At 42.7% G+C, this 144,179-nt stretch overlaps 1 pseudogene; it reads right to left on the bottom strand.

Moving 5' to 3' along the window:
- Nucleotides 1–37,814: 37,814 nt before the first annotated feature.
- Nucleotides 37,815–125,195, bottom strand: LOC109265225 (zinc-regulated GTPase metalloprotein activator 1B-like; annotated as a pseudogene).
- Nucleotides 125,196–144,179: the final 18,984 nt, after the last annotated feature.

Raw genomic sequence — 144,179 nt, 5'->3', positions numbered from 1 at the left:
AGCATGTGACAGAGTGCGAGGGTGGGGGGAGGGGCAGAGAGAGAGAGGGAGACACAGAATCCCAAGCAGGCTCCAGACTCTGAGCTGTCAGCACAGAGCCCAACGCAGGGCTTGAACCCATGAGACCACAAGATCATGACCTGAGCCAAAGCTGGATGCTCAGCTGGATGCTGAGCCACCCAGGTGCCCCTGTCTCAAAATTGTTTCAAAGGGTCAGACAAAAAGCATATAACCTCACTGAGGCTTTTTTTCCCCCAGGCACACGGGTATCTTGTGGGCATGGCCGTTTGCCCCAAGACGGAGGTGTGAAAGTGGGAAGCTTACTTACTGTTTGGGCTTGGGTTTGCATCCTGCTCTGCACCGAGCAGAGCTTGCATCCTGCTCGCTTGCACCGAGACTGGGCAGTTACTAGCCCCCTCAAGATTCTGTTTTTTTTTTTTTTTCTATCGTTAAAAAGGGCAGCCACATCTTAGAGGGAGCTTATGCAGAGGACACGGGCCTCTGGCTCATGCTATGGATGCTCTGTGGATTCCACTAAGAAGATATTGTCTCCTTCCATGTAGAAAGCCACCCCCATCAAGCTTTATTTTGAGTTATACTATTTGGAAAATATTTAAGAAGGAAAACAAAGAGTTGGTCTATTTAAGGAGCAGGCTAGATCATGCTGAGAACCAGGGTCTACAGCAGTGACTATTCCCAGTGGGAGTTCAGACCCACAGAATTCATTTCAACCAGTATGTGCTGTGCGTCTCTCCAGGGCACAGCAAGTTACAGGAGTGAATGAGCCACACCTGGGCCCTATGGTCAAGGTTAGTGCGAGGAAATAAGGAATTAAACAGAATAGTATGAGAAATGCCACAAGGAGGGAAGCATAGGTCCTAAAGATAACTGCTGAGACCTGAAAGGCAGGGGGCCAGTTTCCCAGAGGTAGTGATATTCTAGATGTGACCTCAGACTGGGGGGGGGGGGGGGGGAGGGGGGGGACACAGGTGCACAAACCTGGAAGTGACACCAAGCAGGACTTTTTCTGGAAGGTGAGAGAAGTGCCATGAGGAGGTGCAGGGCTTGGGGAGGGAGGACTATGACAGAAGAGAAGGCCCAGGAGAGGGCAGGCCCCATCTGAGAGGATTATAAACCAGTTTAGGAAGTTTGGATAAATCTGAGGGCAATTGGGAGCCACTAAAGAGGATAAAGAAGCAGAGTAACATTATCAGGTTTATATTTTACCCAGACCTTGCCTTCTGTGAGCTCAGCTTACAAGCAGGTTCTTCCATGAGCCCCTAAAGGCCCTTGTGCTCTTATCCACCGGCTGGCAGCTGTCTCTTTCCCACTTTGTATGCCTCCCAAGGGCAGGGACTGGGTCTGCTCACCCCTAAACCCGCTGGCCCCAACAGAGTGTCTGCATGAGGCAGGAGCTCAGTACGTTTCCTGAGTGATTTAAAACGAGAAGAGCACACAGCTCAGGGAAGAGTAGCAGGCATGGGCCTGAGCACTTAGCCAACGGTAGGTCAGTAAATCTGTATAGTCCCGTGAAGTAGGTACCGTTTTTGCCTCTGATGATTGATGAGAAACCAAGGCATAGAGAGGTTAAGTCACTTGCTCAGGGTCACACAGCTAGTAAATAGCTGACCTGGGAGTTGAGCTCACGTTGTCTGGCTGTAGGGTCTGTCCTTCCCCTGATGAAAGAAACTCACCAGGCGTCTGGCTGTTTGCCCAGACAAGAGCTAGTGTCTCTGTGTGATATTCTGCATTACCTCTCTGCCATGCCTTCCTCCTGTCCCAGTTGAGGGGCCTACCTGGACACTGTGGAGGTACTGCAGGAGAGAGGGAGTCGCACGGTGTCCTGGACAGGACTTGGCACCATCAGCAAGACCTCTTGGAGAAGCAGGGCCCCTCCCTCTGACAAGCTAAATAGAATCAAAGGCTTTTGAAGGTGAAAGTGCAGGAAGCCCTGTGCCCAGTCTGGAAATGCTGAGCAAAGCCAGCACAACTGTGGACAGTAAGACTATATGGCTGGAAGGGCCGGTCAAGTTTCCCTCAAGTATCTAGGTTATTTGAGTTCTGTGCATCCACACAGGCAGCCTCCCATCCGACCACAGGGCCACCGTGTTATTCCTTCAGGCCCCCTCTTGTACCTTTGCTCATGCCTTTGCTCATTCTGTTCCTTCTACCTGGGATGTCTTCTTTCCCAGTCTGGCTCATTCCGACTTGTCCTTCAACACTCAGTTCAAATACCCATTGGTTTCTTCATGCACCGCCTTCATGTGCCACTGTCATCTCCTGGTGGGGACTCCTCATTGCCTGTGAGTCTCCTAGCTGGCTCCCCGCTTCCTCTCCTGCACCTACATTGGACTCTGTACATGGCAGCCCACGGGATGGACAAAGCCTCTCTCCTTGACCAAGCTCTAGCCAGGCCCCTCTCAGCCTGCCTTAAGTGAGAATCCTGGTAGGCCACCTGAGCAAGAATCCATGCCCTTGATGCCTTCTCTTAGTGATTTCCATCCACTGATCCCCTCACACTGCTCATAGGCTATAAATCCCCACTCAGCTCTGTTGTGTTGGGAGTTGCACTCTTTTTCCCCCTCCAGCAACAGTCTTGAATAAAGTCTTCCTTATCATCTTAATAAGTATCAGAATAACTTTTCTCTAATAGTATTCTGTCGAGATGTGAAGTCAGTCTTACGATAAAACCCAAAGTCCTTACCACGATCCCCTGAGCAGGGCTAGTCCCCCACGAGGCCTCTGATGTCATCTGTACACGCTCCACCAGTCACTCGTGTTGGCCACGCCGGGCTCTACTCTTCTTTGGATCCTCAGCTTTCCACTTTTGTGCCTGTTCTTCCTTCTTCCAGGAACAAGCTTCTCCAGGTCTTCTCCTACTCTCGCCCTTGCTTTATTCTGGCCCCTCGTCAAATGCCACCGCTTCGGAGCAGCCTTCCCTGGTTTCCCACCTAACCCGGAGCCCCTGCAATTCTCTAATCCCTCAACTCTCATTTGTTTCCTTCACATCACATATTCATATCTGTGTTATGTTTCTGTGGTATAGTCTGTCCTCCCAGGAGAGCAGGATTTCATCTGCCTAGCTCACTATTGTATCGACAGTGCTGAGAAAAATGTCTGGATTATAGTAGGTGCTCATTAAATGTTAGCTGATGAGTCATTCAACAAATGTATTTGAGCACTCCACCAGGTAGGGAGGGGGAAGGAAACAGAATTACATTGTACTCTGGTGGCTCAAATGAAGCACCCTTGGGAGGTCTGTGGTTTCAAAATAGGGTGGGGGTTGGCGCCTGAGTGGCTCAGTCAGTTGAGTGTCCATGTCTTGATTTTGGCTCAGGTTATGATCCCAGGGTTGTGGGATTGAGCCCCATGTTGGGTTCTGCACTGAGCATGGAGCCTGCTTGAGTTTCTCTCTCTCTCTCTCTCTCTCTCTCTCTCTCTTTCCCTCTCTCTCCCTCTGTACCTCCTCTAAAATAAAAACAAAACCAACCAACCAACCAACCAAAATAAACAAAATAAGGTAGAAGTGGAGAAGAAACACCCCGGGGTCTCTCTCTTCTCACTCCCTGATCACTATGGCTCTAACCCAGCCAGCTACAAAACCCCAGGGAAGCAGTCCGCAGGAGCTGGTCTTCTGAAATAAAGAGGAAGACCCAGAACAGATGTGAGGCATGGTGGTGAATATCGAATAATCATCAAGTGCCCAATGTGTACCAGGCCCTCTGCTTAGCACTAGGGATACAGAACAGAGTAGGATACAATTTCTTCTCTCTCTTGCCTATGGGAAAGCCTTATTTAGATACAGATGCTTCTACTATGTGCTCAGAGAACTCAGAAAAATCTCTATCAGCAAATTTTGCCTTACATGTTTTATACTGGATTGCATCTATGTGTCTACTAATGTCATTTTCTCCAGCGTGAGCTCAGTGAACTCAAGTGGCTAGACTTTATTCACTGGATCAGTTAGTTACTGCCACAATCATGCTGCATAACAAACAACCATACAGCTGGTTTGATTAACCTAACTATGACTTTTCCTTAGTCATTACCGATTCTGAAAAATGTCAGCAAACCCAAACCTAATGTTAAAATTTCATGTTCCTGTAAGGGTTCCATTTGCCCAGATGTCACATCATCCAGGTGACCAATTCCTGATTGCCACATGACTCAACTATTTCCCTTGTCCCTTGTTCATTTTTATTTTTTTCTTTTTAAATTTCTTAATGTTTATTTGAGAGAGAGAGAGAGAGAGAGAGAGAGAGAGAACACAAGTGGGGGAGGGGTAGAGAGAGAGGGAGACACAGAATCTGAAGCAGGCTCTAGGCTCTGAGCTGTCAGCACAGAGCCTGATGTGGGGCTTGAACTCTGGAACTGCAGGATCATGACCTGAGCCAAACTCGGACGCTCAACTGATTGAGCCACCCAGGTACCCCTCATTTTTAATTTTTCTATCCCCTTGTTCATTTTCTATAAAAAGTTGCCATTTTCCCCCTGTCTTGCATTTCTGTGGACCCTTGAGAATGGAGAGTGACAACTTCATGAAATGTTAAAGTTTGTTTTATCACCTAAATTGTCTTCATTTTTTTAAAACAAGCCTCGATGACCTATAATAAGTGCTTATTGAGTGCACACAGCTGAGTGTTGTCTACAGGCTGCTCATAGAGCCTAGGCTTGGTGAGATAGCTTTGCTCTGTTCCATGTGTCTTTGGACCAGTAGACTAGACTAGCCTTGGGATGCTCTTCTCACAGCAAAGGCAGAGTTGCTAGAGGCTAAACAGAAAAACATAAGGCCCTGTAGGGCCCATGTTTGGAGCTAACACCCCATCATGTCTGCTGTATTCTTCTGGCCAGAGAAAATCACATGGTCAAACCCAAATTGGAGAGGCAGATAAATCCATTCTACCTCACAAGCAGAAAGAAGCACAAAGTCACATGGTAAAAGGCATGATGACATGGAGAGGGGACAAATTGGGATGTGGCAATCTGCCACATCAACTTTTGTATCTCCAGTGCTTGATGTATGTATGTATGTATATGTATTCAGTACGTGATGCTGGCCTGAAATGAGAAAACTAAGCCAAGAATGATTAAGTAACTTGCCCAAATAGGTTGACCATGATCAGGACAGGGAGACAGAAACTGTATGATAGGAAGGATTCAGTAAGAGGCATAAAGCTGGGAAGGGTTTTCCCAATGGTTTAGGCCAAGTCCCTCATTCTCCAGATGATTCCCTCATTCTCAGGAATCTGAGAGATGAAATTGCTCACTCAAGATCATGCAGCCCATCGTGACAGAGCTTGCTGTACAATGAAAATGACCTGTACTCTGTGCTCTTCTGGGTTCGTCTGGTGTGTTGTGAACCCATGAGCTGAAGCTAGTTGAGATTAATCATTAGTGTGATGGGATGTGGGTTTTCTCTCTCTTCACTGTCTTTTCATGAATTAGCATACAAACAGGGACTCAGAGTTGAAGCCCTTGGATATTAAATGTCAGGCAATGCAGTTAGAGGATGTCCGTCTTGGCAGCGTGAAGGTCTGCCTTTCTGGAAAATGTTCCACTTACAAGATCAAAAGAACTCCTTCCCCAGGCAGACCCCCAATATAACCCCAGTTCCACAACCCTACTGATGGAGGCTGGATCTGGCAGAGTTTATTATTAAATTCTCTTACTGTTAGTCAGCCAAGCACACTCAGAGAGCCCAGGCTAATGCACAAAAGGGTCCTTTATTTTATGTTCAAGTCCCATCTTCCAGCACTTACAGAGCACACGTGGCATTGGAAGCTGTAGAAGGGACTCTGCCTTTTTTAAACTCAGCCTCTGACTTTCCCCTCTATGGGCATAGACCCCTTTATCTCACCTGCCGAGGTGGCTTTCCTTCTCATGGGGTCTAGAAGATAAAAACTTCTTTTTCTTAAACCTCTCTCTTCTGCCCTTAGACTTGTGGATAGAACATTTGCCAGGCATTTACATCACTTATGCTGATGTTAGGCTAAAATAGCTCCTGGATCTGCCTCTGCTTTACCAAAAGTCCTCTTTTTATTTTGGCTGTATTTAAAGGCATAGCTAGGCTTTAATATCATGTGTGTAAGTGTGGGTGTGGAGCCAGGCCAGAGTGGTGATGGAGGGGGTGGTGATACTGGTGATGAGGTGATGGCGGTGGTGGTGATGGTGGGAACTGATGGTGGTGATGGTAGTGGTACAGTGATTGGGGTGATGGTGGTGATGGTGGGAAGTGATGGTGGTGATGGTGGAGGTGATGATGGTGATGGTGGAAGTGATGGTGGTGATGATAGAGGTGATGGAAGTGATGGTGGGAAGTGATGGTGGTGATGGTGATGATGGTGGAAGTAATCATGGTGACAGTGGGAGTTGATGGTGGTGATGGTGGAGGTGATTGTGGGGATGGTGATGGTACTTGAGGAGGTGATGGTGGGACCAGTGGTGATGTTGGTAATGATTGGGGTTGGTGGTTGGTGGTGCAGTGGCAACGCTGATTAGTGTGAAACTGCAACCTTTCTCTACTTTTGGTGTGGATTTCATGGTCTTGTTTTCACATTGTATCACTTAAAAAAGAATCATACTCTCAAAAATCATTTGTTGTTACTAGCTATGCCTTTAATTACAGTCAGTTATGTCCATAAATCATTTGAAAGATTACTGGAAAGCTGCAAGTTTGAGAGAATGTGCTTGGGGAAACAGCTTCCTTGTTGAACATCTTTGGGTCTCTATTTCTTTATCTTCAATCTGGCCTCAAGCCTGTGAATGTATGGAACAAACCTGATAATGTGTGTGAAAGGTCACAGGAATAATAACAATGACTATTTGGTTAGCATCTATTCAGTGATAGTATTGGAAACCCACATATATTATTTATAATTCTACATATTTATGTATTTTTATTTACTTTTTATTTTTTGAGAAAGGGGAGGTTAGAGGGCGAGGGAGAGAGAGAATCTTAAGCATGCTCAGCATGGAGTCTGATACAGGTCTCCATCTCACTACTGTGAAGTCATGACCTGAGCTGAAATCAAAAGTCAGATGCTTAACTGACTGAGCCACCCAGGCACCCCATTTATTGATAATTGTAAAACCATCCTGAAGAATTGTTTTGTCCTATTTATTTATTTTCACTTTGATTTTATAGGTTTATGAGTATATTTAAATGACATAAAATGGCATTGATTTAAGAATTAGGTAAACCCAAACCAAAACAAAACAAGAGTGTAGCCCAAAGTGGAGCCAGCGGAAAGGCTGAAAGGCTTGCACAATGACCTCCTTGTAATTTCCTCCTCCTGTGTGTTTCCAGGGCCACAAATTGGACACATCTTTCTAGCAGCTATTTTGAAAAGGAAAAGTTGGTTAGTGACACAACTCAGCTTCCTTCAGAGAAAAGCTTACTGGCTGTTTGGTAGATCAGAAGTCCTGTTGGTGACCTGCAGGCCACCTTCTCAGTGACTGGGGAGCCAGGTGGGAGCAAGGGCCTCTCTGCCTGTGACACTTGTGTTCGTCTCACTGCCTTGTGTTCCCATTCCTCCACTCTGTAAAGGGGGGCAGCCGATGTTACAGAGTGAGGCCAAATGGGGCTGGTTCTAACTTGTCTTTCCAAAGAGAAGCCCCTGGCTGGCTTATATATGTATGGCAAGCAATGTGAAATCTATAAAAGGTTGGATGCTTAGGATTTGTCCTCAGGTTTGGGTAAGACACACACGACCAGCCATCCCTGCTGCCTTGGGGTTTGTTGTTGTTGTTAAACCTTGGGGTTTAAACAGTGTCCTAGTATAGCAACCAACTGCTAGAGAAGGCTCAGGGCAGGGGGAGTGTGCAGAGGGTGAGGCCAGTGAGAAGAGAGAGGGCGCCTGGGAGCCTCTCCATTCTGAGGGATACAGATGTTTAACTGCCTTTCCCACTAATCCCTGGAAATCCTAACACTTGTGGAATGAGGAATTTCTCACTTACGGGAGAAGACTGAAACCTCCTGGCTGGTGTGTGAAGGCACATGCTAAATGATGCGTGAGCAGATAAGAAAGTGATCCCAGAGGTGGGAGATGCCAACGCTCTGTGCTTTGTGTCTTCTTGTTTAGAATTCTTTCTCGGAGACACGATACGATCTCCAGGTTCTATTTATCACTGTCAGCTCGAGATGAGGGAAATGCTTGTGTTCTCCATGCAGCTTTAATTTTATCCCTCTTCCCCGATGCTCTGGTCCCCCACCTTAACGACATGTCCATTGAGGGGTGAGTGTGCTGGGATGATAATAAGACAGTGGTGTTTGCCAGAGAGTCACTGGGTGCCACAGACACCACAGTGATGCTGCCCTGCATCACCTTCTTTGCTCATCCTGACAGGAACTATTATCATCTCCAAGTGTACGTGAAGAAGGTAAGACATCAGGAGGTTATAGAAACTGTGTAATGTCACGTGGCTTAGATGTTGCATGGCTGAGATTCGAACCCGAGACCATCTGATTCCAGAGCTCACAGGCTGAACCACTAGTGTTTGTAAACTTCTCTCAAAAGAGAAATAGGAGGTTGGTGTAGTACAGGGTTCAGGACCTTATTTGATGGTGGTTGTGCCATAGATAGTTGTGAGACCCTTGGTAAGGATGCCATCCTATAGGACTCAAATCTTTCACCCTTAGAGGGACACTGTCGTTCTAGATATTCTCTAAGGTACCTTTCAGCCACTGGTGATTCTAGAATGATATCTATGATCAAGAGCTAGAATAAATTATTGCCTTTTTAAAAATGGGCCTGGCTTCTTAGAAGGAAGCATTGGCTTTGAGATTAGGACCGTGATCTCATTTAGGGGGTTGATGTTCAGCATGGAGTTTAGGGCTTTAGAGTCTTCGGACCAGGATCCAAATCCTGGCTCCATCATGAGGTTTCTGCAATTCATTCTATCTCTCTAGGCCTCAGCTTCCTGATCTGTAGAATGAGGATAACAAACCTTTTCTAGAGAGGATCCATGGATGCCTCAACTACAATGGCGAGCACATAGTATTGTGTCCTCCTTGAGGGCGAGACTATGCTTTATGTATTTCTGCCAGGCTTGGGGTTGGGGTTCAGTTGATTTCAAGAGGAGAAAAAGGCAAGTGTGCCTTTCTCTGAAAAAGCAAAACAAAACAAAACAAAGAAACAAAACAAATGAACAAACGAAAAAACCAATCAGGGTGTGTTTCTCCTTTGTTGGAGGTGGATAGGGTATGTTTCCTGGCTCCAATATCTCCTCTTGGCCAGGGTTTGACCTGTCCTCAAAAGATCACTCCCTCAGTGCAGAGGACTATGTTATCTCCTGCTATACCAACTGAATCATGCTCACATAAACAGACATAGCATACAGTGTCTCTGGCTTTGATCATGGAAGAAGGATTTGAGATGGACTGTTCTTTCTTTGACTTTACATCAAGTGGCCATGTTGTGCTTACTAGACTGCCTTCCACACACTCCTGGGCACTGGCTTACTTGGGTAGGTTTTCTTCTCTGGGTTCCCCATATTGAGATGTCATCTTGGGAGACACCTGCTCTGGAGTCATACACACCTTGGTTGGGTCCTGCCTGTTATCAACTTTCTGAGCCTCAGTTTCTTCCACCACAAAAGGGGGTGATAAGAGTACCTGCCTCCCAGGTCTATTATGAAGATCAAATGGAGCCCAGTACATGGCGAGGGCTCAAGAGTGATAAATACTTTTGTTTCGGGTCCCCTTTGCCTGCCACCGTGGGGACTCGTCATCACTAAGTAGACAGAGTGATGGCAGGAAAAGGAATGAGGGCTCTGGCTTGCTTTTAAGCTGTGCCAGCCACTCTCACCTGGAGTTGAATTTGCAGTTAAACTAACAAATGCTGAGTGCTGTAAGTGCACCCATGACTTCTAACCATTGGCATTTCGGACCTGGGATGGACTTAGTGATCATGTACTCTATCCTCCTTTTGGAGTTGGGGGAAGTGAGTGACAGACCAAACAATCAATGACAAAAAACCAAACAACCAACAAAAACCAGTAGTTTAAATAAGATATGAGATTGTTTGTTTGTTTGTTTGTTTTTTGTTTGTTTTCCCATAAACATCAGCAGCCCAGGGCTCAAATAGTAGCTCCTTGATCACCAGTGAAAAAGGCTCCTTTTGCATGTTGCTCTCTCATCTCTCAATAAGACTTCCACTTTGCAGTCCAGAGATGGCTGTTTCAGCTCTAACTATCACAACTTTAGCCTCCAGAAAGGAAGAGAAGGACATAGAATGGCACAAACATTCCACTTAAGTATACACCATGGATGCTATGCGAGCCATATCATACATACATAAGGATTTCCATACATGAGGGTCACATAAGCCATATTAACTTACATCCCATTGGTTAAACTTCCTCACATGTGCATATCTAGCTGCAAGGGAGCTTGGGGACTATACTATTTGTTGTGGTAGTTACATACGCAGCCGATATTGGACGTTCTGTTGTGGAGAAATAACAAGAAAATGCATCTCAGGGGACAACCAGCAGGCTCTGTCACACTAAAGTAACACACCTACTTTACTGTAGAGTTCAAGTACAGATGCATTTCCTCCTCAAACCACACCTTCTCTGTGCCATCACAGATTTGGATTACATTTCTCTTAGGTTCTTAATACAATTTCGTGAAAAATTCTAATCACAAGGGGTAGCATCTGACAACCTCTGTATTCGGATGCATGGGTCACGGTATGGACAGAGAGTGGGGGAGAATGAAGTGGGGGAGAGAACCAGGGCCAGCGGTGACACAAATGCCTTCTGTCTGACCGAGACCCTCAGGTGGAGGGCCTTAGAGCAGGACAGAGGAGATGTACTGCCCCCTGCTGAGGCAACAAGGGGAAATGAGGTTCCACAGCACTGAGAGAAAAGGATGACCACTTCTGGAGGAAAGCATGCATGTGTAAAAACTGTCTAATCTGTAAATGTAAAATGATTTGTTGCTAAGATAGGTAAGTGGCCCGAACTCCGGCAGGCAGCCAGAGCAGCCCCAGTCACCTAAAAAGGTAGTCAGAATGTTGGGAAACGCCAAAGGAAGAGGGTCTGGACCCAGAATTAACAAAAGGGCAGAACTGTGGAGCCTTCAGTGTGTTTCAGTCTCTGTATGTGAGGGGTGTGTGTGTGTGTGTGTGTGTGTGTGTGTGTGTGTGAAAGAGAGAGAGAGAGAGAGAGAGAGAAATGTGGTGGGGGGAGTAGAGACAGAAAACAGATATGAGGAAGGAAAGCAGAGATAAAAATGGAAAACTAAGAGGGAGGAGAGTATAGGGAGGAAAGGAAAGAAGGCATTTGAGAGATGATAGAAAAGGAAGGAAGGAAGGAAGGAAGGAAGGAAGGAAGGAAGGAAGGAAGGAGGGAGCTAAGGGAGAAAGGGAGGGAGGGAGGAAAGGAGAAAGGGAGGGAAGGAAGGGAGAAAGGGAGGAAGGTAAGGTAAGGGAGGAATGGAGAAGAAGTAGAATGGAAGGAGGGAGAGAAGGAAGGAAGGAAGGGAGAGGTGTGTTTACCTGTGTGTGCAGGAAATAGCTGAGTAACAAGGTATCACAAGCCTCTGCTCTAACTTAATATCAAAATCCAGCTTCTCCAACACATACCAGATCTAACGACAGCACCCCAGGTCCCAGGTAGCAGTGGGGACTCACTGGAGTTTCCTCCCTTTCTGCTCTCCTGGGCACTGTGGGTCCTGATCCTGCATGACCCCCATCTCACCCTATCTTCACCCTCGTGAAATCCTGGAGCCTCTCGGGCAATTGCAGAGTTGTTTCACCCATGTCATTGGCCGTGCCTTGGCCGTGGAGACCAGGGGCTTCAGTCTGCCATGTGTTTTCAGCGTGCTGGCTGCCTGAGAACACACATCTGTCAACCTTCACATCAGAGAACAAAAGCTTGGGTCTGACATGAGAAGGACAGCAAAAGAGCAGTCCTGACCTGACTGCCATGTGGCGTTCCTAAGCGTGCAGAGATTCGGCCTGGAAGATATGCACAGTACTTGAAAGAAGTCTTTTATCCAGGCAAGAGGGGATAAACACATCTGTACAGCATTGATTCCTCTCCCCACCCCCCCAGCCACCCCCCCCCACCCCCCCCACCCCCCCGCCTTTCTTTCTGGGATTTGGAGCTGGGCTGGGGAAGGAACAATGAAAACATTTGAAACATCTGACACTGAGTTGGGGTTGTGGGTAGGCAGTATTTGGGGGGAAATGAAAGGTGAAATGCCAAATTTAGTTTGGCTCTTCTTTCTTTCTGGCGCCATTTTTCTCTCTTATATTCCACCCGTATTTTCCTTTTAGCACCGGTGGGGGGGGGGGGGGTGGATCGTGTAACATTCCTACTTAGCACATACATAGCTTGCCTTGTCTTGAAAGGGAAACATACACTGACAACAGAAACCTCACAACCTCCCGAGTGGGAGACAGCCTTAGGATTCTGGCTTCCAGGGTATTTATTTTGGTTACTGTTTAGTGTACTGAACACCAACCAGGATCCCTTGACTCACAACTGAAATGGGATCAGTATCCAAAGGCATGATATCTCTGCTGAAAACACACAGATTGTAACTTATACAAGAGCAAACGATTGTATTTAAGAAGCAACAAGTCATTTGTACAAGGATGGGGCCAAGTATATTCCTGTGTCAGGAAGAGTTTGGGATGTTACGTTCCGGAAGAGGTTGGCCTGCTTTATTGAGGGCCACCACACAGCCCACTAGTGCAGCTGGGTCTCTGCTGTGGTCTACCAGGTGTCCCGGAAAAGGGATAGGTGTAGCAGGTCGGAAGAGAAAAATTACGAAGTTTATCACCCGAGACTTCTAAGACCTGACCCTATTCGTGTGGTTATGTGTTGAAGCAGACCTTGGTTCACACCCAGGTGTTTTATCTCAGAGCTGAATGGCTTTTGGAAACTCAACCAAACTTTCTGAGTGTCTTATTCTTTGTTTTCAAAAATAGGATGTTGTGAGATATAAATGAACATATAATATATAGGTTTAAAAAAGTGTGATATAATAGGAACTGGTGCTAAATAATCTATATTTTCTTATTTCCTACGAGTGTGTCCTCAACTATATTCTAAGCTTCTGGAGTGTGTATACACTAATTTTTGGGATTTCTGTATTTAACTTTAGTGCTTCGTAAACTTCCATCAAAAATTTCCCACTAAGTGTGCCTTGCTTGATTATAATAAACTTTTCCCCCCTTTAAGATAACATTTTTGATGTCTTTTTTTTTGTGGGGGGGATGTCCTCCTTAACCTCCTAAAGTCTTTTTTTTTTTTTTTCAAATAACAGTTTAAAATATAATGCCATAATGTTCACCTTTTTAAAGTGTACATTTCAGTGGTTTTTATATATTCAGACTTGTGCATCCATCATCACTATCTAATTCCGGAACATTTCATCCACCAAAATAGAAACCCCGTACCCATTCTCCATCCCCTCTACCTCCCCTTGCAGGTCCAGGCAAACACTACTGTATTTTCTATCTCCATATATTTGCCTATTGCAGACATTTTATATAAATGGAATCATACAATATGTGGTCTTTTGTGATTGGCTTCTTTCACTTGCCATGATGTTTTCAAGGTTTATCCATGATGTAACCTGTATCAGTAGTTCATTCCTTTTAATGACCAAATAATATTCCATTTTAGGGATAGACCACATTTTGATTATTCATTCATCAGTTGATGAACATTTGGGTCGTTTCCATTCTTGGCTATTATGGATAATTTTCTAAGAACATTCATTTACAAGATTTTGTGTGGACATGTTTTCAATTCTTTTGGGCACACATCTAGGAGTGGAATTGCTAGGTAATGTGATAACTCAATATTTAACTTTTGAGGAACCGCCAAGCTGTTTTCTAAAGTGGCTGCACTATTTTATATTCCTGTAAGCAATATATAAGAGTTCCAATGTCTCCACATCTTTGCCAGTATTGTCTATGGGCTATTGTCTATTTTTTAAAATTATATCCATCCTAGTGGGTGTGAAGTGGTATTTCATTATGGTTTTGATCGAATTTCCCTGATGACTAATGATTTTGAGCATCTTTTCACATGCTTATTGGCCATTTGTATATCTTGGTTGAAGAAATGCTTCTCTAAATTCTTTACTCATTTTTAAATTTAATAGTCTTTTTATTATTGATTTATGATTTTACAAATATATTCTGGATACAAGTCCCTTTTCAGACATATGGTTTGCAATTTTTTTCTCCTATTGTATGGCTTGTCTTTTTGCTTGCTTGATAGTAGCCTTTAAAGCACAAAATATTTAATTTTAATTTTAATGTTTTCTTTTTTCAGTTGTGCTTTTTGTATCATCTTTAAGAAAACATTGCCTAATTAAAGGTCATGAAGATTTACTGCTATGTTTTCTTATAAGAGTTTCATAAATTAAAAAATAGTTTTAGCCATTACATTTAGGTCTATCACCCATTTTCAGTTGACTTTTGTATATAGCATGAGGTAGACATCTAATATCATTATTTTACATATGATGTCCAGTTGTCTCAGACCATTTGTTGAAAAGACTATTATTTCTCCATTTAATTCTCTTGACATCCTTGAAAATCAATCGACTATAAATCTAAGGATTTATCTCTAGTCTCTCAATTATACACCATTGATCTATATATTGATTTTTATGCCAGTAGCAGACTGTCTTGATTACTGTACATCTGAAGTTTTAAGATCAGGAGGTGTGAATACTTCAACTTTGTTCTTTTTTTTCAAGATTGTTTTTGCCATTCTTGGTCCATTAAATTTTTATATGAATTTTATTATCAGCTTCTTAATTTCTGCAAAAAGGGCATTTGAGACTTTGATAGGGATTGCATAGACCCTGTAGATCAACTTGGAGAGTATTACCATCTTAGTAATAGTAAGTCTTCCAATCTATGAACATGGTTTGTCTTCCACTTATTTAGTTTCTTTCATTTCTTTCAATAATGTTTTATAGTTTCCAATGTTCAAGTTTGTGCTTATTTTGTTAATTTTATTCCTAAGTGTGTGTATTTATTTATTTATTTAAGGATATTATACATGGAATTGTTTTCTCAATTTCATTTTGGACTATTTACTGCAAATTTATAGAAATACAACTTATTTTTGTATACTGATGTATCATGTACCTTGCTAAACTCATTTATTAGTTCTAATAGCTTTTTAGTGTATTCCTTGGGATTTTTTATATGTAAGATCATGTAATCTGTGAATAGAAATAACTTCTTTCTTTCCTAGACAGGTGCATTTTTTTTCTTACCTAACTGCATTAAGAGACTTCAACATAGTGTTGAATAAAAATGGTGAGTTCACATCCTTGTCTTTCTTCTGATCCTAAGGAGAAAGCATTGTTTTTTCACTAGTAAGTGTGATGTTAACGGTGGGCTATTCATATATGCCCTTTATCAGATTGAGAAAGTTACTTTCAATTTCTAGTCTGTTGAGTGATTTTATCATGAAAGGGTATTGGAGTTTATGAAATGCTTTTTTTTTTTCTGTATTTATTAAGATGTTCATGTGTTTTACTTAATTACTATTGTGCATTTCACTGATTTTCATATGCTGATTTCATATATTGAACTATTCTTGAATTACTGGGATAAACAAATTGGTTATGATGCATAATCCTTTTTATATGTGGCTAAGTTCTATTTACTAACATTTTTCAGAATTTTTGTGTCTATATTCATATGGGAAATGTCTGTAGTTATCTGTCTTGTGAAACCTTTGGTTTTGGTATCAGGGTAATACTGGCCTCCTAAAATGAGTTGAGAAGTATTTTCTCATCTTTGAAAGAGTCTGTGAAGGATGGATATTAATTCTCTATGTATTTGGTAGAATTCACCTGTGACGCTATCTGGGCCTGGGCTTTTCACTGTGGGACTTTTGATTATTAATTTAATTTCTCATTATAGGTATATTCAAATTTCTATTTATTATCCAATCAATTTCTGTAGTTGTGTCTTCCTTGGAATTTTTAAAATTTCATTTATATTTTCTTATTTGTTGGCAAACAATTGTTCATATTATTACTGGAGAATCCCTTTTATTTCTGTAGGGTAGATAATGATGTCCCCTCTTTCATTTCTGATTTTAATAATTTGAGTATCCTGTTTTTATCTTGGTCGGTCTAGTTAAAGGTCTGTTATTTTTGTTATCTTTTCTAAGAAATAACTTTTGGCCTCACTTTCTACTGTTTTCTATTCTCTTTTACATTTATTTCCACTCTAGTCTATTATTTCCTTACTTCTGCTTGTTTTGGGTTTAGTTTGCTATTCCTTTTCTAGTTTCTTAAGGTGTAAGTTTAGGTTATTGACTTAAAGTCTTTCATTTTCCTTTTTAAAAAAATTATCTTCTTTGAGAGAGAGAGAGTGTAGGAGGGGTAGAGAGAGTGGGACATAGAGAATCCCAAATAGGCTCCACGCTGTCAATGCAGGGCCTGACACAGGGTTCCATCTCACCAACTGTGAGATCATGACCTGAGCCAAGATCAAGAGTCAGATGCTTAACCACTGAGACACCCAGGTGACCTTCATTTTTTTTTAACATAGTCATTTACAACTATAAATTTCCCTCTTGACACTGTTTTGACAGTTTCCCATAAGTTTTGGTACATTGGGTTTGTTTTGTTTTTATTTATCTTAAAATATTTTATAGCTTCACTTCAATTTCTTCTTTGAACCAATTTTTAACTAGGAATGCGTTGTTTTCAATTTCCTAAATTTATTTCTGTTATTGAATTCCAAGTTCTATCCCTTGTGACTAGATATCATACTTCACATAATTTCATTACTTTAAAATCTATTGAGACTTGTTTTATGGGTTAGCCTATAGCTTATCCTAGAGAATATTCCATGTGTACTTTAGAGAAATACGTATTTTGCATTGGTTAAAGTGTTCAATAGATGTTTGTTAGGTGTAGTTGGTTTTTAGTATTGTTCAAGTCTTCCATTTCTTTGTTAATATTCTGCTTGAAATAGATCCATCAAAAGTGGGCATCTTATCAATTATAGAAATAAGGGGATGTTAAAGCCTCCAATTATTATTGGATTGTCTATTTCTCCCTTTAATTCTATCTGTTTTTACTTCATATATTTGGGGGCTCTCTTGTTGTATACATTTGTTTATAATTGTTATATCTTCTTGATGGATTGTCCCTTTAATTATTATAAAATGTTCCTCTTTGTCTCTAGTAATAATTTTTGTTTTTGAATCTATTTTGTCTGATATTAGTAAAAATACACCAGCTCTCTTTTGGATACTGTTTGTATGATATTTCTTTTTCCATCATTTTGCTTCAGCTTATTTGTGTCTTTGAATCTCAAAATGTATCTCTTTTACATAGCATGTATTTAGATAATATTCCCCATCCATTCTGCCTTTTTATTGGATTGTATTGTCCACTTACATTTAATGTAACTGCTACTCCTGACCTTTTAAAGTGTCATTTATCAATCTTTCCTCCCTATTATTGTCTCTCTTATTCATTATTTCATTTTAAAAACATTTCCATAAATTAGACATTGTCTCCTTGATTTCAGTGGCACATTCATCTGTGTACCTCCAGTGGCTATTACCATGCCCTTCCTGTATATATTAGGTGCTCTCGTAATGTTTGATGAATAAGTGGTGAAGTTTAGGGATTGAAAAATTTAATTAAACTTGTTGAGAATTTTCCATAGAGGCATGATTCAGAGAAGAATAGGGAGTTTCTCTGTTAAAGTATTTCATCTCCTTTTTATAGAAAGGCATTGTTTACCATTAACACCTGATCATTGTGGGGAAACTGGGGCAGTATAATGCAATTGTGAATGTGTCGTTGGTATGAATCAAGCACCACTGTAGTGGCAAGAGTCAAATGCCGTCAGTCCCCCAAGGCTGACCTGACTTACCCACTCAGCTTCGGGGGGGAAGCTCAGATAGAGAGGGTAGATCCCTTGTTGGTTCTGTCATACAAGACAGCAAGAGAGAAGTAAGAATGAGAGACAAGCGCTTTGCTATTTTAGTGTAGTGATGTTCTCTCCTGATAACATGTAGCCCAATGGATTTAAGGGCTCACTGGTATTCCAGTCAAGTTACTTCTGTTCTCAGAGGATACAAGGATGGAGAGAAAAACTAGATGCAGTCAGTCTATACTACCTCCTCCAGAAGAATGGAGCACAAGTTCCCTTTTATATCTGGACTCTTTTTAGAGTCTCCAGACTCAAACTGGCTTGTGTAAAGAGTTTATTGATCCACGTAGCTGAAAATCTCAGGAATTCTCTAGGCCATGACAACTGAATTTCTTTTCATCTTCTACCTTTAACATGGTGGCTTCATTCTTGGCTCGTTATGGTGGTTTTTGGCACCCCAAGGTCACATGCTCCCAGATTCAAGTCCTGTAGAAAAGAGAATGTTTCTTTTTCAGAAGTCTCAACCAAAGAATCACTGCATTTCATATGACCCTGATTGGGTCACGTGTTCATCCCCTGAACCAATCTCTATGTCTAAAGCCATATAATGACCTGAAGAGCCACCACCTCTGGATTTGGGATGGCATCAACGCCATCCATAATGCAAATGGACTAAGTGTGAGACAGGTGGCTCTGGAGAGGAATATCAGGGTACCATTCAAGGAAAGAGTTGTAATGGAGAAGAAAGACAGATGTTCACTATACTTCTCCTCCATGGAAGTGTAAGAACTGTGATGATTTTCCCATTAATATCTTTGAGATTTGTGTTGCCTACTATGACAGCCATTAATCACAGATGGCTTTGAACACTTGAGATGGGGCTAGGCCAAATTGAGCTATAAAAGACACATTGGGTTTTGAAGCCTTGGTAAGAGAAAAAAGAATGTAAAATATCTCATTAATAGGGGCGCCTGGGTGGCTCAGTCAGTTAAGTGGCTGACTTCGGCTCAGGTCATGATCTCGCGGTCAGTGAGTTCAAGCCCCGCATCAGGCTCTGTGCTGACAGCTCAGAGCCTGGAGCCTGTTTCAGATTCTGTGTCTCCCTCTCTCTGACCCTCCCCTGTTCATGCTCTGTCTCTCTCTGTCTCAAAAATAAATAAGCGTTAAAAAAAATTAAAAAAAAAATCTCAATAATTTTGAATGTATTGTGTTAAATAAAGTATATTACTAAAATGAAATCCACCTGTGTTTTTTATTTTTGTAATGTGGCTACTAGAAAATTTAAATTTAAATTTATGAATCACATTATATTTCTATTGGACAGTTCTGTTCTAGATATTTCTAGCTTCATCTTTCAAGGGCCATATTAGATGGCAATTCTCTTGGTATCAGGGACTGTGCCTTATTTATTCTTATTTCCTTAGTATAGGATCTTATATACACTGTGTGCTTCATAAATGTTGTAGAATAAGTATTATGTCTTAGATAATTACCCATTTTCAATAGAATGAATACAAACTTTCTCAACAATCTGACTCCAATATTGTATTTCCCGGAGTAGGTAGGACCATATCTGCTAGGCCATGTTACACCAAACAGGTCTCTGTCCTCTTCCTTCCCAGTCCAGAGACAAAGGAGCCAGGACACAGAAGAAAAAAGTAGATGAGAGGGTGTATGGAAATGAGACATGCTCTCATATGAAGAATTCATTCATCTCTCAATGCTTAAAGCCAAAGCTGGAGAACCATCATTCTCTGAAATGCTCCAGAGTTTTAGGGAATGACTGGGGCATTCCCTCCACTAATCTAGTCTTGGATTTAATACAACTTGGCCTTCCTGGAAACCTTTCTTAATATTCCCAGAGTCCATAAATATTCTTTGTATCCTTTGGCTTAAACTAGTTCATCTGAATTTTGGTCACTTGTCTTCAACAAGAAGAATCATAGAAACATAGGTCTCATAGGACTATGCATGGTAAATATTGATGGAACAATTGAAAGTTTCTGTGACCTTGGTCTAGAGGGCAAGACACAGCAGGAACTGGGACCCAGATGCTTGGGCAACGTGTTCAGTGCTTTCTTTCTATACCATGCTGGGCCACAGGAGAGAAATACTAAAGAAGTGCTGTGCACCCTTTATAAAAGGGGACGTCTGGTTTCCTTCCTCAGGCAGTTTTCCTGTGGAGGGAAGTGAAATAGGTTGTGGGCACAGGGCCATGGTGTCTGTTGTGTCTGTACTTGTTCCATGAGGTTTGAGCTGTTCCCTCAGTCCCCCAGGAAACAATGGATATGCTAATGTTTCCTGCTAATGTTTCTCCACTTTTCAGGAAAAATATTTGGGAAGAATACAGTGCAGACACTATCCTTCCTAGAAGGAGACTACAACCCTGAGCGCAGGCCTGTGGTGCTCTGTAGAACTGATTCTGGCTCTGTTGCAGAGCTCAGCAAGCATACCTGTAGTCTGAGAGCTGAGAGTCCCAGTAGTGAAACATCCAGAATTAACTGAGGTCAGGCAAAGCTAGATCCAGGTGCTCACGTGTTTCATCAGGAAGCTGCTTCTCTACATCTCTGATTCTATCTTCTTTGGCATTGACTTCATTCTTAGGGTGGGAGGCTTAACCCTTGACGTGACCTCTGGTAGCTCTAGGTATGTAGCCTCAAAATTGAATGACTCTTCCTTGGTCATGCCAACAACATTTCCAGAATTAACTTTTAGACCCATTTATGTTACATTTCCATTGCTGAGCCATTTCATTGGTTCATTGTTTGTTAAACCATTTAACCAAAAACATGGATTATTTTCTGTGTTCTAGTAGCATTTTACGTTGCTGGGGAAATAGTATGGAGAGGACATACAATATCCCTGCATTCATTCCAGAAGTGGGAAATACACACACACCACAGAAAAATGAGTAAACAAGAAGAAAAGACATCACATAATGAGAAAATGCTGTGCAGAAAATTAAAACAGAGAGAAACGAATATAAGTGATTAAGTTTCTACTTCAGATTGGGTGGTGAGGACAGACTGCCAAGTCAATAAATAACATTCCCTGAGTGGTAATGCTGCTGTTGCCCCCCTGTACCTTGGAGGCAGGGCCACATTCGCACCTAAACCAAGTGCCTGAGAGGGAAAGAGGGCTGGCTTAAGGGAAACCTAGAGTGCTATTCCCAGAATCAGAGGGCATGGGTGATGGTTAAGGAAAAATCATAGTTGTAGACTACAGGAATCCTTTTATCAAAAGATTAATAAAGTAATTTTTATGAAGAGACTCCAAATATTAAAATAAATGAATACCGCAGTCTCTTCTTAGGATGAATTGTTTTATAAGTTCAATGTTATTATAGTAAGCACTGTAAAAGCAGGCTGTTTTGATGGACCTCATGTGAGATTTTTGTTGAGCTGCACCAAAGACAATACAATCTCTTTCCCCTGTTGCTTGTCCTCTGTGAAGGGGACAGAAGGCACACTGGCCAGTTCCTTCTCAGAACTTGTCCATTTGAATTCTGATCCTTCTGCAAACAACTGTATGAAGGAGAAAACACCAACTCCGAAAGAATAAAAAAATGTTCAGCTGTGTGGTAGATAAAAATCCATACGGAAAAGAAACTTTTCCATCCCCCAAAAGCAATAGCGTTCACAGAGACATAGCTCTGGGAGGCTCTGGGCTTAACAAAACAGGCTATTCAGCTCGTTTGTCTGAATTAGATGTATTTACTCTGTTGAATTCTGTCTTCCTCCAAGATGTTCTTGCTTTACTTTTGCATATCTAAAAGGGTCATTGATATGGTTTTCTAAAGAAAAAAATCCCCCAAAATGGATTAGCCTGTCCCAAAGGAGAGATCAGATTTTGGTCATATTCTTAACCCGACACACTCAGAGTCCTCCAATCATGATTTCACCTTAGTGCTCATATTTTTATCCTTCATTACCAGCCAATGCATTGTTGGCTTCAGCTTGAACAAGTTCCTCCCCCCCCTTACCCCCCCCCCCGCCCCCGCCTTTGTATATTCTGTGCCAATTCAGCCTCCACATTTTTACTTATGTTGTGATACCACTAGATTCTCTCTCCAGTTCTCTCCAAATCCCATCTATCCTTCAAATGTCTACTTAAAGTCAGTCTTATTCAGGAAATCCTCTCAGCCCAGCCCCCTGGATTTCCATAAGACTTCATGTCTCTCAACAATTTGGATTTGTTATTTAAGTTGCAGAGAGGAAAAATGAGGTGAAATGTCTATGATCTGACTTCATTCTTGTAGGAAGGGAACAACTTTGAGTAAAACACCTTGACTTGTCCATTAAGGAGACAGGCATCCCAAAAGGCAGGGGTGTTGGTAGGCTCTTGGGCACGCAAAGGGACGGCTCAGGTTGCCCTGAGAAGAAAAGAGAGACATTTGTTTTCTGCTTCTGAGAGGGAGGGGCAGAGAAGACAAGAGAGGTAATGGGAAGGAATGGGAAGAGAGGGAGGAATCCATGAGATCCGTCATGGCAGGGCCCCTGAGCAGTGAAAAGCACTTCTCTCTGGTGGGCAGCAAGGGACTTTAAAAAAAGAGGAGTGTCTGGTGCTCGCCCTGACATTGTTGGTGCTATGTTGATGTTGAACCTGCTTCCTCCACACCTGTAGGGAAGTCACCCCTCTCTTGGAACTTTGAGCAAGAAGGGTTTGGAGGGAATTGAAGAAAGAGCTGGGTTTTAGATCTGGGCTGACGTGGTGTGAAGCTGAAAGCATGGATGAAGGGAAGCAAGAATGTGGACGTGGTGACTATGCAAAGCCTCTGTAGAAATTTTCTGGAAGAGTCTTTTGAGAGTTCTAGCCCATCGTAACCATATCTCAGGGGTTCTCACTAGGGCTACTCCGATTACAGTCTCTGTATAGTGAAGAACCCCAACACCTTGATAATCCCCAAACCACCTGGACAGGATCTCTTGCCCCAGAGTCCACTCCTCCAGCAAGCTGTTTCTCATTTTCTCCCCTTCTTGTTCACTTCTGTCATGTCTTCTTCCCCACCCTGCCTCTCCTGCTTTATCCGGCCTTATTTAGAACAATATGGCTTCTACTATCCTCTGTCTACCCCCTCTGTCAGCATGGCAAAGACCTGGTAATGGGCCAAATGATCAAAGGATTATTTCTTTTAGGATAGTGGGAGGTAGGGTGCGGAAGGGGTAGGTTGAAAATCTTTATGGTTTAATGTATTTTATATCTGTCTCACTGTCATATGCATAAATGTGTGTATGTACATATACATACATACCTGGAGGTCTTATCAGAACCTCTAATTTTTAAATTCTATGAAAGTAGGAACCATGTCTTTTTTATGAGCCCTATCCAGTGAACCACAGATGACTTCAGCGAGTCATATGCCTTCTATGGGAGGAGGATGGGAGAGAACGGGATAGGCATTCGTGGAGTTTTTATTACAGTACAAGCCACCTGACATGTAATATGTACAGTATGTTAAATGCCTGCGGTGCACCCAGTCCTCTGTGTGAGTCCTCTTAATTAGTTCTTAATGCTGAGCCGTGTTTCTCACCTCTAGGAATTGTGCAAAATGATGGCCATTCTCACAATCACCTTATCACCATAGATACTGTGGGAAGCATTACATAGATGAGTTTGGGGCTCTGAAAATCATTCACTCTGCTCGGGGTTCCACGGCTGGAGTGGCAGAAACAGAACGTTTGTCCTGGTCTTTTTGACTCTATGGCCCTAGTCTTCTTCTGTCATTTTCCATAAAACAAATCTATTTCAATTGTTTGAAGACAAGACATGGAGAGGCCAAGGATGAGGAAGCCTGTGCTCATCCCTGACATGCTCGGGAGCAGGAGGGGAAAGGAAGGGTATCGGGTGACACAGCTCATTCCAGCAGTGTTTCTCCAGGGGGACACTATTGACGTTTTTGGAGGGACAATTCTTCAGCATGTGGGAATGTGTTGTGAATTTCAGGGTATTTTGTGTCCTTAGTTCTTGCCCACTATATGTCAATAGGGCCCTTTCTCTTTGTGACACCCCCAAAATAAATGCTCTTAGACATTTCCTAATGCCACTAGGAGAAGGTACTGCCCTTCTACCCTGAGAACCACTATAGACCAATCTGCCTCCCTAAGTGAGCTCCTAGGTTCCCTTTAGCTTTACTATTCAGTCATCAGTGTAGAGATGAATGAATGAATGAATGAATGAATGAATGAATGAATGAAGAGAGGGTCAGGAATGGTCCCAGGCATCAGCTGCTCTTGTGAGGGGAGATTTGAATGGAGATTTGGAGGACTCAGGATGACACCCACATGGAAATGTGATGTATGACCCAGATGTGAGATGAAAGGACCCAGAAGGCAAACTTCATCTACTCTGCAGTTTACCTCTAAGCAGACCCCTTCCGGGTGCTTTCAAGCCTGCTGAATGAAGACTCTGCCTGCTCAATGGCAGCCTGGAGTGGGAGCAGAAGAGGGGAAGGAGGTGCCTCAGTCTCACTATAGCAAAGTGGAATAGCGTCGCTCTCAGCGCTAATGCAAACCAGCTGCCTGCCGGCCCCAGCTTGTGATAGAACAGGCGGAATTCTTGGACACTGAGTTATTCTTAGAAGCATGTGCACAGCCCCCTGGCAGGGCTCACTGTGAACTGGCTGTTGCCAGCCCCCTGTCAGGATACTGTGCCAGCAGACCCAAGAGTGACTGTTCTTGCTTATGAAAAATAACTTTGGGATTTTAATTTCAAATTACTCACAGAGCTAAAGCCTAGATGTGTAAAGTGATGGTAAGGGCAAAGAGTAGAGCAGGACAAAGGGAAGGGATGAGGGGTAGAAGCGCATCATTCATTTGCTCAGCAAATATTTATTGAGTGCCCCCCACCCTGCCTGTGCAGATATGGGGGTTCTCATCACATCCAGACTTCCATTTGATCTGGGTGAACATAGACGGACAGGTGGCTAGACCTTGAGAGTGGAGATGGCCATGGGTTTTTAGGTTCTGTTTATTGAGTATTTTTTGTGATCCAGGCTCTTTACATAAGAGATCTTGTTCGGTCTTCATAGGAACACTGAGAGGTAGACATCACTGCTCCTATTTTATAGGAAGCTGAGTGGTAGAAAAGGAAACTGCCCGAGGCTCCAGAGCTATCAAGTGGCAGAGCCAGCATTTGAACTCAGGCCAGTAGACTCCTGCTTTCCTGCCCGTGTTGGGCACCAACTCTGTGCCAAGGCTGAGCTAGACGTTGGGACTAGGAAACAAAATAAAGAGGCTAAATTACAGCCCTCAAGTCTCTCTGTTGCACTGTCTCTGGGAGAGACAGGCATAGTGCAAGGAATGATAGTAGCAGGATCTATAAAGCAGGAGATCAGAGGTATTGCACTCTGCCAGGATGTATCAGGGACAGTTTTGAGGAGGTGGGAATGGCTGAGACTTACACAGGCACCTTCATGGAAGGCAACAGAAAAGAGCACGTCCAGCAAAGGACCAGCGTGTGCGGTAGCCCATGGTTGGCAATCACGAGATGCTCGCTGGTGTTGTGGCACAGGGTGCACTGGAGGAGATGGAAGATAAGGATGGGAAGGGGAGCAGGATCTGACCAGGCAGGGCTTGCAGAATAGGCTGGACCTTTGTCCCGGAGGAGCTGAAAATTCATGTATCCATGTGTTTAGTCATTTGCTCATTCAACGTGTATTTACTGAGCACCCAATATACACCAAGGACTCTACATTAAAGAGTTTTAAGCAGGAAACAGGTGCATGCTTTTTACCTTGGGGGGAAAAAAAGGTACCTGTATGGAAGTTAAGGGGTCTCCAAATGGCTCATGTGAAAGATGATCCAAAAATGACCAGTGGTAGCAGCTGGGAGATTAGGGGCATATGTAATGGCATGAGGGACCTGCCCACTGACAGACATAGGGGTTTAGCTGAAGCTCTGGATTTCCTCTATAAAACACATTGGTGAAGGTATGCCCACATCATGGAAAGTGCCTGTAAATGTGGGCATCTCTGCAGGACACTGACATATGCCTCTTGTCGTTTAGAATTGTATGTTTATCAAGGATCATTTGTGCTTGGTTCCAAATCTTTCCTGCAGCCTTTCCCGTTAGTCACTTAATGCAATATTAGCCACAAAAATAAAATAAGTGTGAAAAACAAAAGGAGAAATGTTTCTATGAATGCTGAATCGAAAGGTTTGAAAAGACTTACTCAGGAGAATTGAAAAAAAAATTGCTGTGGAGTTGGGTGTGGTTGAAACAATGAAAGAATTGGGGAAATCATAAAATTCTAGCAAGATTCTGCACTCCGATTGCTTTACAAGGGTCTTTAAGGTCTCTCTCTGCTTCAAAGCAGCTGACGCTGGAAACTGTAGATGATGCATGATGGGTGTGGTTTATGTAAGAAAGATGACAAGAAGTTCCAGTCAGCAGACCCGTTCTCAAAGAAAAACCTTGGCTCCACATCAAAAGAGTGGTGAATGAATGTGCATTTATATGCTTTAAGTTAAAATTAAACAGGTTTGAAGTATTATGTATCATTCTTTAGCTTTAAGAAAAGTTTTTATTGAAGTGTAACATACATAGAGAAAAGAGCACCCATCTAACAGTGTAGCAGGATATATTTTCACAAAGCGAACGCTCAGGGTAACCGGCAACCAGATCAGGAAACAGAACTTTGCCCCCACCCCCAAAATCTTTCTTCGTGTCTTATTCCAATCATCGCACACTCTTGCCTCAAATGTGATGGCTACTCTGACTTCTATCAGCATTGGTTACGTTTTCCTATTTTATAAATCAAGCTAAATGTTTTTGTTTTGTGTTTTGGGCTTGAATTCCTTTGTTTGGCATTATGTTTGCAAAATCCACCCATGTTGTTCAGTGTAGCAGTAATTTGGTCAGTCTTATATAGTATTCCATGAGCTATAGTGGTACTCAGTAAGCACTCAATAAATAGTAGCCCAAAAGAGATGTAAGTAACCCCTAGCAAAATACGACCACATCTGGGTAGCAGTCCATCTGAGTTCAATGGTGCTTTGGAAGTGGTTAATAACTCTGTTTATCTACCCATTTTATTATTGGGGGATATTAGTGTTGTCTCCAATGTCTTGTTGTTGTGAACGGTTCTGCTATATACATTTTTATACAGGCCTTGTGATGAACATATACATGCATTTTTTTAAATGTTTATTTATTTATTTTGAGAGAGAGAAAGAGTTCCAGCAGGGGAGGGTCAGAGAGAGAGAGGGAGAGAGAGAATCTCAAGCAGGCTCTGCACTGTCAGCTCAGAGTCTGATGCAGGGCTCAAACTCACAAACTGTGAGATCATGACCTGAGCTGAAATCAAGAGTCAGATGCTTAACAGACTGAGCCACCCTGGGGCCCCATCTTTTGAGCATCTTTCTAGAAGGAAAATTGCTGGGCCCTAAGTTGTATTTGTATTCAGGTTTTGTAGATACTACATGGATTTTCCAAAGTGGTTGTGTCTGTTTACGCTTTTCCTCTGTAGAGTATGAAAGTCCCAGTGTTTCCAACATCCTTGCAAATATTTGGTGCTGTCTGTGCCACTGTTGTTTCTAATTTTAGCTATTCACGTGGGGGTGATGTATTATCTTATTGTTTGTTTTTAGTACATCTTTTATTGTGGAGTGATTTTAGATTTACAAAAAAAAAATGGCAAAGATAGTACACAGAGTTCCCATGTTGACCTCACCCGGTTTTCTCCATTGTTAACATCTTACATTACTATAATGTATTGGGCAAAGCTAAGAAACTGTCATTGGTACATTACTATTAAGTAAACTCCAGACTTTATTTGGATTTCATCAGTTTTTCCATTATTTTCTTCTTTCTGTTCCAGGAGCCATTCCAGGGAACCACATTGCATTTACTTGTCATGTCTCCCCAGCCCCCTCTGGTCTGCGACAGTCTTCCAGTCTTCCTTTGTTTTTATGACCTTGATGGTGTTGAGAAATACTGGCAAGGTATCCTGCAGCATATCCAATAATCCAGGTCTGTCTGATGTCATTACTAGAATAGGGTTAAAGATTTTTGGAAAGAATAGCACAGAGGTGAAATGTTCTTCTCATTACACCATAATTAAAGACTACATACCAACCACATGACATCACTGATGAGGTTAACCTTCATCACTTGATTGAGATAGCCTTTTCTGGGTTTCTCTACTGCAAAGTCCCCATTATTCCTTTCTCTATTTTATAGTTTGGAAGTGAAGCACTAAGTCCAGCCACCCTCAAGGTGGGTGGGAAGGGAGAATTAAGTTTTACTTTTATCTTCCTCATGCATTTGTTCATTCATTCATATCAGTATGGACTCATGTATATTAGTTTTGTACTTTGGGTTATAATACAGTACTATAGTGACTTACTTGTGGCTCAAATTTTTCCAGCATTGGCCACTGGGAACTCCTTCAGGGTGGCTTCAATGTCCCTTTAACACGTCCCCCACCCCTTTGTTTTTTAAGCATTTTTTTTTTTAACTTTCTGGTACTTAAAGTCACTTCTGGTTCATATTGTATTTTCCCTGCTCCAGCCTTAGAATTGTCCATTTCTCCAAGAGGCTTTGATCCCTTTTATTGGAGAATAGAATTTAGAAACCAAGATCTCAGTGCTAGGTGTCTTATTGTGGTTTTATTTTGCATTTCCCATGAAGATGATCCCATTTTCAAAATGATCATTGGCATTTGAAATATTATTTTTAATGAAGTGGCTATTCATGTCATTTTTCTATTCTTCTCTTGGAATGTCCACATTTTTCTTAGAGATTTATAGACAGTTTTTCTTTTTGTGTGTATTCTGGATTTGAGTCCTTCATTGAATATACATATCACAAATATCTTCGTCCACTCTGTGGCTTATATTTCCATTCTCTCAGGACTGTCTTTGAAACTCAAACGTTCTTGATGTTATCATGGTATAACTGGTCATCTTTTCCCTTATGGTTCTGTTTATGATCATAAGAATATTCTCCAAGGTTATCCCCTAAAAGCTTTATCATTTTACCTTTCATATAAGACACCTGGAATTGATTTTTGTGTGTAGTGTGAGGTAGGTTGAGGATACTTGCTTTATGTTTTTATATGGGTTTCTAATGACTAAGCCCCATTTTTTTTTAAAATTTTTTAATGTTTTTATTTATTGTTGAGACAGAGAGAGACAGAGCATGAGCAGGGGAGGAGGAGAGAGAGAGGGAGACACAGAATCCGAAGCAGGCTCCAGGCTCTGAGCTGTCAGCACAGAGCCCGACGCGGGGCTCGAACTCAGAGACCGTGAGATCATGACCTGAGCTGAAGTCGGACACTCAACTGACTGAGCCACCCAGGCGCCCCTGACCAAGCCCCATTTATTAAAGAGACCATACTTTCCTTACTCCGTGCATTTTTATCTTTGTTTCTGGAATCTCTGTTCAATTCTGTATGTTTATTTGTCCACCCTTTCAACAATGGCACACTATCTTAATCACTGTAGCTTTATAAGGCTTGATATCTGGTAATGCAAGTCTTCCAATATTTTTTCTTATTTTTCAGTGTTATGTTGGCTATTCTTGGCCTTTCCCACATACACGTTAGAAGAACAGGTCAATTCTCTCTCTCTCTCTCTCTCTCTCTCTCTCTCTCTCTCTCTCACAAATACACCTCTTCACTAGGAATTTCACTGAACCTATAGATCAATTTGGGAATAACTGACACTTTTAAATTATGAAGTCTTCTTCTCCATGACAATATAGCAGATTCTTTCTATTTATTTAGGTCTTGTAAAATTTCTCTCAGTAAGACTTTTCAGTTTTTAGTGTAAAAGTCAGACATATTTTGTTTTAATTGTAAGTAGTTGGTATTTTTTGATGCTATTGGATAAAGTAGCTTTAAATTTTTCATGTATAATGATTTACTGATAGCATATCCAATATTATTTTTTAAATATATTGATGTTATATCTGCTAACCCTTGCTAGCTTCCCTTATTAATTTAATGATTTGTCTGGAGAAGCTTTTGGCTTTTCTATGTACACAATCATATATAAATAAGGACAATATTTTTTTTTCTGATCCCTATACCTTTCATTTATTTTTTTTCCTTTTATTTATTTATATATATTTTTTCCATGACTTCCAGGACAATGTTGACCAAAATTCTGGTAGTGGATACTCTTGTCTTACTCTTGATCTCAGATGGACACTTTCAATATTCCATTGTTAAGTATGTTTTCTGTAGCTTTTTAAAAAAATATGTACTTATCAGATTAAAAAAGTTCTTTTCACTTGAGGCTAAATTTGCCAAGATTTTTAAAAATCATGAATGGATGTTGGCTTTATAAATGCTTTTTACTCATTTATTGAGACAATCCTATGATTTTTCTCCTATATCAAATTAATTGTTAAATTACATTGATTGATTAATTTTGAACATAAAACCAACCTTGCATTACTGGAATAAACCCAACTTGGTTGCCACATACTATTCTTTTTATATATGGTTAGATAACATTTGGTTACAATTTTTCTATCTATGTTTATGAGAAAGATTGACCTGTAATTTTTAGTTCTTATAGTGTTCTTGTAAGCTTTGTTTTCAAGATTCTGCTGGCATGATAAGACAAGTTGCGAAGTGTTTTCTTTTTTTGCTTTTATTTGGAAGAGATGTTTAAGATTAGTGTTATTTCTCCTTCAAATATTTAGAAGAATTCACCAGTGAAGCCATCTGGGCCTGGAGACTTTCTGGGGAAGTTTTTTAATTACAGGTTTAATTTTTAAATTAGATATATTACTATTTCAGGCAAATTCCAGAATTTTTTGGTTCCTGAAAATACAGTTAAACTAAAATGTGCTAAAGAGATCAAGATTAAAATGTAGGTCACCAAGTTCACACAGCCTAGTGGTTAAGAACATGAACGCTGGAATTCTACTCCAGTCCTCTTCAATAATGAATTTTAAATACAAACAAAACAAAAATCCTTGTTTATTCAGCTTTAGTATTAGAATCTTAAACAGTCAACAGAATCTTGGGTTAAATTTTTTAGCATATTTTTGCTCTACTTCCTAAGCTTCTGCTCTGTGCAAAAGCTTTAAGGTAAAAGAGTGTTGGGCTTACTTCTCTATGCCTTTCTTCTCTCAGAGATCTTGGACATTCAATTCTTCGCTGCCTGGGAAGCCATGAACTATAACTTTTTATCTCCCCAGCTCTGTGAGATTCTTGAAAACTTTCCTGGCATTTCTGCCCTTGGCAACTGTCCTCTGACTGGACACCTTGGAAATGCCAGGCAGCGAAAGAGAGAGGGATTGTTGGCTCACCTGACTGTGGTTACCTTCTCTCCAAGATCTTGACTTCTCCTGTGCTGGCTGCCTCAGCAACTGTCAAGTGCCTTCAAACAGATCTGTGTTTGTAATTTAATTGGATTTTCTAGTTTTTTCTTGGCATAAATGGTCTGTTGCAAGCCATTCAATATAGGTAGAATTAGATGTTTGAATATCTTTATTGTTATTATTAATTTCTCACTTGATTTGACCTTTAAAATGTTTACTTACTTATACTGAGAGAGAGAGAGAGAACAAGAGTGCACGTGAGTTGGAGAGGGGCAGAGGGAGAGGAAGAGAGAATCTCAGGCAGGCTCCATGCTGTCAGCACAGAGCCTGATGCAGACCTCCAACCCACAAACTGTGAGATCATGACCTGAACCAAAATCAAAAGTCGGACGCTTAACTGGCAGAGCCACCCAGGCGCTCCATTGATTTGAACTTTTCATTTAACCAGTTGACTAAGGTTAATTTTCAATTAACCAATTGTTAATAAGAGATAAAATAAGAGATAAGAGATCTACTATGATGATGATATTAATATTAATTAGTGTCAATATTAACTAACTGTAATATTAATAGTAATAATAGCAGCTAACATCCTTGGCTAAACCACTGGGTGCAAGACTCTATGTTAACTTGCTGCTATGTATTCTCTTATTTTATCCCTTAAAACCCCTGGAGGTAGATATTATTATATTCCTTTTTTTTGGAGGAGAAACTGAACTCAGAGTAACCTGCTCACATCCATAAGGCTAATAAATGGTGATAATAACATATGAGGCAATGTTACTCCATACCAGAAGCTACAGCCTTCAGAAGATATTTAGAATGCATTTACCTTACAGTTGATGTATTTAGAGGCACACGAGGGTAACTGAGCAGGGGAAAGTGTTTGAAGGTCTAGAATAGGATGCAAAAGAGCCAGTGTAGAGGGCTGAAGCGGTCAGATTCCTTTAATGTAGGAGACTGGCTTCTTACCTAGCAAAAAGGGGGATTCTAGTTTCAGAATACCCTATTTCCCTCAATCTGAAATTCAGCACTTCACATGTTTTATGTTCTCATGAAAGAGGGATGCGTCTTACAATAGATGTCAAAAGAAACTTGTCAGCTGCCCAGCACTGGAATCAGTGGTGATGAGGAATTCATCTCCAGCACATGGTGCAACCTGCCTGCATTCATCTGATGGCCACGTCGGCTGGGTGACTTACTTGGGTAGCACCTTACAGAGTTAACCATTACTTAATCTTGTCCCCTTCATGAAGCTTCTTCAAAAAAGTTATAATAGGATTAAACATCGAAATAAGAACTTGCTGAATTCACAGGTTTTCCATCATTTTTCAGGAAATGCCATTAATACCGCTGAAATTGCCAAATGTTTTGGAATTCAGCATAGACTTCTCAAAGCCAACAGTGGCTGGTGTGACTGACTCGACTGACTCACGTGTCATGAAGAGCATCAAGCACCCAGCGTCTAGCTGTCAAAAGTTTCCAGCTGACTTTCAAGGGAAGCCATTTAACTTCCAGGAATGTATCCTTCAAGGCAGGAAAAAACAAAACAATTAATTTAACCGAATCGGAAATGCAAACCAACTCCAGCATTCTTTGATATGCCTGGAAATTACTCTGTTAGCTAAAGGTTCCAAAAAGGTCAAGATCAAAGTGTCGATCACAAGAAGGACCAGAGCCTATTGTTAAAACACAGGTCTGGCACCATACTACCTGCCTATCAGTAGCTAGGGAATTGGGGACACTTAACTCTGCCTCCCCGTCCTCAACTTTACACAGGGAAAATAACAGCGCCTACCTAAGACAGTTGTTGTGGGGACTAAGCAACTCATCCACATAGACCCTGAGGCAAGGGCTCCATAGAGCTCCATAGACCCTGAGGTCTCCATAGAGCTCCATATACTCCACATCCATAGATGTTAGGTATTAGGATAATCAACATCCCTGATGGGCCCCAAGCTGTTCCTGACTGCTCATGGCCAAACGTGATTCAGAAAAATATTGCGATCTGGAATTTAAAGAGTCCTTAGGGGCTAATTTTGAATGTGATATTGTTGAAGGAAGGGGTATTGATAAACGTCATGGATAAAAGTACAAGGATAATTGTCGGCCACTAAAGGTTTTATTTGTTGTTGTTTTTGCTTATGCTTAATATAATCCTTCTTTTGCTTTTTCACTGAGCTGCTGCTAGACTGCCATTTCAGTAAGTGAAGTCAATGATCCATTCTCCCATCACCATCCCTGTAGTCTGTCCATTGCAGCTGCCTCTTAGTAGCCTCCCCGTGTGTTCTTTTGCCCCTTGGCAATCTTTGTTAAGCACAAATGGCAGATGCTGCTAACAAACATAAGTTAGATTGTGTTGCTGCCTGTGCAAAAGCATCCAGTGGCTCCCCACCACAGTCAGAATAAATCCAAAATCCTTCACATGGTCCCCTGAAACTTCCCTGATGTGCCACCTTTCTGGCCTGGCTGTGCACTGGTGTTCCTCACTTGGTGTTCTCCTCCATGTCTGTCCGTCCCTCCTAAGGGCCAAGCCCGTCTTGCTCAGAACCTTTGCTGTCCTCCTTCCTCTGCCCGAAGGCTTCTGGGTTGACTTCTGCCCACTCTGCGGATGTCGGCTGAAGCCTCATTCCTCAGAGAAGCCTTCTTAGATGTTAGGTCTGAATCAGACCTCATGTTACAGTCTCCCCACTTGCCTTTTATAGTACTTACCACAGTTTGTTTTTCTTTATCCCTTTGGGTGATTATTTGCTTAATGTCTTTCCCTCTACTCACTCCTAAAATCCAGAAGGGCATGGATTGTGTAATTTTTCAAGTGTCAGATCCCTCGTTCCTGGCACATTCTTGCACATGTGCGCGCTCTCTCTCTCTCTCTCTCTCTCTCTCTCTATGCATATAGTTGCACATATCATATACATTTCTTATTAAAATATAATATACACAAGGTATACACACTTTAAATGTATAGGTTGATGTGAAACTAATATTACACTGTATGTTAACTGGAATTTAAATAAAAACTTAAAAAAATATAAAATAAAATGCCCAAGCTTCTTTAAATAGGCAATCTTCTCCAAATGAAATTCAAATGCTTCTTGTTTTGGCTTGAACTACGAACGCCTCAGAACCAGTTTGTTTGGTTCTAGCTTTATTTATCCAACTGCAATAGAAGCTTATAATAAACAGCAGAATATAACACAAAAACAAAAACCAACCACGCAAAAATTTACAGGTTGATGAATTTTTATATGTAAATACTTTCATGTGACCAGCACCCAAAGCAAGAATGGAACATGATGAACCCCTAGAAATCTCTCTTCTGCCCCTTCTTGTCGCGCCACAAAAGCGACTATTTATTTGCACTTTTATCATCAGAGATTAATTTCCATTTCTGAGCTTCATGTAAATGAAATTGTAAGCATGTACTCTTATGTCTAGCTTCTTTTGCTCAACACCTGTCTATGAGATTTATCCACATCGTGCAAATCCTCGTAGTTCTTTTTCATTGCTGTGTTGTAGTCTATTGTGTGAATATGCCACGATTTATTAAACCATTGTGCTGTTGATAGACAGCTGGATTGTTTCCAGCTTGAGGGTGGGGTATAACAAATGATGCTGCTAAGAATGTCTTTTTTGCCTGCCCACTGGCAGACATAGGCATTGATCTCTCATGAGTTTGTAACCAGGAGTGCAATTGCGGCCCCCCAGCAATTTGGCAACTATGTATGTGACAAAACATATTTTCTCATATGTTTGTTACATGTTTTGTCACATACATAGTTGCCAGATTTTCCAAAACTGTGGTAACTAATGTAGTATGGGGGAAGCCCTTGCCTCTATTTCTGATAGGGATTCTGCCAGAGTTCCGGAATTCACCTTCAGTCTTTTTTGGTGTGACAGTGATGAACTCCTTGACTTACCTCACCTTGGGCTAAGCAGCAGCCCTCTATCACACCCACCCTGGCTGCAAAGGTCTCACTAGCACAGAACACAGCTATTGTAACTGCTCGGGGGTCCAGAGAAAGTCACTACATTTCTTCTTTCCCTCATATGGCTTTTTAGGCAATGTTGACTCTCTTTCTTGGGTGTCTGGAGCCCCCTCTACTGTGGTTTTCCCTCTTCCCCTCTGTTCTATCCTCTTCTCCTGGGATCCTGCATTTATTCTGAGCATCTTAGGCTGGAAGTGACATTTTTGGTGCCCTCTTGCTTCTCTCCTTACTCCCTCATGTTGATGTATTGGTCCGGGTTTTCCAGAGAAACACAATCAGTAGGACATAGATAGGTATAGGTGTAGGTGTAGGTATGGGTATAGTTATATTTATTGAGATATACCTTATACGTATCAAAATTTACCGTTTTTTGACGTACAGGGTAATGAGTTACGACAACTGTTTACATTTGGGTAACTACCACCATAACTGAAATACAGGACATTTGCATCTCTTTGCAAACTACCCTGGCGACAGAGGCGACAATCCCCTCCCCCAGCCCACAGGAGGGCTCTACCTTTTACTGCACAAATGCCCCCCAAGAAGGCCACCCTAGCAGGTCCTGAATGCTTAACTATAGGGATAGCTCCGTCTTCTAGACGGGAGGCCCTGGGGGCATGCTAGCTGAGGATGGAATGGCTGGTAGAAATGAAAACAGCCCCAGGGACAAGGTTGGGGAGATGGGGGACTGAGATCTGGGGAGAAGCATCCATACCAGGGGGTGAACCCGAGCTTGGTGTGGATTGGCAGGGGGAGGGGGGTGCGGTGCATGCAAAACCAGAAATGGAGATGCAGGAACTCAGCCTCCAACGTGGGTTCTTTGGCTGGGCCCTCCCCAGTCTTCATGTGCCAGCAATGTCCCCTGACTGCAGGGATATGGGCTGAGATGCAGTCCGGGTGGCCTCACAGACGTGCTGATTTCAGGACGTGCATGTGCGTGCACGTGTGTGTGTGTGTATTTGGAGACCGTGGCAGGGAGCTGTCCATCTGGAGGCATGCAGCTACCCCCGCATCCACAGTCGGGTGGGGAACTGGGGGCCTCTTCTGCCCGCGCCCGTGAGAGCCCCCTGCTGCCTCGCCAGCGAGCCCTCTGAGCAGCACGGGGTGGGGGGTGGGAGGGTGTCAGCCGTCACCCCCCGGCTGGGGCAACCGCACATTCTTAGACGCTCTATGTCATGGAAAGAAAGGTGACGTGCTTCGTCTGCTCTGCTCTCCCCAAACATTACCACTCCAGCAACAAAGGGAGGCGTGCGGTGAGAGACTTTCTCCTCTCGGAGGCCGGGGAGAGTTTTTCAGATCCTGGAGTCCATGGTGATATTAAGTTTGAGGAATTTTTCAAATCATCATCCCACAGAAGCAGCTGCTAACCACCCTCCTGCACCTGGTTCTCCGGGAGACTTAGTTCCAGGAGAGGGACACTGCAGGCACGGACAGCACGCTTTCTTTCCCTTGGCTGTTTGCTTCAAGTGCGGGGCACGTTCAAACATCCAGCCCCAACATGTGTCCCTGTTAGAGCAGTGGGTAAAGTAGACAAGGTCTCTGTCTTCAGGAGACAGCCTGGCAGGCCCTGTGGGGGTGCTGGGAGAGGCTCCAGGGGCAGGGGGAGCCATTGCCTCTGTGGTCCCAAGTATGACCTCCCTGTGCCTGTGCCTTTTACAGAGTGACCGTGGTGGTCTGTTCTCTTTCTTGGAACGGTGGCCTTGCCATGTGCACACAGTCTCCTAGTGGAGAAGAGTGCATCTGTCCAAGCTAAAGCCATTCCAGACCAGGTAACAGCCAGCTGATTCCAGAACACATGAGCAAGGCCAGCCTCGGTCAGCAGCATGGCCTCCGGTTACCACAGCTGACCACAGACTCATCAGGAAGCTCCGTCAAGAGCAGCGGGACCACTCAGCTCACCTCTAGACACCTGAGCAAAAATAAAACTTTATGTTTTGAGCCTCTGAGTTTTGACGTTATTTCTCATGTAGCAAATGCTAACTGGTTCAATGTGTAGGGCACATGTCCTGACTCTGAGAAACTCACCTTCTAGTGATTGCCCAGAAACCTCTTCATTCCTAACGCAGATGTGATTTGGCTAAGCGGGACAGCATAGAGGCTAAACTGGCTTTGGAGCCCGGTAGAACTGAGTTGTTGTTGTTTTAAGTTTATTTATTTATTTTGAGAGACACACACATACACACACACACACACACACACAGAGAGAGAGAGAGAGAGAGAGCAAGAGAGAGAGAGCAAGGGAGGGGCAAAGAGAGAGGGAGGGAGAATCCCAAGCTGGCTCTGTGCTGTCAGTGTGGAGCCCAATGTGGGGCTTAAAGTCATGAAGCATGAGATCATGACCTGAGTCGAAATCAAGAGTCAGACGCTGGTAAAACGGCGTCTGAATCCTGGTTTTGCCACTATCCGTTGTGTGAGTTCAGTCTCGGTTATCTGATCTGTAAATGGGTGAAATGATAGCATCCACACGGGCAGTATCTATCGGCTGAAATATAGCATCCATGCGGGCAGCTCTCCAGTGTGTCTGTTGGCTGTCAGCTTCCAGCTGATCCTTCTATAGTCTCCTCTGTATACGAGCACTGGAACCCTGAGAATTCCTTTTCCTAGAGTCCGCTGGCTTCCTGTTGGGGTCTGCCAGTAGGATCCATTGGTGGGAAACCAGGAGTCAGGAGACGCACATCTGTCTGCTCCTGGCAGGGCCTCGAGCAGCAGCAGTGGGCTGCTGAGGCCACTGACCGCAGGCAGCGGTGATGCCACTGGCATTGTTGGTGGGGTTGTGACTCCAGTCCAGGGTTAGCTGCAGCTTCCTCATCCCTAAGTAACAGTTCTCTGCTCCCCTTTGCTTCTCCGGCCTTCCTATGCTTTTATAACCAGTACCCAGCTTTAATTTGCTTTGTACTCGAAATATGTAAAGTGGCTCCTGAAAAAGACCCCCCCAAAAAAAGCCCCTGAAAGGGCTAAAGGACTCAACCAGTGGGAGCTGAGATCAGGAGCAGATTTGAACCTCAAGAGAACTGGTCATGGATCGTGGAGTTCTAGGGTTCTGGTATCCTTACTGTGATGTTGGAAGCCTAAGTGGTGATAGGAAATATTGGAACTGAATGAAATTGTATGGAAAATAAAGCCCCAGGGTGAGTTGGGCCAGGCACCAGCCCTGACCTCTTGTGCTCGAGCCCATTTCCTCACCTGCTTGAGAATGGGGGTCCATGCTTGGAAATAAGAGCCCATCTTACTGCTTGGCTGACTCATTGGGCTGTCCAGGCTTTGCCATCCCCACTGAGGTGGTGACTGGCTATTGGGAGGTGGACAGCCCCACAGCCTAAGTGTGCTGTTGGCTTACAGAACAGCTGCAGTTTGGAGCAGGGAGGGCAGATGTGGAGGAGAAGCACAGAAAAGCCACTGGACCACATGCTGTGAAGACTTCAATCCATTCTTGTGCATCTTTCTAGAGCATTGTCATTTCTAGTACATTCTAGTGCATTCTAGAACATCTGAAGCGTCTTTGTCTTTTGTCTTCCGTTTTAGCACATGGTTCTGTTGATGGAGGAGATAGATGGGTGGCTAGTACGTCTTTCAATTCTGTGCCAATGGCCACAATGTTGTTGGATTTTGGCCAAAGACCTTGATTTTGGCTTTATTGTGGATTGTCTTTATAGACTGAGAAAAGATGAAGCTCAGGCTCCAGACCTCAAGCACTTTGAAATAACTGTCCTTTCCAATCAGCACATTACTACACATTATAATTGCTTGAAATAAAAAAAAAAAAAATCCATACTGGAGATCAGCCCTGGAGATTCAAGAAGTCAGGCATGGGGTCTGGCCTTCAACATTAAAAGAAATCCATCCACAGGGGATTTTAATGTGCTGGTGGAGTCAGAACTAATCTACTAAGCCTTGACCCTTACTCTATTTTAGGAATGAGTGGCTGATTCCAGTTTCCCTTCTCCTGCCGAGCAAGATGGCACTTTTCTTGGAAGGCCAGCCTCACCTTCCTTCACCTTCCTTCAATGCTTCCAACTTCCAAAAATACCTCACCTCCAGAAACTCTGCCAAAAGTCCCATGATGACAACCTGTCCCCGAAATAAAGGATGTCTTTGACTTCCCGGTTAGTGATACTAATAATAGCTAAGATTATTTAGTGCTCACCAGGGACCAGGCGATGTTTCAGGTGCTTTCTGTGCATTAATCCATTAGAGCCACACGACAGCCCTACAGAGGCTTATGCCATAGGGTGGTCGTAAATGCAGGCTCTGGAGCCCCAAGTACTGCATGTGAGTCCTGACCTTGCCTGTTACCATCTGTGTGACCTTGAGCAAGTTACTTCCCGTCTTTGTGCCTCAGAGCCATATGGGCAATACGAGCATCTATTTCTGAGGGTTGGTGTAAGGAGCACATGAATTAACTCAGGAAAGTCTTCAGAAAAATGCCTGAATACCTGACACATAGAAAATGCAATATAAGTGTTAGTGAGTGTTATCACTCCTCTTTTTGAAGGTGAGCTGATGGAGGCGTTGAGAGGTCAAGGAACTTTCCCAGCTAGTAAATCAGTGTGACAAGCTTTCTGTTCGTGCAGGCTTTTGCAGTTAAAATCTTGTCTTGATGGGTGCTTGGAGCAGCCTGATGAGGTAAGTGGTTACCATCATTATGTGAGTAAGGAACCTGAGACTCAGAGAGGGGAAGTAACTTGCTCAAGGTCACACAGCTGACTTGTGGTAGAGCTAGATCTCTTGTCAGGCATGGTTTCTTCATGCTGTGGGGCTGACCCCACACCTTCCCCCCAGAGCTACGATTGTGGCAGAACCCCCCGCCTCTGGCTGGTCACAGCCTCCCCGCTGAGCCCTGACCCACAGCCTGACATCCTGACAATCATCTGGTCTTGCTACCCTTCCCTCATCTCTGTCTCTCTTCACCATAGGCGCTGATGTTGAACCTGCTTGTCTGATGGCAGAATTTACCATCCTCCTTGACTTCTCTACTCCTGGCTCTGCAGGGGAGCCCCTTTCTGTAGCCTTCATGGGCCACAGCCCCCCTAGGGTCACCTACAGTCTTGATCCTTTGACCCTAGGTCCAGCCCTCTCTCCCTTACACCAAGTGAGGGCTCCTGTGGGTTGGCTCTCCCATGCCATTTCTTCTGTTTCTTTTTAAGAATTTTTTTAAAAGTAGACTTCACACCCAGCATGAAGCCGAATGCAGGGTTTGAACTCATGTCCGTGAGATCAAGACCTGAGCTGAGATCAAGAGTCAGACGCTTAACTGACCGAGCCACCCAGGCACCCCTCTCCCATGCCATTTCTGAGGGATTGGTAGTGGCTGCCTGCAGTTCTGTGTTAAAAAGGATTCCGAGGCCATGCCTTGGCTCAGTGGCAGAGTGCCATGATTGATGTACTGTGTCTGCCCCGGGAGCAGGAGAGGGGGGTGGGAGTGTGCATGGCACGTGTGTGTGCCATTGACAGCCTATCCTGCATTAGTTTATTGTGAGATATGGGACGTCTGTGCTTACTGAGACTCTTCCTCTAGGTCTAACTTTGGTGTCACATCTTCCAGGAAGCCTTCCCTGGTTTCCCGCATCCAGCAAAATCCCCCGCTTCTGTGCTCCTGCAGCTGTAACCGTCTGGCCTCTTGTCTGTGCTTGCCGTTGACCTGTAGCTCTGTGAGCGGAGAGTCTAAGTAGCCACTCCATTGTTGTATTCCCAGCACCTTAGAATTGTGCACGGCAAATACTAAGTGTTCAATAAATGTATGATGAATGGATGCACGCATGAATGCATGGATAATGGAGCTGAGTTTGGTGCTGCTTTCCGTACCTCTGTCTGAGGCTTGGTTCCTCACTGAGCAAGGCTCTCTCTGTTTACTCTTGGCCAGTGCAAGGCTCCTGACTTTCTGGAGGCTCAAGAACCATTAGTCTCTGAAGTAGCTCCTCGTAGCAGCCCCTTCTCTCTTCATCCACCCTCCCACCCCCCAGTTCAAGCCATCTTGTTTGAGGCAGCATGAATGACTGCAACAATGTTACAGTATTTCACAACCACTTTACAGGGAGGAGAACAACACAAGCATATCTGTACCATGGGTATTTATTTTCCTAAATAAATAGCACTTACCAGAGGCTAGTTGTAGAAAGAGTGAGTCTGCTGGACACCTCTGTCCCTGGGGGAAAGGGAGGCCCGTGGAGAAAGACCTAACGGAGAGAGAAGTAAGGCTCTTCTCATTTCTTGAAGAGGGGAGAGGAGAGAGTAGGGGATGGATATAGATCTTTCCAGATAAGGATTTGATGGAGTGGTTCAGAGATTAGTGCGTCTGAACATTCATTCATTAATCTCTTCGTTCATCCACTTGCCATCTTTCTTGGGCACCCACTGTGTATTGGGAACCTGTTATGTACTGCTGTTACCATGGGGAACAAGGAGAACCCCGTCTCTGCCCCATGCAGCTTATACTCCAGACAGGTAGATGTCACTCCCAAGGACAAATGTAGTGAAGACCCTCCCGGGGGATGTATGAGTGGATAGGGAGTGGGAGCCTGGAGGCCAGTCAGCAGCTGTGGCCAGCTCTGGCTGCTCAGCAACTTTCCCCTGTTTCTAGCTTGAACATCCTGATTCCCTGTAAAAAGAAGCATCTCTCCTTGCCCTTGTGCAGTCATGCAGAGTGAAGTCAAAGCACCTGTCCCTCCTCAGCCACTCAAATCCTCTCTCTCTCTCTCCTGGGACTTTGAATTTTGAACTCCGTGAAGCCCAAAATGTAACCCAACCTGTAGGGTGCCTTTGTGCCAGTAGCAGAGGCCTGCTGAGGCAGTGAGTCATTTCTGCTATTTAGACCCCTACTGCTGTCTTGGTGGCTGCCTTTTTTGAGAACGATTGCCAGTGTTTCCTCTGACTCTATGACTTACCTGATAAACTTCAGATAAATTCCTTTCCTGCGTATACTGGCCACAGTCACCTTCTGTTCCTTGCCACCAACGTCCTCTACTTGATTTAGTTGCCTTGCTGGGTCCTGCTTAGCTGCACCGTGTGTCAATGTCAATTACCCTGGCAATGCTGGCCCCGAATAGGGCTTCTAAACATTCCTATTACTTCTCTCAAGATGTATTCTGAGAACCCCAGACACTTCTCATAAAATAATTTTTTTCTGAATTCTATTGTAGTATAAGGATTAGCAAAAAATGTTTCTGTAAAGGGCCAGACGGTTTGTGTAAATGGCCACGTATTTTAGGTTGGGCGAGCTGTATGGTGTATTAGTTTTCTCTGCTGAAGAGCAGTTTATCACAAACTTGGCGGTTGGACACGACACACAGTACAGCCGGGTCTGGGCATGGCTTAGCTGGATCCTCTGCTTGGATCTCATAAAGCTGTAGTCAAGTGGGTTCACATGGTTATTGGCAGGATTGAGTTCCTTGCAGTCATAGGACTGAGGCCTCAGCTCCCAAGACCACCTGTAGTTCCCTGCCATATGGCCCTCTTCATAGGAAGCTCATGTCACTGCAAGCTTGCTTCTTCAAGGCTGGTAGGAGAGTCTCTCCAGTCTGCTAAAACAGAGTTTTAAAGTAATGCAACCAAGAAAGTGATATCGCATCACTTTTGCGGTAATCTGTGGGTTATAAACAAACCACAGTTCCACTCATATTCAAGGGGAGGGTATTATACAAGGTTGTAACTCATGGTGGGGGGGTCACCTTAAAGTGTGTTGGCTTTGTAAAGTCTGTTGCAGGTATTAAACTCTGCCTTTGTAGTGCAAAGCTATAGATAGCTATAGACAATATGCAAACCAATGAGCATATATATGTTCCAATAAAACTTTATTTACAAAAACAGGTCGAGGGCCAGATTTGGCTCATGGACTACAGCTTGCCAACCTCTGATTTTTAAAGTCATACTGTTGGTTTGCACCAAGAGATTTTTATAAGGATATTATTCACTACCTCATTTAACATTCCCTTTATGATAAATCTTAGAATAAATTTCTTTCTGGTAGCTGTGTTTTTCTTGAGCAACTGGCTCTGGTTTTAATCTCACAAACACTATTATTTGTAAAAAAAAATCTATTGAAGTAAAATATATAGGCAAAATTGTTTTGAGCACCGTGGTTTGCATATTTGATTAGGTTCCCTTCTTCTGTTTGGTTGCTAGGAATCTCAGAGCCAAAGTACAGCCCTGCATACCGAGTGTAAACGACTCCACAGTATGCATTTTCTGTATTTGCCTCATTTCTTGCTCCGTTTAATGCTCTAATCTTGATTCCTCTTCTTTCACACTGACATCATTCATGTCATCTTACTGTATTGTGTGTGTCTAAATCCTCACTGTATAAGGTGGGGAAAATGTTTTATAAAAGAATAAACAATTGTCTTCTATTATGTATGGTGCATTGGAATGTGAAGAACCCCTAGCTTCAAATTAGGACAAAGAGTAATTCAGTGAAAGAACATTCAAAGTTCTCCTCTTATGATACTAAACTTGAGAGAGTTGAAAAATTTTTCTACAGAGAATATTGTTGGTTTCTTCTTGTCTATTCCAAGCTTGGGCTTAAAGGAAAAGATTAATACCAGCTCATGGACATTGTAGGCTGTACTGGGCTGCACCTGGATAGGGCTGGGCTGGGGCAGGGATTCTGGCTCAGTGTTTCTGGACCCATGAGATCACAAGCTACATCCTACAAGGGTGCCATTGTGTGTGGTGCCACGGTGGTGATTTCACTGCTGAGCGGTCTCCCTCCAAGATCTCTTTCAGCCTGGGGAAGGCAGCTGTAGAATGGTTCTTCAGTGAAATCATCAGGTCCAAACTGCAGCTGTCAGCCTTACCCTGTAAACCCAGGTCCCAGCCTCCTCTCCTGGGGTGGAGGTGGTAAGGGGTAAGCAGGCTGCCTTAGTCAGCAGTGGTGATCCTGAGCTGCTGGCCCAAAGGGCCTGAGATAATTTTGTTCAGGCGATCTCCCTGGAGAAACCTGGCCCTTCCCATGAAGCTGAATCAGGAGACCAGCTTTCTGAGGCCAAAGGATTTTGGCTGCCCTTCTCCTTTCAAACTATGGATGCCCTGGAATCTTGGGATTTTTCTTGGGGGTGATGTGTGCATGATTGAAATGTCTCCTGAAGTGTCTAGCACAATGCTTGGCACATAGTAGGGATGAACCAAAATGAGCTAATCTAGGGAAACATATATTACATGGCTCCTAGCAGATAGTTTCCCTTATCCAGCAAATGTGTACTAATTGGCCTAGAGAGCCAGTATAACACAATGGTTAAGAGCAAGCATTCTGGAGCCAGGCTGCCTGGCTCAAATCTTGCCTCTGACACTAACCAGCTGTGTGACCCTGGACACAGTACCTGAATTCTCTGGGTTTTCTTATATATAAAATGGAGATTGAAACAGATGTTGAATCTCTATTATGTCTCTGCTTTCTCTCTATATTTGCTCTCCCTGGGAGAAGCTAGCTGCCATGTCATGAAGAAATTCAAGCAACCTAAAGAAGACATGCATGTAGAAAATCTGAGGCCTCCTGCCAACAGCCACATGAGTGAACCATCTTGGAAGTGGATTCTCCAGCCCCAGTCAAGCCTTCAGATGACTGCAGTCCACACCAACATCTGGATGACAACCTCATGAGAGACTCTGAGCTGGAATGGTATAGTTAACATATTCCTGGTTTCCTGATGCTTAGAAACTGTGTGAGATAGATAATAAATGTTGTTTTAGGCTACCACACCTTGGAGTAATTTGATATACAGCAAGAAATAACTAATACAGATTTTTTTTTTCTATGTATAAGACTGACATGGTTTCGGCCATCATGGAGGTTATGTTCCAGTGAAGCATAGGAATGAATAGGCCAACAATTACAATACAATGTGAGAAGTGCTCTGGGGAAAGCGCAGGGTGTGATGGGAGCATATAGGAGGGATGTTGGTCATGGTGGTGGTCAGAAGGGCTGCCTACAGTTAGTAACATCTAAGTTGCATCTTGAGGATGAGCAGAGCTAGTCAAACAGGCAAAGGAAATGGAGAAGAGTATTTCAGAAGGGACGGCATGTGCAAAGGTCTGAAGGTGAGAAGTGACAAGTAGGGGCAGGGTTTGGAGGGGGGCTACCTGATATTGGCCTTTGGGCTCCATGATAAAAGAATTTGGACCCTGAAGGGTTTTAGGCAGTCCAGATAAGACTTGCACTGTGGAAATATCAATCAGACTATGCATGAGTGTAGGACTAAAAAAACAAAACAAAACAAGAGAACTTAACAATTTATTTTTATTTACTTGTTTTATGATGACATTCTATTTACTTGTTACTTATTTGTATTTACTTTTTCTGTGATCATATTCTATGATGACATTACCAGATATATGAAGACTTATTTTTTTTTTTTTTTAAATAGAAGTCACTCTGAATATACAGAATATACTTGCTTTACTGAAAATAATTTTAGGTTGTGAATATTTTCTCATAATATTATTGTGAAATAAAGTCTAATAGGATGGCATAGTGTATTTGAATGTACCACAATTGATTTAACCATTCTCCTATTGAACGATTTATTATTTATTTATTTATTTATTTTCACTTTTTTTTTTTTTTTCACGGTTATAAATACTACTAGGGTAAATGTGAGAGGTCTCTAAGAACCTTGCACGGTGAGTTTTGTTTCTGGTGGTTTTGAGTAAGGAGTCGAGGGGCACGTGGGGACAGGAGTATGTAGAAGATGCAGGTGGTAGATTGGGCCCTAATTACCCAGTATTTTGGTGACATCATCATTGGTATTTTCTGAGACATTCCTGATTTGGAACATTCCACCTCATTGGGGCCATATATCCTGAGTTTTTGTTTGGAAAATATTATCACCCCTCCATGCCATGAACTTCACGTTTCAGCAACACGGACTTGCCTTTCACGTCCCACACCTGCTAAGCTGTTCTCACTTCCCGACCTTTGCTTAGGCTGACCCCTTTGCTTGGAATGCCTTCCCTCCGCTTTGTCTGCCTCCTCTTCACTGTTCTTTGGCTCATCTGAGATCTCCTCCACAGGTGTTCTTAGTCTTATTCTACCCTAGACTGGGTTAGGATCCTCCTCTCCATGCATCCATGGTGCCCTGTGCTTGCTTCTTTTCAATGAACTTAGCTCTTGCCCACTCAGCCGTGAACTCCTCAAGGGCAAATGATCGCAGATTTAGAAAACAGAACAAACTGTTTCTGCATAGAACCAAAGGGATTGCTCTAAAAGCAAAATCAGGGCACAGCCCTCTCCTACTTTAAAATCCTCAAGGGGCTTCTCGTTACACTTGGAGCAAGAGTGGCACTCCTTCCCGTAGCCCCAGTGGTCCTCTGAGACCGCGTCCCTGTCTCTCACTCCTAGTCCACCTCTGCTCTCCCATCTCACCTGTGTGTTTCTGGGACAGACCGAGTTCTTCCCCACCCCATGGGCTTTACTCTGGCCATTCTGCTGGCCTGAAGGGCTGTTTCCTATCTTTCCATGTTCTGCTTCTCCCCATGATTCAGAGTCTCCATGACCACACAATCTAACCGCCCCCCCCTTCCCCCAGCTGCTATTGCACAAACCTGCTTTATTTTTCTGAGAGCGCTAACCACAAGGAGAAGCTGTGTGATTTATTTACTTGTTCACATGTTTGTTGTCTGTCTTTCCTGTAAGGACATCAACTCTGTGGGTGTAGCCTGCTGTTTGCTTTGTTTGATTGTGCATCTGTAGCATGGAGAACAGTGCTAGACACATAGTGGGTGCTCAGTAAAGATTTGCTGATGGAATAAAGATCAACCAGCAATGAAAGTAAAGCATGTTTAAGTGAGAATGTAAGTCAATGGAGGAAGAGGTGAGTCAAGCATTTGTGTTACATGCAACAACATATTTTTGATTTATTGTCCCTTAGAGGAAACCTACTTTCTCTTGCCATAAAATCAGACCTAAAGCAAAAAATTCATTAAAAAGATTTAAAGGCTTGATTTGTGATGGGAAGAACTTATTGTCTATGTCTCCGGTCAGGTTTCCATTGGGGAAATGAAGGGGGAGTTGAAGTAACATTTGGTGCTGGCCTACCAGCTAGAGGCAGTGCTGGGGTCATGAACAGAATAATAAATGGCACTTACTGTGGGCTTACATGGTCGTACTGTCCCTGCCATACATGTGACATCCCCTGTGTCAGTTAATCACCACAATGAGCTGCAAAATTGGCCCTGCCATAGACCTCATTGTACAGCAGAGGAACCAGGGTCCCAAGAGAGAATTTGCCTGAGGTTTTAATTCCATTCTCTTCGGCTTTGCCACTTGTCATCATGCAACCTTGTATATAACCCTCACAGCTACCATTAATTGCGTGTTTACAGAGGCAAGGCCCAGGCTTTAGGTGGAAGCATGTTTATTCACCAGGATCAGAACCCAAAGTCTCTGCCCGCTTTTCACCTTAGGCCACACACCCTACTGAGTAGCTTCGGCTGTCCTCTCCTTTAGTTTCTGGTTTGTTCTGGTTTGGGAGCAGATGTCAAAAGAACATTGTGATCGATTCATCTGTTGCTGGCAAACCAAGGGCCTGGGAAATTTTGCTGATCCGAGTGTGATGCTAATGCTGATAAATGGTTTGTTGCTTGGTGTTGGGATGATATGTGCCATTTGTAAGAGTAACTCAAATGTTTATTGAAAGCCCACTCACTGTCTGATATTCACAGTATAGGACTGTTTTGTGGGTCCTGGTGTCAGCAGAACTAGGTTTGAATCCTGACTGTGGAGCTTATTCACTGTGAGACAATGCCTTTTGAAGGCACCCTTTATGTGTGTGCATGCAGAAAACAGAGGTTACCTACCTCATAGCTGGTGATTGATTGTGGTCATGCTCTCCACATAGTGCCTATAATTAGCCCTCAGTAAACATTAGCTATTGGTTTTATTTTTATTATCATTATTATGTCAAACTTGAGGACTGTCAGTTGTCAGCACAGAGCCTGTAGTGGGGCTCGAACTCAGGAACCAGGAGATCATGACCTGAGCTGAAAATCAAGAGTCAGGCGCTTAACCGGTTGAGCCACCCAGGTGCCCCCATGATCTGGAGCTTTGGGTTAATAAGACGGGAGGTAAGTGTGTGTGGGGAGATCACAGGGATTAATGAAATATTTACTTCATTACAGTGAGATCTTTCAGAGGAAGAAACTTTTTATTATTGCCATGGTGCAGCCTGCTACCTGATACGTAACAGGTGCTCAGTAAATTTTTATTTTTGAATAAAATGAGATGGATCAGAGGTTGGCAAACTTTTCCATAGTAAATGGAAGGGTCCCATAGTAAATATGTTGGGCTTTGTGTTCTGCATGGTGTCCGTTGCGACTTCTCAAGATTTCTGTTGTAGTGCAAAAGCACATGAGTGTGGCTGTGTTCTGATGAAACTATTTTCAAACACTAGCAGCAGGACAGATTTGGCTGTGGGCTTTACTTTGCCCAGTCCTCATATGGATGCTGATGTTGATAGATGGTACCATTTATCAAATGCATACTCAGGGCTAGGAACTGTTCAGTACTTTCAAGCATAATATCCTGAGATGCTGATAGGGAAAGTGGGCTCATCATCAAGTTTAAATATCTTGTCCAAGTCTGCAAGACTACAGAGCCTTGATTAAGGAGATAATGTTAATAATCTTGAACATAATCCAGATGAGTGTGTGAATTAAGTCTAGATCCTTACTACTCAGTGTCTAGTCCCCAGACCAGCAGCATCAGCATCATCTGGGAGCTTGTTAAAAAGACTTTTGGGGTCCTCCCCAGAACTCCTGAAATAAGAATCCACATTTTCACAAGACTCTCAAGTGATTCCCATGCACGTTGAAATCTGAGAAACAAAACAAAACAACAGACCAGACACTGTTGAGTATCCTGAAATCTTTAGCTGTTGTGAGTTATTTGGTTAAGACTAATAACATGACGAAGCTCTTCATTCATCTTGTGGGTGTGAACCTATTGACAGCATGTTGCCAGAAGAACAAGAGAGGCAGGAACAGCTCTTACATGAGGAAAGAGAAGTGCAATTGTCAGACGCTTTATTGTCTAATGGTCTTTGGAGGCTACTTGGAAAATGCAGCCAATGATTTAATAATTTTTTTACCATAAAGGCAATTCAGATTATCCAACACCAACTGGAGTTAAGAATTTAGTTGTTTGCACAGAGATTGAAACCCAGGTTGAAATTTTTCAGAAGCTGCCAGTTGGAGCCACAGATACCGATGTTCCATGTGGTTTCTTTCTTATGATGGGAACACACACCGTAGCCCCTGCAACAGCCTCTCCTAGCGGTAGCTTAATCTGATTGACAATCAGCACACAAAGAGGGGTGAGGGATCACTCTGCTAACAAGCCTCTTGCCCTCCAGTCTCTGGAAGAATGTTGACTGACAGGGACACAATTAAAAGGGGATGGATTTATTGAGCTGGAATGCTCTGGTCCCCCTCATCTCAGCGTCTCTCTGCTTGCAATCACTGTTCCCAAACAAGAGTCAGCCTACACAAACGAAACCCTCGTGATCGCCAGGGGGTCAAAGGCGCTCTTAGTTTACCAAAGGTAGCTCAGCCCTAGAAGCCCATAAAAAGAAAAACCACATAAAAGAAGTCCTTTCCTGCACCAGGGCCTGGATACGGATCTGGAATTCAGCAGGGAAGGCTGATCTAAACAAAAAAGCAAGCGATGGTAACGAAAACTGCTAACCTTGGCTCCAAGGCGAGGCGGGGGCGGGGGAGGGGGCGGGGAAGTGGGTTGAGAAGGGTAAATGGGCAAGGTCTTTGGGTCTTTTCTATAATGAAACTGTAAATTTCTGTTGCAAGTCACAGGATCATCGAATCTCTGGAATGTTGATGGGGGTGCCGGTGGGATTCCAGGGAAGAAAAAAGTCTATAGATTTGAATTCAATGCTTCCTTTGAACTGTTTTGTTGGACTGGTGGGGCCAAATCTCAGCTACGTATATGCACATAATTACTTATAATTATTGGGATTTGAGGGACACCCCATAATTAGCACCTCTCTTTTTCACCAGTTATGGACTGATGAAGAAGGAAAACAAAAGACTTGGAGACAGAGCTAGGCTACCATCTTTGTTACCGATTAAGTGTGAAATGTAGCTTGTATTTGTGGATTGGTGCATTTTTTGCTACCGAGTCCTCAACCTCACCTTCCTTGGTCATTGCAGCTCTGGACGGTCCCTTGTGAGATGTCCTGTACAGAAGGCCATGAGGAACATGTTCTCTGCAGACAGGCTCACTCCCAAGAGTGAAAAGAGAGAAAAGAAAGGAGCTGGGGTGTGTCAGGTGTCTGTCTGATTTCTCTTTCCAAACTCGCCAGAATAAAAATATCACTTTCTCCTCCTGGAGGGTCAGTGAATGAGGGGACAGAGAGAAAAAGAGGGAAGTAGGATCTTTCCTACATGGAAAGAATCATCGTTAGTGAGGAAGACACACTCCCAACTCCTACATGAATGAAATAGTTAACAGAAAGAAGAAGAATAATTATTATTATTATGACAAAAGTTCCAGTTTACTAAGCATTTACCCTCTTCGGGCTTTGGGCAGAATACTTTATCTCATCTAATCCTCGCAACGACTCGTTGAGATATTTTTTTATTATCTCCCTGCAACAGAGGAGAGAACAGAGACGGAGAGGTGGTGTGACTGTCCAAGGGCACAGAGCTAGCAAGGAGAACTGTGGGAAAATCCAGTTTTACCTGGCTCTGGAGCCTGAAATCTGAAGCAGGGTCTGCTCTGTATGTAGAATGAATGAAGGGAATGAAGGAATGAAGGAATGAATGAAGGAGATGAAATTTGAGGGAAACAGGTTGAGAAGCTTGGCCAGCATGGAACAATCCGTGAGGTGCTCTAGATCCAGCAGTCTTCCTCCTAACTCAGGTGGGGGTTGGCCCTATGACTTTTCACCTGGATGTTCTGCCCAGCCAGTCCAGGAAGTGCCCGGCAGGTGAGCTCTGGAGCCAGTCCTGGTGTCCCAGGGACCCCATGTCAGGGTGTGCTGGGCAGAGAGCCCCAGATGTCTGCTTGTCCACTTGGCCATGGTCCTCCCCTTCACTTGGTCTTCGATTTTATTCTAGATTGCCAGCGGCTCTGCTCCCACTGGCCTTCCCGATGGCCAGGGCCTCCACACCACCGACCAGAGGAGCAGGTGGACAGATTCCCACCCCTCAAAGGGAGAGGGGTCACTCATCTCTGCCCAAGTAGAAATCCCACTGGCTGGGGCTGACATTCAACTTCCCCTCTCCTGGTGGGAATTTGGCCACCACATCTGGCCACCACATTTCCAGATATCCCCCTCACCACTGGGTATTTCCAGAAACAGAGCCCCTGATACCTTGTTTTCCCCACGAGTTCTTCACACCTTGAGATTTATCTTTAATCCTTGGAGCAGCCATAGCCCTCTATCAGCACATCTTCCCTCCAGGAGAGGACCAGGGATCTGTTTCCTGCTCATCAGCCTGGCTACCTCATTCGCTGTCACGCCAGCCCTGGCATTGGCTTCTGTTATCTTAATCTCTTTCTTTGGAAACTTCTGTCACTTCCAATTTTCCCCAGTTTTCTCCCTCTACCTCAGCCTTTTTCTCCCCCCCCTGGGCCCCCCTTGCCTTCTCAGCTTTCTTTCCAAAGATGTTGTATTTCTTTTTCTCCTTATTTGGTCCAATGTGACCTGACAGGGTGGCTGAAGCAGCATATTGGGGATAGAAATATGTACTGGTTCTCCACAGATTTTTTTTTTTTTCTTTCCGAACGGGGCATTTGCAATCAATTTATGTAGTTTAGCCAAAAGGTTAAGAATTTTCCATTTAAAAATCAACCTCCCTAAATGAAAATTTTTTGGTGCTTTTTACTTTTTTTTTCCCCTCGTAGTCAGGTCTCCACATGCCCCATGCATAGAGCCTGTTCTGGAGAGGGCTTCCTGAGGAATGCCTGTCAAGGGTGTACCGTTTCTACTCAAGCCTTAGGAATGCTGATTTCATGGACAGCGGGGAGCGCGTGGTTCTTTTGTCTTTGTCTTTTTTAGGATTCTCTCTCAGAGAAGGGATGTCAAAATGAGGTGCTGCTGATGGTGTTGCAGATGGGGATGAAGGTAGGATAGTGTCAGGTCCGGGGTTCATTTGGACTCGAACCCCTCCACGATAGGTCTCTATGGAAATAAATGTTTACAGAACAAAACAAGGCAAAGCAACCCTGAATTGTTTGCTGAGACCCCGACTCTAAACCCAGTTGCAAACCTTAGTAGATCCAGGTGCTACCCCATAGAGATTTCCTTTTCTTAAGCTAGGTGGTCCCAAGGAGGCTGGAGTGGGTGCCGTTCCTATTCCCACCCAGATCCCTGTTCCCAGGCTGGTGCCTCCATACTCCACCGGATCTGGGAGTCACCTGCTGAGATTCTGACATGAGAATTCCTATCAGGTAAAACCTGTGTGTTGAAAATATGTCTTGGTACCTTCTCTTCAGCAGCAGATGCTGAGCCCGGGAGGGCTGAGGTGGATAGGACACTTTATATAATACGAGGAGATGACTGTGGTTGTAGCAGAGGGAATGTGGAAGGGCAACCAGAGTGTGGTGGAAAACAGTGTTTCCTCTACCCAGGATTTTCCAAATCTTCAGTCAAGATGAAATTCTAGAGGCAAGAGGCATTTCTGTGGAACTGGGCAGGGTGCTCTCTCGTGGACCCATGGCATCCTGGGTGACCGAGGAGTGGGTGGGCCAAAGTAGCAGGAAGAGCTTACCTATCAGCAACTTGCAGAAATTGTAGGGAGGGTTTGGTACCCGTGAAAGGCATTGAGTGTCGTTTCTGGCTAGCTCAAGGCCATTTTTTTTTATGAGGTGACTTAGTGGGGCCTAGATGTTTCTGGGTTAAGTTTCTTATGCTGTCTGAGAGAATCTTGGGGGTAGAGCCCTAAAATGCTTCTTTTTGGAGTTTTTAATTCAGTGATAACACACAATGGTTGATTTAAATTGAGATCCGCAGAGGAGTAGGTACTATTGGCCATGTTGTTTCTCACACTTGGAATGAACATAGTATGCTTTTTCTTCCATTTTTACACTTGATCTCCACATGTGCTGTGGAAGATAAACTTTGATAAGCTTGTAGACAGATAAAGAAACACGGACTCAGGGAAGGTGAGCGACTTCCCGAAGATCACAGGGCCAGAAAGTGGCAGAGCTGGGACTTGAACCAGAGCTCCTGGCTCCAAACCCAGCGTTCACTTCGTCTCCCACACCAGGAACCCCCGTGCACTCTTACAACTCATCAGGGTGAACTGGGTGAACCTGGGAAGCTAGGTTACAGAGCTTTCTATATTAACTTCTGAAGGAACATTATATATTTTGAGAGTATGAACTGGTGCCAGGATCCACTCCTGTGTTTCTGAAATTATCCTCATGAAATGTTTGGGTCACACACAGATAGCTACGAATCACCAGGCTTCCGAAAGCAATTCCAGGATCCCAAAGCTTGGAACCATCAGAAACCATCAATCACCTGGACCACCAAACCAGAGCATGCCAGTCTCTCTGAAATTGGAAGGTTTCTTATACGGGCGTCCACCCCACTGGGAAGATGGCCATTGTTGGTGGTGGGGTGTAATCTGCAATTTGTCACCTTCACCGCTGTCGGGCGCCGATCCCTGTAGCACAGCCCGCAGGGGATACGTGAGATTTCCTCCCAGTGACAAATGAGGAAACGAGGCTTAGGTTAAATTCCCTGCCCAAGTTCCCGCAGCTAGCAATGGCGAGATGTGGAATACAAACCCACGTTCTTAATCCAAATGCTGCATTCTCAGGCACGATGTTCTCGTGCCTCCAAGTAGACATTTGCTGATTGAATGGGGTTGAACAGCAACACAGGAGCAAGTGTGGCTAAGTGCCAAATGGCTAGTGCAGTGGGAATTTCTGCAGCAGTTGAGAAAGAGTAGACTGTCTCTAGAAGCTATTGGTGCCACTATGGGGCTGTCAGGTGGGTCAAGCAAGCAGCTGCTGGTGGGGAGGCCTTTCTGGGCAGCCTAAGAAGAGACCTCATAGAAAAACCAAGCCAGAAATGGCCACTCCGTCACCAGCCCCCTCTTAGGTCATATTTCAAAGACTGGCTCAGGGCCACCGGCTGGGGCGCGCGACTGTGAGATCATGGCTGAGCAATCTGACTCTGAAAAATATAAGGACCAACTTGGGAGTTTTATCACATTTCTGCCGCCCAGGCATGAAGTCAGCTGGACTGCGCGTGACAGGGAGCGATCCTCTTGTAATTAGCCGGGGTGTTTTTCTTTCATGTTCTGCCTAAATTCGGTGTGCTGCGAGCGCGTCCGCTCCCTCCGAGCTGCCCCACAGCAGTAGCGGAGGTGAGTCATGGCCATAAAATTTGGAAAGCTCGTGGGGGGATGGGGGTGGTGGTGGAGAAATATAAATTATTGTTATCATCTTTCAGGCGCAGTTGAGTTAATTATTGCACTTGGGCCAGCTGCATCGGGCCTCCGCTAACTGGAGCCAGAAATGAGGCTTTTAGCGGAAAGGAATAGATGCTCTGCTGGGGTGGAGGCCCTAGAAGCCCCTTTGCTCTTTTGGGGGAGAATGGGGCACGTTAAATTCCCAGCACCGCCGCTCACCAGCTGGGACCTGTGTGGATTTGCTCCAAGACACTTGGGTGTGAGCACGGTCACGTTTTCTTTATTTTTTCTAGAGCAAGGAAGTCTGGCTTGGTTCTGCACCTGCCAGGGCTGCCGGGAAACCCGATTTTAGTTTTGTCTTTTTTGGAGGAGTGGTGGTGAGGGTTTTTTCTTCTCTTTCTTGGGAATATAAGGAAGCCCTGGGAATTTCTAGCGATGGGTCCACTATGGAGAAAATCCTTGCTCATGGTCCACGAGCACCATTTTGAAGGAAGCCTCCCAACTCCCTCCCTCCCAAGCCTGGTCAGTTGTGGGGCGGGGTGTCTCATGTTTTCCTCACATTTTCCCTAGCACACCCCTCAGTCACCACTCATCCCATCCAGTGCTGCAGATCTCAACCCTCAGAGGCTCTCAAACCACTGCCCTTCCCCCACCTCAGGGGAGACACAGAGCACCTCATGCTGAGCCACCTCCCCTCTGTCTTCTTCAGGCACTGAAATTACCTCATCTCTTTAAGCCCTTTTTCAAACAAAACAAACAAACAGGGAAATTATTTTAGATTTTCCCCTTGGCTATTTGCTCAGAAAAGGAGAAAAATGACCTTTTAATTCTTTGAGTCTCATCTAGCAAGAACAAGATACAGCCACTTCTCCATGAGTTTGTCCTTGTCCGGTGCCTCCATCTTGAGCCTCTCTGAGGCTTGGTTTCTCCTTTAAAGATAGACAGCCCTTTCCAGCAGGGATGTCATAGATCAGGTGACCTATGACATGTGTCAGGCACTTGGTGTAAGCCTCACTCAGAGTCAGCTTCCAAAGCATGGCTGTTGGTAGAGAACAGTGGGCTCTGGGACGATGCCTGTGGCCTCCCCACCCCTGAGGACAGGGCTGGAGTCTGCTTATCTCAGCAACTGGCCTTAACAACTGGGTCAGTGCCAGGTACTCAGCAGGCATCCAAACCTGTTTGGTTAACTGAATGGTTGTAAAAGGCAAGGATTTAGGAGCAGCTGAGAGAACCAAGCTTCCTTGAGCGACACCGACCGACTGGCCTTCATGTCGTATGTGCATGGTATACACACATGTGCATTGTGGGCATGCTCAGTGGGTGATGGAGTGATAACAAGACATAATGGCTCAAGGAGAACTGAATATTTGATCTTCTCACTGTGGTTACCAAACTTTTAACTGTAATGGATAAGAAGACTGTACTCATTTTGGGCATATGCTATTTTTTTTTTTTTTTTTTTTTTTTTTTTTTTTTTACAGAAGTATGTTTTCTCATTGCCTAATTTTTCCTAAGGCTAGTTTCTGGGGGCTTTCCCTCCCAGCTATCCTTGGCTTCAGTGGGGTTTATAAGCATCCTGGGTCATTGAGAAAAATGGGGGTATGCTTCAAGAAAACTTTGATGGGGCTCAGATAAATCTCAGGTCATAGGCAGGTGACTTTCTTCTGGATGACCAATGGACAATGTGCAGGAACCACAGGAACATAAATAGCTAAGGTGGCTCCTCTGTCCAGTTGATGTCAGATGCTGACCTACATGGTGGTCTTTGGTCTGCAGGCCTGGCTGGAGTCCTTACGGGCACAGGCAGAGACCCTGATGCCTTCCCCCTTTCTCCCTACCTGATCTGCTTTGTCCTTTTCATTTCTGTGCTCCCCCTGGCCCGCCCACTGTCATGCCCCTCCTTGGATCCAGTGGTCTTCTACCAAGCCAAGTGACCCTCACCTAGGGGTAGGCTTGCCTTTACTCCTATTTTCTTCCCAGGTTTTTGACTGTAGCTTATACTCTGCATTCTTCCTCCCTCAGACCTTCATTTCTGGACCTGTGAATTACTGATATTTCATTTGATCTGAACAATAAACTGAGGCTGGCCCTGTGTCTGAGAATCCCCTGGGGTTTCTAGATCTCTTCTTTCTGCTCCTATCTGTGCCTTTCTTGGAAGGTTGTGCCCTCCATTTCCAGTGGAGAAAGAATCCCAGGAGCCCCCAGGAGAGGCTGGGCTGGAATACTTAGGTGGTGGAAACTCTAGGAAATTTCTGGAGGAGGGAACCTCCTGAGGCCTCCAACCCTTTGCTCAGCTTTCTCAAAATCTCAGCAGCTGATCTAAGGGACATGGCTTCTAACCATCACTATTGTGAAGTCTCCTCACTCAGGGCCACGTTATGATGTCTGTGAGTCTCTCACATTCTTGTTTTGTTGAGCATCTTCCTTCATAAAAACATATGAAAACAATGTAATGGATTTTCAAGAACCCTAAGTATTTCATTTTTTTTCTGATGTAAGAAAAAAAATTAAAACAGTTTATTCAATCTTAAAAGTTCAGATATTTTTCCTTTGAATTTTAAAAAATAAAAAACATTTTTCTTGGTCCCTGAAGGTATGGTGGGCCCAGACACTGTGCCTACCTGTGCGACAGAGAAATCAGCCCTGTCCTCACAGATTAAGAGTAGGCATCAGAACACCAGCTGGAACATGCGTGGGGGGTTTGATGATTTCTTGGTGCCTATATCTAGATGCAGCTTCACGTAGTTGAGACCGAGGTGACTGTAGTAGAGTAGCCAAAGCAGGAGCTGGGGCAGTCTGGACTGAACAGACCCTGTGGAAGCCCTGGCCTGTGGCCCCCCAGCCCCACCCAGCTTGCACAACTCAGAGCATTTGTATCCACAGTTCCCTCCCTTCACCACTCACTTGGTCTTTGAGGAGTCATTTCTCCAGTCAGGACGTGTGAGCATGTATGCTGGGAGACTTCCATGGCACATTATGGAACTTTGTGCTTTTTTTTTCCCCTTAGGATGAACCATGTGAAAGTGCCAGTTTTGTGAGTCACCATTGTATATGGTTCAACCTGGTACCTGTCAGTTATCCAGTCTCGTGTGCCAATGTCACTGTCACCGTGTAAGTTCCTCGTGCATAGAGACTGTGATTTGAACGTGGCTGTGTCTCCAGCAGCTAGCTCACCATCTTTTAAGTGTTTCTGGAATGAATGGACAATTCAACCCAAAGGGAAGATCGCCCCTATTGTACACACTTTGCTCTGCTTGTGGAGCAAAGGTTCTTAAACTTGAATGGGCATCAGAATTTTCTGTGGGACTTGTTAAAACACAGATCACTGGGCCCCATCCCAGAGTTTCTGATTCTGGAGGCCTGATAACTAGCATTTCTAACAAGTTCCTAGGTGAAACTGGTCCTAGAAATCATGAAGCTAGTCCTGGACACCACTGTTTTAGATTAAAAGTTCTCTCCTGGGGATGGGAGGAAGATTAGTCATAAGTATTAAAAAAAATCCCCCCTGTACTAGGTTGAATAGTGCCCCATCCCAAACTCACATCCACCCAGAAATTGTGAATGTGACGTTATTTGGAATGAGGTCTTTGCAGATGTGACCAAGTTGAGGTCATATTAGATTAGGTGGATCTTAAATCCGTTATGCGTAGTGTCCTTGTAAGAAGCTAAAACTTAGACACACAGACATAGAGACCCACAGGGGAGAATGCCATATGAAGATGGAGACAGAAAGTGGAGGGACACATCTACCAGCTCAGGAGTACCAAGGATTGCCCACAACCACCAGGAGCTAGCAGATAAGCAGAGGACAGATTCTCCATCAGAACCCCCAGAAGGAACCAGATGGGAGGGATGAAGAGTCCTCACATCACTCCATGTTGGAGCTGGATGGATTCATTCACCAAACAGTCTTTCAAAGAAAGTGCTGAGCCCTGCACCTACAGTGTGCACTGCTGGGGCCAGAGGAGTATTCAGAAGACACTATTGGAATTTGGGCCAAGTTTCAGCCTCTCAGGCCTCCTGCGGTCTAGCCAGCATGGCTGTGACCATGGCAATGCGTAGGCCAGGCAGAGGGCAGGTGGGGCTTGCAGTGGCTTGATAACTCCTGGAACATGGCCTGTGCTTTGTCTGGTGTGAGGTCAGGGTGTTGAGAGGCAGGCAGATAGGTGGGGGAACTTTCTACCACACTGACCCAGGCTGTCCTCGCAGAGGTCTGCTTCTTATAAGCCCATGTGTGTGTGTGAGGGCCTCTGACAGATGTAATGGGGGCCTCTGCTTGTTGAGTTTGCTCCACTGGCCAGCACAGCCAGTGGGGGGTTAAGTCCTCCTGCACCCCCTTCTTCCCATCTCTGTGAGGTTAGAGCTAGAATTGGAAGTCTTGGGGGAGGCACACCTCTGGTCCCAAGGGAAGGAGGGAGTGATGAGTTTGGAACTTTCCAGCTGTCCTCCAGGGCCTGGCCATAATGGTCAGGCAAACTACGACTGTGTTTACCAATGTGAGGGAGACAGGGAACCAATCATGTGCTCTGTCTCATGCCATCTAAAAGACGAGCTCCTCAAAAGTAGCACCAGCCCCAACTTCCACCTTGTCAAGGGTGACAGCAATCTTTGTGCAGTAGCATCAAGATAGAAGAGAAGCAAGGGATTTAAGGCTAAGTATCCTGAATTTAATTAGATTCTATTTCCACTAACTGCTACTTCTTTGACCTTGGGCAAAGCACTTAACCTCTCAGGGCCTCAGTTTCCTCACAGCATAAGCCCAGGTGGAAACTGGGACCACCCTGTCAGTGAAATAGTAGAAAAGGAGGCTTAAAGCTCTACCGTGTCCTTCCACAGCCCCACAAAATCTCCTGAATGTCTGAATTCTGGGCCCAGCTTCCTCACATGCTGACTCTGTTCTGTTCCACATTAATCAACATGAAGTTGGATCTCTTCCGAGAGTTCCAAAAAAACCCCCTTACAAAGTAGCAACAATAAGATTGGTAGAATCGACCAAAATGTCTTGCTTTTTTGTCTTTTGTTTTGGGTTTGGTCTTTGTTTTTTCACGGAAAAGAGAGATGAAGGGTAGCCACAGCAGAATTTGATCAACTTCCAAAATGGTAGTTGGCCTCAGATTGCCTCTAAGATGACCTTCAGCCACCCACCACACCACGAGGACCTCTTTGCTTCCCCCAGACCTAGTCCTTCTCTCTCTGTTGTCTTCCCTCTCTTTTCTCTAGTTACTCCTCTCTTCACTCATTCCCTTTTCTCATACCCAAGGTCAAGATGCTCTCCCTTCTCTTTTGTTGGGGGTCAACACCTCTGCCTTCAAGACTCTCACCTACGTCAAGCGTCTCAAAGCATTTTTTTTTCCACAAAAGAGCATTACATTTCCAAGTAAAATTTGTGTACTTGATGTTAAGAGTAATAATTCACGCAGTCACATGCAGATTACATGAGATAACATAAATGAAAGTATTTTTGAAATGCAAGGTATCGTGCAAACTCATTCCTCCATCCATCCATTTCTGTGACAAACATTTGTGAAGCCTTTGGTAGGTGCTGGAGATGCCTTCAAGGGTTTCAAAATCTAATGAGATGCTAGAAAATAACTGTAATGAAGTGTAATAAATGCCATAATTGTGCAACATCTCATGTGTAATGGCACAATAAAAAAGGGAGTGATTCATGTTACTGTGAATAATGTAGAATATATGATGTGATAGGATATGATACAATATACCTCTATTATAATACAATAGAATATAACAGACAAGGCAAGCTCAAAGTGCTCTTCTGAGCATTTTGGAGATGAGCTTCCTGTTTGATCCAGTGCCTGTCATTTTATTGACAACCATCTGTACCTCCTCTCCCTGTGTGTAGATTCAGATCTGTGCTCAAGGTTTGCAGGTTAACCTGCAAGGGACAGGTTATTTGACCTCTTAGAGCCTCAGTCTTCTCATCTGTCAAATCTGTACAAAAATTCCTCACAGGTTTGCCATAGAGACTGAAAGAGATGCATTAACTTGTTTGTGGAACAAACAGTTCTTGAGCAACTCCTATGTGCTGGACACTGATCTGCGCACTGGGGTTTTTTATAGGGAATGAGACAGTGCATGGGTTCTTGTTCTCTCAGAGTGAACATCCTGTTGGGGAGATAAGATAATTATTGGTGTACAGCCCTGTTAATTGGCACCTGGAAGCTATGTAACACCTTTGCTGCAGCCTTTCCTTTCAGATTGTCTTCATTTTTCAATCCCCTGCACCTTGCCTCAAAATTCTGTTGCCTTGGAGTCTTTCAGATAGAGGCTGCATAAAGGAAGTCCTGGGAGTCTGGGAGGAGGAGGCAGTCTCTGCTCACAGGCTTGCAGGCTGAGTTGGAGAGTGTTTTAGTTCAGGCTGTTATAATACATAGAATGGGTGCTTAAACAGCACACATTTGTTTCTCACGGTTCTGGGGCTGAGAAGTCCAAGATGGAGGTGCTGGCAGGTTTGGTGTCTGGTGGCGGACGACCTGCCGTTGTGCCCTCACGTGGCTGAGGGAGAGACCATCTCTCTCACTTTCCTTCTCATGAGGGTACTAATCCTATTCGTGAAGCTCCACCCTCATGACCTAATAAGGTCTCAAAGACCTCACTTCCGAATACCATCACATTGGGGGCTAGGTTTTAACATATGAGTTTGGGGAGGGTGCACAGTCAACCCATCACAAGGAGAAAGAGTGGGAGCAAATTAAAGTACTTAAACCAATAAGCACATATCTCTTTCTCTTGGCTTCCGTCTGCCAAGGGCACTGGGGAGAAGCCCAACTTTTTAATGACTTCTCTTCTTTGGTTTAGGATTTATTACAAATGTGTTTCCTCTGTTTCTCCTATAATCATGTCATTGAGTGGCCCAGAGATAAATGTCAACAACACAGCTCTTAAGGAGTCCTGGTGGCGGGAGAGTGAGGGAGCTGAGTAGGGGGCTGGCAGGCTCATCAGAGGACACATTTATTAAACTGTGGAAGGGGTGGGGTAAGCCACCCAAGCCCTGGGTCTGGCAGAGTTTGCAACCAAACGGTAGGGAACAGAGCACTTTTTGTATCTCGGGAAAGCTTCTCTTCAGCCATTGGGCTGGTTTTCCCTGGCACTTTTGTCAAGCTTGGGCTTTTCAGTTTTGACATTTGTTTTTCCTTTTGGACTTTTCTTCTCATTACAAATAGATGCTGTGAATTCAAGCCTTGGGAAAGAGAGTTGGGTTTTAGGCATGGAGCACTGATAATATATAGCACCTGGGAAAGGAATCCGGTGCCGAGGACTTGCAGAGGCAAGACCTGAGGCTTGGTGGGAAAATGGCGTGGGCCTATGATGTGGACAGGTCAACCATTTAGGAATGGGACTGGGTTTTTTGATTGCCAAGCGGGGCTACCATTCACCTCCAAAGGGCTCTGCTCACAGAGACACAAATAGACGTGCTCTAGGTTGACAGGGGTCAACTCCCTTCTTTCCATCCCCCTTTCTCTCTCAGCCTTCCTGGTTTTAAGTGGTGGGACTAAGTGCCAATTTCCTTAAGTGCTAGGATTGGATCCAAGGAATGCACTCTTGAGGCTAGGGGAGTTCGTGAAGAATTCTGCTGTGGAGACATACATTAGGGAGCCAGAACATCAGAACTTTCACTGCCAGGTTGGAAGAGGAACTCTGTTCCAAAGGGCCCTGGGTGGGGTCTCTTCTTAGGATTAGGTGGGGAAACTTGGGGGAGACCTTGCTACTGTGCCTTGAGGATGTTTTTATTTACCTTTCCTATCTCCTTCTTCTCTTTCTCACTCCTTTCTTCTCATTGCCTCTTCCAGCAACATGCTAGTGTTAGGGTTTCCCATGTGCCAGTGTTGGGGTTACAATGATGATAAGAATGGGAGTTGGAGTAAGGCTCAGGTGTGTGAACTTCATCATTCTCTCATCTGTGGGGCTTGGCCTGCACACGGAGAGATCGGAACTCCCCAGGGGCAAGCACTGGATGGAAACAAAATACTGCTCTAGTAATAGTTGGGCAAATACCTCCCTATAGCCCTTTCCTCTGTCAACTGCCCCCATCCCTGCTGTTATTGCAGAGCTCTCTGGAGAGTTGTGCTGGGTACCAGACTGAGAACTGTAAGCCTAAGCAAACCTTCCATTGCTTCCCTGCAAAGCCCAGATAGGTCTGAAAAAGAAGTTTGTTTATTTATCTACCCAGGGGCAGATGTGAAGTTGGCACAGAGGAAGCACAGGGGAGCATGCCTGGCGTGAGTCCTGTCCTTGAGCATGCACGGTGACCCTGCTCACAAGAAATCATAGACCAGTGGGTCTTGTCCCTGGTGTCGCAAACTGAAATCTGACCTTGATTCTTTTTTCCCTTATTCAACTATTCACCAAGTCCTATCAAATGGACCTCTAAAATATCTTTTGGGTCCATGTGCTTCTTTCCACCCCCTCTGCCACTTTCCTAGCCCAGGCCACTGTAGCGTCACTTCCAGCACAGCAAGTGTATTTTTCTAGGTCTTCTCACGCACCTCCTGCTCCTCCCATCCATCAGGGGCCATATTGCTTCCAGGGAAATATCTGTTTGGTTAAGAAACTGCCTTATTGAAAATCTTCAATGTCATCCTTTTGCCTTTGGGGGGGGGACCTTTAAAAATGTTTCTGACTATTCTAATAATTCCTGTTTATACTTATTTATTTATTTATTTAAACAATTTTTTAAATGTTCATTTATTTTCCAGAGACAGAGTGTGAGCAGGGGAGGGGCAGAGGGAGAGGGAGACAGATTACAAAGCAGGCTCCAGCCTCTGAGCTGTCAGCACAGAGCCCAACATGGGACTCGAACTCATGAACCATAAGATCATGACCTGAGCAGAAGTCAGACACTTAATCAACTGAGCCACCCAGGCGCCCTAACCCTGTTTGTACTTTCAATATCGTCTTTCACCTTGCCCACTCCAGAAATAGTAAACTGTTTTCCTTTTTCCCAAACAGGCCACCCTCTTTCTTGCCTTGTCTCACGCTCTTCACTCTGTCAGGTACTTTTACTCTATCCCCCTCCCCTTTTCAACCAGCTCCAATGCAATCTTCACCTTCTTTTCTTAGCTGTCACTTTCTCCAGGAAGCCCTCCTTCCTTTGCCTGGATCAGTGGTCCTCTCACACAGTCTGCAGCCACCTATCCCTTTCTGATTATGTGTTGTCATGGCCTGTTTGCTTGAAATCTCCCCCCCACCCCCACCCCGGCTGCTAGAGTAACCTCTGCCACTGACAGCCACCTCCTTGGCTTCTGTTAGGCTAAGCATATGGAGTCTCTCTTCCATTCCACACCATGTGGCTCCACTGTATCTCTTCATGAGTTGACCTTAAGCAAAAGAAAAGGGACACTGGACATAGTAATGGATGGTGTTCACAGCAGCAATAATTTCTTTTAATATGGAGACATTCCCCACGTTGTTGGGTTTTTTTCTGGCTCTCAAAGCCAAGGGTGAAATGAGATGTCAGTTCTTCCAGTAGTGATTCTTGTGGGGTAGCAGGGTAAGAACTGCTTTTTAGGTTATGTCGGAAAACTCCCAAATGGAACACAATTCCACCTCCTCTCTTCTTTTTTATGGTAGAAACTTTGGAGAAGGCATGGTAAATATTTTTTCTGTCTGGAGCCTCAATAGTTCAGCCAGGCTTTCGATGAGGGCTGGCTATATATCAGATGACTCACTGTGTAGACACTGGGGGAGAGGAGGAGATGATGTACTGTTGACTGGGAGAAGATCCGCACACTGTAGATGGCAAGATGCTTCTGTTCTACATCCGACACTTCCAGAGCACCTCTCTGGGCCAAGCTCCACTGAGTGCTGGATATTAGGTAACTCCCTGCCCTTGAAAATCTTTTCAATCCCTAGGTTTTATAGAAATGGCTCAGATGAAATAGTAGGAGTTGAGAGAAAGGAGGAAGCACAGGCAGACACATATCCAATGAGCAAGAATGGTGTAGTCCCACTTATACAGGTAAATTTCAAGAGTGACAGCGTGCCATTGCCTTGGGAAGTATTGCTTAGGTGGTGGGAATGTCAAGGGCCGGTATGGCATTGGGAGGCTTTAGATTCCCCCATAATTTGCATTAGCACCCCCATGTTTTTGTACAATCCCTTCTTCCTTAATGTTACCTAAAGTGTTATGTAAACACATCCTCAATCCCATGTGCAGATTGCTGCCCAAGACTGACATTGGACATTCTATGGCTATCGCTTCCTTTCTCCAATTCCTTGCAAACTCACAAATTGCTGATGGTTGGTTCTCAGTTGGAAAATGAGGCACACCGGGCTTGCCAAAGATCTGGACACAGACAGATGCAGACGCCTGGGCTTGTGCAGACAAGCATACACTTTTATGTGCATGCACACACTTATTTCCATATATACTATGACACCATATTGTCATCCAATTCCCTTACCTCATTTGGTAGGAATGTGTACAAACACTCCAGGGACTGAGCAGGTTCATGGGTAAGACCCTTCCTCCTCCTAGATGCTTGACAGGCTTCTGCAAAAATGACCTAACAAAGCCCTGGTTTCAGACAGCGGGACAACAAGGATCTCAACATTATTTATGACAGCCTTTTTTGTATTGTAAGTGACGTAGGTACCCAGTGTCTGAGAGAGGAATTTACACACTGAGAAGACAGGAAGATATGTGGGTGTGGAGTGATGGATGGGGGATTTGGAAGTGTGAGGGGACAGGTGCCGATCTTGAAGCTGCTTGCCTTATATTGGGACATCTCTGACTCAACCAATGGAGATGGAAATCCTAAGTTTTCATTGTTAATAAATCTGCCTCAGAAACAAGGGAATGATGATATTAATAATAATAGCTCTCAGTGTGACAGCTGGAGTTTTGAGGGGGCACAGTGAATATTTCTCTTCCTCTCTGATTCCGAAGCAAGAAAAGATGTGAAGCAGATGGGACCAAAATGTCACTTTTATGGCTGGAGTAAGTACTTTCAGTGAGAACCCAAGTGGGCTTCTCGATTCCCTAACCCAAGACCTGACTTCAGAGCACCTGACCTGAGAGCAAATTGGCGTCTGTAAAACAGTGCCCTTTGCTAGGTAGGGAAGGATGGGGAAGAAAAACCAAATTCCCCCCGCTTGGGGATCTTTGACAGATCAGCACCATCCATTCAAGAAACGTAAACATGTGCTCTTGTTTGGCAACCAGGTAACTCACTCTGTCTCCCCAGGGAGTAAGGGGAAGTGAACCTAGAAGGCCAGGTGTGGTCTGGGAAACCTCCCTCATTGCTTTGAACATCTAGTATCTGAAAAACTTGAACGTTCCCTGAACGTTCCCATGCTTTTGTCATAGCCAACTATAGTCAGAGTAGTTTGGCGGGGAGAAGGTCTGGCCCCTAAGGGGACAGGAGTCCTCTTTCGGGACAGCTCGGCTCCCCACTTTGAGAGGCTGCCCTTCCCATAAACCTCTGCTCCTATGGTGTTCTCCTCGGGCGGCTGGCGGGTAGGGTAGGCTTTGCCCTCAGAAGGTTCTGAAATGAAGCAAATTGTATGTTAATTGAATCACTACCATAGACATTCTGTTCAAGGTTAAAAAGGTGTTCCATTTTCTACATCCTACCCCAAATTATGCCTAGCTACATTGCCTAATATAGCTCCAAAGAAGTGATTATCCAATGGAAAAACAAGAATGATAAAGGGGATCTGTCAGGACAAATCCTGACTGACACAGAGCCTCTGAAGTGGGGGGAGAGTCGGTGCTATGAAGGGCTTGTTGAAGGGGCACGAGCTGCTTCCAGGGAGGAGTTGCCGGTTTGGATTTGGGGGCTTGTAGATGCCATTCAGGGCAGTAGTGAAGATATGAGTGAGGGCTAAGTATCTCTCCTCTCCACCCCCCAACCTCTCTCTTCCTCACTCTTCCTGAATTAATGACCCCACCAAGACTTCCTGAGAAAAACAACCAAGTCAGAAAGTCAGAAATCACCCCACCTCTCTTGACAGCCCAGCCCAGCCCCACAAACCCATATCTCTTGGTCAGTTACTCCCACATGTCACCCAGGCCACAGAGAGACTTCCTGTTCATTCCACTGTCAGAGACATTCGATGTTAGCACTTTTTGGCAAAGGATCTCGACAATCACCTTGAAAAGGAAAACAGCGCCATGGGTTAGTGGAAAGAATGTGGCTTTGGAGCCAGGCAGTCCTGGGCTCTACTCCCAACTCTGCCACTTAATGCCTGTGTGAGCCTAGGCACACCAATTAACCTCTTTGACTTCCAGTTTCCTCATCTGCAAAACAAACAACACAAAGATGACAATCGTGACCCTACAGAACAGTTTGGAAAGGCGAGGGATTCAACGCAGGAAAATGTGCCTGCAAGACACATGGTGGATAGTAGGTTTCAATATTTGGGGAAGATTCCACTAAAGGCTCATCTTCCTCTTGATAAATAGCAGAACTTATTTTAAGACTCTGAAGTTACAGAAATCCTGCAGCATAAGGAAGTTCTTCTTAAGCAGTCATCATGAGGCTTTCTAAAGAAGTACCTTTCTTCTCCTCCAAGTCTGTGCCCGTTTTCTCTCCGTGGTAGCTTCTCATTAAAATAATTCCATAAATACACTCTCACTGATACCTCTCAGCCATTCCCTTACTACACCAGCCCTGGTTTGTAATGAATTGTTTATCGAGGTTGTCTGTATGTGGCCATGAAATTTATAGTGGGGATAGAAGTCCACAGGACACAGGAGCCTGGCTGGCTCATGTCCTTGTGGCCTTTGTTATGGGCCTGCCCTGCAGGTGATTCAAAGCTACCTAGTCCTTCCAGACTTTGGAGCTTGGATGGAGCCCAAACAGGACCAGTCTACCCATAAATCCTGCTCTCAGGCTGAGTGTGTTAGGTCTCAGTATGTCACGATGTTTCCCTAAGGGTATCAATCGGGGTTACTAGGTACCAGTGACGGAATTCATAGAAAATGCATATATTGAAAAGATACTGAATAGCTTCCAATATTTATGGAAGACTGGAGAACCAAGTTTAAAAGGTGTATAAAAGCCAAAGTCCCCTTTGGCTTCCCTCATGGGATCACAGACTAGGGAGTTCTTTCAAAAGTAGGAAGATATTTTAAAGATTAATTTTTAGCATGCTAGAAAAATAGGTAGCTTTAGTTTGTTGTCACAACTTTTGGTTCAGTAAACAAAAAATATAGTTGAAATGCGCTAGTTACCCCTAAAACTTGGGTATAGCAAAAAAAGTACGGACTTGGACTCAGCTTCTCTGACCCTTGGTTTCTTTTCTATGAAATGGGAATTAGAATAACTGTCCTCATACCTCTCTCAAGTTTGTTGTGAACATAAATTTGATAATATAAATACAAAACAAACTGTTCCATGTTCTATCAAAGGAGCAGATGGTATGAATATTTTCCTTTACTATCTGATAAACCATTGGCAAACAATAACATCTACAATATGGGCTATTTGTTGTCTGGAGTGTGGTGATGTGCGTAGGGGCGTGGAAAATCTCCTTCTGCAATTAGGGTGTCCAAAACTCGGGAGACATGAAATGTTGAGTGAGTCCCCTGAGGCCATACAGCTGGTAAGTGGCAGAGCCAGGATTTACATCCAGGTCTGTCTGATTCTGAGTTCTATCTTCTTTACAGGAGGCGTGGTTCTCATTCCTGAATCTGGATGAATTGGCTGGAAGCTCAGGAAGGAGGTTTCTCTTCAGGAAAGAAATGGAAGAATATAAGGTGGGAGAAATGGAAGCCCATTTCCTGAGTGCTTAGAATGATGATTATTCCATAAGAGCACATTGACATATCAAAGCTGGAAGGCCCTAATGAAAACCACAGTGAGCTTTCTCAGCAAGCTCATGAGCTATTGCATTGAACGGTTTTCACTTTGTAGATGAGGAAACTGAAACTGCAAGAAGTTAAGTAAGATGCTCAGCCAGTACAGTCAGGGTTTGAGATTTAACTCAGGCATGTATATTGCCTTGGATTCTTAGTTGGAAACAACAGAGCCCAATTTGGGTTAGTTTAGGCAAGGAAGTGATTTCATAAAAGATACTGAGTGGCCCTGGAGAACCAGCCATGGAACAGGATCCTAAATCACATCACTGAATTAGTTCAGCAGCTGATTGTGCTAATGTCACCACTGGGTTGCTCCTGCTAGACCCTCTTCCACTGCAGCTCCCAGGGGCTGGATGCAGCTGCCACTACTCTTGTTTAAACAGATTCTTCCTGGTGCCACTTCCCTTGTGTCAAATAGTCTATGGAGGCTTCTGTTAGTCTGAGCCCAGGTCACATGCCTGCAACTTAGCCACATGGGAGTTTGAGAAAGTGAGTATATGGCTTCCACAGAGGGGAGAAATTTCTTCCTCCTATTAAGGTGGGGAAAATCTCAAACATGGAGACCTGTTCCACCATGCTGGGGGTGCAGAGATTTTCTTGTTCCTACCTGAATTCTCAAGATGCAGAACAAAGCTTAGCACATAGTAGATGTTAAATACTGACTGTTTATATCCTCCCCCAAATTCATATGATGAAACCCTCAACCACAGTGTGATGGAATTTGGAGGTGGGACCTTTGAGAGGTAATTAGGTTTAGATGAGGTCATTAGGGTGGGGCATCTATGATGAGATCACTGCTTGTATAAGAGGAGAGACACCAGGACTCTCTCTTCACCATGTGAAGACACAGCAAGAAGGTAGCCACCCAACCAGGAGGTAGGCTCTCACCAGGGGCTGAATCAGCTGGCACCTTGATCTTGAACTGTCCACCTTCCAGAACTGTGAGAAATAAATGCCTCTTATTTAAGTAACCCTGTCTATGGTATGTTATTGTAGCAGCCAGAGTGGACTAAGACAATAGGTGTGTAATAAATATTGATCAACTGATTGACAACATGATTCTGTGTGATTTTCAAGTCCATGCCCTTGACCACTATACTCTACTTTTCTTTAGGTCATCCCTTGACAAGATCTAGTACAAAATACTCAATTTCACATCAGTGAAATTATGTAAGGTCCCTATCCTGTATGAAACTACCTTCATGTATATGCATTATTCATTCACTTCAATAAAATGTACTGTTGTGGGTTATGACCATGGGCTCTGAGAAGGAAGTACTATATCTTATCTTTTCACCATGGTGACATCCATTTTTCATACAGTGCTGTAGAATAAGCAATCGTTAAAGAAATGAGAAGGTTGCTGAATGAAAGACTTTAAGATGTAAAGTTGTCAGCACTTGGGGTGAATAGATCTTATAGGTAGGGAGAGAGGTGGTGTCAAGGATTGCTTCCAGGTTTTTGGCTTGAATACCTGGTTGGATGGTGACTGCCATTTACTGAGATAAGGAGCATGGAGAAAGAGCAGGCTCTGGAAGGAAGATCAGGGATTTAGCTCTGGATTTTCTGAGTTTGTGTGTCTGAGACATGAAAGTGGGGATATTGAGTGGGCTGCTGGATATATGGATCTGGAACTTAAAAGCGTTGTCGGGAATGGAGATGTGAATTTCAGCTAGTAACTGAAGCTATAGGCATAGACGTGAAAATGTATGATACACACAATACATAAAACTATTCTTGAATCTACAGATAATTACACAGAAAGTTGTATACATGTGTAACAGTGCATACAATGGAGTTAAGTTATTGGTAGTATTCAGGAATGAATAATATATAGTATCAGCCTGAGAATTTGATTACTGATCAATGTTCAATGGACACCAAAATGGCAGAAACCATATGTTGGAGGCTGTAATAGTTTAATCCCAAACGGATTTGTCTGCAAGGGCAATATGAACACAGAGAGTGATGTGTCTTTGTCTCAGAGCTCTTCCTCCTGAGCTATTGGACACAAAATGGTAGATATGTCAGATGGATCTTAGCCATGGTGTAGGCATTTCCTTCATGGCAAGCCTAAGAACATTCTAAAGGAGGAGCACAAAGGCACGGCAGTGGGAATGTCAATCTCAGACAGGGCTGGGGACCTACAGAAGAGCTCTATAGGGACTGAGTCTTAGGAACTGTAACCAAAGAGAACACCCCATATTTTTTCTCCCCTCTGTGAAACGTATTTTCAAAAAGCCAGGCAATCCTGAGATTAACACTGACCCTTCAGAGGCTCCCAGGCTGGGAATGGGCTGAGGGGACTTGTGTTAGGAGATCCTTGTACTCAGTAGTAAAGCGATCACAGTCCACCCATACGTCATTCTGATTAAGAGCAAGAGTTGTGGACTCCGAGTTCAAACCTGACTTCTGCCACTAATTTGCTGGGAAGCCTTTGGCATGTTACTTTTTCTCTCTGAACCTCAGTTTCCTCACCCCGCACAAAGGGCAATGACAGCTTAAGACACAGGGTACTTTGGGCGCAGTGAATATCTCAACAAATTCTTAGTGATGACAAATTTGAATGTACCATCTTGTTAGATAGGTAGCCATTAGTGAATTTTAGATAGGGAGGTGATAAGATCTAAGTTACCATTTAAAAAGATACCTCTGGGGGCCCCTGGGTGGCTCAGTCACTGAAGCGTCTGACTTCGGCTCAGGTCATGATCTCATAGTTCGTGGGTTAGAGCCCAGCGTCAGGCTCTATGCTGACGGCTCGGAGCCTGGAGCCTGCTTCGGATTCTGTGTCTCCCTCTCTCTCTGCCCCTCCCCCGCTTGTGCTCTGTCTCTCTCTGTCTCTCAAAAATGAATAAATGTAAAAAAATTAAAAAAAAAAAAAGATATCTCTGGTGCCATAGAGGAAGTCAGAGAGGACACTGGGAGACCAAACTGTTGGCTACGGCATTAGTCCAAGCATGGAATGATGGTAGTTTGGATCAGGGTAATAGGGAGTTACGGGGTGAAATTTTGGATTTCCAGGTTTTTGTAAAGTTACTGCTTTCATTTTTTAAAAAAAGTTTATTTATTTGAGAGTAAGAGAGAGCTCGAACAGAGGGAAGGGCAGAGAGAGAATCCCAAGGAAGCTCTGTGCTGTCAGCTCACAGCCCAATGTGAGGCTCGATCTCATAAACTGTGATATCATGATTTGAGCTGAAATCAAGAGTCAGATGCTTAACTGAGGCACCAGGTGCCCTATTACTTTCATTCTTAATGACATCAACCAATTGCAGATAATTGGAGATATTTCAAAATGTGTACATTGTAGTTGTTTTTTTGTTTTTGTATATAACAAGCTCTTATGTAGTGCTTATTTTGTACCTGGCACCATACTAAGCATTTTACAAAAATTACCTTATTTAATATGCCTAACACTTATATCATCCCCATTTTATGGAAGAGGAACTGAGGCTCACACAGCTAGTAAGTGGTAGAGCTGGATTTCAACCCCATGTAGTCTGGATTAACATTAAATTAAAATAAAAAAGATAATTCTTAGAATTAATTTGGGACCATCTCTGTTTTTATTCCTTCAAGCGGTAAAGGGTTCAGAATCTCTTGCCTAAGGAATTGAACAAAGATCCTCCCATAATTTGGCAGTCTTCTCCTACACCCCAGGGCCATTTAGGACACACTAATTTTGATAATAAGTATATGAACACATAACTAGTGGGCATCTGGGTTGAAAGTCTCTTGGAAAACTTCTTGTATTTCTCTGGGGTGTATGATTTCACCTCCAATCAAAAATTAATAATGAAACAAAATAAAATGAAAAGATTTAAAAAATTGCCTGACTGTTGAACTGCCAAGAGCCCAATTAGTCAGAGCAGACCTTACAATAATACCAAATCAGGGAGGAAGTCCGATAAGAAAACATCACCTCAGATGATTTTTAATTGGCAGAGAGAAAATAACTTGAGAACAATAGCTTAATGCTGCCAATTCCCCTTCACATTTCTCACTAAATCAGTCTTTTCCCCATCCGGAATGCTCTACCCTCCTCTTGACCCACCCATGTACATAATTACCTTGGGGACTTGGCTGAAAAGTTAGCTCCTGCTAAATGCCTTTCCCACCTAGCATCAGTGTGCTGGGCTTTGATGGATTACGTCATTAATCCCTCCCTCACTCAGTGAGCGCCTTCTGGGTCTTAGATCCTCACTTCGCTGCTGAGAACACAGTGGTGACCTGGACGCCACTCCTGGCCTCTCAGAGTTCAGACCTTCCTGTGATGATGGAAATGTTCTATGTTTGCGTCCCCCAATACAGTAGCCACTAGCTCTGTGTGGCCTCCGAGTGCTGGGAAAACGGCAAGTGCCCTTGAAGGATTGAATTTTTAAATGTTATTTAGTTTTGATTAATTTCAATGTCAATAGCCACACGGGACAGCCTAAGTCTAAAGTGAATGGCTGATAATAAAGATAGGATTGCAACAAAGTCTTCACGGGCTGTGATAGAAATCTGGAAGAGGTTGAAGGAGGGAGCCAGAGTGAGGCTGGTCAGCACTTCTGGGCAGAGTCAGGGTTGTTTAGGGGAGCGGTAATGCATAGCCTCTGGGTCAGCTGTCTGGGTTCAAGTTCAGGTGTTTTCCACCTGTTATCTCCGTGATTACAGGCAAGTTACTAAAGAAAAGTGCTGTTTTACAAATGAGGAATCTGATGCTGAACTAGGGCAGAGGTGAGTGGAGCTGGAGGGAAGGTAGATTCGAGATCTGGCCAATGTCACCAGTGGTCCCCTCCTCAGCATGCATGACAAGGCTCACGCACCATTAGCATATAGGGCTATTCTGGCCGAGAATCACATTCCAGTTAATGCACCTTGTGGGAGTCATTCCACTTGTTCACTCACTCGCATGCTCGCTCCAGAATGAAACCACTTTATTTATTTTTTTACTTGATTATAAAAAAAATTCTTGCTCCTCATCAAAAAAGTACAGAAATCACAGGAAATTATAAGGAAGAAATCACAAATCCCACCACCCAGAATTTCAGGAATTGGATGGATGTGCAACTATTCCTATATAGAGATATTAAATTTACATAAGTGGGAAAGTACTGTGCACTGTATTCTGTAGTTGCTATTTTATCATTAATTTGTTGTGAATATTTTAATATGTTAATATAGAACCTCATAAACATGTTAATGACTATGTAATGTTCCATGGTACCATTGTACCATGTATGGACATTTAGATTGTAATTTCTCCCCATTCTAAAACATTCCATGGTGATCATACATCTTTATATCCTTGTATGATTATCTCCACAGCATAAGTTCCAAAATAGGGCTTCTGGTTATCAAAAAATACACTTAAATTTTGATATATAATGGGGACTGAATCTGTAGAGTGCGTTGGGTAGTGTGAACATGTTAACAATATTAAATCTCCTAATCTATGAACACAGGACGTCTTTTCATTTATTTGTGTCTTCTTTAATTTCTTTCATCAATGTTCTATAGGTTTCAGTGTGTAAGAATTTAGCTCTTTAGTCAAATTTATTGTTACATATTTTATTCTTTTTGATGCTAGGATAAATGGGACTGTTTTCTTAATTTTCTATTTGAGTAGTTTGTTGTTAGTGTATAGAAACACAATTTTTGTATGCTGATTTCATGTCCTGCAATTTTATTAAATTGCTTTATTAGTTATAACCTTTTTTTTGTATGTGGAGTCTTTAGGATTTTCTACATATAAGATAATACCATCTACAAAGAGATAATTTTGCTTCTTCCTTCCTGATTTAGATGCCTTGTTTATTTATTTTTTCCTGATTGCTCTGGCCAGGATGACCAGCACTGTGTTGAATGGAAGTGACAAGAGTGGGCATCTTTGTTCTGTTTTTGATCTTAAAGGAAAAGCTTTCAGTTTTGCACCGTTGAGTCTGATGTTAGCTGTGGCTTTTCATGCATGAACTTTATCATGTTGAGGTAAATTCTGCCCTCCAGAAAGTGTTTACTTACATGTGTTCCTTTTCATAGTGATGACACACACCAAGGACACAAGACCTGCAGCTACTTACAACTTCTTTTATGTGAGTCAGAAATAAATTTCTGTCTTATTGAACCCCCCATTGTCGCCGGCATCTTTTACCTATAGTCTCAAGGTAACGCCTTACTAATATAGAACCTCAGCCAGCAAATGTGCTTTAGCTCATTATTTCCATCATGATCCTGTCCCTCTGTTTTTCATCTCGCCTACGTATCTCACACAGACCTTAGCTGAATCCAAACATTTAGTTTCTTTGTGCCAAAATTCAAGTGGCCTTGTGTACTTCTGGGGAAAAGAAGTGACACAACAAGGCAGGATGGGAACACTTTGAATTAATAGTAAACAACCACTAATGGTTCTCTACACTGTCCCCTATAATCTTTTTTTTTTAATGTTTATTTAATTTTGAGAGAGAGACAGAGTGAGAACAGGGGAAGGGCAGAGGGAGAGAGAGAGACAGAGCATCTGAAGTGGGCTCTGTGTTGACAGCAGAGAGAAAATATGGGGCTCGAACTCATGAGCTGTGAGATCATGTCAAGTCAGATGCTTAACCAACCGAGCCACCCAGGTACTCCCTGCCCCGCAAATCTTTTGTTTTTTAATTTTATTTTTTTAATTTACATCCAAATTAGTTAGCATATAGTGCAACGATGATTTCAGGAGTAGATTCCTTATTGCCACTTACCCATTTAGCCCATCCCCCCTCAGGCAACCCCTCCAGTAACCCTCTGTTTGTTCTCCATATTTAAGAGTCTCTTATGTTTTGTCCCCCACCCTGTTTTTATATTATTTTTGCTTCCCTTGCCTTATGTTCATCTGGTCTGTCTTAAAGCCCTCATATGAGTGAAGTCATATGATATTTGTCTTTCTCTGACTAATTTCGCTTAGCATAATATCCTCCAGTTCCATCCACATAGTTGCAAATGGCAAGATTTCATTCTTTTTGATTGCCGAGTAATACTCCATTGTATATATATACCACTTCTTCTTTATCCATTCATCCATCGATGGACATTTGGGCTTTTTCCATACTTTGGCTCTTGTTGATAGTGCTGCTATAAACATGGGGGTGCATGTGTCCCTTCGAAACAGCACACCTGTATCCCTTGGATAAATGCCTAGTAGTGCAATTTCTGGGTTATAGGGTAGTTCTATTTTTAACTTTTTGAGGAACTTCCATACTGTTTTCCTGAGTGGTTGCCCCAGTTTGCCTCCCACCAACAGTGCAAAAGTGATCCTCTTTCTTTGCATTCTCACCAACATCTGTTGTTGCCTGAGTTGTTAATGTTAGCCATTCTGACAGGTGTGAGGTGGTATCTCATTTTGGTTTTGATTTGTATTTCCCTGATGATGAGTGATGTTGAGCATTTTTTCATGTGTCAGTTGACCATCTGGATGTCTTCTATGGAGAAGTGTCTATTCATGTCTTTTGCCCATTTCTTCACTGGATTATTTGTTTTTTGGGTGTTGAGTTTGATAAGTTCTTTGTAGATTTTAGATACTAACCCTTTATCTGATATGTCATTTGCAAATATCTTCTCCCATTCTGTCAGTTGCCTTTTACTTTTTCTGATTGTTTCCCTTGCTGTGCAGAAGCTTTTTATTTTGATGAGGTCCCAGTAGTTCATTTTTGCTTTTGTTTCCCTTGCCTCTGGAGACGTGTTGAGTAAGAAGTTGCTGCGGCCAAGATCAAAGAGGTTTTCGCCTGTTTTCTCCTCGAGGATTCTGATGGTTTCCTGCCTTACATTGAGGTCTTTCATCCATTTTGAATTTATTTTTGTGTATGGTGTAAGAAAGTGGTCCAGGTTCATTCTTCTGCAGGTCGCTGTCCAGTTTTCCCAGCACCACTTGTGTAAGAGACTGTCTTTATTCCATTGGACATTCTTTCCTGCTTTGTCAAAGATTAGTTGGCCATACGTTTGTGGGTCCATTTCTGGGTTCTCTATTCTGTTCCATTGATCTGAGTGTCTGTTTTTGTGCCAGTACCATACTGTCTCGATGATTACAGCTTTGTAGTATAGCTGGAAGTCTGGGATTGTGATGCCTCCTGCTTTGGTTTTCTTTTTCAAGATCGCTTTGGTTATTCAGGGTCTTTTCTGGTTCCTTACAAGTTTTAGGATGATTTGTTCTAGCTCTGTGAAGAATGCTGGTGTTATTTTGATAGGGATTGCATTGAATATGTAGATTGCTTTGGGTAGTATTGACATTTTAACTATATTTGTTCTTCTAATCCATGAGCATGGAATCTTTTTCCATTTTTTTGTGTCTTCACAATTTCTTTCATAAGCTTTCTATAGTTTTCAGTGTATAGATTTTTTACCTCCTTGGTTATATTTATTCCTAGGTATTTTATGGGTTTTGGTGCAATTGTAAATGGGATCGATTCCTTGATTTCTCTTTCTGTTGCTTCATTATTGGTGTATAGGAATGCAACCGATTTCTGTGTGTTGATTTTATATCCTGCAACTTTACTGAATGCATGAATCAATTCTAGCAGTTTTTTGGTGGAATCTTTTGGGTTTTCCATATGGAGTATCATGTCATCTGCAAAGAGTGAAAGTTTGACCTCCTCCTGGCTGATTTGGATGCCTTTTATTTCTTTGTGTTTTCTGATGGCTGACGCTAAGACTTCCAATACTATGTTGAATAACAGTGGTGAGAATGGATATCCCTGTCTTGTTCCTGACCCTAGGGGGAAAGCTCTCAGTTTTTCCCCATTGAGGATGATATTAGCGTTGGGTCTTTCGTATATGGCTTTTATGATCTTGAGTTATGCTCCTTCTATCCCTACTTTCTTGAGGGTTTTTGTCAAGAAAGGATGCTGTATTTTGTCAAATGCTCTCTGTGCATCTATTGAGAGGATCATATGGTTCTTGTCCTTTCTTTTATTCATGTGATGAATCATATTAATTGTTTCGTGGATATTGAACCAGCCCTGCATCCCAGGTATAAATCCCACTTGGTCATGGTGAATAATTTTTTAACTGTGTTGTTGGATCCGGTTGGCTAATATCTTTTTGAGAATTTTTGCATCCATGTTCATCAGGGAAATTGGTCTATAGTTCTGCTTTTTAGTGGGGTCTCTGTCTGGTTTTGGGATCAAGGTAATGCTGCCTTCATAGAAAGAGCTTGGAAGTTTTCCTTCCGTTTCTATTTTTTGGAACAGTTTCAAGAGAATAGGTGTTAGCTCTTCCTTAAATTTTTGGTAGAATTCCCCTGGAAAGCCATCAGGCCCTGGACTCTTGTTTTTTGGGAGAGTTTTGATTACTAATTCGATTTCCTTACTGGTTATGGGTCTGTTCAAATTTTGTATTCCTTCCTATGTCAGTTTTGGTAATGGATATGTTTCTAGGAATTTTTCTATTTCTTCCAGATTTCCTGTTTTATTGGCATATAATTGCTTATAATATTCTCTTATTATTGTTTTTATTTCTGTTGTGTTGGTTGTGATCTCTCCTCTTTCATTCCTGATTTTTTTTATTTGGGTCCTTTCCTTTTTCTTTTTGATCAAACTGGCTAGTGGTTTATCAATTTCGTTAATTCTTTCAAAGAACCTGCTTCTGGTTTCATTGATCTGTTCTACTGTTTTTTTTTTTTGTTTGTTTGTTTGTTTGTTTCGATAGTATTAATTTCTGCTCTAATCTTTGTTATTTCCTGTCTTCTGCTAGTTTTGGGTTTTATTTGCTGTTCTTTTTCCAGCTCCTTAAGGCGTAAGGTTAGGTTGTGTATCTGAGATCTTTCTTCCTTCTTTGGGAAGGCCTGGATTGCTATATACTTCCCCTTATGACAGCCTTTGCTGCATCCCAGAGGCTTTGGGTTGTGGTGTTATCATTTTCATTGACTTCCACATACTTTTGAATTTCCTCTTTAACTGCTTGGTTAGCCCATTCATTCCTTAGTAGGATGTTCTTCAGTCTCCAAGTATTTGTTACCTGTCCAAATTTTTTTCTTGTGGTTGATTTCGAGCTTCATAGTGTTGTGATCTGAAAATATGCACGGTATGATCTCGACCTTTTGTGCTTGTTGAGGGCTGATTTGTGTCCCAGTATATGGTCTATTCTGGAGAACGTTCCATGTGCACTGGAGAAGAATGTATATTCTGCTGTTTTAGGGTGAAATGTTCTGAATATATCTGTTAAGTCCATGTGGTCCAGTGTGTCATTCAAAGCCATTGTTTCCTTGTTGATTTTTTTGATTAGATGATCTGTCCATTGCTGAGAGTGGGGTGTTGAAGTCTCCTACTATTATGGTATTATTATCGATGAGTTTCTTTATGTTTGTGAATAATGGATTTATATATTTGGGTGCTGCCACATTTGGTGCATAAATGTTTACAATTGTTAGGTCTTCTTGGTGGATAGACCCCTTGATTATGATATAATGCCCTTCTGCATCTCTTGATACAGTCTTCATTTTTAAGTCTAGATTGTCTGATATAAGTATGGCTTCTGTGGCTTTCTTTTGTTGATGATTAGCATGATAGATGGTTCTTCATCCCCTTATTTTCAATCTGATGGTGTCTTCAGATTTAAAGTGGGTTTCTTGTAAATAGCACCTAGATGGATTTTGTTTTCTTATCCATTCTGTTACCCTATGTCTTTTGATTGGAGCTTTGAGTCCATTGACATTTAGAGTGAGTACTGAAAGATATGAATTTATTGCCATTATGATGCTTATAGAGTTGAAGTTTCTGGTGGTGTTCTCTAATCTTTGTTGCTTTTGGGATATATATATATATATATATATATATATATATATATATATATGTATATACACACATCCTTTTTTTTCTTTTTTTTTCTTTTCATATCTTCTCCCCTCAGAGAGCTCCCCCCCTTAAAATTTCTTGCAGGGCTTGTTTAGTGGTCACAAACTCCTTTAATTTGTGTTTGTCTGGGAAACTTTTTATCTCTCCTATTTTGAATGACAGCCTTGTTGGATAAAGAATTCTTGGCTGCATATTTTTTTGATTCAGCACACTGAATAAATCCTGTCACTCCTTTCTGGCCTGCCTTGGTACTGTGGATAGGTCTGCTGCAAACCTGGTCTGTCTTCCCTTGTAGGTTAAGGACTTTTTTTCCTTTGCTGCTTTCATGATTCTCTCTTTGCCTGAGTATTTTGTGAATTTGACTATGATACACCTTGTTGATGGTCGGTTTTTGTTGAATCTAATGGGGGTCCTCTGTGCCTCCTGGATTTTGATGTCTGTGTCTTTCCCCAGGTTTGGAACATTTTTGCTTTGATTTGCTCACATAACCCTTCTACCCCTATTTCTCTCTCTTCCTCTTCTGGAACCCCTATGATTCCGATGTTGTTCCTTTTTAATGAGTCACTGATTTCTCTAATTCTTAAATCGTGCTCTTTTACCTTAATCTCCCTCTTTTTTCTGCTTCATTATTCTCCATAAGTTTGTCCTCTATATCGCTGATTCTCTGTTCTGCCTCATACATCATTGCCACCGTGGCAGCCATTTGAGATTGCAGCTCAGTTATGGCATTTTTTATTTTGTCCTGACTAGTTTTACTTCTTTTGTCTCCACAGAAAGGGATTCTAATGTATATTCATCTCCAGCTCGTATTCATATTATCGTGATTCTAAATTCTGGTTCAGACATCTTGCTTGTATCTGTGTTAAGTTCCTAGCTGTCATTTCTTCCTGCCCTTTCTTTTGGGATGAATTCCTTCATTTTGTCATTTTGAAGGGAGAAAAGGAATTAATGAGGTAAAAAAAGATTAAAATTTAAAAAATAATGAAATTTAAAAATATTAAAATTAAAAAATTAAAAACACACACACACAAAATTGAATAAATGATGCTAGATCCTAGGTGTGTTTTGGTCTGGGTGTTGAAAGGGGCTTGATAGATTAGAGAAAAGAGGGGACAGAAAAGAAAAAAAAAGAAATCACTTGAAAGTTTGAAAAAATGAATACACTGCTGTAGACTAAAATGAGATGATGCGGTTAAAATAGAATTTGAAAAAATATACACCAAATTAAAAAATAAGTAGAAAAAAATTAAAGAAAAATATTTTTAATAAACATTGAAAATAAAAATGAATTTTTTCTCTTTCTGTATTCACGAAAAAAAAGAAATGGAAAAGAGAAAAAGAAAAAAAAGAAAGAAAATTGCATAGATGGACTGGCGAACCGACTGAAGTACGACTGAAATAGCTTCCTCTAGAAGTCAAACTATGAAGCGTTTTATAGTCCATAAACTAAGCGGGTGGAAAGACTTGTGTTCCTGAAGAGCAAGGTTGGCCCAGTTGGGCGGGACTTAGTGTAATGGCTCTGTTCTCCACTAGATGGCACTGCTTAGCTTATTGGGTTGGATTGTTGTGGCGCTCATTGGTGTGTCGAGCCTGCGTGGGAGCGGTGAATATGGCGTCACCCAGCTACTCAGTCTCCAGTATCGGAACTCTGTTCTCCCTGATCAGCAGTCATGCACCTGTCCTTGTCTTCAGCTTCTGTCCACTCTCCGCTTTTACACAGTCTGTGGCCAAGCCCCAGGCAGCACCTCCCTGCCAAGTTTTGTCTCAGATGCGGCTCTGTTTCCTGATCCCTCACTTCTGAGGGACTGTAGCTTTAACCCCTTCTGCCCTTCTGGGAGAGGGTCTCACTGAGTAATGGCCAGGTGCCGGCTGTACCCAGGAACGTTTGCAGGTCCGTGCTGCTGCCAATGCCCAGAAACTGTGGCCGGGTGCCAGCCTGCCCCAGAGAAAGTTCACGTGATTGTGTAGCAGCAGCATTTCAGGGATTATGGCAAATCAGAAAGTGCATCTGGCACCAGGCTTCACCCTTAATGACCTTGTTCCAGCACCAGAGAATGTGGTTGTTCACCTGTGTCCACTGGCACCTTTGCCTTTGGGGGAGCCACACAGCCTGTATCCGATGTCCTCCCAGCAGGGGAACCGCCTCTCCCCATGTGGCCCAAAGACCTCTGGACTCCACACAGCTCCTGGGGATTCACCCTTCCCACCATAGCACTGCCAGGTAATGAGCTGCAGAGTTTCAGACTCTGTGCTCCCCCTGTTTATAGAGTCTTAATGGAATTTAAACCCTCTCCTTTCTCCTTTCTCCCTTTTTAGGTCAGTCCCTGCAGCTGTTTCCACTTTTCTACCTTCTCTCCAGCTGCTTTTTGGGGGGGGGGTGCTTTTCCCATATTCTCCCTACCTCCCCCCCTTCTCTGTCCTGTCTCCACCCACAAAAGTTGCTCCCTGCCCTCTGCAGCTTCTCTCTCCCCAAGTTCAGCTCTCCGCACCACGTACCTGCTGAATTCTGTAGTTCAGGTTGTGCAGATTGTTGTGTTAATCCTTCGATCAGTTTTCTAGGTGTGCAGGATGGTTTAGTGTTGGTCTGGCTGTATTTCATGGACGCGAGACACAAAAAAAACTTCCCTGCTGTTCTGCCATCTTCGCCCCGGAAATCTTGATAACATCAGTTTATTCTTTCATGTTTCCTAGTGCCTGTTGCAAAGCAGAATTTTCCTCACACTTTTGACAAGCCCTCACACACCCATGTCTTGCTATCTCTCAGCAGGTGACATTAGGAGTTCTCTGCCTGTGACAGTGGGGCTACCACAAGGTGAAGCCCTCTCTTCTCTGGTCTGCTCTCTTCTGGTACTGTAGAAAGAAGCAGCTGGAACTCTTACATACTGGTGAGAGAGTAAAAAGTTACCTCCACTTTGGAAGCTTCCATGATGGTTTGTTATAAAATTGAACACACGTTTATCAGAAAACCCACTCAGGAGAAACTAAAGATTGTGCAAGCATATTCCATAGCTGTTTTATTCATAATTGCTTAAATAAGGAAATAAGCCATAGGTCTGTCCACCAATAGAATAATTAAACAAACTAACATATTTCTACAGTGGAGTAAAAAGTAATCATAAGGAATGAACTGCTAATAGATGCAACAGCATAGGTGAATCTCACAAAACACAAACGAGGACGTGTCTTGCGATTTTGTTCATATGAGTTCTCAAATAGGCAACCTCAATCTATGATGATAGACTTCGGAACACCAGTAGATGCCTCTGGATAGAGGGCTGAGATTAGCTGGGGGAGGGTGGAGGGAGCTTTCTGAGGTGACAGGGGGTGTGGGTCATGTAAGCCTATGCTTGTGTCAAAATTCATCAAAGTGTGTGCCTAAGATTTGTGTGTTTCACTGTGTATATGTTTCAATTTAAAACCAGTATATTTCTATGGACACAAAATAGAGATTATAGTATAGTAAACCTGATATACCTATTACTCAGCTTGCAAAATTATTAAAATATGGCAAATTTTATTTCATCTCTACTCTTACCCACCCTCTGGATTACCTTGAAGCAAACATTTCAGTATAAACCTGTAAAGATGAGTCTGAGGTTTTCTGCTGTTACTGTCTGGTTATCTTCTCTATCTGCCTGTTCCTATGACCAACATCATCCCCACCACCACATTCACCTTCACCTGTTGCCTCCTTACTGAGATCTTGCCTTTCCAATTAATTCTTCATACAGTAGCCCAAGGGATCTTCATAAACCCAGTGTGATTATGTTATCCCCTCCTGTGTCCTCCTTAAAATTCTTCAATGAAATCCTAATGCTCTAAAGGTAAATAGCAAAATCTTAAAGAGCTATATTAGTTTCTATCACAACATAAAAAATTACCACTAACTTAGGGACCTAACACCCATTTATTTTTAAGTTTTTAAATGTTTACTTAGAGAGAGAGAGAGAGAGAGAGAGAGAGAGAGAGGGAGAGAGAATGAGTGGGGGAGGAGCAGAGAGAGAGGGAGACACAGAATCCGAAGCAGGCTCCAGGCTCCGAGCTGTCAGCACAGAGCCCAATGCGGGGATTGAACTCATGGATGGCGAGATCGTGACCTGAGCCGAAGTTGGATGCTCAACTTACTGAGCCACCCAGGAGCCCCCTTAAAACCCATTTGTTATCTCATGGTTTCCACTGGTGAGAAGTCTAAGCGTAGGGTAACTAGGTTCACTGTTCAGGGTTTCACAAAACAAAAATCAACGTGCTGGTTGTGGCTGTGGCTTCACTTTAAGCTCAGGATCTTCTTCCAAACTCATGCAGGTTGTTGACAGAATTCATTTGCTTGAGGTGATAGGACAGAGGCCCCCATTTTCTTTCTGGCTGCTCTCCAAAGATTACTCTCAGCTCCTAGAGGCTGCCCGCAGGACTGAGCCACAGGGAGTCCTCACAACACAGGGAGCTCAAAACATGGCCAGTTGCTTTCTGGAAGGCCTGCTGCAGCTGCTTCTCTCTCTTAAGAGCTCACCTGACTGCATCAGGCCCTTCCAGGATCATCTCCCTTTTGATTACCTCAAAGACAACTGATTAATAATCTTAATTACATCTGAAAAATTTTATTGCTATTTAATGTAATATAATTATGGAGTGCTATTCCATTCTAGTCACAGGTCTTGTCCATTCAGACTCAACAGGAGAGGATTTCAGGGCATTGGAATCTTGTATGCCATCTTAGAATTCTGCCTACCACATAAACCCTTCCCAGACCTGCCCAGACTGGCTTTTGCCTCCTCTCAGGCCTTGTCTTGCTCCACTGTCTTCCTATCTTTCTCTGTTCTGGCCCACTACCCACTGGCTGCTTTCACGTTCCTGGAAGTCTCCTGCTCTCTTCTTTCTCAGGACCTTTGCATATGCTTTCTCTCTGACTCTTTCCCCCCTCCGCATACCATCCCCTGTTCATCTAGTTAAAACGTATCCTTTCTTCAGTTCTTATATCTGAATGCACTTCCCTGTAGGGATGACTTGACTCGGTCAGATTTGCCTGAAATATGTTCTTAGTACACTGAGACCCTCTTCACAGAACTCCGCACTTTGTGCTCAATATTTATTCATGTTATCGCTCAATCAACATCTCTCCCTCTCCCCAGTGTACTGTAAGCACCTTGAAGGCAGAGGCTGTATATACTTTTGTTTTATCCCTAGCATCTGTCACTTCACCTGGCACATAGCAAGGCTCAAGAAACGTATGTTGAACTTATGAATCAGTCTCAGTTTACTTGAGCGTCTGTGATACAAAGGGCTGGGTTAGCTCACCAGTCATTCTCCAATATTCTGTGATTCCAAGATCCAGTCCAACCATCTCAACTTATAGTCAGGAAAGTGGCCCTAAAATATGAAATACTTTCCAAACATTTGGTGGAGGAGAGGAGCTGCTGCCCCAGCCTCTTTTCCACTACAGCTCTGGGGAAGATTCTGGCAGCCAATCAGCTGTTCATTGGTTCCTTTTCTTTTCCAAACCCCAGGGTGCCTGACTGAGATTCCCCATTTACAGATTGATTGGCGCTTCAGCTGGGATGACTGTCCAAATGTGGACAAAGCCTTCGGATGGTTTTGTTGGCCAACCCACTGTGACCTACTCAGTGAAGAAAGACAGTCCCTCCTCCTTGTTGGCAGCCAGTGGGGTGATGCTGTGGGAAGAAGTCAGGGCGTGCTGGTAGCCTCAGGGGGGCTGCTTTGTCACTGTCTACACTGGGAAAGTGTTGGCCTCCTTGTCGGACAGTTGTTGTTGCTCCTCGGCCTACAGTGGACACCAGGCAGCAGACCACCCGGAAGGAAGCCTGTTTCCTATTTGTCTGTCTCCATGCAGCCTGTCCACCTTAGCTGTGTGAGGAGCGCCAGATGCCTGGAAGGAGGCTAGAGACAGAGAGAAGCATCTCTCCTCCAGATTATTCTCCTTGGTGTTGAATTACTGGTAGAGTTTGGAGAGGAACAAAAAATTCAGGAGGATGCATGGTGTCATGTGACCTGAAGGGGACTCTGGATGTGTCAAAGGAGGCACCAGATTCTCAAGGCACCTTGTTTCTCTCAAGGAGGAAAACAACCTGGTGAGAAATTCAGGAAGCAAGAAATCCAGATGTGTCTGTCTTAAGCACTGTGGTGTTCCAAGACAGGAAAGCAACCAGGTTTTCTATGCAAAGCAGGGACTGCAAGGCTGACTTCCAATAGCTCTGAATCTTCAAGGCTAGAAACAGGAACAAACTGATATTTATTTATTTATTTATGTTTGTTTGTTTGTTTGTTTGTTTGTTTGTTTTTAAATGTTTATTTTTGAGAGAGAGAGAGAGAGAGAGAGGCAGAGAGAGAGGGAGACACAGAATCCGAAGGAGGCTCCAGGCTCTGAGCTATCAGCACAGAGCCCAATGTGGGGCTCGAACTCATGAACCATGAGATCATGACCTGAGCTGGAGTCGGATGCTTCACCGATTGAGCCACCCAGGTGACCCAGGAACAAACTGATATTTTAAAGCTGCCACCGATTATTTTCCCTTTAAGGATAGAAGCAGAATTCATCTCTGGAATAAGGGTGGACTTCTATTTTGTGAAAACCACAAAATTTTGGAGTGCATAAAGGTCAAGTCAAAATCCTACTCTGGAGTGGACAAGTTTGAGACAGAGAAGAGGTCAACAATATAGGCAAACTATTCTGCATGGCAGTGTGAAAAGACATAGCAAGTTGCAATCTGGAAAGTTTTACATGTCTGAGGAGAGTTGCGGGCTTGGGTTTCAGGATGTTGGTGACAGTGGGAGGGGGGCTGCTCCTCAAAACCCAGAGGGAGAAGGAGTGCTTCAGTCAGGAGCAGGATGCTGGCAGGAGGGCACTGTTGACGGGCCCAGGAGCAGTGATAGCTAACATCCACTTTAAACTGTCCTTCTCTCTCACCCCATATGAATTAGTGAAGTTCCTTTAATTGTCAGTAAAACACCCAGTGCTGTCTAAGCGAAGAAAAACATTCTGGAAACATATGCTGGGAGGCTCACAGGAATGGTGGAGTAAATAGACGATCAAGAATCAGAAAAGAGGAAACAAGCACATCTTTTCTTTTTCTTTTTTTAATTTTATTATTTTTGAGAGGGGGGAGGGGCAGAAAGAGAGAGAGAGAGAGAGGGAGACACAGAATCCGAAGCAGGCTCCAGGCTCTGAGCTGTCGGCACAGAGCATGATGCAGGGCTCGAACCCTTGAGTTGTGAGACCTGAATGGATGTCGGATGCTCAACTGACTGAGCCACCCAGGCGCCCAAGCACATCTTCTGAAATACAGAAGCAGGATTTATGTTCGTTCTCTCTTGGATGGGCTCTTCATGTAACACAGGGCCCTGATTCTCAGGCTGCGTCTCTGTTCACGCTTTAAGTTCCAGGTAGATGGGAGGTGGTTACCCCAGCTTGGTAGGGTATTTCTATTCCTGGCTCAGTGGGCTGTGCTGGGGACAGGGAGGGGCGTAGATCTGGGTGTTGAGGCATTGTCTTAAGCTGACAGCTGCCTCACTGCAGAAATTTTGTCTAGAAGCTATCCTCCTCCACTACTGTGTGAAAACAAGGAAAGAACAAGTGCCTACTGACGAAACTCTCCAAATCATTACAATTATATCATTTAACTGTTCTTTAAGTTTGTTCTTACAGAATGAGACTGAAGTTTAGAAAAGCATTTCTAAGTTCATTCACTCTCACAGCAATAGTGCAGGTACACACTTGATGTTGTGTGTTAAATATTAAGACACTCATTTTGTCTATTGCTAACTCATTCTAATCAATTTAATAAGGTTTATTTTATATATTTTAGCCCTTCTTTATGCAAAAAAAGTGTATGATTCTGGTGATATTGTACTTTAAACTGACAAAACTACTATTTTTACATTAGTCAGTACTTTTCTGGGAGTAAGTGACAGAATCTAAGAGATGGCTTGAGCCCAAATCAGAGTTTATTGGCTCACATAAGTGGGAAGGAAGTCCAGAGATGGTTGACTTCAGGCACAGCTGGACTCAGGAACTTAGAAAATGTTTTTGGGGCTCTAGGTTTTTCCTTCGTTCTTGCTCTGATTTCCGTTGTGTGTTAGTTTCATTTTGGGGACGCGCCCTCTTGAATAATGGAGCAAGATTGCCACTAATACACATATTTCCACCACAGAAGCCCCATTAGAAAAAAACAGCTTCTTTGTTTCAACATGAGTATATGAACTAAGGGAAGAATCCAGATTGGGTCTTGTTCTTGTCTCTGACCAATCACTGTTGTAGGAGGGCGGGACAGTAGAGTCCTGCCTGCACCACCTGCTGGCTTCTGTGGTAGTAGAAGGTTGGGGGGTGGGTGCCATGAATCATGATAATTCCCAGCCCATCAGAACCATGGGAATGGAGGGGGTGCCATTCCCCAGTAGAAAATAGGGTTCTGGGAGGGCAAAAACCACAGGTTTCCATTTCAGTTACATTCCTAATTCCTGAATTACATGCTCGGGGGCGGGGGCGGGGGGATCTTAGAAATCACTTGTCCACCACCTCATTTTTAAAAATCAAGAAATAGACACACACAATAGAAGAGACACTACTTAGTTATTCACTTGGCAATGCTATGCTGTGCAGATATAACTGTAGCCAAGACAATTCTAGTCCCTACCTCCAAGAGACATTTTGTCCAGTAGGAAATATATACAGACAAGGAAAAGGTCTCTTACAATACCACATGAGAGGTGTTACTCACAAAGTAAGAATGGATTGCATGTTATGGGAACATGTCAGATAGGCCCCTAACCCAGTTTGAGGGACTGTCTATGAGAAAGAGATATCAATGCCCAAACAATGACCCAAAGTTGGGCATATTAGCTAAGATAATGCTAGCTGCTATAACAAACAAGCCCCCACACTTCAGTGGCATCATGATAGATGTTTGCTTCTCATCCATGTTACTGCCAATGTGATTGGTCTGTGAGTGAACTTCCTCACTGTGATGCAGGGACCAGACTTCCTCTTCTTGCAGTGTTCCACCAGCTTCTAGGACTTGGAGTCCTTTACTTCCAGTTGTCGGAATGAAAGAATAGTGAGGAAAAGATACACCTGCTTCCCACTTTGGTGTATAAGTGACATGTGTGTTTACTCTCGTATTCCACAGGTAAGATCTACTCAAAGGGCCCCACCTGTATGCAAGGAGCGTGGAAATATAGTTGCTGACTTGGTAGCCTAGCAAAAATTTTACAATATGAAGCTGAACATGAAGCTTTGGTGTTCTTAACTCAGTGAGTTAGAGAGAGAAAAGTCTTGGCATCTTAGCTATGCATGGTACATTTTTAAAAGGCCTAGAGGTGAGGAAAATCAGGGTCCAATTGAAGTAGGCCTGCAAGATATATGCTAGATTTAGCAAATAAAAATGGAGACTTTCCAGTTAAATTTGAATGTCAGATAAACAACAAATAATATTTTAGGATAAGTATGTCCCGAATATGTCATGGGACATACTTACACTAAAAGTTAGTCATTGTCTTTATGAAATTTACATTTTATCTAGCATCACATAGTTTATCTGGCAATTCTACATCTGGGGAGAGAGCAGATTTTTCACAACGACTGGAGTATAGCTATTGGGTGGGTGGGAAATAGGGTTTATGAAGCTGGAGAAGAAGGCATAGACCAAGTTTGTGAGAGTCCCTATAAGCCAATGTGACAAATTCATCCTGATGGCAGAGGGGAGGTATCCAAGGGTTTCAAATGGGGAGAGGTTGTGAGACATGTTCAGATCTGCATTTTGAAAAATTATAATGGTGGTGAAGAATGTGGATGACAGTGGGGATTCCAGGAGGGGGTGACTAGAGGCAAGGAGGTGGTGGCCAACACAGGACCAAACTCAGATTTCCTGTCTGCAAGGTTCTTAGAAAGCAGTTTAGAATGGAGGAAATTGCAAAGGCAGGAGGCCTAGGGTCCAATCCTGAACATCTAGATAGTTGCTAGAGCTTTCTTAATTCTTTCTTTTTTTTTAAAAAAAATGTTTATTTATTTATTTTGAGATTGAGAGAGAGAGAGAGAGAGAGAGAGAGAGAGAACCCATGGGCTGGGAAGGGGCAGAGACAGAGGGAGAGAGACTCCCAAGCAGGCTCCAAGCTATCAGTGCAGAGCCAGACATGGAGCTCATTCTCACCAACCGTGAGATCATGACCTGAGCTGAAAATCAAAAGCTGGACGTTTAACCAACTGGGCCACCCAGGTGCTTCAGTTTCTAGAACTTTCTTTTAAAATAAATTTTTTTAATGTTTATTTTTGACAGAGAGAGAGAGAGAGAGAGAGAGAGAGAGAGAGAGAGAGAGAGAATGAGTGCAGGAGGAGCAGAGAGAGAGGGAGACACAGAATCCGAAACAGGCTCCAGGCTCTTAGCTCTCAGCACAGAGCCCGACGCGGGGCTCAAACTCACGGATAGCGAGATCATGACCTGAGCTGAAGTAGGGCGCCTAACCAACTGGGCCACCCAGGTGCTTCAGTTTCTAGCACTTTCTAGGCCTCACTGTCACCATCTCTCAGTTCCTCTGGAGCTCTAGGACTCTGCCTGCTCTGCAGACCAGCCTCCTCCATCTCTGTTTTCCAGTTCCTTCCACTCTCCCAAACACCGAAAGGCTGAGTACCTCACAGTCAAAAGTCAGACCCTGCCTGGCTCTTGCATTTATGTAACTGTCAGAATCTCCGCCGTGCTTTATTTCCATCAACAGTTTGGTGCTATCAGCTCTAGCTGCCATTGGCAAATCCATCACGTTAAGCCGTAAGAAGTCACACCTGTCAGGCCCAAGCTGTTTATCTCAATAATTCCCCCGCATAAAGCACAAACAGGGGACTATTTATTTTCCTTCCTGACATACATAAGGCTGTTAAAAGTCTGAGCGTGCTGGCAGTTTACATGAAGTTAACCTTAATTGCATACTAGAGCGCCATAAAAGGAAGATCAGGCCTCATTAGCTAGGGACCAATTTTACATTTTTTTCCTCTGACCGAAACTGTTTAAAAGTGTGGGGTACTATCTCCTCCCAGCCAGACATAAATTTCAATGCTGTCAAAATGCCCTTTGCTAATTCCAACTTTTCTCATGCTTAAAAATGTTCAGTGTGTCAACTTAGGCTACAGAAAAGAAATGTTATATCTTCCTTGGTTTCCCCCCAAATGAATGAAAATCTCTCATATTCACAGCACAGCCTCAGTTACCCAGAGGACATGACCCTGATCAAAATTTTTTTGTGAGTCAGGGTTAATCAGCCCTCCTCGTGGAAAATGTTCTGGGCCTTCCTATTGTTTCTGGGGCACCTATACTGGGACGAGCTCACTGATAATCCATGCATTAGCTCAGTATCCCCAGCCACATCCAAATGTCTACCTCCTCAATATCCCTCTCCTGCCTGATGACAGGGCAGATGTCAAAGCCCCCAAGGTCACTCTGTGCCCTCTCCTCTGTGCCAACTCCCCTTTTCATTGGCCAGTGCCTGCCCAGCCACTGGGAAAATTCAGCCTCCTCTCCTACAGCATTCGCCGCCATTTTGATTGTCAGCTCGACTTCTGATTGCTCTCAGGAGGGAACTGTCGTATCTTTGCAGAGTCCTTATCCCTAGACGAGCTTCCTCTCCAACTCTGTGCCTCACTTTGCAGCTGGGCCCTCAAAGCAGCTTTGTATGTGTCCAGTGTCTAAGTCCCCGTCAGCCAGACTACCAGGCTTGGAGCATGAGGACTGTCTTCTGGTTTCTCCACACACCTTTCCTGTCTTGTTCTCCTTCCCCACTTCCAACAAGCTTCTCCTTCCTTCCATAGGTATGTGCAAGACTAAAGACACTAAACTCTAGACCTTTACAGGAGTGAAGGAACGCTTCTATCTACATGAATGGAGTATAACCAACAGCTAACACACACGTAGCTTGTGCTGGGCACTGCCCTAGAACAGCTCATGTAACATTCACCAAGAGGTGAACCTGGAGGTAGGCTTTCTTGTTATCTCTGCTTATAGATAAGGAAACCTAAGGTAGAAAGACGTAAGTCACCCAGCTGGGAAGTGGTGGTCCGTGATAAACACCATGCTATACCAAGGCTCAGATAATGTGTGTGTCTCTGGAGTGCTATCTATGCTAATAAATCTCAGCCAGCGGGTCATACCAGAGTTCTGGAGAGAGGTCATATCATCCCCTTGGTACTGAGGAAAGAACTGAAGCACAGCAAAATTAACCTCAAAGTCAGCCAGCCCCCTGCGAGGCATCTGGGACTGAGTCAGGCTTGTCTGCCTTTCAAAGCTGAGCACTTTGTGGTGCACCCACTACCTGTGTTCCAGAAGCAGATCCTTTGGGGTTCCTCTTATAGCCGCTGGACTGTGTGTAATTCAGCTGCCTCCTTCACTGAGAAGCTCATGTTGTGCGGTCTGTTAGGGATGGAGGGAGGGACACTAGAGTTGCACCTTAAAGGACTGGCTGGGGGGCCTCACTTTATGACTTATTTGCTGCGCACCCTTGGGCAAGTGCCTCAGCCTTCTGGTTCTCATTTGTCAAATGGACATTTGTTCATTTGCCAGGGACGGAGAAGGAGTGAGAAATTGTATACTGTTAGGAAAGTAGATTCTGGAGTCCAACTTTGTGGACTTAAATCTTGGTTTGGCACTTGTAAGAAGAGCTTACAGGTGACCCCTGTAGGTCACCAGATGTCCTCAAGCCTCAGTTTCTCTCTTTGTGAAAGGAGAGTGATAACAGGGCTGACCTCACAGGTTTAGGGTGAGGAGTGATGAGAAGATAGGGGACGGAGGTTGCGCACAGTGTTTGGCACAGAGTCAGAAAGGGACAGAGGGCAGCCATTACTGCATCCTCGGGAGCCTGCTACGTGTCAGGCTCTGCATCTAGAACACTTGTCAAGACAAACAAGGATGCAATCTTGTCCTGTCAGCCCCTCTACCTCTCAAGAGAGCTGACAAAATGAATGGAGATAGTATTTTATGCAGTGTGGAGCTGCATGGGTGTGGGTCAGTGTTTTTGCTGTTATGTAGGGGTGTGGGTCCAATGCAGATGTGGAGCCAAGTGGCATGGAGAATGTGCTAGAAGGAGCACTGGCTGATTGGCCAGTAAGATTGCGTGGCCTGGACAAGTCGCTTCCTTTACCTGCCTCTAAGATGAGGGGTTGTCCAAGAAACACTTCTGGGGTCTCTTTCAGCTGTGGCTCTCTCAGATTCTAGGTTGTGCATTCACCTAAATAGGGTCTTTGAGCCCCCAGTTGTTGTTTCGGATAAACCTCTAACACAAATTGTTATTAGTGTTTAAAGGATTTGCCTTTTCTGCTTCATGTAGAGGACTGCAGAGGGGCCCAGGAATCCGAGGTTTCTGACCGGTAGGTTGTGGAAAACTGGAATTTTGCTCTCTGTTTGTTGGACGTGACCTAATCTTGGGAGAGGGGACTCAGCCCTGCCAGAGAATTTTCTTCTTTTCAAAAGATGTGCTCATGAGTCCTTTTTGTTATTCCCAATCATATCTTCCAAGCAATTAATGAGGCTCCAACACCCCGAGGGCTCCAAGTTTTAGAAGCTTGCCCTGGTGCCTGCTGTTCTCCACAGGGGAAGCTGCCAGTGGGCCTCAGAGCCCTACTGAGCACATCTGCTCCAACACACGCATAGCCTCCATCTCTACTTGGGCGCCTTCCGGCCTTCAGGCCCTGGGACCTTAACTGGCTGGTCCACACGAGGTGAGCCTACAAGGGCTGCGGGGCTGGTTCAGAGGGCCTAGATGGGAGGAGCCAGGGGGCAAGGTCCCTGAGGTGCTCCTTTCTCTCCTTTTCCACCTTTCCATTTCTCTGTGTGTCTTTCTCCCTTCTCCGCCCCTTTTTATAGTCAAATTGTTTGCTTTCAAATCCATAAATATGAAACATCTGTGGAGGAACAGTGTACTAGTGCTTTTCTCTCGCCCAAGAGGGTCTGATCTATGAGGTATCTTCTTTCCTGTATATTCTAATTTCTCTTCTTTCTTTCTTTTTCTTTTTCTAAATCTACAAAGTGTAAAGAATACAGGCTCTGGATTCAGAGAACCTTTGTTCTGAGTTCTGAGGGTCGTGTGCTGTGTGGCCCTTGGTGAGTTACTTAACCTCTCTGAACCTCAGTTTTCTCAGCACATTGTGGTGATTGCTTTCTAACCTGCCCTCCTCCAAGCCACTCTTCTAGGGAAGAATGTTGGAGCTTTGTACAACATAAAGTAAATCTTGTCATAGCCCTGTTCAGCATCCATCTGTGGATTCCCAAAGCATTCAGAGTAAACTCCAACCTCCTGTCTAGGCCTGAAGCCCTGCACGGCCTTACCCTGCACCACCCTGTCCTCACTCACTAGGCTTCACCTGTCACATAATTACTGCTCCAGGGCCCTTTCACGTATGCCATTTCTTCATTCAGGAGAGCTTCTCTGTACTCTTTACCCAGCAGATCTTTCTGATTTCCACGTATGAGTTTAAATGTAGTCTCACCAAATAGACCTTCCCTCCTCAGGCTAACTTGGGGCCTCTGGTTACATTCTTTTAGAAGTTTGTTTACTTATTTATTTATTCATTCATCCATTCATTCAAAAGTGGTGGTGTAAGATGCCTAGCAAAATTCAACTTCTTTTTTTTTTTAATTTTTTTTTTAATGTTTACTCATTTTTGAGAGACAGAGAGAGACAGAGCATGAGCGGGGAAGGGGCAGAGAGATGGAGACACAGAATCTGAAACAGGCTCCAGTCTCTGAGCTGTCAGCACAGAGCCCGACGCGGGTCTCGAACTCACAAACTGCAAGATCCTGACCTGAGCTGAAGTCGGACGCTCAACCAACTGAGCCACCCAGGTGCCCCCAAAATTCACCTTCTTAACGATTTTTAAGTATGCAGTCCTGTGGCATTAAGTACATTCACACTGTGGTGCAGCCCTCCACCACTACCCATCTCCAGAACATTTTCCATCTTCTAAATGGAACAATAACTCACTATTCCCTTCTCCCCCCAGCCCCTGACGACCACCATTATACTTTCTGGCTCTAAGAATTTGATGACTCTATTCTCCTATAAGTTGAGTGATAGACTATTTGCCCTTTAGTGACTGGCTTATTTTTAACTAACATAACGTCTTGAAGTTTCATCCATGTTGTAACATTTATCAGAATCTTCTTCCTTTTTAAGGCTGAATGATGTTCCGTGGTAGGTAGATACTACTCTTCTTTATCCATTCATTCATGGGTGGACTCTCGGGTGACGTCCATCTTTTGGCTATTGTGACTCATGCTGCTGTGAACATGAATATGTGACTATATCCTTTTATAGCACCTTGTAATTTTCCTTCAAATATTGTGTGTTTATTTATTGCTATCCTTAATCCTCTGGCAAACTTTAAACTATGTGAAAGCAGGAACTCTTACTTGTTTTGTTTACTATGACATATCAACCACATTCGGAGAGTTTGGCATGCAGTATTATGCTATACAACTCCAGAGCTAACCTGTTTGTGTGCAAATCCTCCCTCTACCATTTAGTAGCTATGTGACTGTGAGCAAATGACTTAACCTCTCTGTGCCTCAGTTTCAATGGAAATAAAGAAAGTAATTGCCTCCTAGGGTTATTGAAGGGAAAAGGTGTAAAGGGCTTAGAAGAGAGCCTGACCTATATAGGAAATGTTCAGTCAACGTGCACTGTTATCATCATAGTAGATGTTCAAATATTTATTGAGCCAATGTGTTAAACAAATGAAATCAGACTGGAGCTGAATTTATTTGTTTCCCTCCTCACCTCTCCCTTTCACATGCATCCTCATAATCTTCCTGCTGTTTACACTAGGAGTGGATGCTAATGGCAGGAAATTTTCCTACATCTCTGGATGCTCATTAGTATGCCATTAGCAGGGCCTCTCTCTGAAGCCATGGTTTGCAGCCTCCCTGCAATTAGAATGACCTGGGGGGCTTTAAAAAAATAAATCCTGATGCCTAGGCTGCCCCTGCACCAATTAAATAAATAACTCCAGGGATAAGTCCGAGGCTTCAATATTTTTAAAGCTCCCTGGGAGCTTGTTCCCTGCCTGTTCCCTCGTGCCTACGGCTGTGAGCTTCATGCACTGAAGATGAGACAGACAGACCAAGAAAAGGTTAAAAGGACAGGAGAAAGGTCAGCGCGGGGGAGTTCCACAAAGATGGTCACTTAAGAGGCAGGCATACGAGCATTAATGACTCCAGAGGAAAGAAGACTGAGGGCTTTGAGGTCCCCAGTGATCTGGAAGAGCCTATGTTAGGGGAGAAAACAAGCGTGCAGAGAGTTAAATGGTGGTGGAGACATAGCAGTAGGAGCCCTAAGGTTGTTAGCTGAGCTTGACCTTAAGAGGATGGCCTGGAGAGCTGCAGTAAGTAAGGTCTACTTTCCCTAGAGCTTTCACTACAATGTATTCCTGATCCAAGCCAAGTGCCTTATACCATCTCACTGCCAATCCTGCAAATAGCCTGGTGAGATACATCCATATCCTCCCTTTTGCAGATGAGTAAACTGAGGTTGAATAATTTACCTAAGGTCATACAGTGAGCAAGTAGACGAGCTTAAATTCAAACTTAAGCCTGTTCAACCTCAGGGACTCCACTTGTAATAACCTCACTATGCTATTAATAGACTTGGGTTGCGTTTTGAGGGTTTTTTTGTTTTTTGTTTTTGCAAAAGATTTAGTCATCCTTTATCCCACCTTCCAGGCTGGGTGAGAGTTTGAAATGTATGTAATGTCAAAGGAGTGTCTGGGGAAGGCTGGAACAAATCCCTTTATACCTTAGGAGCATGTGGGTTACCTGGTGTTATTAGAACTTCCATCTCTCTTCTCTTCCCTGGAGAAATGATCCATATTCTTCCTGACTTGCCTCAGAGAACTTACTTAAGGAAAAAGATCATGGGGCCTGTAGGTATGATTCTGACCTTTTTCTGGGTAACTGAGATGTCATCCGTGTGGTAGGAGGGATCAAAATATCCCTAGGGTTATCTAAGCCCCAATACCTGGTACTTTCCACACCTGGTGGAGATTCAGAAGCTATGGACCTGAACCATCTGGATCAGGGCCTTCTGGGAAGCTAGTGACTGAATACAGAGCCCCTAAGTTCTTGTGCCACAATATTGGGCTGCTGCCTGGAGAAAAGGAATCTCTATGCTTGCATTTGACCTTGCCTGAGCTCTGTTTGCCTTGCCAAGAGATTTTTGGGAAGGCCTGGTGGTTATGTGACATTCAGAGTTAAAATTCATCAGCTGGCCTATGACTGCCAATAATTGGAATGTTAATTGCTAGCTTTTGCTTGGGGTTGATGGAACCTTTAAAATCCAATCACTTATTGTTTAACTAAAAGTTATTGTTAATATTAGTGCTATTCATATGGCAAAAATCAGTTGTTTTGGGTATGGATAAACAAAACAATTGGCTTGAATTGAAGACAAGTGTTACTTTTTTTCTGATTACACAATTTATATATATATTCATTATAAATAAAAATGTTACCAGGATCTATAATTCTCCCCCCTCCATCTATCTAACATCGGCTAACACTTTGATGTTTTTCAGACACTTTTATACACGTATTTACGAGTTTTTAAGAAAATGCAAGCATATCATGACCTTGACTTTATAAATTGCTGTTTTTCTTCCACTTTGCTTATCACATGTCATTCATTGTTTATGCCAAATAAATATTTTTTTGTCTGCTTAAATGATTTAATATTATCCTTGAGAAGGTTTGATATTTTACAATGTACCATGATTTCACTAATCACGTATTGTTGGATATTTTTATTATAAATTACTTCACAATCAATACTTGTCTTATTCCATTCAGGCTGCTGTAAGAGAATACCACTGACTGGGTAGCTTATAAACAACAGAAATTTATTTCTTATAAGTCTGGAGCCTGGAAGTCCAAGACCAAGGTGCCAGCTTGGTTGGGTTCTGTTGAGAGCTTCTGCTGGATTGCAGAGTGCTAACTCCTTCTTGTGTCCCCCCACCCCCCCTCCTGGTGGAAGGGACAGGTGAGCTCTCTCCAGTCTCTTTTATAAGGGCACTAATGCCATCACGAGAGCTCCACCCTTATGACCTAATTACCTCCTAAGTACCCCACCAACAAACACCATTGCATCGGGGATTAGGGTTTCAACATATGAATTTTGGAAGGACACAAACACCTGGTCTATAGCAATGCTCCAGGAGCAATGCTCCAACTTTGCATATATCCAGATATATCCATAGTGTAAATTTTTAGTATAAATCAGAATTATTGGGGTAAAGAATATATACCTTCATAAGGCCTGTTTCCCTCTTGGCTTTCAAAGCTTTTCTTTGTTTGATTTTATTTATTTTAATTTTTTTTTTAATGTTTATTTTTGAGAGAGAGAGACACGCACAGAGTTGAGTGGGGGAGGGGCAGAGAGAAGGAGACAGAATCCAAAGCAGGCTCCAGGCTCTGAGCTGTCAGCACAGACCCCAACACAGGGCTTGAACCCATGAACCGTGAGATAGATCATGACCTGAGCCAAAGTTGGATGCTTAACTGACTGAGCCACTCAGGCGCCCCAAAGCTTTTCTTTTTTAAAAAGGATCTAAGTGTGCCAACAGTAACTAGTAGTGATATTCTATGATAAAAGTAAATTGTAAACAGAAGTTGCAAAGAAGGCAGGAACAGTAAAGGCAGGCTCAAGTCAATCCTTAGTTAATCACAGTATGTATTAACTGGTTGTTGTATTTTAGGCACAATATGTATACGTGTGTGTGTGTGTGTGTGTGTGTGTGTGTGTGTGTGTGTGACACACACATGCATATGCTTTTGAGCATATACATATCCTGCTGATGCTCCCATGTAGGCAAGCAAAAGCTAGCAGTATCTGCTTCTAGGGAGCCTCCTTTCTTAGTTTTGACCTTCCATTTTGGGCCAGAGATGGGTATTGCCCTGTGTCAGCATTGGTTTCCTTGGGATGTGCCCAGCTGAGCTTCTTCCTAGACCCTCTTCTCCCCCAACCCAGTGAATGGAATTCAGGCTATTGGGTCGGGGTTGTCATTGGAAGATCACAGCTCTGGGAGGCACCTCCACCATCATGCAACAAAAAAGGGCATTTTTTTCCTTCTTGTTAGTAGACTTTCCAATACTTTCTGGAAGTTGCTTTTCTTCCATTTTCCTCCTTCCCTCCATCTCTTTGTTGCTGTTCTTCGTTCTCTTCCTGCTGAAGCATTTTCCAAACAAGAAAATGGAGAGTTATGAGAAGGAGAAAAAGGCTAAATTTAATGCCAAAAAACCAAACCAAACAAAAACAAAACAAAAACAGGGATAAAGTAACTCTGTGCAGCAAAAAGCCCCTGAAGCTTTCATCACATCTATTTTCTGGGCAATGGAGAGGCAGCTTAAACCCAAATCGTGATCTTCAGGGGCTGCTGGGGAGTCAGAGCTGGAGTAATGAGATCCACACAGGGCTTTGGCAGAAAGTTGGGATCTAAGTGGCAGTTCCTGCCATCATTACTCACGAAAAGCCAGATACAACGCGAGTTATTTATTTGATTTTTAATCGTAAAAGGCCTCTCTAGGTTAGTTGATTTGGAGACCAGAGATAAAGCCGGCTTTCTTGTAAAATGACTGTAAAAACACTCAAGGAAAGCCACTCTATTCTAACCTGGAGGCTGGTTGGAAGGGCCTTTATCAAAATGTTATTCTTTTCCGAAAGGCATTCATCATTTTCAACAAGGCTTCGTCTTGGTGTCATAAAGTGAAGTCTTGCCTTGGGCAGGTTAAACTAGCAGCATGCAGGAAAAAAAATAATCCTTTTGACTGCATCCAGGGAGCTGTCACTATGATTAATTAGCCCCCACAGTCCCAGGTGGGTGATAAGGACCAACGCATTCTCACCTACTGTTTGCACTTAGTCAGGTCCCCTGCATGTCATTGTCCTTCTGCGGAAATGGCTGCCCTTAGTCCTATCTTAGGGGAGTCAGTGGGCAGGTTTTAGTTTAAAACCTGGAGAGGCTGGAGTCTAGACTGGCTCAAGGCCTAATCTGCTCTGCTCCCTTGGGCAAGTTTCTTGGTATGCCTTGGCTCTCCGTTTTCTCTAACTTAACATGGCTCCTGTAGTCCCTTATTATTGGGCCGCTGCCTACCTCTCCAACTTCATCTTCCCCCGCCCCCTGAATAGCACACTACACCCCAGCCTCGTGGAGCATCTTTCATCTTTTTCAACCTTCCCTTCTTCCTCTTGCCTCTAGCCATTATCCAAGCCCTTCCTTGATCTACTCCCGAATATTCTTTCCTTTTCTTCCTTGCTTGGCTAATTCCTGCATATCCTTCAAGCCTGACCTTAACATAGCTCTCTTTGTGAAATCTTGCTGGCTCCTCCTCCGGTTAGTTAGGTAGTCCTGATAATTCCTCCCTTAGTACTCCATGTTTCCTTAAAGTGGTGCTTTCTGCTCATATGGGGACGGCTTAATCACAGCATCCCAGCCAGCCTTTGGCCTTCTTGAAATCAGGGAAAACATCTCTATTTCTCATGATGGTAGGTATGGCACCTAAGTACATTGTGTGGCACATGGGAGAGACTCAAAAAAATGATAAGGGGGTGAATAAAGAAAAGTAGTAGATAAAATACGGGGAATAGTATTAGCTGAATGGCACACTTTGTTTTGAGTATCAACACTTTTCGTATCCTAAAATTTGCATTATTATCCCCCACCCCACCTTGACTCACATGTACAAGAATTGCTGAGCATTTGCTATTCATAGACCAATACCCAGGAAGTGACAAAGGTCACTACCAATTAACAATGTCTTTAAATTAATTTGTGTTTTATTAATCACCATAACATAAGCATACATTTGAAAATACTCATACATATAAGTAGTGGAATACTCCACCAAAAACTAAAATTTGTGTGTTAGAAATTACTTCTCAGTGTGCTAGGTGTCATAATATTGCTTTTGGAATCACTGAAGGTGATACCTCTTGCATACCTCCGTTCTCCCCCCACTTCCTGCTGGAGTGGATATGGAATATCACAGCCACTTGGAAAGTTTCTCTTGGAAGAATACATCACTTTTGAGTCACCAAGAACTATTATTCTTAGTAGTAGAGTCATGATTATTATTTTTCACATAGAAGGGTGATATACAGCCTTTGGGGAAAAAAGTATTCTGAAGGTGTAAAGAAAAGCTGCTTGACCCTGGAGGGAAAAGAGACAGCAGTTCTGGGTCTAAGAGCTGACAGATCTCATAAGCCATCCTGACTCAGTGCTTTTGGGAGGGCTCAGACTTCAAATAAGCTGGAAAGCTGAGAGTCTGAGCTCTCAGCATGTAAACTTAAGCATTTCAGAGCTGAGCCTTGAGTGGTTAGGATGATCATTGTGGTCCAAGAACCACTGTGAGTATAATGAGTTGCCACAACTGACAGGTATTGGGCCAGCAGGGCTAGTCTTCGATGACACTGTAGTGGCTAAAGGCTGATCAGTCCCTAGTCCCTTCTGTCTGGAGTGAAGTTCAGTAAACTTACACACTTCACAGTTTTTGCAGGTGTATGTTTAGTGTTTAAGAAACCTCTAACTTTGGCTTTTTCAAGCTTGAGTTGGATATGAATTCAGAATGGGCGCTTCAATTTCAACAAAAGAAAACAAGACAAAACACCTGCGGTATTGTTGTTATTACCATTTCCATTGGTGAGAGAAACAGTCTTGCCTTTTCTGAATATTAGAGGACAAGTGTTTACTGTTCTGCCTTTAAGTGATTTAAGTATGATTGAAGCTATCAGTTTCTTGTTAATGCCTTTTGCAAGACTGAGGAAAGTTGCTTCTATTCCTAGTTTGCTGAGAATTTATTTTTCCTTTTTTTCTTTTTTAATGTAAGCTCTATGCCCAATGTGGGGCTTGAACTCATGATCCTGAGATCAAGAGTTTCATGCTCTACCAACTGAATTATCATGAGGAAATATTGAATTTTGTCACATGCTTTGAATCTATTAAGACATGTTTTTTCTCCTTTATTCTCTTAAAATGTGCAATCGCATTTATTACTTTTTGAATGTTAAAACCTTGCATTTCTAGGATACATTCGAATTGGGCATAGAGTATTACCCTTTTCCTGTACATTGCTGGGTTCAATTAGAGAGTATTTGGTTAAGGATTCTACATTTATGTTCATGAGAAACATGGGTCTGTAACTTTTTCTTTTGTAATATCTGTCAGGTTTTGCTTTAGAGTTATGCTGGTCTCATGAAATGACTTAAGAAGTATGCCTTCTTCCTCAATATAGGAAAAAGTTTGTATAGTGGTTTTTTTTCTTAAATGTTTGATGTATTGCATCATTAAAACCATGCACTGGAGTTCTGTTTGTTGGGAGTTCTCTGAAAGTGAGTTTAATTTCTTCAGTAGGTCCTTGACTCTGCAGATTTTCTCTTTCTTCTTATGTCAATTTCTGGTCATATTTTTAGAGAAATTTGTCTATTTCTTTTAAGTTGTCAAATTTGATGGTGAAATACTGCTCATAAAATTCCATTATTATCATTAAAATTTTTTTTAATGTTTATTTATTCCTGAGACAGAGAGAGGCAGAGCATGACTGGGGGAGGGGCGGGAGGGGGGACACAGAATCCGAAGCAGGCTCCAGGCTCTGAGCTGTCAGCCCTGAGCCCGACGCGGGGCTCGAACTCACAGACCATGAGATCATGACCTGAGCCGAAGCCAGATGCTCAACCGACTGAGCCACCCAGGTGCTCCCCATTATTATCATTTTTATGTCTGTAAGATCAGTAATGCTAATCCTTACTTTTGCATTTCTGATGTTAGTACTTGGTGTTCTCTTTCTTTCTTTTTTTTTTTTTCCTCCCAACCAGTCTTGCTAGGAATTTATCAATGTTTGAAAGCCTTGTCAAAAACTCAACATTTGTCCTTGTTAATTCTCTCTATAGTTTGTGTTTTTTGAAAATACATTTTTTTATTCTTTATTCATTCCTTCCTTCTAAGTTTATTCTATTATTATGATTTTAATAAACTTTTTAGTTTCTTAAGTTGGAACATTGGGTTGTTGATTTCAGACCTTTTGTCCTGGGCTGAATTGTCTTCCTTTGATGCACATGTTGAAACCCTAACCCCCCAGTACCTCAGAATGTGGCTGTATTTGGAGATCGGTGGGGGTTGAAGGGGTAACTAGAGTGGACCCTAATCCAATATGACTAGTGTCCTTGTAAGAAGAGGAATTTAGGGCACAGATGGATGCAGAAGAAAGATCGTGTTAAAACAGAGATAAAATGCCATCTATAAACCAAGGAGACAAGCCCCAGAAGAAACTAAACCTGCCAACACTTTAATCTTGGACTTCCAGCCTCTAGAATCATGAGAAAATAAATTTCTTCTGTTCCACCCAATCTGTGGACTTTGTTATAACAGTTCTGTTATGGAAACTGGTCCGGATCACCCGACAGAAGAACCAAGCAGCACTCGGAGATCTTGGAAGGCAGAAGGTTTATTTTACACTGGTTGCCTCAGAGGAGATCATTCTCCAGAGGTCTGAGTCCAGAGCATCAGCAGACTCTTATAGTCTGTTCGAGCGTGGCAAGCAGGGTGGGAAGAAAAACCTGAAAGGGGAGTCTTCAGGAAGGGACTGGAATTTCCCTATCAGTCCTGTCAGCCATCTTACAACAGATTTTCCCCTATCAGTTCCTACAAACTAATACACTTTGTTTTTCCTTTGTAATATAAACGTTCATATCTATAAAACTTTCTCCGGGCAACATCTGTCAAATTTGGATATGTTTTTTTATTCAATTCAACATATTTTCTCACTTCTACATCACATGATTTGTTCTTTATCTCATGGTTTATTTGGAACTATGTTGGATTTACAAGTTTTCTCTGTATCTTACTGTTTTTGATCTCCAGTTTTATTTCATTGTAGTTAGAAAACCTACCCTGCATTATTTCAATCCTTTTATGTGTATTGAGACCTGTTTTATGGGCTCGTCTATGGTCTGTCTTGTTGAAGATACCACATGCACTTGAGAAGTGCACCTATTCTACGGTTGCTGGTGTTATGTTCTATAAATATTAATTATGTTAATAACAGTCAGTTGGTAGTGTTGTTTATATCTTTTATGTCTTTGCTTGTTTTTTGTCTAGTTCTATCCGTTTCTGGAGAGGGTATGTTAAAATCTCTAACTCTGATTGTGGACTTGTGTATCCCCTTGCTCCTATCAATTTTTGCTTTATGTAGTTTGAAACGCTGTCATGAGGCACACACACGTTGATGGTTTTCATGTCATCCTGAAAAATTGAGCGTTTCAACATGATACAATGCTCTTTTCAACTTTATAATCTCCTCTGTCTTGAAGTCAATTTTATCTAATATTAGTACTGCCATTCTAGCTTTCTTATGCTTGCTATTTGAATGGCAATTATTTTCTTGTCCGTTTACTTCATTCTATCTGTGGCTTCATATTTAAGTTTATCACTTATGGACCATGTATGGCTGTGTCTTCCATTTTAAATTTGTTCTAGCAATCTCTGCCCTTTATTTGGAGTCTTTAGTTCATTAATATTTAATTTAATTTTTGATATGGTTGAATTTGGTACAGGAATATTACTAGTTGTTCTCCATTTATGCCTTTTGATTTTTGTTCCTATGTTCTTCTTTTTCTGCTTTCTTTTGGATTAACTGAATACTCTTCTTTTGTATTTTTATTTTTTTGTTTTAACTGAACGTTTTTTAGAATAACATTTTATCTATTGACTTTTTAGCCGTCTTTTATTTTTTTACATTTTTTAGCGATTTCTGTAGGAATTACAACTGCACATTCCTAACTTTTAACAGCATAGTTAGAATTAATATTGTTACATTTTATCACTCTCATCCTTTATGCTGTACTTGTTATATAATACATCTACATATGTTATGAGCCCCACACTACCATATTATGGTTTTTTCTGCTTTAAACAACTGTATGTCCTAAGTAAACTAAGAGGAGAAAAATAGCCCTTTGTATTGACCCACATATTTACCACTTTTGGTTCTATTCATTCTTCTCTGAAGATCATTTGGTGTCATTTCTTTGCAGTCTGAAGGACTTCCTGTAGCTTTTGTTTGTTTGTTTGTATGTTTGTTTGTCTTCTTAGTGCAAGTCTCCTGGCAATGAATTTTCTTAAATCCGAAAATGTCTTTAGTTAGCCTTCATTGTTGAAGTCTGTTTTTGGTAGATAAAGAAATCTGGTTGAGAGTAGTTTTAATACTTCAATGATTTTATTTCACTGTCTGGCTTTTGATGAAAAGTTAGTGCTCAGTTAATTACAGTTCCCTTTAGGTAATGTGGCATCTTTCTTTGGCTGCTTTCAAAGTTTTCTCTTTATATTTGGTCTCATCAGTCTCAATATGATATTCCTAGGCAAGCATTTATTTTTTTTCTTTTTTTATCTGTCAAGGCAGGTTGCTATCTTTCTTTCTTTCTTTCTTTATTATTTTTAATTATTTTTAAAATGTAACTTACTGTCAAATTGGCTAACATACAGTGTATAAAGTGTGCTCTTGGTTTTTGGGTAGATTCCCATGGTTCATCGCTTACATACAACACCCAGTGCTCATCCCAGCAAGTGCCCTCCTCAATGCCTATCACCCATTAAAGATCTGTATGCTGAAAACCTAAGCATGCATTTCTTTGTATTTATCTTGCTTGGTGTTCACTGAGACTCCTGATTCTGTAGTTCATGTGTTTCACAAATTTGGGAAAATTTTAGTCATTATTTCTTAAATTTTTTTTCCTGCCCATTCTCTTGCTCCTCATTTCTGACTACACTATACTCATGTTAGACTTTTTGATATTGTCTCATAGATCCCTAGGATTTTCTCTCTCTCCTTTTTAAAAAATTCTTTTTCTCTTTGTTCTTTATATTGAAATTATTGTCATTGATCTATTTTTATATTTATTGTCCACTGTTATCAAATTCAGGGAAGTTTTTATTTCAGATATTTTATTTTTCAGTTTTATAATTTCCATTTGAAGTTTTATTACTTTCTTATCCATTATGGTGTATTTTTCTTTTTTTAATTTTTTTTAGTGTTTATTTTTGAGAGAAACAGAGAGAGAATGCGAGTGGGTTAGGGACAGACAGGGAGACACAGAAACCGAAGAAGGCTCCAGGCTCTGAGCTGTCAGCACAGAGCCTGACGCGGGGCTCAAACTCATGAGCTGTGAGATCATGACCTGAGCCAAAGTCAGATGCTCAACTGACTGAGCCACCCGGGCGCCCCAGTGTATTTTTCTTAATATTCTTAAATATAGTTAAATAGCTGCTTTAAAAGTCTTATCTGCTAATTCTAATATCTGGGTCACTTCAGGATGGTCTTCATTGATTGCCTTTTCTTTTAAAAATACATCACATTTTCCTATTTCTGTGTATGTTGATCAATTTTGGATTGTGTCCTGGACTCTGTGAATGCTGTGTTGTAGAGAATTTTGGTGTGGGGATATTCTACCAAAAAGTGGACTTTGTTGTTGTTGTTTTCCTAGTGGGCATCTAACCTGGCTGAACTCCAATTGCAAACATTGCTTCCCCTATAGTGGGTGGAAGCTCTAATGTCAACTGAATCTTTTATTCATTACTGGTCTGCTTGAAGTATGCTTCATGTACTCATAATTCAGGGCTTAGCCAGAGATTTGGACATGGTTTATACATAGAAATTAGGGCTATCTCCTTTTGGTTTTCTCTTTCCTAAGATCTTCTTCCATAGTTTCCAGTGGTTGGAATTGCCTTAATCTTTGTTCTTTGGTTCTTCAACCTGGTATGACTGGAATTTTAGCCTGCCCTCAATGTCAATTCACCTTTCTTCCAATATATATATTTTTTGCTTTTAATTACTCTATATTGCTTTCAAATATTTGTTTTAAAAATTTCCAGAGATTTTAGTTGTATTCTGTGAGAGTGTTGGTCCTAGAGAAAGTACTTGATTATATTGTAAGCTAGACTTGAGTTTGATTCTCAGATCTGCCATTTACTAACATCTTCACTTCAGACAAATTGATCTCTGGAACCCTTAGCAATCTCATCTATAGATGAAGATGATGATAATGATGATGATGATGATAAATTATACAAAGTTAGTCAGGATTAAATAAGAAAATGTAAAGTGCTTAGCAAAATGCCTGGCATATAGCAAATGCTCAGTAAGGGGTAGTTGTTATTAGTAATTATGAGTAAAAATGCATAAAGCCATGGAGGATAGAATGATAAGTTGCATATGAGAGTAGGAAATCTAACTTTTACTTGAAAGACATGATTACCTATGGAGTAATGAGTTTTTCTGCTTAGTTTAGACCTACATAATCAATTTCTTGAGGGCTTAATAACCCTCTTCAACTTCAGATGTGATATTGCCCTTGGAGGTGACATGTTCTGGATATCATTCTCTGCTTCTTTTCCTTGTGATACAAGCAGTGCTGCCTTTAAGACTTGTCTCTGCAGGGCTACTTGGTGGCTCAATCAGTTAAACGACCAACTTTTGGTTTCAGTTCAGGTCATGATCTTGCATTTTTGTGGATTCAAGAAAGCCCTGCAAAAGGCTCTGCACTCACAGCACGGAGCCTGCTTGGGATTCTCTTTCTTCCTCTCCTTGCCCCTTCCCCACTCGCACTGTCTCTGTTCCTCTCAAAATAAATAAACAAACTTAAAAAAAAAGGACTTGTCTCTGTAGCATGAGAAACCATTTTTCTCATCTCCAGGGATGCCTTATGTGTTGGCATACCTGTTGTACTCTAGGGGGTCTCAGGCTAAATGGTTGACAGATTTAGTAGGCATGCAGAGCACAGGGCTTCCAAAGGTTGTAGTAGATCCATAGTCTGGAGGCCTAGTTGTGGCTTTCCATTTCAAACTTCATGCTAACTGAGGAACCTCAACATCTATGTCTGATTTCCCATCAATGGGAAACCAAGGAAGCCTGTCCATGTCCAGTGGGTCACAAAATTGTAAGAGTTCTCCATTCCCAGCATCCCTCAAATCTTGCTCTTTCTCCCCATCTGGACGTTGAAATTACTCTAGCTCAAGTTCCCTTAGCTCTCCTCAGGACATCCTCAATTGCCTTTTTTTCCCTTTCTCTAACACCTCATTTCTTTATCCACTGTCTCCCTTCCATGTCACTATTATAAATGTCTCTAGGTATATAAAGGTTTCCATTACTCAAAACACATTAAACATTATAGATAATAAATTTACAAACTCCAAGTATTGTACTTAACAGACTTCATGATCTGGCCACTTAACTGTTCATTTACTAATCCACCAGCCAGAGTTCCTTCCCATATGATGTCTCCATGTCTCCCTGTGTCATTTCTTCACTTTAATAATAATAGTAATAATTTCTAATAATTTCTTGAATATTCATGTGTCACTTATAAGAAAATCCACTTTCAACTTAATAATAGCTTGCAGGAACAAAAGAAGTACTACTACACTAAGCAAATGAACATTTTAATTGTAAGACATATTGCAATTCTAGAAACATCAAGGTGTGAACAAGTTGCAGGTGTGAGCTTTGAAGACATATCCTAATAGGTACTATTTAGTAAGCATCAACAAAGGACTCTGTACTAATTTAGCTAATGAATATTTTCTTGCTAATTTTCCTCCAAGGAACTCTCAACATGTAGTCCTGCCCCTCTATACATGACTTCTAGATTGTTCTTTTGTGTTAGAATCAAACTTCACAGAATCTATGTGGTGCGAGATTGTTGGGTCTGCAAAGAGAATAAGGGTTTACCTACTAGCTATGTAATATTTGTTATATTTTAAGGAAAAAGCTCCTGTTAAAAATAGGACCAAAAAATGGCCCCCAAATATATATATTCTGTATTGCTGGCAGCTGAGAATTAATTATTTCTGCTTCCTGGAGAGGGTGAAAGGGGTGAAAATGAGAGGATTTGCTCTTTTTGTCCAAAGACAAAATTTTATTTTTTTAAAAGAGATTACCAATTTACTTATTACATCAAGGTAAATTAAATACTTGGGTCCCAGGCCAGGGATTCCCTCAGATTTTTTTTTAACCACTTTTGGCCTCTTAATATTTGACCAGAGTTTGAGTTGAGATTAAGCAGTCACAGATCTTGATGTGATAAGGGAAAGAGAATTAAAATGGACAAAAAGAAGTGAGGCTAATTGGCATTTCCAAGTGATTTTCCCTTTGCGATTGGAGAAAGAAACTCTCATGAGGGAGAGTGGTGTTTGCTTTCTCCTTGCTACCTTCTTTGTGTGTGTGCCTGTGAGACCCCTGACCAGGCCTCACCCCAGTCTCTCCAGGCTATAAGTGAGGCGGGCTTTGTTGAGAGTGTCTATACACATTTAATGAGACTTCTGTTGTCTGTGCTCAGAGGATTCCAGACCCTTCACTACATTTCATTTGGAATTCATCCGACATGGGCTGTTCTCCAGGCTTAATGGCTGAGAGGTCCTTTCCAAAGGGGAAAGAATTCAGGGATAGAATTTAATAAAGTTTAGTATGAAAGCTAATTCTTCATAAAACCCTGAAAATTTTCCCCCAAAGTCCAGACACCAAAACTATCCTGTACCTCACTGCCCTCCTCTCTTGGGGCAATGAATCTGCATTTGTAAATAAGGAATAACTTCATGACAGTTTAATGGGGTTGGGGAAAATAATTGCCTTTCTTTCTTTCCTTTTCTTAATTTTTTTTCAATGTGGCTCCTCCTATCATGTCCTGCTATGGTGACCCATGATGGTGGGTTTACTAGAGATAAAATCCTTAAAGTGAGACTAAAATAAACACAAAGATAATCTTATTCCATTTTTGGGCTTAAACTGTCTACCAAAGAGAAGCACATTCATTGTAAAAATGAACAGGCTTCTAGGGAAGCAGTCTGAGAGGCAGAGTGGTGGATGCTGGGCTAGAGATGCATGAAGAAGCTATCAGCTAGGGGTCCTCGTTGATGTGACCTCTCCTGGCCTCCATGGCCTCCTTGCTGGCCTCATTCATTCCTACCCCAATGACACCTCCTTTTGCTTTAGCCTCACTCAAGCTCAGATTCACCCTCAGTGCTATTATTTTCAATTTTCCTTTGAGCTTCAGTATCCTTTCTTGCTTCTTTGCTTTGCTGATCTCTACCCACCCTTCAAGAATCCTCTCTCTGGGAAGTCTTCTATGTGCCCTCTCTCTGTTCTCTCCCAGCACTTTGCTCAGGTGCTGTTTGGGCTTGTTGACGGTGTTGATAACATTATTTATCTGTTCACATGAGAGCCTCTCACCCTTAGACTCTGAGCCAATTGAGGTCAGGCATGAAGTTAATTCATTCATTTGTTCATCTGCTGATGTGCTCATTGAATCATTGGATCACACACACTGTGCTAGAGATACAAGGGAGAGCTCAGCAGACATAGCCTTTGTTTCAGTGTAGCAAGGGAGACAGAAAACACAGTAACCAAAAAAAAATAAATGCTGTGAAAGAAGCAAGCAAGCTATTGAGATAAAGAAATGGGAAATACACTATATTATAAATGGGATTGTGAGGGAGCTTCTTGGGGGATGTGAAAATTAAGTTAAGATCTGAAGAAAGAAGAACTAACTTTAGAACAAATCAAACTGACAACTCAATCATTCATTGAATGAAGAAATCTAAAGGGGAGATCCTCATGCTTTACTGTGCTCAATTAAAAATATTGCTGAGAATAAAGTCAGTGGGGATTTCCTAAGGCAGTCCTGGGAAGGCTTCTTGGGTGCTATCTCTGATCTATTGTCAGTGGCTGCTTGGAGCGCAGTTTTGAGGAGGACTGTGGCTGTATCCAGGCTCAGTGGGAAAGAGTGCCATGATCAAGGAAAGAGGTCAATGTGGGTGAAGAGATAATGGTGTCTGGAGTGCAAAACCCTGTTTATTCCTGTCAAATGGACTGACAGGCAGCTGGGACCATTTCTCATGTTTTTACTTCTAACTTTTCCTCTTTGCTCTTTGATTCTTCTCTCAGAGTTCAACTTATCTCTTCTTCATCCAATCAGCTTATGATATTGTCATGTTTTAAGATTTCCCCAACTACATATATATGCAAATCCCCAAGTATATCACATACACGTATGTGAATGTATGTATGTGTCCACATATAAAAAATATGCACATGAATGTGTATACATGTGTATATGTCATGTGCACACTGCACTTTCTCATGTATTCCTGATCAATTCCATCTCACTTCATGTAAATATGAACATTCAATAGCACTGCCCCATCTCATACTCAAATTACCAACTCTCGTCCTAGCTGGAGCAAATATTTCACCTGGTCTGTGTATAACTCCTTCAAGCAGACTGGTGAACCCTAAGGAAATAGGATTTAGGTTTACAAGATCTGAATCTAAATCTTAGGTCTTCTTCTAACTAGTAATAACTCCCTCAAGCTTTAAATGTAAAATGTAGGCTTAATAATAATAATAGATATCACACACTCCTCACAGAAATGTCAGAAGATCAAATGAAACTATGCATATGAGTACATTTGAAAAACTCGTGAGGGATTTAGAAATGTAATATTCCACAAGTGTGCTTCAATTACCTATTTCATTCTTTTGGTACCTCTCTGTACCTGGTACTCCCATGTGAAAGAACTTAGAAGTGGGGCTCCTTTGATTTATCTAGTAAATCATGATGCATAAATTGGTATTTATTAAGTGCATTCAGATACAAATAAAAAATGGCTCCATACATGCTTGTTTTCCCGCTTGGTAACAGAAGAAATAAATTTGAACATAGTTTTAAAACTTTTTGATTTGCTGGTTTCCAAAGTAAAATTCTATTAGACTAAAGTTTCTCTCATGCTAGGTCCCTTTTACAGAATCTAATATTTCCATGTAGAGGAGAGATAGCTCGTCTCATTTTAAGGTTACTGTTAATTCAATGCAAATTAAATACTTTATTTTATTTTTTACATTTTTTAGAAGTTTATTTATTTTGAGAGAGAGAGAAAGAGAGAGAGAGAGAGAGAGATGGTGCAAGTACAGGAGGGGCAGAGGGTATGGAGGAGAGAGAGAGAATCCTAAGCAGGCTCTGCACTGTCAGTGCAAAGCCCAATGCAGGGCTCAAACTTATGAAACTGTGAGATCATGACCTGAGTTGAAACCAAGAGTCAGATGCCCAACTGACTGAGCCACCCAGGTGCCCTAAATACTTTAAAACCAGGTCTTGTTTCCAAAGGAAATAGACCAATGGAGAGAATGTCACAAACTCCCTAATCGGGAAATGACAGGTGTAGAGAAAGCACATCAACTAATACAAGAGATGCAACATGAGTTTGGCCTCTAGAAACACTAGCAGGGAGTCAATGAGGAGTTCTAAATTCTGACTCCTAAAACCCAATAGCTACATGACTTGGGAAAAGCACACTTCTCTGAGCCTCAGAGTGCAGAGCCAGGCTCTTTTCTAGGCACTAAGGAAGCAATAGTGAAAGCAACGGTGAACATTCTGGGAAGGAGCTCAGCACACTGAAACAGGATAAAATCAAAGAGAATTGCATTTGGGGGCATCTGGATGGCTCAGTCGGTTAAGTGTCTCACTTTGGCTCAGGTCATGATCTCATGGTTCATGGGTTTGAGCTCTGCATTGGGCTCTGCACTGATAGTGGGCAGCCTACTTGGGATTCTCTCTCTCCCTCTCTCTGTGCTGCTACCCCTACTCTCTCTTTCTCTCTCTCAAAATAAATAAATAAGCTTAAAAAGGGGGGGGGGGGGTTGTATCTGGGTACATCATAGCCAAACAGTAGAAAAGATAAAAAAGAAATCTTAAAATTAGTGAGAAAAAAAAAGGCACATTATGTACATGAGAAAATGTTTCATATGACTGCACACCTGTCATCAGAAACTATGGACGCCAAAAGCCAGTGCAAGAATATTTTTAAAGTGCCAAAAAAAATCTATCAATCTCAAATTCTATATCCATCAAATATATTCTTCAATAATGTAGGCAGAATAAAGACATTTTCAGATAAAGATAAGCTGAGCAGAGTCATTGTTGCTAGACATGTACTATAAGAAATGCAAAACAAAGTTACTCACTGTGAAGGAAAAGTGGCCCCAGAAAGAAAAGAAATGGACACACAGATCTTGGTGAATGGATGAAAAGCACCAGAAATGGTAACTCTCTGAAATTCACTGCAGCTTGATAAAGTAATCATTCACACTCAGATTCACATATGAGGAAAATGTGGGAGAGAAAGGTTTAAAGACTTAACCATAAATCATACCTGTAGAGATGGCAGAGCCTGCATTTGAAAAAATCCCTGTTTCTTTATTCCTTTGACTAGAGCAGCCTATATCTCAAAAGTGGTTTTAGAAGGAGAAGTCAAAGATTTAGAAGAGAAGGCACACCTTGCCCTCTCTTCGCTGCGTGAAAATATCACAAAGCAAAGGTAAGGGCAGTGGGGAACAAGGTCTTCTGGAAGAGAGTGGAAGGCTGATAGATGCAGAATATGAGGGGCTATTGCTTTGGAGTGACTTTTTCCCCTTCCATGGTTCCAAGAGACTGTTCTTTAGCTTGGACTTTGGGGTGAGTGTTTGGTGTGGGGCTGATTGCTGGGAAGACTGAGATGGAAACAGTACTGCCCTTGTTGTTGATGAGCACAGGCACTGACCTGGATTAGCTTGCACAAACGTGCATAAAAGAGCAGGTGGGCTAGGGAAGCCTACTCTAACAACACTCTGGAGAAACCACTTGTTTTGATCCATGACTCTCTCTAACTCATCACCCACTGTTAGGCAACACAGGCTGTCTGCCCTAGCCACTTCTCCTTGCTGCCATTTACTGGACTGGATTCTGTTAATTCTCTGTGCTAGAATATTACTGTTTCCTTAGCCTGGATCTCTAACATTAAGACTAAACCTTACTTACCCTTAACCTGGCTTCTATCCTTTCCCTTACCTTTACCTGACACTAGCTCTGACCCAACACTCACTGATTCTCTCAATTTGAATCCTTTTTGGTCTTCGAGGGCCAAATCCTGTCTCACTACCTCCAGGTAGCCTTCCTTGACTTCTCTAGCCCCAGAGCACCTGGGGCTCAAAAAATGTGATACCTTCTAGAAAAATTCCCTGCACCAATGCCTTTTTTCCTCTTGTTCTCTGCCTCCTTCCTTGTGATAGCTAAACTGTATTGATAACCTACCACGTGCCAGGCACCACACTAAATGATTTTATATGTTATTTTATTTAATCCTCATACCATTTCCATTTCACAAATAAGGAAATCAATGTTCATTGAGAGTCAATCCTTCACCCAAGCATCCTGGTTGTTTACAGAGCTTAGTAGACAGTATTCTCTCTTATAACATTTTACTGCATCCCAGATCCTTTGGGTGCAAGTAAAAGAGTCATTTTCAAGAAAAATTCACACATGCACTGACACATAAATCTGCATTCACTTTTTTTTTCTCTCTCCACTGTGAGGCCTTAAGGGCCTGGGTCCTGCCTCTGTCAGGTCTTGTGTCTGCTCAGAACAATAACTCCAATAAATATGCTGATTGGCTGAGCTGAGGAAGTTTGGTATTCCCATAGTGAGGCTGATTAAACAAGTAGCCGATCAACAGTTTGAGGTTATTTGCAAAAGTGAAATATACTTAATCAGGCCCGGTGATTGTGGCCAAAACTCTAATGAAGGTTGCAAGGTTCAGTGGAGACTTGTACCCTGTGCTCACGTTGCACTCCCCATACACCTCCTTCCAGTTCTATTACAGAAATGGAGGCAAACCTCTAACTGTTCTAAGCATCCGAGAGGAGGGATGTGAAGTAATTTTTCACTCAGTAGATGAGGCCGGGACAACCAAAGCTGAAACGAGAATTTTGCAAACACAAAGAAGTTTATTAGTCTGGGCAGAAAGTCAAAATCACTAATTTTTCCTGCAGACACATTTTGTGCCTCATTCTTGCCCTCCTGGGCTCTGGTGCACGCTGACCTCTGCAGTGGGTGAGAGGGTCGTTCATTTAATTTTGCATGATGGAGATCGTGGCTCCCGGTTCTTTCTGCGCTGGGCATGTTTCAGGGGTATCACAGCCTCATTGCCCCCCAAATGTAGCTGCTGCCCTCCAATTGCCCTCTCCCCATCCAAAAATGTATATGCGTGGTGGACTGAAGAGCTGTGGCACCTTACAAATTATCCATTCAGACTGTCAAGCATCTTTTGTTTGGAAGGAAAGGAGATGTGACAAATGTAAACACTGGAGAATGGGGCCTGCTACAGAGGACGGATGCCATGTCAAACCTGATAAAAGCTGATGATGCATTCCTTCGCTGTTAGTCAGCTGGCTGCTCTCTCCCTCCAGCTCCCCTCAGCCTCTTTTTTCTCTGCTGTGATATTTTCTTTCATTCAGACCCTGTAGGCATGCTCTGGAAGCAAGGTTCTGATTAGTCTGAAACTGCCTACCTTCTGTTTTTATTTTCGTCCATGTTTCTCGTTTGATGCCAGGCTACAGGGTACAGATACAGATCACATTAGATGAGGGCCTCTTGTTTCCTAGGACACAAGGCAAAGAGGATTCCTTTCTGTCACCCTGAGTGGAAGGACCATCTGGTTCAAATGCTGATGGAGGCTGTGCCTTCAGTTATTGAGGTCCTGGTTTTATAACATTTCCTGAGGTAGAGGTGCAGGTTGGAAGGCCTGGGGGATGGTCAAAGGAAAGGAATAGCCCGGAGCAAGTTGTGAAAACCAAATCAGCGTTTTACTCCAACTCCATCCCTAAGACATGACTACATCATCTTCTAGCATGTTGAAAATGGCACTCAAGTTGGACGTGACTGGCTATGGATGGTGCCTCTTAGAGTGGCCGTCCAGGTGTAGGGTATCTCTTGCTAGCTTTGGCCATGTTAGGACATCTCATTTCTTCTCCATTTGTATAGCTCTTGCCTCAGATAAGCCACAGTATAAAGTAACAGTTAAGAGAACAGGTGTTGGGGTCAGACAGATTATGGCTCAAGTTCCAGATCCATCTTTTTCACTCTTAGTCAAGATTGCATTTGGTTGCAAGCAAGATCAGTGTTGACCAGTAAATAACAGGGGAGCTATTCATCTTACACAACCAGAAGTCCACGGGGAGGCAGGCCAGGGCCATCACAGTGGCTCAGGGATTCCATTGTGGACCAGCTTCTTCCAGCTTCCTGTCCTGCATCCTTAGGGGGTTACTATGGGACAAAAATATAACCCCAACATTGTCCATGGAATGTGGTTTATTTTCAGGAAAAGATATAATGATGGTGAGATAAACAAGCAAAATCATTCAGTGTCTCTCAGGGTTCCCAGGAGAGAGATTGCTCTCAATTTCAGCTAGAACTACCCTCAGTGTGTTCCAAAGCAGAGGCTCCATGGGGCAAAGACCTCCAAAATCCTCCCCTGGGTCTTGTCAACTAACAAGCACATATGTGTCAACACAGCTGATGTCTTTTGTCCTCTTGCTATGCTCACTTATTTAAGAATGACTCAACTCTGAGCCGACTCTCTAGGCTTGACTTTACAACATTTTTACTATTGCACAGCCATGAACCTGAGCCAATGTGGTGATAGATTGGGGCCAGAAGGGGGGCAGTGGTGGTGGGCTTAGAGAAGAAAGAACCTGTGAGTGAGACACTCTTTCCCAATGGAGAGCGATTGGATGTGGAGGGCTCCATGTTGACTCTGGGTTCTTCACTTGGGGGAGCTGGGAGGATGGTGAGACCATGAATAGGAAAGAGAAAGTCAGCAGGAGGAATGTGTTCAGGATGGAAAACGAGTTCAGTCTGGGACACGGAGAGGTTCTGGGGTTATGCAAAAGCATATCCAAGGGGAGCTACTAGGCTGCAACTGGAAATCCAGGCCTGGAGTTCAAGAGCGAGGTCAGTAAGGTTAAAATGCAAGAACTATTTAATGATATTAATGAGAGAAGATAGACATTTTAAAGTTTTGGACTGAAATGGTGAGGTATATTCCCATTAGTTATGGGCATCCATCCCATGATGGAATCTACAAGCTGAATAAAATGAAGTCTGCAATTATCTGGTGAATATGATCTTTGTGGAGAGCCTGTTGAGGGGAAAACACAAACCTCTGGTTCCCCATAACTGCAGGAAAATTGGGAAGGGTGGGTATTTCTGAGTTCACAGGAATAAATAATTCATTGTGTTGTGTAAGTTTTGCAGGTTTTTTTTTTATACATCAGCTCATTTGAGGTTCATAAGAATCCTATGAATAAAGCAAGGGAGAGCTTTTTTTATTCACTGACAACTGAGGAACGAGGGACGCAGTCAAAGCCCATGATGTGTACAGACTTGAACAGCTAAGCCCACGATAGATACGAGATCCCATACCAGCTGACCCAGTGTAATTTCCACCCTGGCTCACAGAGGTGCTGGGCCTTCTAGACCCTTCCTCTCAGGCAGTGCCCAAACAGGACTCATCAAAAACACTTCATAATACCACCTCCACTCTTTGATGACTTCATAGTGAACTGAATAAATGATTCTTTTTTTAAGTCTATCTATCTATCTATCTATCTATCTATCTATCTATCTATCTATAGAATTCAGGAGGGACAGTGGGGAGGGGAGAGAGAGAGAGAAAGAATCTCAAGCAGGCATGAACCATGAGATCATGACCTGAGCTGAAACCAAGAGTCAGATGCTTAACTGAGTAAGCCACCCAGGTTCCCCAACATAAATGGTTCTTCAACTTTGGTTCACTTGGCAAACTTGTAAGATGCGGATTTCTGAGATTCACCCTAAAAGATTCCACTCTAATACATGTATTAGTAAGTGTTTGTCAGAAAAGCAGGATCAATAGATTCCATATCCTTATCTATCTATCATCTATATATTATCTATTTATTATCTATCGATCATCTATCTATCATATAGAGAGGGAAAGAGATATATTGGCAGATATAGATATAGATACAAATACATTATGAGAAGTTGGGTCACATGATTATGGAGGCCAAGAAGTCCCCAAATTACAAGCTGGAGACCTGGGAAGCTGGTGGTATAGTTTCATTCGTAGCCTAATAGCCTGAGACCCAGTAGTGCCCATGGTGTAAGCCCTAGTCTGAGGCTTGGAGGAAACTGATGTTCCAGCTCAGAGAGATGCTCCAGTCAGACAGAAAAAGAGAATTCCCCCTTCCTCTGCCTTTTTGTTCTATTCAGTTCCTCAGTGGATTGGTTGATGCCCACACACACTGAGGAGGGTGCTGACTCAAATGTTAATCTCTTCTAGAAACACGCTCACAGACACACTCAGAAATAATGCTTAAGCAGATATGTAGACATCCCATGACCCACTCAAATTAATATGCAATGTTAACCATTGCAGTATGTCTGTCTATAGTCCAGGATTCTGCATTTTTGCAAGCATCCCAAGTGAGTAGGTTGTGGATGGTTCACCCTCCATATTTTGAGAATCACTGAAACAAGGGGGAATATAGGTGTGGGAAAGATGTCTCAGCCCTTGTTCTTTTCTCACCCCCCTGCCCCCCATTCTCTAGATGAGGAAGAGTTGCTTATCTGATTAGCCAGATTCTGGGACATGGACTAGGCTATATTTACTGATGGACATGATCACTATTTCTTAAAATGTTAAGTAGTTGTCTTTATTATCCTCTTTTCTACTTCTTGCTGCTGCTTTGATAGGAGGGACATCACCAAGATGAGCCAAGATCTCTCAATGCCTGACTACTTTCTCCTGTCTTTTGCTTTCTTTGTATGCTCTCTTGAATGTTGTCATGAAAACTCTGGTCCACTGGATCATATGGCCCAGCCAGAAGGTGATAATACCTAAGAATTGTAGTTGGGAGGAGGGGTCTTTGTAGGCAATTAGACTAGTTTGTAAGCTTCCCTCAGTCTTAACTGAGTGTTACATTGGATATATTAGGTATTGGTCTCAATAAACTTTTTTTTTACCTTGGATACATTTGGTTTTGCTTCCTTTTTTTTTAAGCTTACAACATTTTTATTTTATTTTTAATGTTTATTTTTTGGGAGGGGGGAGAGGGAGAGAGAGAGTGCAAGTGGGATAGGGGCCAAAAGAGGGAGACAGGATCCAAAGCAGGCTCCGTGCTGTGAGCGCAAAGCCCAACGCAGGGCTCGAACTCACAACCCTGAGATCATGACCTCAGCCAAAATCAAAAGTCGACTGCTTAACTGACTAAGCCACCCAGGTGCTCCAGTTTTGTTTTCTAGCTTCTTCAGGAATACTAGCTAACATTTACTAAGTGCATACTATGTGCCAAACAGTGAGTGTTTTGCATAAAGTAAATCATTTTATAATGACCCTGTGATAAAGTACTATTATTATCCCATTTTTTCCCCCAGATGAAAAAAAAAATTGCCCAAGGTTTTCTCACTTGTGAGTGAACAAGATTTGAATCTAGGGCATCTGCCTTTAATTGCACACACCTTGTCATTCCTATTCTCCTCTCACCCACTATAGTTTCCCATATTAGGAACTGCCTGGAGGAAGGTATGGGTAATAAAGGTCAAATGTTGGAATTCTAGGGACCCCTGCACATATACCATCTTGGTATGATAGAGGCCAACTCAAAAGCAAAAAGACACAAGAATACAAAGCCATTATTTGTCTGATTAGAATCAAAGCTCTATTTTGAATTGCATCAACTAGACAGATTTTTTTTTTTTCAATAGCTTGATGGACTATTCTGAATGGGCACTTAACTCTGGCCCCCTCTTAGCAGCTGTTGAAATTTCTATAACCTCAATGGTTCTGGGATCAACAGACGATGAAACTTTTTAGCAGATCCATTTTCTCTGAGCCAGCTGACAAGTACAGGGGTAGTATTCCCTATCTTAGAACAAACTATTAATCAGAAAGAAAGACAACAACCATAAATCGACAGGAATTGGGTACTATCGTCCCCGAATGACTTTGCCCTGCCAAAAGTGTTCTTGGCTTTATAACGTTGGTCGACACTGGCCCTAGCCCAGCGGTTTTCAGTTTTTCTTTATGGAGTCGAATAGACTAAACTCAGCACTTTCTCAGTCTCTCAAATAAGTGCACTGACATCATTTGGAAATTATAAGAATCCACATATCAGGCCAAATTCCACCCTGGGTTCAACATCCGCTCCCCGCCCCCCCTCCCCTCCCCTGAAATCAACCCCCAAGAGTATGGTTAAGTGAGGGTAGAACTTGGCCGGAAGCTTGTTATTTTTGCAGTTTTAATTACACATACCTCATCCATTTGACCAAATTAGGAGAGAAGGTTCATGGAGGGAAGCTTCGCCTATTGGCTTGCTTTAATGTCTGGTTCCTCAAGTACCTAACTTGGGAATTTCAGGAAAATAGTCAAGAATTGACATTTTACATTTTTACAGCTGGGAAGAACTTGGATCATTAGTATATAATCCAAACCCCATGGTTTTGTAGACCAAAACAAAAACAAAACAAAACAAAAACAAAAAAGCCCCTGAGATTTAGAAAGGAAAAGTGCTCAAGATCATATGAAAGGTATGGTGACCCAGGCCGAAGGCAAAGAAAGAAAGAAAGAAAGAAAGAAAGAAAGAAAGAAAGAAAGAAAGAAAGAAAGAAAGAAAGAAAGAAAGAAGGAAAGAAAGAAAGAAAGAAAGAAAGGTCCAGGACTCTGCCTCCCTTGTTTAGTGTTCTTTCGAAACACTCAACTAGAAAGGATGATTTATCACAGAAGTTTGCTCCTGCTGTATTCAGTAGTTGGAAGGACCTAGATTTTAGAGCCAGGGAAGAGTAGGAGTGAATCCAAGTTCAAGTACTTCCTAGCCATTTGTGCCTAGTTTCTTAACTTCCATGGGTCTTAGTTTTCCTATTTATCAAACGGAGAGGACTAAGACCTACTTCCTAAGGATTTGTGACAATTAAGTGAAATGGTATTCACCAGGCAAGTGAAACACAGTAGCTGTTTGGTCTCCTTCTCCATAGAGCTTCTGGGTTATAAATGATAGAAACTCAAACTGGCTTGAGCGTAACAGGGGATTTGTTAGGCCACCTGTATGACTCTGAGTAGATTTTGGTTCAAGGGAGGCTGGTTCTATAGGCCTAAAGGTTAATATTAGAAATTATAGTTTTCTTCTGCATAAGTGACACTCTCAGGCCAGCTCATGTTGGTGTGACAAAATGGATGTCAGCAGCTCCAGGTTCATATCTTACAAAGTTCCAATCCAGAAAAGAGAAAACTTTTATTTCCCAATATTTTTTACTAAAGATCCCAGAATTAAGTCACGCTGGCCTAACTCTGATAAAATATAGAACAGAGCGAGTCAGGTATTGAACAATTTACTGTGCCATATGCCGTATGGATAGATCAGAAGGTCAGGTTGAGGTCATATGCCCAGTCCTGGAGCTTGGGGGTCATGGTGATGGAGAATGGAGTGAACCTCCAGGAACACGTAGATTGAGAGGGGGCAGGGCTACTTTTCCATGAAACAATCCAAAGGCTCTTGAGAGGATGAAGGTGAATGGGCACCAGAGAAGCAAAAACAAGTTTCACTTCCCTTCTTTTTCCTCCTTGTTCCACCTTTGTCAACACTCACGAGGTTGTTTGTTTTCTCAAAATTGTTATACAACTTATCTATGCAAGAAGGAAATAGATGGTACTGAACTTAGTGCCTCTTGGGCTGAGTAATTAGACTTTTACGGTTACAAAAGAAAGAATTGGTCACAGGAAGTATTCTTTTCTGCTAGCGATGCTTTATCTTTCTTTATAAAATCAAAAAAGCAAATTATATTAAAATGGGAAAATAGTGCTTGCAAGTAGGGCTAAAAAATGCCATCTATCATTAAACATGAGTTGTCACACTCCATGGCACTATGTCCTATTTAGATGTAATATTGTTTATTGAAACAAAAGTTATTTATTAAACATTTACTGTGTGCTAGGCACTGTGATTGAGCTAAGTACTGAGGACACAGCAAGTATGTTAAAAATAGTTTTGAAAGTGATATACCTTAAGATTCAGTAAATGCAAAAGTATTTATTAAGGCCCAGCCATGTGTTGACCATCTTTCTAGGCAGTACAGGAAGTGAAAAATTAAAAGCCAGGAGAGCATGGTGATAAAGTACATAAGGCTTTGAAGAGAGATGACTGTGTGCTCAACATTTGGCTTCATCACAGATCCACTGCATGACCTTGGGGAACCTGTCATTGAACTCAAGTTCTGTAAAATGAGCATAAGAGTTGCATTTGTTTTTCAAGGTAATTGTGAAGATTAAAAGTTATAACGTATTTCAAGTGTGGCACATAGCACAAAGTAGGTTACAAAATAGTAAGATGTGGAAATTTTTGCATCGACTTCCTACCATCCACCTTGAAGTCCCAACATGCACATATGCGCATGTGCACACCCCCACACCTATGCACACGCGTGCATGTGTGTGTGCAAGCACACACATACTCATGGAGCCACTGATGTAATAGATGCAAGGGCTAAATATATATGCTGTGATCACCGTGGGCCAGAACCTGAAAATATTTTGTAACCTCTAGCTGTTTAGGCTGCCTTGCTACCTAGAAGGCAAGCCTGCAGCTTGCCACCATGCCACACGTGTCCACACACATGCGAAATGCGAATTGTTGGTGGTCCCTAAGAAACCAACCATACGAAGCATTTGGGTCCCTGTGTGGTTCATAACTGTGATTCTCACACAGAAATTAGTCTGTTTGTAGTGAGGCCAACCCAACTGCTAACTGTGTGACAAAGAAAGTGAGAAGGGAGCTTTGAAATAGCATGGTCACTATGGACTAATGGGTACACTGGATTTATCCTCCCATGTTAAACAACTAGAGACCAGACAAAGCTGTGAAACATTGGTAGTACATGACACTGGGTAGCTGGCAACTCAAGACAGTGATCCCTGAGAGAGGAGAAATCAATGCTTCCCAGGTTACTTCTTGGAGAAAAGTTCTAGGAGGTGTTACACAGAGGAGGCAGAACAGAAACAGAGCCCAGGAACCTCCTTAGTTGAGGATGGAGCTCAGGGAGGCCAACACAGATGGAATTCTGAACTGAACCCTGCATAGTTTGGATCTGCTCTTTCTTTTCCTCCTTTTTCTAGTTTCCTAAGATGGTAGCTTAGATCATTGATTTTAGATCTTTCTTCTTTTCTAATGCATGTATTCAGTACTATGAACATTTTTTCTAAGCACTACTTTCTTTGCATCTGACAAATTTTGATACATTGTATTTTTATTTAGTTCAAAATATTTTTAAATTCTCTTGAGATTTCTTTTCTGACCTATGTGTTATGTATGTATGTATGTATGTATTTTCCAGAGGACATTATGTTTTGTTGTATGAATGTCAAATATTTTACACTACTTATTTACCATATTTTATGTATTCCATAAAATAAGCACTATTTGAAAATATACCAGAATTCATAACAGAAGTAATGCAAAGAATAGATGCTTGAAACACATGCAGTAGGAAATTATTCCCAATTTTATCATCCAATCTTTTTGATAAGGAATGTTTCTAGGTGCTATGGACCAACTTGATCTTCTTTGAAATGTGTTGTCCACTTTTATGTTTCAGTCACAGTAGCTATAAATAGTTATTTAAGGGTATCCTTGTCTAAATTCCCATCAATAAGAACCAATCAGGGGCACCGGGGTGGCTCAGTCGGTTGAGCATCCGACTTCGGTTCAGGTCATGATCTCACGGTTTGTGAGTTCTAGCCCCGCATTGGGCTCTGTGCTGACAGCTCAGAGCCTGGAGCCTGCTTCAGATTCTGTGCCTCTCTCTCTCTCTCTCTCTGCCCCTCCCCCACTCACACTGTCTCTCTCTCTCTCCTTCAAAAATAAATAAACCTTAAAAAAAAAAAAAAGAACCAATCAATTTGTACTCTCAGTGTCACTGTCCCTGTTCACCGGAGTCTCCTCCAAATCAGAGAGCTCATGGACATTTTAGACCATCCCTGGTTTTGGTTTGTGTTTGATCAATATCAGTCCTTTCAGTCATATGACCTCCATCTTTGCTTCTCACACTCTTCTCCCACAGAAGATTCTGAACAAATACATTTAGACTTTCTTCCTTTGCATTTCCTCATACTTAAATGTGACCATAACAATGCTCTGATCAGGGTGAGACTGTGTTATTGGCACATAGTGGAGTTTTTTCTGCAAGCTTACTCCACAGAGACTGAAGGCATGAAGATCTAATACATTAGAGAGATCAAGTCTTGATCTTTGTGTTTCTAAAATTTTTCCCATTCCGTTTATGGATGTAATGGTTGTTCTTAATTTGCTTAAATCCTCTTGTGAAACCAAGTCTGTTCTTTTAGTGATAACGATATCTGCCAAAGCAGCTTGCCTAGAAGTCTCATTGATAAGGCCATCAGGTTTTTCTTCTGCTAAATGTTTTAATCCATATTTTGAATCCAAAAGTGTTATGATCTCAGCAGGATAAATATCAATCCCTAATTCAGCATCAACCCCAAACATAAAAGCCACAGCACCAGGATCTGCTAATCCAGTGGTCTCTAATGGTATGTAATCAAAATTTCCCTTCTTCTGCATCAAATTCTCATTAGCTCTAAGGCCACCGTCCTTTACTGAACAGCAGAACCAACCGTTTCTAAGTACTAACATTTCTTGGTAGGACTTTCCACCTTGGCTGACAGCTAAGGATTTATCCACTGCACTTCCTTTCTCAAGTTTATTTAAAATAACTATTAATCTTTTACTATGTTACTCTGTCTAAATATAGTTCAGAAGTATTGTCTTCCTAGCACCTAAATACCCGGTGATAATTGTGACTGGGATCTTAGCACCAGGACTAGACTTTTCCTTCATCTCAATGGGGACCAAATCAAGACAGCCCTCCTCTGCCTGCTCCTCCTCCTCATCCACAGGTCCAATAGCCTATAACGTTCTGGCCAACTGCACAGCATGCCTGTCCCTCATCTGAAGAGCTGGGACCCCCCATGTGTTATTTAGAAGTGTATTGCTTAATCTCCAGGTATTTTGGGATTTTTCTAGCTATCTATTTGTTACTGATTTCTAGTTTAATTCCACTGTGGCTGAGGGCAGATATTGTATGATTTCTATTTCACTACATTTGTTAATGTGTGTTTTATGGCTCAGAGTGTGGTCTATTTTGGTGAATGTCCCATGTGAGCTTGAGGATTAACTGATGGCACTGTTGAGTTCAACTGTATCTTTACTGATTTTCTGCCTGCTGGAATCTATTTTTTATAGAAGGGTGTTGAAGTCTGAATTGTAATAGTAGATTCTTCTATTTTTCTTTGCAACCGTATCAATTTTTGCCTCATGTGTTGTTTGGTGCATACACATTAAGGATTGTTATTTCTTCCTAGAGAACTGGCCCTTTATCATTATATAATTCCTTTCTTTATCCTTGATAATCAAGTGAAAGAGGAGAAGACAATGGGTAAAGATAAGACTATTACTCTGGAGTTCCATCATGAAAAATAACATGCTTTCTCACCAAAAATCAAGGTTTCTTAGAAACTATCACAGAAACTCTGTGTTGCACTGATGACACTTGTGCCCATGGCTGAGAAACTTTGAGCTAAAGCACTAGCTAGAAAATGGCAGATCCCCGCCCCCCCCTCAATGATTCAATTACTCAGAAGACTCTGTTTTGAGGAAAGATTTATTGAGTGCTATAACTCTCTCAGGAGTAACCTTCAAACAGCACATTCTGGGCTACCTGAGGGAAGATGATGGTCAGGGGCATTGCTTTGAGATGATGGATGAAGGGAAGGGAACTAACATAAGTTGAAGGCCTGTGATGAATCAGACACTATAACAGGTGCTTTGACATGTATTTCCATCCAATAATATAGCAATATTTATTAAATACTTACCATTTTCCAGTTATCTCTTTTGACCTTCAAAACATGCCAATGAATTGGGTCGACAAGTATAGAATATTGCTTAAAACCATAGGCCAAAGTGCCTGTATTTTGATTCTGGCTCTACTCCTGGTGTGTTACCTTGGGTGAATTACTTACCATCATGTGATTCAGTGTCTTCATCTGTGAAATGAAGACAGTAGGAGCTTCCTCCTCATAGCTTCTTTGCGGGAGGGCAGATACAAAGAGCTCTGTCATCATAGGCTAATACTGCCATTATTAGCCATATTACAAGTCAGGAAACTCAAGCTTGAAAAGCTGTGTCTGGGGTCACACACCCAGGACTTTGTCACCTTGGGGTGGAGCGGTACACAGTGAAAGAAAATTTGACTCGGATGAGTAGATGCAGTGGGGAGTGCATTGAAGTGTGAGACAAGGAGATCTTCTCTAGAAGACAGCCTTGCAAGGGAGTCTAGATATTGTAAACAAGTGTGGTGGAGATGGAGTTTCCCCAAAATGAATATTTTTCCAAATTCATTTGCCTACAGAGGCATCCCTACAGATTGCTTTTTACAGACAAACATGCAGAATGGGTTCTCCTGGGAAGATATATGGGGAAGACCCCCCCACCCCAGTCCCACCCCAAGCATACATGATGCATCATGAGCTATTTTGGTTCAGGTTAGGGAGGATAACCTGGTGAAACCCCAAGGCCATTTGGTGGAAAGAGCTTTCTTTTTTTGCTTTCTGTACAGAGCTAGTCTTTGTAAACAGAGTTTCCCAGACAGGAAGAGGAAACTGGGTTCCAGTAAAAACAAGTCACTTGAGGAGAGACAGGAAGGAAGTTGTGTGAGTGTTTGGGGCTACTCACTTTGGTTATGGATGGTCTTTTAGTCCCTTCCCAGTGGCCAAGGAATTTAATTAACACTGGAATAAAGCTGAGAAGGACTCTATGAGCTTCTAGAACCCCACCATTGATGCCTTGGGAGAGACATCCCATTGTGCCTAAAGCTTCCCATGCTTGCTATTCATACCAGCTGGGGGATTTAAAACCCCTTCTGACATCTGAATTTTATATTATGTTTAATTTCTTCAAAGTCTTCTGTGACTGTTGTCTGTAGGATTCATAATAGTCATGCTGATGTGGGCAGGACAAAGGGATTATCCCCATTTTGCAGATGAGAAAACAGTCTCTAGGAGAACACATTTCCTTCCTGAGGTCACATAGTTGGTGAGTGGCAGCGCTCAGGCTGAACTCAGAGGCTCATAAGGAGCCTGCTGAATGGCGGGGGGCTGGGAGCGGACAGGTGTTGGTACCAGTGCAGCTATGGGGAGTGAGGCTGGACTCAGAGGTGTGAACATAGCGGCTCAGTTTTCTACCTTTGCATCCTGCTGCCAGCCCTGTGCCATCTTGTCACAGGGGGTCTCAGATATTTATTAAAATGTGTTAAAAGGAAACCAACAGAAGTCAGGGCTGGCTTGGCGCCAGAAGAGGAATAAGCAGGAGTCCTGGCTGGGGAGAGTCCAGGGCACTGACATGGGGGTCTGGTGCACTGCACGGTTTTAATGAAAGACTGCTGGAGGCATGTGCTTGTAAACTGTACAGCACAACAGCAATACAATATGTGGCTCTGCCCTGTTTCAGTCAGAAAGGAAGATCCTGGGACCAGGAAGCAGAACGAGATGACTTTTTCTGTCTCCATGTTGCCCTGCTGTGTTGTCAAACAGTGACCCTCCCGCATCCCTCTGTATCTTTATGCCTGCCCCATCCTCCCATCCCTCCTGCCTGATACCCCAAGTCCTTCAGGTGCACAGTCATCTTCCCCCATAAGGTCAGACCCCTTGGATGCGGTTTAAGAAAGACAAATGGAGGCAGCGTAGGGAGGCAAGAAAGCTTTGCAGTCTTGGGGTTGCTTACACCAAGGCCTCCTGCATGCACCCTGGGCCTTATGGCAGCTCCCCCTCCTTTGCCCTCCACCATGGCCCAAGCCACAGGCCCAGGTGTGCAGTTTGGATGAGTCATATTGGCTCTTCAGAGAACACACAGGGAAAACAGTCTGCTCCTGGGATGCTGAGACAGGGCCCTGAAAGAGCTTTTAGGTGTGGAATCCAGGCAGCAGTGCCCCAGGCTGTCAGAGAGGGTGCTTTGTTCTTTCTCCCCTCCACCTGGCTCAGGTGGGCTGTCTTCTACTCATCCACATGAAGGGCTGCCAGCTTCTCAGCTGCCTCTTGCAGCCACCAGACGTTCACTAAGGGACATTGCCACTGTTTCTGCAAGTGCAAATGGTTTTTGTTTCTGGGGAAACTCTTCAGTTTTGAGTAGTTAGCTTGGGAAGAGCGTCACCTGGTAAGTGCATCTGCCATGCTGAGGAAATACCAGTGAATAATAGCAGTAATAATGATGATAATAAAAATGGTGTACTTTAACAAACACCTATTATATGACAGACACTGTTTTAAATTTTTTTCATGTTTATTTGTTTATTTTGAGAGAGAGAGAGCGAGAGCGTGTGCATGTGTGCGTAGGAGTGAGCAGGGGAGGGGCAGACAGAGAGGGAAGGAGAGAGAATCCCAAGCAGGCTCCACGCAGTCAGCACAGAGCCTGATGCAGGGCTCGAACTCAAGAACTGTGAGATCACGACCTGAGCCAAGATCAAGAGTTGGACGCTTAACCAACTGAGCCACCCAGGCGCCCTGCCAGACACTATTTTAATCGCATTGCATGCCTTACTTTGCTTAGTCCTCACAGCAAAATGAGGTAGGTATGATAATATTTTAGGATGAAAAAGCTGAGACTCGGGGAGGTTACATACTTTTCCCAGGGACAAAGTATGTCATGGCAAGCACATGACAGAACCTGGATTCTGTCACTGGCCTTTCTGACTTCCCAGACCAGCCTGGTTGCCACTAGTCCTCAAGGTTTCCCTCAGATGGTGAACTGGGAGTAACTTCATTTGTGCGTGTGGATATCATATAATGGCCTTTGCTGGTGTGTCCTCTCCCATGGAAGGAATTCCATGAGGCTGCTTGAGGCAACGTGCATACTCCTCTACCCATCCTGCCATGGGCCATGCCGGCCCAGCCTGTGAACCTTCATCAGTGCGCTCTGGGGACCCTTGACCTCACCTCCTTGTCCTGTTCTGGTCTCACTGACTTCTTTACTGTTCCTCAGACACATCAGGCATTCTTCTGTCTCCAGGTTTGTGCTTTCTGTTCTTTAATTCTGGAATGTTCTTCACCCTGACTTCATTCAAGTCTGTGCAAATATTACCTTAGCTGAGAGGCTGTCTCTAACTTTGTGTATAAAAGAGCATCCCTTTCTTCTCTCACCATCCTGGGCTTCTATCCCTTTCCATTGTTTTGAGCTTCCTCATAACCCTCACCACCACCTGGCATAGTCTACAAATGGACGCTTGGCCAGTGTTGTTGCCTGCCATGTTCTCCACGTTTAGAACACTGTGTGGCCTGTGAGGTACTCAGTAAATAGCTGTTGATGACTATACCAGTGAATGAAATGTCCCAGGCACACTACTCCAGATCATGAAGCCAATCTTACATTGCAACTTAAGGCAAATGTTGACATATCAAAGTAGAAACTGATAAGAAAAAAATCCAGTGGGTTATTATTAAATACAGTGGTTAAAAATAGAGCAAACTTTTTTTAAATAAGAAAAATGTTTTTCTTATGCTCTTATACAGATTATATGCATATAATTATTGCATGAATATTTGGGATTTTGGACTTGAACCCAGCTAGAGTTACTTGCTATTATCTGTATGAAGGTGTGCATTGAGAACTCCATGTAGAAATTGTACATACTTTCTCCATGAAGTTTCCTAACTATTCCAGTAACAATCAATACCTATTCCTTGAAGATGCCTTGAAGAACACTTTATCCATACCTCTGTAATAAATAAGGCAGCTAAGGCAAAATAATTTAAATAAACACTGGATATGAAATCTAGCAAATACAAATTAAAATTTTTCTTTTGAAATTCTATAGCTAGATGACTGGACAATCCATATACCCACTCTCAACTTCTCTTTGCATGAGGGTGAAATAATGCAGTCAAATTTCATTAATTCAACAAATATTTCTTGAGTATTTACTATGTGCCAGGAACTTTCACTGTATTTTTGATAGATCCTAGAACAAAACATACAAAAGATATCTGAGCTCATGGAGTTCATATTCAAGTGATAATGGATATTAAAAGGAGTTGCTTAGCATCAAATGCCAAGTTAATATTAAATAATATAGCAGATGTGAGCTGCCCTCCTACCATCTACCTTCCCTTGCCCCAAGTTCCAGAGCCTCAATTATGTTTTGGTGTCTACCTCTTCCACATGTTTCTGGGAACACTGACCACACTCATAACCTCAGGAATAAATCCTCACCATGCTCCGTAACCCATTTGCCAGTGGTTGGGGTAGAGTTGGGAATGTGACCCAGGTCTGAAACAATGCAATGATGGAAGAGGGGGTTTACAAGAGAAAAAAGAAGAGATAGACTCATTTTGCCTCTGGAAATTGTCATATCCAGATGTTACATCTGGATCTGGCACATAGGAGTGAAGTCATTTCCTAAACCGAAGAAGAAGGGAACACTGAAGACACAGAGCAGAGAAATGGAAAAGACCTGGATTTTTTATAATAATGTCAGTCACAAACTCACCCAATTCTAAAACCTACCCCACCTTTGGACTTGCTGCTACATTTCTGAATTATTGAAGCCACTATGAATTAGCATTTTCTGTTACTTGCATCCAAAGGTACTCTAATTGATATAAATTATTATCATGATTCCATTTCTCTTGCTTATCAGCAAGATCTTTGGGAGTTGAGTCTGTTTCATGTTTATGCTTGTATTTGTACTACTTGGCATATATAGCACTATGTTTAATATAAAGTATATTTCAATGAAAATGTGTCTACAATCATGTATTTATAGCTTTGTATATATGTGATTTTTTAGACTTTTTGCAGGTCTCAGGTTCAGTGCTTTATGCAACAGTTATATAAGAGAATGATAAATACCAGCTTACTTCCAAAGGTTTGGATATTGAAGACACAAAAATTTTAAAAGAACCCCAATTTCAAAACCCATGTAGTTTAAGTGCAGGTTCTGAGATTCAGTATTCCTGAGGTGGGTTTATTTGAAGCAATGGCCTGTGGCCACACAAATATCTTTTATAAAGCCCTATGAGTATGGCTGAGGTTACAACTCCACTTAGTAAGCATGGATGTCCGAGCCCTGAAGTTGGCTGTGTGTTGATGCCAGTAAACGACAGTTAGGGTGGGGTCCACTCTGCCCCATGATTTTGGTTGATGAGGTCATGGGAACCGGACAAGGTTGGCCTTGGGTCCTGAGCTGACAGCCTGAGGTATAGTGATGTAGTGTGTGCATGTCATGGGCCAATTACTCTGCTTTCACAGGTGGAGAAGCTGAGACAAAAACAGCAGAAAGACAACTGGTCTACCTCAGGAGAACACAGGATTTATGGGGAGAATTCTCATTGCTCCCCTGAATGTACCTGCCCCTCCACTGAGAGGACCCTTCAATTAAATTCTTCTTAATTTTCAACACTTATTCATTGTTAGGCATTGTAAGGGATATAAAGATAAGAAAGATACAATTTTCCCTCAAGGTACTAACCATTTGGTGGAGAATATAACAAGTGTCTAATTCATTTTTACATATGTTCTTTCAGTCATTCATTCATTCCTCCACTCATTCAGCCAACTTCTAGAAACTTGAAATAATGCAGCAAGTAATGCAGAGGTGGTCTCTGCTTCAATGGAGCTTGTATTATAACAGAGAAGACATATATTAAAGTGTTAACTACCTAATGAATGACTTAACTACATTGATGATCTGTGCCACAAAAGAAGGAAGTACGTAGAACACTAGCAGAGCTTTAACAAGAGGTATGATCCAAATTGGGGATGCCACTACCTCTATTTACAGATGAGAAACTGCATGGGAAAATAAGCCAGTTGCTAGAGATTACTCAGTTAGGCATGATGGAGCCAGATTGGCTCTCTCCAGAGTTCTTAACCACTCTACTCTGCAGGGAGATATCATGAGCTCCAGGATTGCCTTGGAGCAGGCAGTTGGATAAATAAGCCTGGGCCCTGGAGGAAGCTTCTGTGCAGGGGCTGTACCACAAATGAGAAAGCAATGAATACCAGCAGAGAAGTACACCGTGCTGAAGAGGGACGTTAGGGAGAGACTGCATCTATCTGACAGAAGCACAAATGACTTCCCAGGGAGGTTACCTTTACCTTTAGAGCCTGAGAGAAATACAAAAGAGTTTCTGCAGTGAGACAGAGATCAAGGGTATAAAGGGCATTCTAAGAAGAGAAAAGAATGTGAAAAAGAAGTTGGCAGAGGCAGAATGGTTACTTAAGGGGACCCTGCCAGGTCATTCTTGTGCCTTGCCTATTGTTTCCAGACACCCTCAACAGCATACGGGGCTCTTACAGGCATGTGGGCACACAAAGCATTGTAGTTGGTGTTGAATATTCATTAGGACCCCAATTTCTACAATTCTTGAACAACAAAGAACCAAATTCAGCAACTATCCCACCTTGGAAACTGTGTCCATTCTTAATCCTAGTTTGAATAATGGGATTTTCGACAGGAATGTTGTTTAAGAAATGGGTGCCTAACATTGATCTAAATGCAGGGACAGAACTTCCATGATATCCTCTGGAAGTCAGGAAATCTTCAACCCACTGTGATCTCTGGCTAACACATTCCCAGACCTTTAGAACTGGAAGGGACCCAGAGATCATGTGGCCCAAAACTCCCATTGACTTGAGACTGCCTGTGAATTGAGACTTAAGATATGAAGTGACCACCCGAAAGTCATGCAGCCCTTTACTCAGGAATTTTATTCCCTCTCCCAGACTCGTCCTTTCTTCTCCCAACTCAACAGCTCCAGTAAATTTTTCTACCCTCAGGCACACACTTCCATTTATTATCTCACTGTATGGCTTTGTAATCTGCATCTACACTGCCCCACACCTTTGTTTTTGTTTTTGTTTTTGTTTTTGTTTAGAGAAAGAGAGAGAAAGAGAGAGCAAGCGAGCTAGAGTGAGTGGGGGAGGGGCAGAGGGGGAGAGAACTTTAAGCAGGCTCCACACTTAACACAAGACCAATGCAGGGCTTGATCTCACGACCCTGAGATGACCTGAGCTGAAATCAAGAGTCGGGTGTTTAACTGACTGAGCCACCCAGGTGCCCTCACACCTTTGGTTTTTGTATGTTTGTTTTGCCATGTTTTACTTTGTTTTGACCATTTGTGTAGCATCATTGCAGCACAGGAGACTCTACTAATCGATTTACACACATTATCTTTTGTAATCTTATGGTCATCCTGTAAATTATAGATATTCTTATGCCTTTTTTTTTTTTTTTTTTACAGATGTAAAAACGGAGACTCTGGAAGATTAAAGTGGTCTCCTCCAGCTCATACAGTGGTTATTTATATGAGCCAGGATTTCAACCCGTGTCTACCTAATTCAAAGCCTGTACTCACATCCAGTCAGCTACAATGTCTCACCCGCGTCTTCTCTCTCATGGAAGCCTGATTGCTTTTAGGCTAGAAGCATTGATTGGCTAGCAGTCTATATTCTCTCTGAGACATGGGTGTCCCTACACAGAAGTAACAGGTTCGTCTTTTAGAAGTGTGCTTCTTATTGCTCCTTGGCCTTTTGGTTAAAATAAAGTATAAAAGTGTATTTCTTCCATGTGCCATCTATTTTAACAATAGCTGATATTTTCAGGCAAGACTGAAATAGACATTCATGCTGTATTATAATGGCTTTTCTTTTTCACCCAGGCAAATACTGTGATTTTTTAATATTAATTTTTGTTGATTTATTATCTAAAAAAGTTATCTAATCCGCAGAACTTTGGGGGAGGGGGAAAGCATTACTACATTGACTGTCCATTTTGGATAACCTCTCAATTTCTGTAGTTTATATATATATACCTTTTTGGGAAACAAAGAATCAATTTTATCTGGTACCCAAAAGGGTATGATGCCACATCTCATTGTGTTTTTATGTCTTTCTGATGGAGTGTTAGCAATGGCTCTTATCCTGGATCCATTTAGCCTGGCCTGGAACCAGAGAACATTATCTCCATTCCCAGAATGCTCTCGAATGAGCCTACATATCAAATTACCATATATCACCCAGGAACACCAGGACTCTTGCCACTTACTGTGAATTTACAGTTCTTCGTCCTCTTCCAAACTCCTAGCATTTCTTTTGATGTGAAAAAGCAATTTTAAAATGTACCATATCTAATATAACACATGGACATGTTCACCACACACATTCTTTTAATTAAAGAATCGGTACACTGCCTTTTGCTGACAGTTAACACCCATGCTTTAATGCCATTTTCTATTATTGATTTATGAGGTGCATACTCAAAGCAAATTAGGGAATAAATCATTGATGACATTGATTTGCTTACCAGCTCTCTAATAAATGTGTATAATTAATTGTGGGTGTGCTACCTGTCCCTGCTAGTTGAGACCTTCCCACAGTTTTGGCCTCTTCTCTCTGTTACACTCTTGGGCTTAATGGAGAAGGATTGGTGTAAACCTGAAGGCACAACGCAGGCGAGAGCTTAAGCCATCAGTATGTGTGAGACCCTCAGGTGGAAAAGGAATTTTTGCACACTTTCTTCTCATGAAGAGACCGGTGGGGAGGGAGTTTCTGCTTGCGTGAGGCAGCTCATTATTTCAAAGGATTTGCATGGGGCTTAATAACACCTCTGGAACTGATTATTTCTCAACCAGGATGGCCGTAGAATCAAGTGGTTTTTACTTTCATGGGCCTTGGTTTGCAGATGCCAGGTAAGAGGAATAGGTGGTCACGCTTTTGTTTCGTTGGTCAAAGAACCTGCTCTTTAAAAAGCAAGTCTTTTTTGTTTGGTTTGGTTTTTTTTTGGTTTTTTTTTTTTTTGGGCAGGAGGGGTGCTCAGTACCCTTCAGGGAGTGGGGTCTTATGTGGCAATAGGGTGCAGTGGGGATTGTACTTCCTTTAGAGCCAGCTTGGATCAAATCCCAACAATGTCACTTACTTTCACACTTCAGTGTACCTTTGGCAAGTTATTTAACTTCTTGATCTCTGTTTCCTTGTCTACAAAGAAGGAAATAATAATAGTAGCTCCTCTTAGGGTTGCTCTAAGGATTAAATGAGATAATTTGTTTGAAGTGTCTAGACTAGAGCCTGGCACAGAGTTGGCACTACATGGTCACCATTATTATTTATTATTCTGGAATCCATGAATGGGCTTTTGTGTGTCTGTAAATCTGAAGATCTGTACAAACTTTGTGTGTGTATACATATATCTAGGGAGTGGGTCCATGATATTCATCAGAGTCTCAAAGGGATCCCACACTTCTCTAGGGTTGAAGACTTTCTGCCCTCCTTCCTATTTTTGGAGCATTTCTAACTTGGGCCCTCCTTCCTGATTTGAACATGCTATTCCACCTGCATGGGATACGCTGACCCAAATCCTCTCCCTCCCTTCTAATAATAAGAATAATAGCAACAACAACAACAACAACAACAATGATAGTAATAACCTAATGTTTACAGAGCTTCTACTATGTGGTAGATCTTAACTTAGGTACTAATTTTTCTCTAAGCCTCATTTTCACATCTTGTAGGGCTGTTGTGAAAATTAAATGAGGAAATGTGGGCAGAGGAGCTGATACTCCATTGGTATATAGGAAATAATCAATATATCCTCTTGACTTTTCTGTTTTGCATATTTTTTTTTTGCATTCCTCAATGGATAAGAAGCATTAGGAGAATAAGCCTTTGTTGTTTTAAGACCATTATGTTCTTGGATTGTTTGTTACTGGAATATAATGTAGCCCATTCTGACAGATACATTGCTATATCCCTCAGGGCTCAGGATAATCTGGCACATAATTAAACACTCAATAATTATATATTGACCAACTCAGTGAGGGAAAGAAGAAAAGAAGTGTGGGAAGAGGAGAGGAGGAAAAAAGTTGGACATAGGATGAAGTTAACTAAAATGACTCATAAGGGTTCATCTTCTCTACAGATGGACTGAAACGATAAATATTTTTCCAATCTATAAAAATAAGGATTTTCCACAGCTTCCAAAAGACTGAGATATAATTATAAAGGGAGAACATATTTTGAGTTATGGGATCCAGGAGTCTTGGGGCATCCTGTTCTTTTTTGGGTGGTCATCAGGTTAATCCCTGAGTATGGTATTTCCAATTCTCCTTGGTAGCTGTGGTCTTCTGAGAAGGGAAGACTGTAGGATGCTCTGCGAGAAGATTCTATTGCATGTTATAGTGTTGCATTGATCCAGTATTGCATTCCTGGTCTGGCACAGAAATACCCACTTCCCTACCAGTCTTGTATTGGCCACATCCCAGTTCTCATTGGAGTGTGGCTCACACCTCTGTGTGTCTGACTCCAAAGGCTCTCAGTCGTGAAGTACACTGGGTCTCAGCATACTCCTGGCTGCATGGCCACACAGAATAAAGAAAAAGAACAATTAAAAACAGATGCCTTGCACAACCACCAGGACTTCTCTCTATTTTAATCTCCCGAAGTGCTGTTTCTCAGAGCTCAGGAAGACTTTGGCTGGTGACATAGCAGTGTGAAGGACCGATGAATTGTTGGCATTCTTTTGTTCTGAGGAGAATAAACTAGTTTCAGTTAAAATAAGAACCAGATTGCCCCCAAAAATGTCTATGTCTTCAGAGTTGCCAGTTAAAAACAACTTCTAGAGTGTTTGAATGAGAACTTTTCCCAAGGATGGCTTTGGTGAAGGAGGAGAGGCTGCCAGATACTGCATCATTAACTAAATACCACAGAAAATGGCTCTATGTTTTATTGCTGTGTGTGTTAAACTATGGAGAACAAGAAATTGGAAAGCTCAGTTGTATTCAAAGAATGGAGAACAAAATGCTCCAGCTGTTCTGTTTGGGGAAGGATAATTCATAAACAGAAAAACAGGCAACACATTTTTGGATATGACTCAACAACTAGTTGGAGGCCATCATGGTGGCAGAACTCTTTTGGCCACCCAGCACCCCTCCCCACCTTCTCCCCTAAGATGTGTCTGAATACATGTCTTAATTTGATCCTGGAGGAAGTCATGTAGCATGCATGAGATTGTCAAATTGCCTTGGTCCTTCTGGGCGACTGTTTCTTGCTCATGTGGGCCTCACAGAGTGATGCACAACCTAACACAATACCAGGGCAGTTGCTGTTGCTCCTAAGTTTGAGTTTAAAAGAGAAAAAGGAAGAAAGAAAGTGGCAAAAGTGTACCCCCCACTGTTTCCTGTTAGAATCATATTTGAGCTTCCATTCAAGTCTGGAAAAATTCATCTGATGACATCTGCTTGACCTCCTGGGAAATAGAGGAGGGGTGGGGTTTGCCAACAAGATAACTTCCTCCTTCCTTCGCTTCCTGCAGCCTCCTGCTCCAGCAGCGCCCATGGCTGCCTTCCAGCTGGGCCTGGATCCTCTGCTATCGTGGACCCCACCCTGCACGTTCCTGTCTGCATCTGGAGGCCCCGCGGCCTCTGGCTGTTGGCCTACTAGAGCAAGGCAGACTTTCTCAGCCCAGCAAAGACGTTGGCTCTGGAGACAAGAAGTTAGAGAGAACTCAAGAAGCCAATGGGTAAGGAATTCCAAGGTCTTTGTGGAGCTCCCAGTGAAAAATATAGGTCAATACTTGTTTTCTGAAAGGATTCTTCTTTCAGGATTGTTGGACTCTGTTCTTGCCTTTGAGCAAAAGCGTGGCATAAGATAAGGAAAGTCCATTTCATTCAATTGTAGATTAATTGCTACCATTCAACTGTTTTTGATCTACAAAATTGGCATTTTCATATGGTTCTACCTACTACATTATGTCAACACTGTTCTGGGCATTGAGGGTAACAAGAACGGTAAGAAAAGGTGCTTCAGGGGACATAGCTTCCAATAAGGGAGATGGGCATTTAAGTGAATGTCATAGAACATTGTGAATAGTCTAATTATAGAGGGTGTGACAAATCTTGCTTGTTCAGAATAGAAGATTGCCAGAATCAGTTCTAAGTTATTGCACACACTAGAGCTTCTTTGTTTAAGACTAGTTACTCTCTACCAGCTCTTAGAGTGGGGAGAAAGAGGTGTGTAGCATTTTTTAAATTCTATATATTTTTTAATTTTTAAAATATTTATTTATTTTTAAGTTTATTTATTTTAGAGAGAAAGAGAGACAGAGACAAAGACAGAGTGTGAGTGGGGGAGGGACAGAGAGAGACGGAGACACAGAATCCGAAACAGGCTGTAGGCTCTGAGCTGTCAGTACAGAGCTGGATGTGGGGCTCGAACTCACGAACTTCGAGATCATGACCTGAGCCAAAGGCAGACGCTTAACCAACTGAGCCACCCAGGTGACCCATGTAGCACTGTTTTTTCACTCATTTTTAAATTTTTGAATAATTTTGGGTTTATTGGAAAGTTGCAGAGATAGTACAGACAGTTCCCATATATCCATCACCCAGTTTCCCCTAATATCTTACATTGCCATGTACATTTGTTAAAGCCAAGAAATCAGCAGTGGAATTAAACAAATTCCAGACTTATTTTAGTCTTATCCTTTTCCACAGCTGTCCTTTTTTCTATCCACATTGCATTTAGGTGGGGTGGTTTTAAAATGTGTTTGCAATTTTTTTGACACTCCTTCCATGGAAAGTGGGGTCTATGTCCCCTGGAAACTGGATAGTCTTTGATGACTATTTTGGTCAATAGAGTACAGTGGAAGTGACAATGCACGACTTTCCAAGTCTAAATGGTGATTCTTCTTGAAGCCTCCAGCGTCCATGTAAGCAGTCCAACAGCTCTGAGCCACTATGTTGGGAGGAAACTCAAGGTAGCCCATGCAGAGACACCACATGGGGAGTCCTTGAGACAACATGGGGAGAGATACTCAGTCACACTCCAGCCTCCTAACCCCCAGCTGCTCCACACAGTTCCAGCTTTAACCACTGTCAGACTGCAACCAAGTGAAAGACCCTGAGCCAGAGCTTGCCAGTCAAGTATTTCCTGAATTCCTAACTCAGAGATGCGGTGAGAGGTGTTACAATGATTGCTGTTTTAAGCAATTCTGTGTTGGGAGTTTCATGATGTAGCAGTAGATACGTGGACTAAGATGGTTCTACCAGCAGTCTAAATGAGGTATGAGACTCAGTCACACATAATAACCTTTCAGATGTTCCACTGTTTCATTTTTCACACATTTACTGAGCACCTACTATATCCCAGGTATGGTACTAGGTGCTATGAAACTAGGTGACTGAGATAGTTTCTGACCTTGAAGAAAGAAAAGCAGATGATTCAACAAATGGCCACACTATGATATGTTAAGGTAGTGTCATGAGAGGAGAGAAAAGGGACACATTTCCCAGGAGATGTGATGGATACCCTTTGCATGGATCAGGATTTGAAAGATGAATCAGAATTTTCCATTGGGGAAGGGGGTGAGAGTGAATGGTGCATTAAGGGAAACTGGAAGAGCTCTGCATAGCTGGAAACAAATTTTATTTGCATGAGTGTGTGTTTGGGGTTGGGAGTGGAGTCAGGCATGAAGAAGAAGTAAAAGTGAAAAAAACTGAACAGGGACACTGAGGTCGAGTTTCCAGAGTGGAATCTGAGGTGGGAAGTGGAACGTCATATCTTTTAGCCTGGATCTGATTCTTCTTCTAGAAACTTCTGAAGAAAGATGATGTTTAAATATTAGTTGCTAGTGCCCTTAGGAATTTGAGCTTAAAATATACATCCACTGTATGTAGCTTGACCTTCTGAAAGAATAAACTTTGGAAATGACTGGAGGTTAAGTTCCAAACCTCTGAGCAAGTCTGTCAAAGTGCTGGTCAAGAGGTTTATGAAGTTTTTATTTCCATCGTTGGTCTTTTCCACGGAACCAAGTGTATGTGTGTATATGTGTGGAGGGGGAGTGTGGGATGAAACATGCATTTTTCAAAAGTAAACAGAGCTTAAGTGAAAGGAAATCTAATAAACTCTATGAAGGCAGCAACTGAAGACAGAAACGGAAAGAAGAGTGGAAAAAGAGTGAGCTCAAGATGGTAGGGGATAAGGGAATGAGTCAGAACCCAGAAGAAAGGAGCAGTTGAGGGGGTGGAGACAGCCTGTAGTTCTGGAACTCTGACTCCTGCTTGGGCCACTGTGGTCCCTTATTTTGCTTAATCTAGTGTGAGTTTGTTTCTGTCTCTTTGAAACAGAAGAGTCTTGACTAATCTCAGGGTTATATATGCTTCTTATTTGATTCCTCCCAAAATGCAGATTTGCAACAAGATGTAATAATTTTCTCAAAGTCACACAGTAGGTAAATGACAGAACTGGATTTGAACTGGATCTTCTGACTCCAGAAGTTGGTGTTCTTTCCAGAAACCGAGGCAATGCTTGGGTTAGAAATCTTGCTAATTTCTTGGTTTTGACAAATGAACATGACAATGTAAGATATTAGGGGAAACTGGGTGATGGGTGTATGGGAACTCTCTGTACTATCTCTGCAACTTTTCTATATATATAATGGAATATTACTCAGCCATCATAAATAATGAAATCTTGCCTTTTTCAAAGATGTGGATTGAGCTACAGTGTATTATGGTAAGCAAAAATAAGTCCGTCAGAGAAAGACAAATACCATATGATTTCACTCATAAGTAGAATTGAAGACACAAAACAGATAAACACAGGGGAAGGGGGAAAAAGAGAGAAGAAACATATCATTAAGAGACTTTTAATGATAGAGAACAAACTGAGGGTTGATGGTGGGAGATGGGTGGGGGATTGGCTAGGTGGGTGATGGGTATTAAGGAGGGCACTTGTGATGAGCACTGGGTGTTATACATAAGTGATGAATTACTAAATTCTACTCCTGAAACCAATTTTACCATGTATGTTAACTAACTAGAATTTAAATAAAAACTTGGGGAAAAAAAGATGGCCAATGCCCCCCAGACTACAGTGGGCTCTTGTGAACTCCCAGTTATGAGAGGGAATATCACTGTACAAGTTTGTATCACTTGCTCCTGTCTGTCATTTTATTTCCTCAACTTAGAAGTAGAAGGAGAAAGGATATATCTCCCATTTACCACCGAAAGCAAAGCAAGTGTGCTAGCCTGCTTAGGCTTCCATAAGAAAATATCATGGAAAGGGTGGCTAAGACCTCAGACATTGTCCCCCCACAGCCTGGAGTCCAGAAGTTCCAGGTCTCCGTGCAGCATGGCAGGGTTCTGGTAAGGGCCCTCTTCCTGGCTTGCAGACTGTGTCCTCACACGGCCTGTTCTCTGTGCGATCTCTCTCTTCCTCTTCTCATAAGTCTACCAGTGCACTCAGATCAGGGACCCCCTTATGACCTCATGTAACTTGAATTACCTTCTGCCTACTCCATCTCCACATATAGTCAGTCATATAGAGGGTTAGAGCCTCAACATATGAATTTTTGGGAGATACAATTTAGTCCATAGCAGACCCATGCTCTACACCATAGGTGGTGAATGCAAATGCAGAAGTAATTAGAACTGAGTGTTCAGAGCAGAAGACCCTTCGCTTTGGCAACTTATCTTATTCTTTCCTTCAGCACCTTTGTGCATCCTGCTTGCACTGGAGAAGGGCTTTTTGGTGTTTGTCTGGGTAAGAAGTGGGGCTTGGGGGAGTCCAGCTCCTCAGATAAAGATCTGTGATTTGCTTTCTTGCACCCTACCAGGTTCAGTGGCTTCTAGGCACATCTCCCCATTTCTTAGAATTTCTTGCCAGGACGGGGAGGGAGACCTTTTCCATTTGGGTCTCATTTTTCCACCTTCCTTCCTGCCTCCTCCTGGCAAAGACTGATCTGTCTCTTTGACAACTGGACACCCGCTGCCAGAAGAAATAATCCCCATGTGTGCAGGGTGTTACCAAAGGGAACAGGGTGGAGGGAGGAGGGAAGGGCTTCCTGCCAGCAGCCCAGTGGACAGCAGAGAAGGGGGGATGGCTGTGCTGGCCCTGGAGGGTGAGGCAGATGTTTGCAGGGAGAGGATCTGCCTGGGAAGAAGCAGAGTCCAGAGGCAGCCGAGAAATAACCAGGGGTGGGAGAAGCCAGGAGGCAGAGGGGAATAGGAGGTGGCTTCCAACCGGAAAGGGATGGAGGGAGTGGCTGGACGCTGAGGAAGCACATGGGGTGGGGAGGTACTGTTGAAGGAGGCAGAGGGGGGTGATGGTAACAGCTCACTATTGTACAGCATTTCACTGCTTACATAACATTTTGACCTACATTGTTATGCATGTATAACATGTTAACCTTAGTGAAGGTCTCTGGGTCTTGATTCCGGTTTGTAAAATGGGGGTAGCTGCACCTACCAGGCAGGCTTCCTGAGGCTACCCATTTTGCTGAAAAGTAAGGCGAGGCTCACATCATAAGCGGATAATAAGAATGCTTGTTGGGTAGTCACTGTGTGCCAGGTGACATTCTGGGTGATTTACGTCTGTGAATTGAGACAGTTCTCCAAAGCAGATAGGCAAAGCTGCTCTTTTGTAGACAAGGAAACAGGCTCCAGCTAATTCCCGTATTTTAGAAATACATATTAGCTGGAGCGCCTGGGTGGCTCAGTGGGGTAAGCATCCAACTCTTGTTTTTGGCTCAGGTCATGATCTCACGGTCCGTGAGTTCGAGCTCCACATAGGGCTCCAAGTTGCCGGTGCAGAGCCTGCTTGGGAGTCTCTCTTTCTGTCCCCCCCACCCCGATTGCTTGCACACACACACACTCTCTTAAAATAAATAAATAAACTTAAAAAAAAAAAGAAATACATACTAGCCAGTACCAGTTTCAAGGTGGCATACAAAGGCTGGAGGTGAAATCAGTACAAACACATCCCCTGGGACAGGACAGTTCCAAGGGCTTTGTGTCCAAGATTTCCTTACATTTTCACAACCAGGAGATAAGGACGCTGTTATTATCATTCCCTTCTTACAGATGGAGAAACTGAGTCACAGGTAGGCAAGGTGGCAGGGAAGTAGATTGTGAGTGAAATTTGAACTGAGGCAATGTGGTTCTAGAGTCTTTGGGTACATCTATCATGCTCTACAGCAGTGAGTAAAAGAAAGGTGGCTTTGTTCTTAATTTCAGGTGACTGACTCCAAATCCTGTGTACTTTCCACTAAGCCGGACTGCCTTTTGGGCTTCACTGAAGGAACATATTAAGTGTAGTGAAAAGGGGGTGGTCATACAAACATGCCAAGATGTGCTGAACAGGTGGCCCTCTTTCCTAACTGCCAGAGCACAGCCTCACTCTAGGACCCCACCCCGAGATCCTAACAAACAAATACATCGAGGAAGATACCATGGTTTCTGGTTCCTTGCAAATCAACCAGGTCTCATGGACTTTGGGTGACATCCAGCTCCAGAATAATCTCTACACACGGGGACATAGGGTATTCAAGTGGTTTAAATGCCAGGCTCAGGTGAGAGACCTGGCTTCGAATCTCTGTTCTGCCATTTGCTGCCTTGAGACCTCCAGCTCATCGCTTCACCGTCTTGAACCTTAGTTTTCTGCTGTAAAGTGGGTGGCACAGTACCAATTTCTTAGGGCTATTGTAGGGATTAAATGAAATCATGCTTGTGAAGGGCTGCACCCTGGCCTTGGTGCATGGTCAGATGTGAAGTCAATGTTAGCATTGGGGTTAAGAGCTTAAGGCCTGGCCGAACATACCTAGGTGTAAGTCCAGGTTCTGATACTGATACTTTGTGTGGCCTCAGCAAGTCAGTGAAGACCTCTGGGTCTTGGTTCCCTTTGTAAATTTCAGATGACAGCATCTACTACACAGGACAACTGGGGTGTTGAGTGACTGAAGCGCAGGCAGTGGAACAACCAAATGATTCAATAGCTCTTACAATTCCTAGAAATGAGGAAGAAGTGACCTCTGGGCTGCTTCTCTTATCATGACTCTGTCTTGCCCACTGTTTCCGGGGCACTTTCCCAGGCAGGCCAAAGGCTTGAGAAGTGACCATCACTCATGATGGCCTAGTTACTCATGAAATTGGGAAGACTTCACTAGAGTATGGTTTTATGAGGTCTTTATCGTTGTGTGGAACTCTCCCGTGCTAGGTGTGATAAGGTATGTAGAAATGTTCAACACAGAACCCCTTTGTATGGGCTTTGCACTCAGACAGTTCTAGATTTCAGATTGGGGTAGGCTTCTCTGTAAAAAGGAAACAATAATTTTTACCTCGCATGCACTACTGGATGATGAAATGAAAGGGCACAGGACTTTGCCAGGCATGCAACAAGCTTTAAGCAACTGGTGATTATTATTCTTGACCATGGGGGTCCAATTTTTTTTAGAATAGGTAATAATTAGTGGAAAAGGCCCTAATGTCTTTTGATAAGAAATATATTATACAATATTATCTTTATATCTTCAATACTGATATTTTAGTTAAGGAAGAAAGGGAAGGAAGGAAGGAAGGAAGGAAGGAAGGAAGGAAGGAAGGAAGGAAGGAAGGGGAGGGGGGAAGAGGGAAGGAAGGAAGAAGGAAGGAAGGAAGGAAGGAAGGAAGGAAGGAAGGAAGGAAAGGGAGGGGGAAAGAAGGAAGGAAGGAAGGAAGGAAGGAAGGAAGGAAGGAAGGAAGGAAAGGAAGGGAAGGAAGGAAAGGGAGGAAGGGAGGGAGGAGGGAGGAAGAGAAGGAAGGAATGAAGGAAGGAAGGAAGGAAGGAAGGAAGGAAGGAAGGAAGGAAGAATTCAAAATTAGAGCTATCATAGGTCCTGCCACAATTTTATATTCCTTGCTCCATACTAAGTATCTGTCCTTTCTCTGATCCTTGTCCTCACCCCTCTTTCAAAGCCATTTATAAATTCTGCTGGACACTTGTCTTGTGTAAAGAAGTGATATAGTTAAATAGTTCCTGTACAATGAGTAAGTTTAAGATCAAAATGTAACAATTACAAATGTATGAATATAGTAACTCATATTTACAGACAGAAAAAGGAGGGTGAATTTCTACAGAAAACCTAACTATAGAATGTTTATTTCCCCCCCGCCCCCAACCTTCTGAACTTGTTTTTAACAAAGTCAACTCCTGAAGGGAGTTCTGGTTATGGCAGCTACTAAAGATACTAATCTGGACTTTATTTGGGTTATGTTCATTATTCATCATTTTTTATCTGTATTGTC

This window comes from Panthera pardus, unplaced genomic scaffold (genome assembly GCF_024362965.1).
Source record: "Panthera pardus isolate Hobbes unplaced genomic scaffold, ASM2436296v1 HiC_scaffold_6, whole genome shotgun sequence".
Taxonomy (NCBI): domain Eukaryota; kingdom Metazoa; phylum Chordata; class Mammalia; order Carnivora; family Felidae; genus Panthera; species Panthera pardus.
The sequence above is the reverse complement of the archived record's forward strand: the minus strand, read 5'-3'. Positions and strand labels throughout refer to the sequence as shown.